The 140,387-nt window shown below is 38.9% G+C and overlaps 3 protein-coding genes and 1 long non-coding RNA gene across 4 annotated transcripts; 1 reads left to right on the top strand and 3 right to left on the bottom strand.

Moving 5' to 3' along the window:
- The first annotated feature begins 3,314 nt into the window (after positions 1-3,314).
- Positions 3,315-4,961, top strand: LOC127106992 (protein JINGUBANG). Its single transcript, XM_051044283.1, has one exon. It carries the CDS (start codon positions 3,414-3,416, stop codon positions 4,617-4,619), a length of 1,206 nt encoding a protein of 401 aa, XP_050900240.1. The 5' UTR covers positions 3,315-3,413; the 3' UTR covers positions 4,620-4,961.
- A 48,797-nt stretch (positions 4,962-53,758) lies between these two features.
- Positions 53,759-54,238, bottom strand: LOC127104000 (uncharacterized). The gene has a single exon (XM_051041225.1). The coding sequence runs from the start codon at positions 54,236-54,238 to the stop codon at positions 53,759-53,761; it is 480 nt and encodes a 159-aa protein (XP_050897182.1).
- A 23,785-nt stretch (positions 54,239-78,023) lies between these two features.
- On the bottom strand, positions 78,024-78,845 carry LOC127103999 (uncharacterized). Its single transcript, XM_051041224.1, has 2 exons — positions 78,443-78,845; positions 78,024-78,322 (listed from the first exon to the last, which is right to left on the bottom strand). Exons 1-2 carry the CDS (start codon positions 78,843-78,845, stop codon positions 78,024-78,026), a joined length of 702 nt encoding a protein of 233 aa, XP_050897181.1.
- An 18,205-nt stretch (positions 78,846-97,050) lies between these two features.
- LOC127107053 (uncharacterized) lies at positions 97,051-98,272 on the bottom strand. The gene is made up of 3 exons (XR_007795620.1): positions 97,865-98,272; positions 97,522-97,741; positions 97,051-97,340 (listed from the first exon to the last, which is right to left on the bottom strand). It is a non-coding gene; the product is annotated as an uncharacterized LOC127107053 (long non-coding RNA).
- Between the last annotated feature and the right edge of the window lie 42,115 nt (positions 98,273-140,387).

Here is a 140,387-nt window from a genome sequence, read left to right as displayed (position 1 = left end):
AATGAGCTGTCATCTTTCTACAAAAATCTCGGATGTGAGTCTTCAGACAGGTGACCCCTTTGTATTTTTCAAAGTTTGGAACCTTGAACTTAGCAAGAATTTTCACGCCAGGCACTAGGCATATGTCGGCAGCATCTAAACCAAAGGTACCAGGTCCTTGGAGAGCTTTCATCCTGTCCTCCAGAACACGAACCTTCATATCCATATCAGCAATTGGTGATACAAGGGCATCATAAAAGACATCGTGATGATCATTAACTAACACTATTCCCAGGATATGAGGGTTTACTGTAGGCACAAAATTATGATTCATCTCAGGAGGTGGATGAGCACCAATAGGGATATGCACTGGAGTATTCACTGGAGGTGGTACAAAAGGATTTTCAGCAGCAGTCCTTAGAGCATCTTGTCGGAGTTCTTCTTGCCCCCTAGCCATAACTTCTTGACCTCTGGCCACAGTTTGAATGGCTTCCATCATTTGTCCCGTCTGGGCGCACATGTGGCTCACCTCCTCTTTTAATGCAGCCTGATTCTGCTCCAATTGATCCATGAGCAATCTTTGGTTGCTTCGGGTGTTGTGGGAATGGCGGGAAGTCAGCTTGATTATGGATGATTCTATATAAAAGGGCCAAATGGTAAGTTTTCTTGCTTTTGTCTTGATGATATGCAAAATGATGCATGAATATTATGTTTGAATATTTTTATGATGCATGAGTGCATGAATACATGAGTGAACGAAATTCAGGCATATGGATTAAAAAGTTCGAGGTACGGATGAAGGATATCACTGATTGCTTTCCGCACTAGGGATCTCGCCAGGTATGATCTAAGTTTTTAGATAGGAACCCCAAAGTCATTGATTCATTTAACTATTTGTTGCTTACGGAAAAAGCATGTCGGTCGAAAACTCCATCACATGAGTCTATTTTGGGTGAGATCTTCGTACTGACCCTCGCGAGAAAAGCTTCCCGGGGACCCTCATTATGCGACCATCGACATTGGGTTCTAGACAAGGGTCTCAAATTCATGGATTTCCTTGACTATTTGCCGCTTACGGAAAAAGCACGTCGGTCGACAACTCCATCAAGAAAATCTACTTTGAGTGAGATCTTCATACCGACCCTCGCGAGAAAAGCTTCTCAGGGACCCGTACTATGCGACCATCAATATTAATTGGCCAAAGTTTCAATTTTCTACAAAGGTCCTTAGAGTCATTGGTCCTAATGGAAATATTGATCGATAACGCCAAAACCTTGACGGTCGTCAACATTCTTAAAAGAATTTACTCTAAGCGAGGTTCTCGTATCGACTCTTACGAGAAAATCTTCTCAGTGTCCCATACTACTCAACCTCTGATATCTCAAGCTCCCACTCTAGACTCGAGTAGAGAGTCTTTTCCATAAGGTTTATTGCAATTAAGGTAGCATCCATCAATACCACGACATAGGAGCTATATAACTGATATGCAAAGAAATTTAAAGCGAAAAGCAATATATAAGGCAAGTAACGCAAAAGGATAAACACTCAAACATGCGAGGAAGCAACCTAGACTAGGCTTAACTTGCTTATGGAAGAATCCCCAACAGAGTCGTTAGTTGTCTCTACGCGAAAAATACAAAGTCGTCATCGGTTTTTATTTATTCCAAAGGAAAGGGAAAATATCGAGAAAACCCCAAAAGAATGGTCGTCGCAACCACAAACAGGTTTGTAAGTCGATTATGCAAGGGGAAGGTATTGACACCCATCACATCCATGGTACTCCATGGGAACCATCTACATTGCCTACGCTTGAATGGGTGTCGTTATCTTAATGCTTACTTGCTAAAGGTTTACGGAGTGGAGATGGATTTTTAATTAGTGTGCTCGCCAAGGATTTGGGTCCTTGTGCCTACGTATGCTCACTTGTTGAAGTGAGAAATCAGAGCCCCGTAGTTCATGGGTACAAAATGTTTATTTGTTTTGTTGATTTTATACCTTGGAAAAGGGTTTTCAAAGTGATGTCCTAAGGCTCAAACAAAAGGTTTGATGAGTTGATATAGATTTTATGTTTTGAAGAAAGTGTTTTTGACTTCAGATTGCACTAAAGACTATGGGTAAAGGTGAGTATCTCGAACTACCAAGCCAAGCATCTTGTGTTCAAAATACTTAGGACGAGTGTAGGAAAGCTCCATTCTCATCCCTTCTTTACGACTTAAGGCTCGTGGCATACAATCATAATCTCATTTTATTATGTTTTTTAATTTGATTTGAAAATGCCGCTTGACGTTGGATCAATGGTGTATTTATTGATTATGAAATGGTGAACGATCCTATGGTCTAATGGTTAGCTAGCAAGACAAAGGAAAACAAGTAAAAAGTACATCAAAAGGGGGGAGAAGGATACATGAAAAATACAAGGGACTTGTGCGAGAAATCAAGGGTCTTGTTGTAAGGTAGCCCAAGAGAAAGCCTTGTGTGTGCATTGTGTCCTAAGCTAGAAAGTACATAATGATATTACAAACATAACTCCCTTTCTTCTTTAAGGATGATACCATGAGTGCTCCCTTGTAATGAAAGATCAAAAGTCTAATACGCTCCAAATCATGCTTAGGTCAATCATTTTTGTCCAAGGTCTAATGCAAGGGTCTTAAAAGAGTCCTCTAAATCCATAGTCCTTAGTCCATAACTCCATGTTTAGGTCTTAAAAAAGATGAATCAAGTCTTTTTTTATGTCTTTTCCCTTTTTATCATGTTTTTGTGGTCCTCGGTTCTTTGTGGCCGTTTTTAAGAATTTGTATATGATAATTATTATAGGCATTTGCAGGAAGCGAGTTCCTCCAAAGATTTGCTCTCCATCTTTACCCCTAACTAAATAAAAATTTAGTTCGAGATTAACATTTATTTATCATTAAAAATTAACCACAAAATCTATGTTATGAATAAAAAATAATTTATTTATTTGCAAAATAAATGTCACTAATCATCCTTTTTTTAATTTAGTAAATGACCAACTACTTTTCAATAAAAACCAAACATGGTCTTTTTTTTTTCTTTAAAGAAATGTGTCATAGTTTTAAATATTACTACTCGTTTGAGAAAATTATTATTTTTAAATATAAACTTTATATATTTATTAATATTTTCCATAAAATACCTTGACTAAATTTTCATAGTTTTTTTAGACATTTTTCAGTTTTTGAGCCGGTGGCAGATGATAATTGCTGAAATAAAAAATACAGAGATAAAATGCTCAACAGCTGAAAGAAGCAATGACCACTAGAAAAGGGACATTGGTCCTTAACAAATACACACAAATTGCAACATCTCTCTATAAAGTCAAGATAGCCGTTGTACTTAACCCCCTTCTTCTATTATTATTATTATTATTAACGTTTCCCTCTTCATCAAGGAATCTCTCTCTCTCTCTCTCTCCAATGAATAACCTTGTATCAAAATCCAAACTTTCAACTCCATCATCAAGTTCTAGGAGCAATGCCAGTAGCTGTAGCACCACTGATAGCAACGATAGCTATAATGTATTAGACCTACCACATCTCAACTGCAACCCTCCACCACCATTCACATCATTTTCTCATCGATCATTAGCAATTCTTTCAGGACACGTTGGCTCTGTTTCGTGTTTAGCCTTATGTGGTGAATTCATATTAAGTGCTTCACAGGGAAAAGACATCATAGTATGGCAACAACCAGATTTAAGGTTGTTTGCCAGATTCGGACAAGGCGATGGATCTGTGAAAGCACTTGCCACCGTTGGTAACAAGGTTTTCACAGCTCATCAAGATAGCAGAATTCGGGTTTGGAAAGTGTCAAGGAGTTCAGAGAATGTGTTTAAGCTCGTCGATACACTTCCAACAACAAAGGACTATTTGGGGAAGTTTATGAAACAGAGTAACTATGTTCAAACGAGGAGGCATCACAAGAGATTGTGGATTGAACATGCAGACAGCATTTCTTGTTTGGTTGTTCATAATGGGTTGATATATTCAGGGTCATGGGATAAGACACTTAAAGTGTGGGGAGTTTCTGATTTGAAGTGTTTGGAGTCAATTAAAGCTCATGATGATGCTATCAATGGGTTGGTAGCATGTAAAGGGGTTGTTTATTCTGCTTCTGCAGATGGGAAAATCAAGGCATGGGGAAAAGAAGGGAAAAGTTCGCATTGTTTGAAAGGTGTTTTAGAGGGTCATAAAGATGTTTCATTTAATTCGGTTGTTGTTTCTGATGATGGAAAATGGGTTTATGGAGGTGGTTCTGATGGTTATGTTATAGGGTATGAAAGGAATAATGGTTGCGAGAGTTGGAAAATGGTTTGTGAGAGAAAGGCACATGAAATGGCTGTGTTGTGTATGTGTTTGATAGGTGAGTTTTTGTGCACAGGATCGGCAGATAAAAGTATAGGTATTTGGAAAAGAGAGTGTTTTGGTAAAGTTTGTAAAGTTGGGGTTATAACAGGACATGAAGGGCCTGTGAAATGCTTGCAAGCTTCATTGTCTAATAGAATTGGTGGTGGATTTTTGTTGTACAGTGGTAGTCTGGATAGAAGTGTGAGAGTTTGGTGGGTTCCAAAGTATGATAAAACACAACAAGTAGAGGAGAAAAACTCTATCTACATTGAATGAATCAATTCATCACAACATGTTGGTTGAAGGGTTATAAAGAAGAAGCACATGATCTCTTTTTGCTGTGTCTACTTGCTTATTTTCTTTGATTATTTTTGGAATTTTGTTCTGCTCTGTTCCAACATTGAAGCTTTGTTTTCTGTGTTTCTTTTTTGGTTTGTACTTGTTGTTTATGCATTCTTTTTTTCTTTTAAGAGTTGATTGTAGAATTGTAGAGTGAAATTGGGGGATAGAGGAGAGTGATTTGGTTTGATTATACATTTTTATGTTTCTATATACAGTTGTAATTGTGTCTATAAAGAATTCGATCAATGGAAATAATTATTGTTCTTTTGTGGGTTATGCAAGTTGCATCCGTATGTAGCTCAATGAAATTGTTGCGGAATTCTCCAGTTTCACAAGATTTTATGTTTCTTCTACTCAACAAGTGTGTAGCTTCCTCATAACGTGGTTCCTTTTATGAATTAGTCACACTATAAATATAGAGCTTGAGTAAAGTGCTCAACTGTAAAATGATATTGAGTTTTGATTGATTCTACTATAGTCCCCGATCTTGATAGATTTAAGTAGATTTGAGAAGATTTAACGGTCTCGTATTTGCTTGTATTTTCACTTGTCTTATCTTAGATCGATTAACATAACATCTTGTGATATACTAACTAAACCGTTTGTGATATTATTTATTTTTCAAATGTAAAATGTTTGGTTTTTAATTTGACGATCAATAATGTGACGATTTTGACCTCATGAAACCCTGGTTCATTTTCAGATCGATCCGTATGTAGCTTTCACTTTTTGGTGCAAGACCCGTATGTAAATTTGTTTCACCGTCCATTTGGTACAAAGAAACATAAAGGAACGAAAAGTCTAAAATACAAGTCAGTCGTTGCTTTAAATTATCAGCAAAGCCACTATTCACTTAATTATATATATGTATTCCTCCACACTCTGGGTTTTGAATTTGGACCACATTAAAATATAACATTTTATACACATAGAGCCTCCAAAAAATATATATATATATATATATATATATATATATATATATATATATATATATATATATATATATATATATATATATATATATATATATATATATATATATATATATATATATATATATAAGGTAATACCTTATTATTTCTACCAACCTTTGCTTTTTGTACAGAAGGAGAAGAATAATGCAGAGTCAGTGAGATATGTTAAATAAATCAAGTAATCATACTAAGCAAGGAGTAAAATATTTAAAAGTAATGGAGGTGCAGCCAACCTCATTTTATAAATGTTTAAATAAATAGCTACTCTGTCACATTTTTTACAAAAGTTTCTCTCAAAAATGAGTATTTTTATACATTTACGTGTTTTTCAAATTAATATATTTCACTTTATTTTTTGAACCGTAATGCATAAGTTTAAATATATATTTGATTTTAATAAAAGTATTGTTTTAGTTATCGTAAACATGCTCATTTCCTTTTCGTTCTCATAAATATGTTTTTCTTAATTTATTATTGTTATTTTTTAATCTATACAAAATTTAATTATATTACAATTTGTTTTTGTAAAATATAAGACATTTAATTTAATCGTTCTAATATAAATAAGATAAAGAATTAAAATAAAAGAAAATGAAAGATAAATTGCTGTCAACTAATGAATAATGTATATTCAAATTATATATATATATATATATATATATATATATATATATATATATATATATATATATATATATATATATATATAATGTATTTTTATTCAGCGATAAGATAAAATTATATCCATCATAATCCTAAAATAAATATTTGGACATATAATAAAAATTAGTTTTTATATAAATACATTGTATAGGAACTAAAATAATATAATCTGGACTACTCCCTCATCTCAAATTAAAAGTTATAATCAATGTTGTATACGAAAGATAAATTATGTATGACTTTATAATATTTTCTTTTATTTATTATATAAAAATTTGAAAAATTTTAAAAAATAAAATAATAAATGATAGAAAATATATTAGAAAAAATATCATTAATGTTGCATTGAAATTGTAAAATAATTTATAATTCTGAACATTTTTTTTATAAATTGACTTATAATTTGAGACATAGAGAGTAACAGCCAAACATAGGTATATGCAAGGATTATAGTTATAAAATATAATTTAACAGAGACTAAAAACAAAAATAATATCCTTACATAAACTGAATAAATGGAGCTTTTTAAACAAAAGAGATATTTAATTATTAATGTTGGGCTTCAGGTCCGTTTGTCTTATTAGCTCAATCAATTTGACCCGAAATGGCGAAAAATCTAACTAACTTGTGAGTCGTCTCATTCCTTTTTTGATAGTGTGAGAAATCATCATATCCTTCATTCTATGTTTCTGGATAAATATTGCTTTATACATCATACAAATGGTAGTTCTAGGCAGTCTATCTTCATCTTCATTCATCATCTTCACTAACTCCATGTTGTCTGTTTCAAAATTGACCTTCTGGAAATCACACTTTATCGCTTTTGAGATAGCAAGCTTCATCGCTAAAGTTTCAACAACTAGCGGGTTATCATCACCTTCCCTTCTAGTCGAGAGAGCTTGAATTGTATCTCCAAACTCATTTTGAATTTGAAAAATGGTTCTTAAACCCCAGAAGCCATCTTTAACCAAACTCACATCGGTATTGCATTTGATCCATCCATGACTAGGTGGTTTCCAAAGGAATTTAGTGTTCTCTTTTGTTGCTTTTAGATTATGAGACATGTATCTTCTCTCCTTTTTGTAACTTTCTATAGATCGGAGATTTTTACTTTGCATGTTGATGATCCACCCATTTTTTGTGTTTCGCATGTTACCTCGATCAACCCCTCAATTTGTTGGGTTTTGCCGAGTCTTATCAGGTATAAGTAACTCACTTGCCTTGTTTTCCTTTGTTCCTCTAATATAATATTTGGTTTATTTCACATTAGGATGTTTACCTCGTTGAGTTTCAATGATTTTAGGGTCATTGTCTTTATGAAACCTATTGATTTTGTGAATAACATCAAGATAAGTATTTGCTTTCATTTTCTTCTTATTGTTATTCGCAAAAATCCTAGTATTATTTTCTTGACACTTGGTTTTGTTCTATGTTGTAGCACTTACGGGAAAGTAGTCATTCTTCTTATTGATATCCATATTAGAAGATATGTTGGCTTTAAAATTCGTCATGCTTTGGATTGCTCTGGTGTTGATACATTTCTAGCCATCCATATGCTATAAATTATATTTGTGAAAAGCGCTCGATTTTCTTTGCACATTATAAGAATATTCTGTTTGGTCCACTCTATGAATTGTTGTGTGGTGTTGTCTGTAAAATTTAGGTTCAATTGTGAGCCAAACCAAACATGCACATAATTAGAAGTAGTGATCTAGGGTCTCCACTCTAGTAATGCACATGGGAAAAAAGGGTCACATAAAACACCCTTATTATTGAGATTAACTTTAGTAGGAGGATTATTGTTAAGCAATCTCCATAGGAGCATTTCTGGTCTAGGGGTAACCTAGATGCTCCATATTCTCTTCCAAAGATCTACCTCCATATTTCTATTAGAAATTTCCTCCTTCTTTCTCCTTTGCTAATCTTTGATACAATAGTAGCCAGTTTTGACACTGTAGTACCCATCCTTCCTAGCTTTCCAACCTAAAGTATCATTCTCTTCCAAGTTATGAAGAGGAATTTTTTGTTATAGCATATCTATCTATATGGATAAAAGTATTATTGATGATTTTATGGTTCCAACAACCATGATTCTTATCAATAAGGTCCCTAACTCCAATTGTGCTTATTTTCAAAGACCTTTGCGTTCAGATTTTAAACCCATATTGGTTTGGAATTCAGTTGTCCTCCCATATGTTAATCTTAATACCATTACCAATATTCCACAAACAACCATTTTTTATGATCCAAATACATTGATAAATGATCCTATGTAGGTAAATATGTTTTCTCCCCAAATAGCATGGAGAATGTTTATGTTAGGAAAATATATGGCTTTGATAATTCTTGACACTAGAGAACTAGGTTCAGTGTACAATCTCCAAACCTGCTTGCCTAGCATGGCCTTGTTAAACTCTTGCAGAGATCAAAACCCCAAACCACCTTCTTGTTTAGACCTGCATCGAGTCTGACACTTCATCCAATGAATTTTATTACCTTTATGAGAATAACCCCATCAAAAATTAGTTGTCATATTATCAATCTTCTAACCTAAGCTTTAAGGGAGCATAGAAGAGCTCATAACATAAGTAGGGATGGATTGGGCTACTGCTTTAATGAGAGTAGCCCTTCCAATAAAGGATAAACTATTAACTTTCCAAGTCTTCAATTTTTTAACAATCCTATCAATTATAAAGTTGAAGCACTGATTTTTGGCATGACCAATATGATTAGGAAGGGACAGGTAGTTTTGAATGTTGTCCACTATAGGAATACCAAATATTTGAGAGAAACAATCTTTATCCTTTTGGTTAATGTTAGGATTAAACATCATTTCTAATTTAAGGAAATTTATCTCCTGGCCTAGATTTTCCTAATAAATATTGATAATGTCCAACAACTTTTTGGTATCTTTCTCTTCAGCCTTGTAGAAAATAAGGCTATCATCTGGAAAAAAGAGATGAGTTATATTAGGAACCTCTTTAGAAATAGTAATTGATGAAAGTTCCTTAGAAAATTGAGCCTCGTTAATAAGATTAGATAATATATTAGCACACAAAATAAAAATATAGGGAGAAAGAGGGTTTCCTTGTCTGATTTCCCTAGTAGGAATGATCTTGTCAATAGGGAGCCCATTAAGGAGAATGGAAAAGTTTACATTGTTAATACACTTCATAATAGTACTGGTGATTTTAGGAGGGAATCGAATGTTCAAGAGAGTCTTATTGATACAATTTCATTCATGTGTGTCATAGCCTTTTTCCATGTCCATTTTTATGCCACATAACCTTGCTTGTTCTTGGTAGATTTGTTTAGGTAATTGAAAGCTTCAATAGCTATCATAGTATTATCATTAATAAGCCTCTTACATACAAAAAACACTCTGATTCTCACTGATGATATGGGGCAAGATAGGTTTAATTATGTTGGCAATAGTCTTGATGATGATTTTCATGATGACATTGTATAGAAAAATGGGTCTAAAATTAGAGGGTTTAAAAGGGTTTTTAGATTTAGGTGTCAGGAATTTGTATGTATTATTGAACCTAGAAAGACTCTCATCATTGTTAACAATATTAATAATAGTATTAGATATGTTATTCCCAACTATATCCCATTAGGCTTGATAAAACATGGTTGGGATTCCATCACGTCCAATGGTAACACTGCTATTGAGATTCTTCATATCCATATATATATATATATATATATATATATATATATATATATATATATATATATATATATATATATATATATATATATATATCTCCTAATAAGTAAATGGGGCTTCGAGTTAATTGATCATAGTGTCGCATCTCAAAAACTACGACGAGGCCTTCGCACGCTCGCAGAAAATGATTCGAACATAGTCGCCACCAAAATTTATTTATTCCAAAAGAGGAAAGGGAAAATATAGATAAAACCCTTAAAAGAAATAGAAGATGGTCGTCGCAACTATATTCAGATTTGGGAGTCGGTTACGCAAGGGGAAGGTATTAACACCCCTCATGTATGTTGTACTCAGTGGGAACCTTTTAATTAAACCTGCGATTGAATGTTAGCTATCATTAGTTGTTTTCTTTGAATGATAAAAGGGTGCAAAAGGAAAGAAATAAAAAAAAGAGGTTGCAAAAAATATTTTTTTATTAGGGTGTTATTTACGCAGAAAATTGGTAAACAATCGCTAGTGAATCATAGGACATAGTGCTAAAAAATCTTGTTTTGTAGTTTTCTTTTGGTAAATAACATATTTTTGACTTGGTCTAAATAGTGATTTAGAAAGTGTAAAAGGTGTAGACTTCAACAATGTAGAAAATGTAATGAGAGTAACGAGACTTGAAAGTATAAAAGCAATGTAATTGAATGAAACTAAAAATAAACTAGGAAGGCAACATAAAGTGAAATTTAAAGACTTTACATTGAATGTAAACATGGTGTTTCATTGTGCATACATTCTCTCAGCCATGACTCTTTTCTCTGGATGCTGGTATTTCGAGCTTTAAGTGAGATTTTTGTAGTAAAATGAACACACCCTAAATTCTACAAAAGAACTCCTATATATACTAATACGAAAAATAACTACTCCTAACATTCCTATCTTCAGTGTTCTCCACGTGAAGCATTGCATGCAGCCCACTTCTGGGATCTCTCCACGTGTTCTTTGGAAAGAAACCTCCAGGTAGTTATTCATGTTTGAATGTAGCATATGCGCGCCTAAATAACCGCCTCTTAGGCACTCTCAAAGTTGTTGAAACTCCACACGATCAAAATGTTCCCAAAATATTTTAAAACACTAAGTCCCAAATCTCTTCGAACCAAGACTCTTCTTTAGGCATACATCATTAATGTACATGTAGCTTTGCCTTTTGCTGAGATATTTACCCTTGTCGAAAATCCCATCTAACAAATTCCCCCCCCCCCCCCCCAAAAAAAAGACCTTTTTCGACGATCCTAGGATATATGGGCATTTTTTTTATCTTTCTAGACATTATTCAACTAGTGGTTTGACGTCACTATCATCATGCCATTTCTTTCAACCTTCACCTCGAAAATGTGTGCTTCCCATTATCACATAACTTTACTCATTATGGCTCCAATTTTGTAGGGTGGCGTGGTTATGTGTAGCAGGTCGTTTTGATCCTTCCTCTGGGGAACGACATGTGCCACCTGCTTCATGCCATCTGTCAAAAGTGAAGACTAGAGAGTTTTTTATCCTCACTATAAATAGCATTTCCTTCATTTTCCAACTCTTTTTCTCTATCTTCTTCAGCTTCTTACCCAGAAAAACTTTCTCCTTCCAACATTTCTCAAAATTTCTCAAACTTTCAACAATGGCTCCTTTAACAAAGAACAGTAAGGCGGTTAAATGTCCACTCCCTATGGTCAACATGATCCCTTGTGCTACAGTAGTTGGAAATCAAGAATAAGTTCTTGAACCTCCAAACTATGAGGAAAACTAGCGTATTTATAAATCTCAGGTACTCATTCCTTACACCATTCGTGAAATAACTCATGCCCTTATGGGTCCTATGCGTGACCCTTCTAAAGATCTTACTAAGCTGAGATATTTTTTCCTGCTTATCATAAGACAAAACCTATAGTTAGCATTATGGGACCCATGAATATAGAATACCTGACTACTACTCTATGAGCCTTTCGCTCAGCTCCCCCAACCAAAAAACATGATGATTATATCTCTTAGTTAGACAAGGTAGAAGCCAAAATGAGTGAAATATGGAAAGAGAGAGGTATCTTCGACTTGATCCAACTATCGAGAACCGGCCCGACATACTTCCAAATTATATTGGTCGTGTCCCTATACTATTGGGAAGTACCACAAACACCTTTCAACTTCCTTGTGGAATGTTGACACCCACACTCTTTGACATGGAGGCCATTAGCAGCCTTCACCCCACTGGTGGAAACTTCAACCCCAACGAGAGCGACAAAGATATCATTGATCTCTACAACAATCGCATCAGCTTTAGTAGGTACATTAAAGACTACCACGTTACTGGCACCACTGAAGTTACCGCTAAAGAAAACATTGCGTTCCTTGCATTATGGTTATCCTGACGCATATTTTGTTGTAGATCACTTAAGGTGGTGAAGAGGTATTTGACTCTTGTCAACCAACTGCATGAGGGAAAAGATGCATGTCTTAGCCAGCTGATCTTAGGGTCACTATATTAATCCCTAGGAGAAGCCACTAAAGCCTTAAGGAACATCAAACCCAAGGATGGTTTACTATTGGCTGGACCATTTTAGCTACTTTAGTTATGGCTCAATGCCACGTTCGAAGCTTATCTAAAGGTCGAGCATCCAGATGACACTGACGCCGCCATTAGCGATAGAACTATTGAAGGCGTTCGACTGAACCTTCTGACCCCATTGATAAAAATAGATCAGATCGAGAAGCCTTTTGTACTTATTTCATGATGTTTTCCAAGCGCTATAACTTTACTGCGACCATGGCCCCTTTCTCTAAATGAACACATGGACCTTAATGGTTCACATGTCAGTTTCCAACCACTGGTGAAAAAGAAAACAAATCGAAAAGGATATGAGAAGCCTTCTTGACTCTCAAACTTCTCTCTACAAGACTTGTGACCTCTAAGGAACATGTGAGGATCCTTAGTTATCAACCCAACCTGGTATCACACTAATTTGGGATCATCAAAATTGTACCTTGACTATTCTTCAAAAAGAAAAACGAGTTATGCCTCAGCATATTCGAATACTTCGAAGATGATTACCTTCAAATGATAGCTCGACATGCTGATGGTCAATCCATATTTACTCCATTTACTTTCGTACCCTCTTACTACTGCACCCAAGATTTTGATACTTGGTGGAGAGATTATCATGCAAAAGAGTTTATGGATGCTGCAACAATAAGTCAACACCTCACTGACACTTTCTTTTCTTTTCAGAAAAAAATCGGCAAAGGTAGATCTAAACACCTTAAAGAGATTCAAGCTTTCTAGAAATACTTTGAAACTGTGTACGACCCCAATGACCTTAGTTAGGCAATCCGCGAGAAAACAATTACTTTGAAATATAAAATGCAGGCGAAGCTTCCCAATTTGAAGATTCTAGAGTATGTGGAGGATAAATATAAGTTCGCCTTGAATTATTACCCTCATATATTTCCCCATTTGCCTACCAGCGAAATGGCTATCGCTTTCGCCCCTCCGTTTCCATGGTGGTTCATTTATGGGGAATTTCTGAAGATACATAAAAATGAGTTCCTAAAACATGAGCAACGAGTGACTCCGGCTAAGCTGGACTTATACAGTTTCAAATTCCACCTTCATGTCGACATAGATCATGTTAGGGTCGAAACTCCCATACACGAGGGTGAAGAAGGCAAGGAAATCTCTTCAACATCTTTTAAATCTTATAATCTTCATTCCCTATGTTTACAACTTCTTTTATTTTATCACATCTGTCAGACATAGGAAAAGGACCCGATACACTTCTAGGGCTAAAATAACACTCAAACAATCCAAGGTCTGGGAAACCTTGTCTAAGCCTGCCCAAGTAAGACTTTCATTGTAATGCTAAGCTTTGTATTTCTCAACATATTTAAGCACTTTTATTTACTTAAACTTTTCTTGTATAATTGTTGTGCAAGTTGATAATGTCAACACAGAGGGAGAAGCCATCGCAATAATCCCTGAAACAATCCCTATCGAAGATTCATCCCCTGAGCCGCCTCCCCATAAAAATAAAATACGGGGTGTTGGCACCAAAAAGATTCTATCCAGCCCTAGAGTGGCTCCCACGCATAAGGCAAAGAAGGTTCTTACAAGAAAAACTGCGAAGATGATTGGCGCGCGAGGAGGTTGGCCTCGAATGAGAGTGCTAACTCCAACCCCAACACTGACACCTTAAAGGTAAATCCTTTATTTTTTATCCTTATCCAATTTTTTATATTGAGTATTCACACTTGACTTTTCTGTAGGATAAACCTTCGACACAGCCTGTGTCTGCATTTACTGAGACACTAGCTCCTACCAACAGCTAACCGCTACATCAACCCACTGTTACCACAACCATTATCGACGAAGTCAACAAACCCGCAAAAGCCGATGATAACACTTCTAACCAATCGACTGGGAAAGCTTCCTTTTCTGAATCAAACTCTTCAACATCTACAGAAGAAGAAAAGAACTAAATGGGCATGGGCGATACTTCACGAGTGAATACCTTTAAATAAAAAGAGCCAAAGCAACCAACCCCCCCCCCCAAGAAATCCTCAACCCACTCAAGATGCCCAACCATAAGACAAAGCTGCTGATACCTTGAATGATATTAATCAACCCATGAAGGTCACTTCCCCTAGTGTGGAGAAGAAAATCCCGAAGTATCGACCGTGAACATCGCCTCTTAGAACACCAATCTCCTATCCTAAGAAGAAATGAACATGCTGAAGAAAGCTAATCCTAGGGCCTACATGAAAATGATGCTAAATAACAAGGGTATCTCTACTAATAGATGTTCAAGTTCTTCATCCGTTTCTGGAGGTACGAATGAGCCTGAGACCGTTGATGAAATTCTAGAACAACTGAAGACCCTTGTTGGAGGGATTAATCTCTTTGAGGTGTTGGAGAAGGATTTTATTTATGACCATAATATCAAGGTTCTGCTAAAAAAATTGGATGTCTTTGATGCCCCTGTCGAAGTAGTCGATTTCTTTGTCACTTTTGGGCCTCTCTTCCAACAAATTCTCATTGACTTCAAGAGGAAGCATGATGCTAAGCTGAAGATGGAGCCCAAGGCAACTGAGAGGTCGACGATGTGGAACCTTGACAATGAATCTGACCAGTGTATTGAACAACTTGAAGAAAATCTTCGCCAAGAGAACGTCGTTGTTGCTGCTTTGGATAATAAAATTGTCGACTGGAAGGAAGAGAATGAAGATTTTCAGAAGAAGATGTGAGATACTGAAACTGAAAAAACCATCCTTCAGAGATTCATCCAAATCCAGGTAGATGAAGAAACTCAAAATGGGATTCGACACCTGGAGACCATCGCCCCTTTTGATGTTGAAATTTCCGCATATACTTCGCTCATTTCTCAAGTTAATCATCGCCTTACTGCAGCCAAAGTTCAGTATGAGAGACTCAAAACTACTTTCTCTTTCTAGGATTGCATTTTGATTTATTTCTGTTTTGAATTAATTTTTTGTCGCTTGTGGAAACATCTCAGGTAATGTAATCTTAAAGTATGCCCTTCGTGGCATTTGACAATGTTTAAGGCTATTAGTTTTTAACCTTCTTATTTTTTGAACTTATTTTTTATTCTACATTAATATGTACTTCCTGTAACATAGGCCTATATTGTTTTAGATACTTGTCGTTTATTCCGAGGGTTCAACCTTTAGGGGTCAATTCTTCGACTTCATATGCATTATTTGAATATGCTTGCAAAATTTTAAATGACCCTTCCCAATTTGGGGACCATTTTCCCAAAACTCTATCTTTCTGATCCATGGGCAATATGACTTTCCATAATGAGTCTCCTAAATTGAATGTTTTGGACTTAACTTTTTTATTATAAGCTTTAGCCACTCTTTCCTTTTGTCTCATCAAGACATCTAGAGCAATTAATCTCTATTCTCTTAACTCAACTAACTCGTCGAACATCATGCCCCAATAACATTCAGTGGGGATTTCGGCCTGCCTTTGGATCCTAACTGATTGCAAGTATATTTCTAAAGGCATCACTGCATCATGTCCATAAGAAAGTCAGAATGGTGTAGAGCTGGTCGATTCTCTGGGAGAGTTGTGGCATGCCCATAGGACTTAGTTTAGGGTTTTATGCCAATTCTTTGGCTTTTTGACCGACATGTTTTTTATCAAACCAATTAATATCTTGTTTGCTGCTTCAACTTGACCATTGGCCTGGGCACAATATGGTGTCGAGGTGAACAACTTAAAACCTATTTCCGAGGCGAACTCCACCATTTTATGCCCTGTAAAAACTGAGCCTTGGTATGTGGTAATAGTTTCAGGTATTCAAAATCTATATATAATGTGGTTCTAGATGAAGCTTATCACCCCCTCCTAGCCGACATTGAGAAATGGTATGGCCTTTATCCACTTAGTGAAATAATTTATTCCCACCATAATTAACCTATGCTCTTTTGACGAAGATGGCTTGATCTCGCCAATTATGTCCAAAGCCCAACCTCTGAGGGTCATGGATTAACTATTGAGTGTAACTCATTGGCTGTCATATGTTGAATACCTGAGTGTTTCTAGCATACTTGGCAGCCTTTGGCGAAATTTATGCAATCTTTCAACATAGTTGGCCAATAAACCCCTAGTCAAAACAACAACCATTTCAACTTGTGACCAGCCTGGTGGGAGCTACATGATCCCCTATGCACCTTAGATATCACCAAATATTCTTTGCTTTCACCAAGGCAGTTGAGGAGAATCCCTTTTGGAGTTTTCTTCGACAACACATTTCCCATGACTACTTAGCTTAGGGTAGTTGTACTTAATTTTTTGATCAGTTACTTCTATTGGGTTTCCTAAATATTCGACTATAGGTTTTCGCCAATCATTATCTGACATTAAGTTAATGGCCAAAACTTCATAGTTCAAAAAGTTATCAAACTCTTAATTGTCTAAGTTTGGTGGATCTTCGTATTCCTCTGCCCCCCCCCCCCCCCCCCCAAGTTTTGACATTGACGATGTTTCTTGAGGGTCCCCTTCTGAGGCAAAATTTTCCTTTATCTCATCTAAATATTTCAACCTCTCTTTAGAGATTTTATACCTTGAGGCTTTCTGACCCATGTCATTGGCCTCCTGATTCTCTAGTCGAGGAATATGGTCGATCGAAACATGATCAAAACATTTCAGTAAAGAGTTAGCTCTGAGAAAGTATAACATCAAGCTATCTTTGATGCATTTATACTCTTTCTTCAGTTGTCAAACCATCAACTCTGAATCTCCCTTTATTTTGACGTCCTTTGCCCCCAAGACCAGCAAAATTTGAAGGCATGTTCTCAAGGCTTCATATTTGACCTCATTATTGAAAAATGACTGTCATACCCTCAACTTCGGTTACCTCTATAACACCCTCCATAGCCCTAATTCATGAGCATACATCCCACACATATCATTTCATAAGCATTTATACCTAATGATCCACAATGTTCCACAAACTTAAGGCATGGGGTTCATCTATGAAGCCTCAAGATTCACTGATCACGTTGAGGTGTGCCCGAGCCACCTTGACCCTAATCTTCATTCCTCAAGCATCCCCACAAGTTTTGAGGATCATTCAATTCATCTCACTCATTCTCCAAGCCCTAATTGGATGGTGAGTCCATATTGAAGACATATGAATATTTATCTGGTCACCCAAGTGTAGCGGGGTATTCGTTACCATTAGAGATATTGACTAAATCCAAGGTAAATCATACAAGTCGAGTCGCCACTGCACTTCTATTTATCCAAAGGAATGGTTAGAAAGCGAACAAAAACCTAATAGTTTTAACAAAAACTAGTAAAAGAGAAATCAGAGATCTGGGTAAGGGGGTTGGTTATGTAATGGGAAGGTGTTAGGCACCCAAAACATCCTAGGTACTCCTAGGGAGCCCTTTTCATACTTGTTGCAAGGTTGTTGTTTTGTGAAAGTTTATTTTTGCAAACATGATTGAAGTGATGAGAGGAGAATATACAAGTTCCTTTACATTTTGTGTTTGGATGGATAAACCCATTGCCTACGTACCATCTTAAAAAAGATTAGGATCAAAACCTCGTAGCTCGGGGTAAAAATCTCAAAGATTGGTGAATTGGTTTTAATCAAAAGCCTTAAGGTATTTTGTTATCAAAGAGAGAAAACTCAACCTAAAACCACAAATCCACCATGTGAGGATAGCTTCAACATGCTAGTGAGGGGGTAACCCTATAATAAGCATGGAAGACTCATTGTCCATCACTAAGGATATATGTGAGTATTACATCTACCACAAGGATAACTCAAACCTAATAGCTAAAGGTTATGGAAAATTTGATTAAGAAAGTGGCCATTGGAACCACAAAAAGACATTTGAATGGGTTATATTTACCAATTAGAAGTATATACAAAAATGGTCAAAGTTGACTTAAAGATTCAATTCAAAATAAGTGTTATGAAAAGAAGGTTTGAAAATCAAAAGCCTAAGGCTTAGGTTTCTAATGTTTGAAAACAATGGTTAAATGTTTGCACAAAAAGTTTTGGCTTGGGTTAGAGTGGAGAGAAGAAGAAGAAGGGCTAAAGTCCTAAGCATACAAAAGGTAAGGAATAAGAAACAAAACCACAAATGGAGTTCCTTTCTTGAAATTATATTGATGATCCAAGTAGCTCCCATCCCTTGGAATAAGCAATCACAAGCATATACTCAAGCAATCAACAATCATATGGACTCTTGGAAGTCTCCTTAATGTATCTTGGATTTCTCTCTCTCATAAGCTCATGGTAATGGTTCCTCAATTAAGCTCAAGTTGGAAATCCTAGCACAAGAAAACACACATCAAAAAGTTCTATGATCAATCAAAGAATGGACAAGAGGGAGTTTTAGAATATGGTCCTTTCAAAGTTCATCCTTAAGCTTTAAGCATTCTAAAGGCAGGAGGCCTAGTTGCTCTTTGACATTTAAGCACTCTAAAGGCATGAGGACTAGTTGCTCTTCAAATTCCATTTGCTTGGGTAAGGTCCTAAATTCTAAGTCCATTTTGTCCAATTCTTTGCATTTGATTCACACCAAACAGACAAACACAAGCACAAAAGATATATACACAATTATATACCCAAGTGGGCAAAAGGCAAATGGCATTAACATAAACATGTGCTCCAATGAGCAAAGGAAAAAGCAAATGAATAATATGTGCAAGAATGGTAAATTGCATAAAAGTAAAGTGCATAAAATAAATGTTAATTGTTAGTAGTTAATAGTTAGTGTGCCATAAGGCAAATTTAGCGCTATGTTAAGCAATCGTAATTGGACTTATATAAAAGTCACAACTATCTGAGGCCGGTCAATAATAATGTAGGCAACAACACAAGTTAGAAGTCTTGATTAGTGAACCAAGTTCCAACAACTTGCCATGCCAAAAAGAAGAAGAGAAATGATCTTGTATTGGTTTAAGCCTTTTGCATGATTTAGGAAACAACCTATCCTTAATGCAAAGCCATTCACTTGATCAATTGATCAAGATGAATTAGATTTGGATCAAAGAAGATTAAGTCTCCCTAATCAATGTTAACTTATCAACCTTCAACTCATTGATCAAAAAAAGAAAAAAAAGAAGAAGAAGAAGAAGGAGATGAATAATGGAAATAAAAATGGCAAAAATACAAATGCATTAAATGAAGTACAATGTACCAATCATCATATGTTGACCAATAACATTGGAAGTCAAAGTCAAACAATCAAAAACAGAAGTGGGATGAAGATTGGAAGTCAAGAAATGAACAAAATATTTTGGCATTTTTAAATATTTAAAATTAAACTTGAATTAAAAATAAAAGAAAGGTCAAACTTCAAAATTACTTAAAATCAACTTGAAAGGTCCAAGTAATTTATCCCAAGTTCAACAAGGTCAAACAAAGTTTGACAAAAAATTTCAGCATTTTTAAAAGTCAGAAACTATTTTAATCAATTAAAAATGAATAAAAATAACCTAATTGAACTAAAATCTCAAATAAATCTCAAATCAATTAAAAAATTGATGAGAATATTTTTCATAGACTCATCATCATTCAAATAGGTTAGGAAAATATTTTTGTATTTTTTGAATATCAAAAACTATTTAAAATGAATTAAAAACAACCAGAAAAGAGAAAATTCATAAAAAAATATCAAATGACAAAATAAAAAAAATTAAATATCATTTTAAGAAACTAGAAATTATTTGGAAGCTAATGCAATTGGTCCTATATTTTTTGGATTAAAAATGAGAGAGTTATGAATTTTTGAAATAAAAGGGAATTAAAGAAATTAAAAAATGTGGAAAATCAGGAAGCGTTGGATCACATTCATTAATTGACGTGGCCAATCTGATGGTCATGAAGCGTGCGCTCATGGTGAACCTTGGTCAAACGCGTCACACAAAGAATTAAAAAAAGTCATAACATCTAAAGGCTGAGATTGAATCTGGAGATGAGATCCAACGATCCAGATTCAAACTGGCAATGGACGGCCGCCGGAGCCACCTTCTTCTCCGGTGAGCTTCCAAATTCCGGCCAGATTTGCAGGTTTTCAAACCTTCACCATTTTGCACGATCTTTATACCAAAATGAAGCTGGGGTGATGTACATCACCCTTGTAACCTTGAATCACACTCAAGATTCCTATAGGTTGAGAAATCTGAGGTGGAAGATTCAGGTATGAAAAATGCAGATCAAAGAAAAACAAAATTGAAGCTACCACTAGCTTGCCTCTCAAGTGAGGACTTCAGAAAACACTTTGGCCAGGCAAATAGATCAAAGAAATGAGAGATTCGAAGCAAATAAGTTTGAACAACAACCTTTGAAGTGCAACTTTACAGGTCTTGATCCACTCTAAATCTTTTGTGCAATGTGTTCTTGAGGTAACAAGGAAGCAAGGCTTAGGAATTTGAATTCAGAGATCAACAAATGAAGTTGAAATCTGAACTGTAAAATTGAAATGGAAAACTCAAAATTCCTTTAATGGAGGTTGGGATTTCACTTGTGCAGAGCTTCAGGCGCCATTAGGTTGGTTTTTGAAGAGAATGAAGCATGCTATTTATAGCCAAGGCTGATGCAAGCAAGGAGAAAAATCGTGTGCATGGAACTTGGACTCTTCATGCATGGGCCTGTACAGGTGTGTGCAAAACCCAAAAATGGATGAAAATTCAAGTTGAACTCAAATGCCAATGGTTTGGACGTGTGATTAGAGCTGCATTGGCTTGTGCATGAATTTATGATGTGAATTCCATAATTGAACCTAAATGTCCACCTCTTTGAAATTGACACATGAAAAATCCAAAAATGGTCATGTGAGTAATGGTTGGAAAGGTTTTGATGTGAGGAACAATTGTTATGTTGGGAAAAAATCCATTTGAAGTGTGGAAATTGGTGAATTTTGAGTTTAAAGTGTAATGTGCAAAACATGTCAAGGCAAAGTTTCTAAATTTGGCCAATGTTCAAGCTCCTCTGTTTCAATAATGCAAGCATCAAATGAAAAAACCTCCAACATAAAGGTTGTATATCGTTTCAAGACAACCAAAATGGAGTTAAATTTTTCATCATTTGGAGTTTTGATGAAAGAGTTATGGGCACTTGAATTTGGACTTTTTAGCCTTTCAATGCATTTGGTCCAAAAGGACCTACAATGTCTTGCATTATCACATGTATTTCCTTTGAGATTTTGAAATTTTGTTCAACATTAAATTTGAAGTAGACATCTTAAGCTTTCCAATGCATTTGATACCACCTCAAAATCATAAAAAATGGATGAGCTATGTCCTTGGGAAGTTGACCCAAAATTAGGGTTTCAGTCAAAATGACCTATAATGTCTTGGAATGGGAGATGACCTTCCATGCTTCAAATCAATTTTGATGAACATGAAAGTTGTTCATATTGTCCTTAAGAACATTTTTTCTTTTGGAACCATCTCCATTTGACCAACACATAAAACGTTAGGTCTCAGTGCATTTCAAAATAGTCAGATGAATTGACTGATCAACTTCTCAAGTCCATGACTCATATATTGATGAATTGATGATTGAGAACACTCAAACAAGTTCAAATATGCATGAAATGATGAATTAAAGAACTTACCTTGATTGTATTTGACCATGGGTTGAAGTTGCTTCATGAGCAAGGCATTATGGTGCACAGATGAATTAGGGTTTCCTTGAGGAACTACCCTCAAACCCTTTGACTTGCTTTGATCAAAATGATGAATTGAGATGCTAGGGAGGCATATTTGATGGATGAGAGCTTTGAGAACCAATACCATTCTTGCTTTCATCTTCTCTTGGCCATGTCATTGCACAGATGATCTCCTAGAAGTTTTGAACCTTGTGATTGCTCTAGCTACAAATAAAAGATGTTAGTGAAATATTTTTGTGCTTTTGGTTAGTAAACAAAATGAGAAAAGCAATGATATACAATTCAAGCATGCTTGGTGATCTCAAACCACTCACAAGAGGTCCCACCCAAAGGCAAAGGGAACCAATATGCTTATGATCCTTGAGGCAATGCAAGTGCAATGTTATGATGCCATGAGGGATCTTATGGACAAAATTGGGGTCTTACAGATGCCCCTATTTAAGGTCATTCTAGCTGGAGAAGTGAATGTTAAAATCTTCGTCTCGACGGGGTAGAATGGGCTTAAATAATAGCAAAGAGACGAATTTTGGTCCCTAAGAGACCTCATGATTCAGATGTATGCATGCAAATAGTAATACTCTGCGGGGATATGCGTCCACAAAAGAAAAAAGAAATCTAGAGAAACTGAAAATCCAAAGGAGTAATACACTCACTAGGGAGACAGAGACTCTGGGGGAGTAAAGGGTAAAAATGCGTGAGCAGGTCACGACTTGAGACTTGCTGAGAGATACAGAGAGAATCCATGAAATAAATCAATGGAAGGACTCGAGCTGACTCGAAGATGCATGTATTGGGGAATATGCCAATACAGCCAAAAATTATCCGTAACGGATACTTCGAATAAAAATATCCGGACTCAGGTCGGGATGTCCACTAAGGACTCAGCTGAGGAAGATCCCAACAAAACTCTCCTGGGGAAGCGACGGGATGAGGCATTACCGATTACTGGGTAATAAGCTCAAAGAGACGTGTGATCTGAACACTGGTATAAGGGTGAGAGAACAACATGCTCGGGAAGAATGAATATCTAAGACCGGTATAAGGGTGAGAGATATCAATCAACCAAATCATCCGAGGAAGTCCTAAAAAGGTATATTTCAACTCAGGAAAATCTGACTCCACAGGGGACAAAAAGTCATAATAGAGAGCAGAAGGAAGGAACACCAGGGATACCGGTTACTGGGCATATATAATAGGTGACCAACCAAAGCGTGAATTGGGGAATCTTCCCAAAATACTCATCATCCTAAAAGAGGGAAAAAAGCAAACTCGATTATGGGATGGACATTCGATTCCAAAACAGGGATACAAATCTTACTCAACTGGGGAAGAACAAAAGGCTACGACCAAAGAGTGCATGAGATATATTATCTATTACCGTCAGAATGTAGATAATACACTCGCATGGAAGATTATCCACAACTGGTTACTGGGTTAATAAAGGATAAATCGACCGACAAAGAAAGGCATCGGGACACCGAAACCAGGTATATGATGATGACCATTCAAGGGGAGCAACAAACATTACCGGCAACCGGTACATTAAAGATGACTTGCTGGGGATAAACTGCCTAATCTGAGAAATTATCCAAGAGAAAGAGGGAATATCAACACCGAATATTGGATAATGATAACCATCAAGGAGGGGATTACATCTACCGGATACTAGGTAGAAAACCACAGAGGAGTAACCGTCACCAATTAGGATGAATAAAAAGGTTAACTCTGCAAAGGGGAGAAAATAGGGTTTACAATTATCGGTATAAGGGTAGAAAACCACAGACTCCGCCGAGGGTAAGACGAATGATTACTAACTTCTGAGGAATTATTCCTTTATACCACGGGGAAACAGGAAACAAATCCCAAGAAGCCAATTTAGGATCAAACTAAAGAGGCAGACTGAATCAAGACTCATCCTAATGAGGATATAACTCAATAGGGAATCCCATCCCAATATATGTGTTAGGGAGGAAGCAAAAACAACCGTCGTCCACGAGGATATAACTCAGTGGGGAATGTGGCAGGAAAGATAAACACTTTCTGCTTAAGGGGCTGACTCTATATTGAGGGATCAGACACCGACACCTGCTTCGGAAATGTATTACCAGCTAGCAAGGAACAACAAGCAAAGATATATGGCAAAGAATGCAATATGAATATTCGAATGTTTGAAAATTATATGCACGTATGCGTGGTTTATATATGATGAATGCTGACAAACAGACATTTCTAACACAGACAGCTCCAAGGAATAAGCACTCAAACAGCCGGTACTACATCTCAAGAGAGAAAGACAGATTGCAAAGATCCCTGTAGGGGGCAATCATCAGTCATTCCAGCTGGGGACAGGAGTTATCGCACAGATGAAATCCACCATATAAGCAACTCTACCGGGGAATCTATCTGAGGGATAAAGGGATTCTGGGGATCAAACACCCAGTACCGTACTCACCAAAGAGATCACATCTGTTGAGTAGGAAAGGTTGCTACTCTGCTGAAGGGAAGAGTCACCAAACACTCCAACCAGTAGGAAAACCACAAAAGGCTATGGAGGAAGAAGATACAGTCATGCAAGGAACATGAACAAAAGTCTTACCCTGTTGGGGATCATACCGTCCTTGGGAGAGCACTGAGGATCTCCTAAGTATCCTTTCGTCATTGTGAATGTTCACTTTGTTTAAAAACAAGTTATGAAAAATTCGATTATTCAAAACAATGATATTTTCTCAATTAAAGCATGCAAGATGTTTGTTGAATAGAAAAAAATAAGAGTGCAAATAATTGGATAAAAGGCTCAAATTTATTTGATGGAATTATAGTCTGCAAATGGCAAGACTCCATAGATCTTTACAAGTTTGAAATTGGTGATATATATTGGAAAAGGGGTACATTGAACATAATGACCATTTCTCCACCAATTCTGAATCCGATGTATTTGAAGCTTTGGTTGATGACGCATGAGCAAGAATCTCTGACAGATGACAATTGTAGAACAAAATCTTGTCAGGATGCAGTTACTTGCCAAATCCCTAATTTTTGCCTAGATTGCCCCAGGATGAGGTACTCAATCTAGCGGGATACATATATTCATTTTTTATGTCTCTAACTTTTGCTTGGATCGCCCTTTCGGGTTTTCAATCCACCGAGACGCTCATTTTTGCCTAAGCCGCCCTTTCGGGTTTTCAACTTAGCAAGCTATTCTGTTTTTATTTTATTTTTAGGCGAAGTATTTCTTGACTGCATCTGAATTCACAGGACGAGTGAAATCCTCCCCATCCATAGTTGTAAGTATCAAAGCACCACCTGAAAAGGCTCTCTTAACAACATATGGACCTTCATAGTTTGGACTCCACTTGCCCCTGGAATCGGGCGCGAAAGACAAGACTTTCTTGAGCAAGAGGTCACCTTCTCGAAACACACGAGGCTTGACTTTCTTATCAAAAGCTTTCTTGATCCTTTGTTGATATAACTGACCATGGCACATGGCAGTCAATCTCTTCTCTTCTATCAAGTTCAATTGGTCATAACGACTCTGAACCCATTCAGCGTCAGTCAACTTGGCTTCCATCAAGACTCTCATTGATGGGATCTCCACCTCTACTGGGAGTACAACCTCCATGCCATAAACAAGAGAGAAAGGGGTTGCCCCTGTTGAAGTGCGAATAGAAGTACGATATCCGTGTAAAGCAAATGGCAGCATCTCATGCCAATCCTTATACGTGACAACCATTTTCTGGATAATTTTCTTGATATTCTTATTAGCAGCTTCAACAGCCCCATTCATCTTGGGTCTGTAAGGAGAAGAATTATGGTGTGCAATCTTGAACTCACTACACAGTTATTTCATCATCTTGTTGTTCAAGTTAGATCCATTATCAGTAATGATCTTCTCTGGCACACCATATCGGCATATAAGTTGATTCTTGATAAACTTCACGACCACCTGCCTGGTCACATTTGCATATGATGCCGCTTCAACCCACTTGGTAAAGTAATCAATTGCTACGAGAATAAATCTGTGTCCATTAGACGCTTTCGGCTCTATCATACCAATCATGTTAATTCCCCACATAGAGATAGGCCATGGTGATGAGATCACATTCAGAAGTGTCAGGGGAATATGAATCTTATCCGCATAAATCTGACACTTATGGCATTTCTTCACGTATTTGCAACAGTCAGACTCCACTGTTAGCCAATAGTAGCCTGCTCTCAATATCTTTCTAGCCATGGCATGTCCATTGGAATGAGTAGAAAATGAACCCTCATGGACCTCAGTCATCAACAGGTCTGCTTCGTGTCTATCCACGCATCTGAGCAGAACCATGTCAAAATTTCTCTTATAAAGTACATCACCATTGAGGTAGAAACTTCTTGACAATCTCCTCAGAGTCTTCCTATCTTTCACAGATGCCCCAGGCGGGTAAACCTGGTTCTGAAGGAAGCACTTGATGTCATAATACCACGGCTTATCATCTTTCACCTCTTCTACTGCAAATACATGAGTTGTTATGTCCAAGCGCATTACAGTGATATTGGGGACTTCATTCCAAAGTTTTACCACAATCATCGAGGCAAGTGTAGCAAGAGCATCTGCCATCCGATTCTCATCTCGTGGAATATGATGGAAGTCAACCTCAGTAAAGAATGTTGAAATCCTCCTCGCATAATCCCTATATGGAATGAGACCAGGCTGATTCATTTCTTATTCACCCTTAATCTGATTAACAACGAGGGCCGAATCACCATATACATCAAGCTGCTTGATCCTTAGATCAGTGCACTCTTCCAATCCCATAATACAGGCCTCATACTCAGCCATATTATTTGTGCATTTGAAAGTTAGCCTTGCTGTAAAAGGGATATGTGTGCCCTGAGGAGTAATAATCACTGCCCCAATACCATTTCCATACTGATTTACAGCGCCATCAAACACCATACTCCATCTGGAACCAGGCTCTGGCCCTTCATCGAGTGTAGGCTCATCGCAATCTTTCATTTTCAAATATAGAATCTCCTCATCTGGGAAGTCATACTGAACTGACTGATAATCCTCAATCGGCTGATGTGCCAAGTGGTCAGCCAAAATACTACCTTTAATAGCCTTCTGGGCTCGATACTCTATATCATACTCAGATAACAACATTTGCCAACGGGCAATCCTCCCTGTTAACACAGGCTTCTCGAAGATATACTTGATTGGATCCATTCTGGATATCAACCAGGTCGTATGATTTATCATATACTGGCGTAAGCGCTTAGCAGCCCAAGCCAAAGCACAACATGTCTTTTTAAGCATTGAATATCGAGACTCACAATCAGTGAACTTCTTACTCAAGTAGTAAATAGCATATTCTTTCTTTCCTGATTTGTCTTGCTGACCAAGGACACAACCCTTTGAGTCTTCAAGAACAGTCAGATACATAATCAAAGGTCTTCCTTCCACGGGCGGAGACAGGATCAGGGGCTCAGACAGATACTCTTTAATGCTATCGAAAGCTTTCTGGCAATCCTCGGTCCAATCATGGGACTGATCTTTCCGGAGGAGCTTGAATATCGACGCACATGTAGCAGTCATGTGGGATATGAATTTGGAAATATAATTCAAGCGGCCAAGAAAACCTCGGACTTGCTTCTCAGTTTTGGGCGCAGGCATCTCTTGTATTGCTTTGACTTTTGCAGGATCAACCTCAATACCTCTTTCACTGATGATAAAGCCCAATAGCTTGCCAGAACGGACTCCAAATGTACACTTGTTAGGATTCAGACGAAGCTTGTACTTCCTCAAACGCTGAAAAAGCTTCAACAAGTGCTCTACATGTTCAACTTTCGTTCTTGACTTAGCGATCATGTCATCAACATATACCTCGATTTCCTTGTGCATCATATCATGAAACAAGGTGGTCATAGCTCGTTGATACGTGGCTCCGGCGTTCTTCAAACCGAAGGGCATCACTCGATAACAGAATGTTCCCCAAGGTGTGATGAATGTTGTCTTCTCCATATCCTCGGGTGCCATCTTAATCTGATTATATCCGGAAAATCCATCCATAAATGAGAAGACATTGAATTTAGCTGTATTATCTACCAACATATCAATATGTGGTAGAGGAAAATCATCTTTTGGACTAGCTTTATTCAAGTCCCTATAGTCCACACACATTCAGACTTTTCCATCTTTCTTAGGCACGAGCACAATTTTGGCCACCCATTGAGGATATGTAGAAGTCACCAGAAACCCCGCATCAATTTGCTTATGGACTTCCTCTTTGATCTTCACTGCCATATCAGGATGAGTTCTTCTGAGCTTCTGCTTCATAGGCACGCACTCAGGCTTCAAAGGTAGGAAATGTTGCACAATATCAGTATCTAGACCAGGCATGTCTTCATATGACCAGGCGAACACATCAACATATTCTCGTAGCAAATCAATCAACCCCTTCTTAACAGACTCCTCCAGGAGTGCCCCAATCTTTACTTCTCACACACAACCTTCAGACCCCAAGTTGACTGTTTCCAGATTCTCGAGATGCGGCTGAATGATCTTCTCTTCATGCTCAAGTAGACGGGTAATCTCGTCAGGAATCTCTTCAACATCATCTTCTTCCGCCTCAAATACAGGGAATTCAAAGTTGGGAGATGATGTTGGATCATTATGTTCAATGGGTTTGATCAACCTGCATAATGATTTTGGATATGAAAAGCTTTAGAATTCAAACAAGGCAAACCATTATGCAAATGAAAATACTGATTTAATTTTATTTTTAGGTTTTATGTGATCACCAATCTCATGCAAAAAGCGAAAAGGGAAAACAATTGGAAAACAAACATTTAACATGAATCTATTGAATGAAAATATCATTGTATTTATGCGTCAACAAGGTCATCACTCCTCCTTTTAGCATGGGAGAAGGGTTTTTAAACACGATGAACATTACTTTGACTTATGGATAACTGTTGGAATATCCACAGCGACCCAATTATTGCAGATTCCCCTAGGGATGACGAAGTTTCCAGAATCCTCTTCGTCCTCTTCCAAGATGGCAGTAGCCTCCTTGTCTTGACTGGTGTGGATGAATCCTCCACTCTTGAACAACCCTTGCGTATTGAAGACCCTAGAAGAAAAACCTATGCCAGCCCGAGACTTGTTGTCTTCTAGCTCAATCATCTTCCCTAAACCAGCGGTTGCACCACACTCAATGGCCAACTTTGCATCTTTGTAGGAAGCAAATGAAGGAGTTCTCTTCTCAAGCGGTTCAGCAATAGATAAAGCTTGGAAAGGAGTTCCAACTTCATCCTCAGCATCTATGTATGAGAAGGAAGACAAATGGCTAACCAGGAGATCCTTTTCTCCCCCAACCACCACCAGCTTCTTGTTCTTCACAAATTTCAATTTCTGGTGTAGGGTGGATGTCATGGCGCCTGCCTCGTGAATCCATGGTCTTCCTAGGAGACAACTATACGATGGGTGAATGTCCATAACCTGGAAGGTAATATGGAAATCACTTGGTCCGATCTTGACTGGGAGATCAACTTCCCCAATCACAGTTTTGCGAGACCCATCGAAAGCCTTCACAACTACTCCACTCTGCCTCATGGGAGGCCCTTGATATGACAGTTTTGAAAGAGTGGTTTTTGGCAATACATTTAATGATGACCCAGTGTCCACCAGCACATTGGACATGGCGTCGTCTTTGCAACCCATAAATATATGTAGTGCCAAGTTATGGTCTCTTCCCTCCTCGGGGAGATCAGAGTCACAAAAACTCAAGTTGTTACAAGCAGTAATGTTTGCAACAATGCTATCGAATTGTTCTATTGTGACATCGTGATCCACATATGCCACATCCAAAACCTTCTGCAGAGCCTCTCGGTGTGGTTCTGAATTCAAAAGCAAGGATAACACCGATATTTTGGATGGCGTTTGTAGAAGCTGGTCTACAACATTGTACTCGCTTCTCTTGATGAGCTTCAGCATCTCATCACAGTCATCTTTCACATTGTCGCTTGGGCCAACAGAAGCAGGAGTTCTCAATGTAGAGGAGGGCTTAACAACAAGTGCTGGATTCGGAGTGCTCACCGCATTCCCAATCGGGCGTTCAACAGAATCATTAGTTTGGGGCTTTGGCGGTGCTGAAAATACATGTCCGCTACGTGTCAGACCGCTAACATCAACAATATTGACAACGGATGAAGATGGTAAGGACACCTCTTTCCCATTTTCTACTGCGACAGCATTGTAGCGATAGGGGACCGCTTTCTTAGAAGAGTATGGTACTGGGCCAACTGGCTTAATGGTTAATGCGGGAGAAACCTTCTTCTTGCTACCATCATACTTGATGATAACAGGTTCGGGGATCCGAAACACTGATGAAATTACGTTGACCTCATCAGCATCTTCGTCAACATTTCTGTTTTGAAGGATCTCAATAACTCCTTCATCCAACATTTCTTGAACATCTTTGCGCACCTGGCGACAACCTCTTTGATTGACCGAACAGACTCGGCATCTATCGTGGTCATGCTCATAATGACTATAATCACATATTAAACGATGCATCTCGACCAGAGATTGTCGAATATGACTGACATATTTGACTTTGTATTTGCCAGGGCAACCCTGGACCATGTTGACAGATTTCCCATGCTCGGGCAATGGGTTCTTCTTGACATTAGGATCTACGTCCTCGAAACACAAAATGCCACACCTCACATGGTCTTGAACCTTGGTCTTCAAAGGGTAACAATTCTCCACGTCGTGGCCGGGAGCACCAGAATGATAAACACAGTATAATTCGGGCTTATACCACCACTGGGGGTTAGCAGGTATAGCCGGTGGGTCTCGTGGAGTAATCAACTTCCTCTCTATCAAAGAGGGATATAACTCTGCATACGTCATCGGAATAGGATCGAAGGTGACCCTTTTCCTCTCGTAACTCGTGCTGGTTTGATTACTGTTTCGAGGCTGGTAGGCATGCTGTTGTGGACGGTGTTGTTGATGTTGATATTGCGGATGCGATTGCTGATTGTTGTTATGTTGCTGATACTGCTGATTATCTCTGAAGACAGGTGCTATGTGAGCCACCTGGTGCTGGTTACCGGCGGGACGCACGGTCTTTCTCCTCACAGAGGGTCTTCTTGGTTTCACATGGGAAGTCACAACATGTGCCTCTCCATCTTTCTTCTTTGCAAACGACCCATAACGTTTGGCAGAAGAGCCTTCTTCTCTGGTCAGACGTCCTTCTCTAACCCCTTCTTATAGACGCATCCCCATATTCACCATCTCGGTGAAGTCAGAAGGAGCGCTAGCGATCATCCGCTCATAATAAAAAGAACTTAAGGTCTTCAAAAATATCTTAGTCATCTCTTTCTCTTCTAGCAGAGGCACGATCTGTGCTGCTAACTCTCGCCACCTTTGGGCGTACTCTTTGAATGTTTCCTTGTCCTTCTGGGACATGGCCCTCAATTGATCCCTATCGGGAGCCATATCCATATTGTACTTGTACTGCTTGACGAAGGCCTTGCCAAGATCGTTGAAGGAGCGGATGTTCGCACTGTCTAAACCCATGTACCAACGCAGAGCGGCACCGGACAGACTGTCTTGAAAGTAGTGGATGAGCAATTGGTCATTGTCGGTCTGGGTTGACATTTTTCTGGCATACATGACCAGGTGGCTGAGAGGACAAGTATTTCCCTTGTACTTTTCAAAGTCAGGGACCTTAAATTTCACAGGAATCTTCACATTAGGAACCAGGCAGAGTTCGACAACAGACTTGCCGAAAAGATCCTTTCCTCTGAGAGTTTTCAATTCCTTGCGAAGCTCAAGAAATTGATCGTTCATAGCGTCCATCTTCTCATAGACATCTGGGCCTTCAGACAGTTCAGAATGATAGATAGTGTCGTCTACTCTGGGCAGAGTATGCACGACAGGAGGAGGAACAACAAGGACCGGGCTAGATGCCGACATAGAAGCAAAGGTGGAAGTAGGACCCTCATGCATGAAATTGGGAGGCATACCCCACGGGAACCCGGCTGGCATGGACGTTGAAGCAAAGTGTGCACTGGCTGCAGGCACAGTCGAGGAGACAATCTCAAAGATGACTGTCCTCTGGGGAGGAGTTGAAGGTGTCGGAGAAGACTGGCTATGGGCAGCCATGAATGATTCCATCAAGGCACTTAATCTGGCCACTTCCTCTTTTAGCTCGCGGTTCTCTTGTTCCAGATGATCCATCAGTCTTGAAATGTTGGCTCTGGTGTAGTACCGGTGAGTCAGCTTGTCTTTGAAGTAAATGAAGAACACAGAGTTAGACCACAGGACAAGAAGCCGGGAACAAAACCTGCTTATGCACATGATGCATGCAATGCTTGTGCATATGGTTTTTTCTTTTATTTCAAAGGAACTTTAGGGTTCTATTTGCAAATTTTGGAAATATTAAACACTTTTATATAATATCTAGGAAATATTTTATATCAAAGAAGTACAACATTGTTAACCATATACAAGAGAAAAGGAAAATAATCATCCTATGGATCCCTAGAAACAATCATCTAAAGCTTGAGACACAGGAAGATAAGATGCACGAAGCCTCTTCACCTCCCTCTCGTAGGCTGCCTCCATATCCGCCTTCTCTTTGGCGAGTCGATCGTACTTCCTCTTCCAAAACTTGGAAGACTGAGGAAGTAGAGAAGTCCATGCATCATCAGGATCATCAATAACCTGATGTTCGAGGAACTCTATCAAAGCATCCTTCTCCTTGATCTGCTGAAGCAACTCTTCTCGTTCACGGATCCAAGCACGTGATCGGTCTTCGTCTCTCAACTCCTCTACTCCTTGATTAGGGAGGGTTGAAGGCCCAACCATAACCATAGGTGTAGGTCTTGGATACTCGTAAGGCATGAGATACTCAGATACTCTCTTCCTAACCCAAGCAGTGTAACGTTCCATAGCAACACAATTCTTAGGACTCAACTCTTTCCTTCCTTTTCTATGAATCTTGCGCCAAGCGCGGACCATCCTAGCTTTCAAGCCTTGGGGATCTTTACCCTCCTGAAAGAACACACCCTCTAACAGAAGGTTATTAGGTTTATCCTTTAGGGGGAACCCAAGCTGACGACGTGCCAAAACAGGGTTGTAGTTAATCCCACCACATGTACCAAGAAGAGGTACATTGGAGAATTCACCACAAGAGTCGATAATCTGCACACCATCATACATACGATTGTACCAAGAGATATCATCATTAGTGAGAGACATAAGTCTCGTGGACCACCGTAGACATCTTTTGTTCTCCTTGAAGGCGACCGTCTGCGGTAAGTGAGAAATAAACCACTTATACAACAGAGGTAAACAACACACAATGGCACCACCACCCTTTGCATTCCTCATATGCAAAGAGAAATAGGTATCACCCAACAGAGTCGGAACGGGATTAAGAGTAGAGAAAATCCTAATAGCGTTCACATCCACAAACTTGTTGATGTTGGGGAATAACACTAACCCATAGATGAGAAGTACAAATATGGCCTCAAAGGCATCCTCACTCATGGCCTTCCCACATATAGTAGCTTGAGCAATGAGGAACTCAGAAGGGAGACCTTGAATTCCACCTTTTGTAGTCATATGAGCACCAACCAGAGATTCATCTATGCGCAACATGTCGGCTATCTCTTGAGAAGTAGGAATACTCTCCAAGCCACTGAACGGCACCTGGTCTAGAATAGGTATACCCACAAGGTAGGCATACTCCTCAAGTGCAGGCAAAAGCTGGAAATCCGGAAATGTGAAACAGCGGTACAAGGGATCATAAAACTGCACCAATACACTCATCAACCCTTCGTCCACCTGAGTAGTCATAAGAGGAAGAAGCTTCCCAAAACGAGCCTTGAAACCCAAGGGATCTAATACATAGGATGTCAAATTCCTTAGCTCTTTCAAGTCTGGTTGTCTGAAGCTGTACTTCTTTGTATTCCTCATTTGTCTTTCCATGTCTAAAAATTTTGCAATTAAACCCCTCAAGTTCCTTGAAACGTTTCTTCATTATTGATGACATGGATGCAAATGGATGCATGAATGCATGAATGCAACAATCACACTCAAGGATCAAGCAAATCACACCACACAAAGGTCATGGGATGGATCATATTATCCTTAATATCAATCATCCATTTTGGTGGATTATGGTTTTCACCTTATCAACACCCAAGTTCCATTGATATTAAGGATACATGAACGGATCAACCATGAATCAAGGGTTTGTTGCAACTCACGAGCATGGAGTCTTGGTTAAGAACCACCCAAAGGGAATGTACTAGGGTTTAAACCTGCCAAACATGTTCTACAAGAGGTTCCCATAGTCATCATCCCATCTTTCGGATATTATCGGATAAACGACTACTCATTTTCCAAAAATATTCTCAAGAGAGACTCTTATGAGTGTAGTATCGCGTAACAATCGTATCAAATCTTACACTTGAACGACTTTCGCACTACATCCTAAGAATAGCCCAAGATGGGCTTGGTAAACTAAGGTCCTTGGCTTCTAAGGTCTATATTGGAAAGAGTAATGTCTAACCACAACTTACTTGTGTGACATTATTGATCCCAACATGACCTCCACCAAGTGAATGGACTTGCAAGTCAACTTGCTAAGGAATAACTCCACACAAGTCAACAAGACTACGCCATTCTCCTATCCTAAGGGCACTCGAGTCCGGGTATAGAACTCATCTCACAAAGATCACCAAGCATACAAGGAATTAATATTCAAACAATTCAATCATTACATACAATACAGTAATCCCAAATTGCACAAAAATATGTCACAAAACAATACAATACAACAAAATATGAAAAGTAGGCAAAACCCACTACGGACTTCCCCAGCAGAGTCGCCACTTTTCTGTAGCGGGGTATTCGTTACCATTAGAGATATTGACTAAATCCAAGGTAAATCATACAAGTCGAGTCGCCACCGCACTTCTATTTATCCAAAGGAATGGTTAGAAAACGAACAAAAACCTAATACTTTTAACAAAAACTAGTAAAAGAGAAATCAGAGATCTGGGTAAGGGGGTTGGTTATGTAATGGGAAGGTGTTAGGCACCCAAAACACCCTAGGTACTCCTAGGGAGCCCTTTTCATACTTGTTGCAAGGTTGTTGTTTTATGAAAGTTTATTTGTGCAAACATGATTGAAGTGATGAGAGGAGAATATACAAGTTCCTTTACATTTTGTGTTTGGATGGATAAACCCATTGCCTACGTACCATCTTAAAAAAGATTAGGATCAAAACCTCGTAGTTCGGGGTAAAAATCTCAAAGATTGGTGAATTGGTTTTAATCAAAAGCCTTAAGGTCTTTTGTTATCAAAGAGAGAAAACTCAACCTAAAACCACAAATCCACCATGTGAGGATAGCTTCAACATGCTAGTGAGGGGGTAACCCTATAATAAGCATGGAAGACTCATTGTCCATCACTAAGGATATAGGTGAGTATTACATCTACCACAAGGATAACTCAAACCTAATAGTTAAAGGTTATGGAAAATTTGATTAAGAAAGTGGCCATTGGAACCACAAAAAGACATTTGAATGGGTTATATTTACCAATTAGAAGTATATACAAAAATGGTCAAAGTTGACTTAAAGATTCAATTCAAAATAAGTGTTATGAAAAGAAGGTTTGAAAATCAAAAGCCTAAGGCTTAGGTTTCTAGTGTTTGAAAACAATGGTTAAATGTTTGCACAAAAAGTTTTAGCTTGGGTTAGAGTGGAGAGAAGAAGAAGAAGGGCTAAAGTCCTAAGCATACAAGAGGTAAGGAATAAGACACAAAACCACAAATGGAGTTCCTTTCTTGAAATCATATTGATGATCCAAGTAGCTCCCATCCCTTGGAATAAGCAATCACAAGCATAGACTCAAGCAATCAACAATCATATGGACTCTTGGAAGTCTCCTCAATGTATCTTGGATTTCTCTCTCTCAAAAGCTCATGGTAATGGTTCCTCAATTAAGCTCAAGTTGGAAATCCTAGCATAAGAAAACACAAATCAAAAAGTTCTATGATCAATCAAAGAATGGACAAGAGGGAGTTTTAGAATATGGTCCTTTCAAAGTTCATCCTTAAGCTTTAAGCATTCTAAAGGCAGAAGGCCTAGTTGCTCTTTGACATTTAAGCACTCTAAAGGCATGAGGCCTAGTTGCTCTTCAAATTCCATTTGCTTGGGTAAGGTCCTAAATTCTAAGTCCATTTTGTCCAATTCTTTGTATTTGATTCACACCAAACAGACAAACACATGCACAAAAGATATATACACAATTATATACCCAAGTGGGCAAAAGGCAAATGGCATTAACATAAACATGCGCTCCAATGAGCAAAAGAAAAAGCAAATGAATAATATGTGCAAGAATGGTAAATTGCATAAAAGTAAAGTGCATAAAATAAATGTTAATTGTTAGTAGTTAATAGTTAGTGTGCCATAAGGCAAATTTAGTGCTATGTTAAGCAATCGTAATTGGACTTATATAGAAGTCACAACTATCTGAGGCCGGTCAATAATAATGTAGGCAACAACACAAGTTAGAAGTCTTGATTAGTGAACCAAGTTCCAACAACTTGCCATGCCAAAAAGAAGAAGAGAAATGATCTTGTATTGGTTTAAGCCTTTTGCATGATTTAGGAAACAACCTATCCTTAATGCAAAGCCATTCGCTTGATCAATTGGTCAAGATAAATTAGATTTGGATCAAAGAAGATTAAGTCTCCCTAATCAATGCTAACTTATCAACCTTCAACTCATTGATCAAAAAAAGAAAAAAAAAAGAAGAAGAAGGAGATGAATAATGGAAATAAAAATGGCAAAAATACAAATGCATTAAATGAAGTACAATGTACCAATCATCATATGTTGACCAATAACATTGAAAGTCAAAGTCAAACAATCAAAAACAGAAGTGGGATGAAGATTGGAAGTCAAGAAATGAACAAAACATTTTGGCATTTTTAAATATTTAAAATTAAACTTGAATTAAAAATAAAAGAAAGGTCAAACATCAAAATTACTTCAAATCAACCTTGAAAGGTCCAAGTAATTTATCCCAAGTTCAACAAGGTCAACCAAAGTTTGACAAAAAATTTCAGCATTTTTAAAAGTCAGAAACTATTTTAATCAATTAAAAATGAATAAAAATAACCTAATTGAACTAAAATCTCAAATAAATCTCAAATCAATTAAAAAATTGATGAGAATATTTTTCATAGACTCATCATCATTCAAATAGGTTAGGAAAATATTTTTGTATTTTTTGAATATCAAAAACTATTTAAAATGAATTAAAAACAACCAGAAAAGAGAAAATTCATAAAAAAATATCAAATGACAAAATAAAAAAAATTAAAAATCATTTTAAGAAACTAGAAATTATTTGGAAGCTAATGCAATTGGTCCTATATTTTTTGGATTAAAAATGAGAGAGTTATGAATTTTTGAAATAAAAGGGAATTAAAGAAATTAAAATCAGAAATTAAAAAATGTGGAAAATCAGGAAGTGTTGGATTACATTCATTAATTGACGTGGCCAATCTGATGGTCATGAAGCGCGCGCTCATGGTGAACCTTGGTCAAACGCGTCATACAAAGAATTAAAAAAAGTCATAACATCTAAAGGCTGAGATTGAATCTGGAGATGAGATCCAACGATCCAGATTCAAACTGGCAATGGACGGCCGCCGGAGCCACCTTCTTCTCCGGTGAGCTTCCAAATTCCGGCCAGATTTGCAGGTTTTCAAACCTTCACCATTTTGCACGATCCTTATACCAAAATGAAGCTGGGGTGATGTACATCACCCCTGTAACCTTGAATCACACTCAAGATTCCTATAGGTTGAGAAATCTGAGGTGGAAGATTCAGGTATGAAAAATACAGATCAGAGAAAAACAAAATTGAAGCTACCACTAGCTTGCCTCTCAAGTGAGGACTTCAGAAAACACTTTGGCCAAGCAAATAGATCAAAGAAATGAGAGACTCAAAGCAAATAAGTTTGAAACACAACCTTTGAAGTGCAGCTTTACAGGTCTTGATCCACTCCAAATCTTTTGTGCAATGTGTTCTTGAGGTAACAAGGAAGCAAGGCTTAGGAATTTGAATTCAGAGATCAACAAATGAAGTTGAAATCTGAACTGTAAAACTGAAATGGAAAACTCAGAATTCCTTTAATGGAGGTTGGGATTTCACTTGTGCAGAGCTTCAGGCGCCATTAGGTTGGTTTTTGAAGAGAATGAAGCATGCTATTTATAGCCAAGGCTGATGCAAGCAAGGAGAAAACTCGTGTGCATGGTGTAGCACCTCAAATTTGCACCTATCATTGTACATACATTTTCATATTAAGTCATAGCATATCATGATCCATGGCATAGCATTGCATTGTCCCCAGTTGCCTCAAGAGCAAGCAAATCAAGAATTAGGTCAAACTGATCAGGAGATCAGTCAACCAAGCAAGCAAGGGTGTTTCTCAAGGAGCCAAGGCCCTAGGGTTTGTCCAACAAGTTCACATATCTTGGAGGTCCATTTGAAGTGTTCAAGTCAAGGGTTGGATGTTCAGAAGCCATCAGTTCATGCACAGACAGTCAGAAACCCTAGAAAGTCAAAGTAGGTCAACTGTGTTTGATTTTATGGTTTTGATGGATGGATTTGGTTTGAAAGAGCTTATTCATGTCCCAATAGGCCTCATGTATCATGGCAATCAACATCATTGAAGAATTTGAAGCCAATCAGAAAATTTCCTAAAATAGAAGGTGGACCTGTAATTTTAACTGCCAAAAATGGAAACTTCTTGATCCTCAACTTGCATCATGATACAAGCTTCAAATGAATTTTTGCCCAACATGAAAGTTGAAGATCTTGTTCTCCCATTTTCAAAAAGTCCAAGAACACCCAAATCCCATGTATGGTTGTCAAGATATGATCAATTCAATTTCAAAAATTTGTGAACTTCAACAAGCCATATCTCATGAACCATAAGGCCAATTTTGGTGGGGTTTTTTCCTACAAACCACATTTCATCTCCTCTTTCCAAAAATATAAATTTCATGTACCAAAACCTTGCCAATCAAAATGGCATTTTTTGACTTGTCTCATTTAAATTCAAGTATGACCAAATGTTGACTTTTTGAATTAAGGCTTTTCAGCACAAGTGGCCATTTGGAAATTGTTTTAATTGTTATTTGAGACTTGTTTGCAAGCCCAACTCGGCCAGAACTTGCACACTCCATTGGCCTTTGGTGCAAAATTAGCAATTTTGCATTTTGGTTCATTTAAGCAAAACAAGTTTAGCATGTCATTAACCAAGCTTAAACAGATGAATATAAAGACATTTTCAGCAAAATTCTAACCCTACTAGTAGCTGCAAACACTCAGAAAAACACTTGCTCTCCAAAATCCATTTTCTTGCATTTCTCAAAATCTGTCAAAACCCTAAGAGGACCACGAGCAAGCATGTTTGTTTAAACACCTAAGCATCATTTTAAGTTCATTTCAATCATCATTCTTCAACTGTGAGGAGCTTTGCTGGACTGTGCTTCAACATATCCATCCATGGCAAATCGTGGTTTGAGCAAAAACAAGATACATTGAGTCAAAGCATCTTCACTATTCACCATTGGAAGCACAAATCTTCATCTGTTCGAGCTTATCCTGGCCAAATAGCAACTGAGTTCCAAATTTCTTCAAGAACAAGTAAATTTTCGAACCTCTCTTTTCTCTAATCCATGCCCTTTGTTAGATAGAGTTTAGTATGCTGAGTTCATTGCAACTTGTATCACATGAAATGATTAAGATATGCATGAGAAATCTGAATTTACATTTTTATGCTCAAACTTGTTCTTGGTCGATTTACCTTGATGATGATGATTCACTGAAAACCATGTTTGGATTGTGCTTGTGTTTGGTTCACTGATTCGAATGGTATGCTTGATTCAAAGAACTGGGAAATTTGTTCTTCCAACGATGAAGCTGTTATTGTTGTTCATGAACCCTAAGTTTGCCCAGAAATTTTGATTGCTTTTGGCTGTTTGTTTGTTCTGTTTGCATGATGGATTTACTGTTGCATTGCCATGCTCTTTGTGCGTTTCTGTGTGAAATTTGTTTGCCATGATGTTGCTTGCATGAGGATGAACACATGCTGTTGCTGCCAAAACCCTAATCACTTGCCCAGAAACATGAAACATGATTGGTGGCTGTTTTGAATTTTCTGCATAAGTTACTGTTTCATTGGAGCGGACCAATCACAACATTTCGCTGGTTGCCCCTAAACGGCGTCGTTTCACTAAATGAATCCCAGAATTACACAATTGCCATTCTCGTTTTAATATTTCCATTCTAATTCATTTAATTTCACATGATTATTTCATTTGGTCATCAATTTTACAAAAAATCATATCTTGCACATTTCAAGTCCAAATCCAGTGGGGTTTTTTGCATCATGATCATGAGATTGTCTAGTTTTTTATCATTATTTTTAATAATTTTTTTGATCATTGGTTTTTAAATGGCCTTAGGGTTTGTATTTTGTGACCAAAAATGATACATATTGCCAATCCTTTTGTGAAATAATCATGTTGCACCCATTTGATCTGGAAATTTTTATGGTTATTCTACACTCATCCCTGTTTGTTTTGGTGTAAATTTCATGATTTCATCATATGTGGATTGAGAGCTTTGAATTTTTGAAGTAAGGTGTGACAACTTGTGTCACACCATGAATGTGTCATTTGCTGATTTTTTGTTTACATACTTCCTGGCCTCCAATTGACCCCAAATTTTGCATGATCCATCTCTTATATGTCTAGTTGATGTGTGAATTTTCCTGGATTTAATTGTACCATTTCCTATTTGTTTGAGATTTCTTTTCCCTGCCTAGTCAATTGTTGACTTTGTATGACACATCTTGCCATATCATTTGGTAAATTCTCATGCCTTATTGTATGATCATGAAATTTCACATGTGCATACTAGACATCTTGAGCTTTGCATTGGTGTTAATCCCATCCATTTATCATCTGTTTTCATTTTGTTATGATTTTTTGAAGTTGACACATGTTTGGTTGACTTCTTTGTGCACACTTGAAATTGTGTTGACTTCCTGATTTTAATTGACTATCCTCCCATGATCCAATTGAGCTGAAATTTCATATGCATGCTATGTTATGGATTGTGATTGAGTATGAATTATCTCATAATTTTTGGAATTGATTATGTTTGCTTTTGAGCTTGGTCTTGCTGTTGACCTTTTGTATGCTTCCTTTTGCCATGTTTTGACTTCTTTGGTCTATGAAATGATAATGATGCATGATATGAGTTTGAATCCAATTGTGCTTGCTTCTTAAATGCTTGAACTTGACTTTGGTTGACTATTTGTTTGCTGTTTTGACTTTCCCTTTTGTTTTTGACCCTAGGCTTGCCCTAGTGGTCTTTTGGACTTATGTTGAGTTCATTGTTTCAGGTTAAGCATCAATGCTTCAAAGAAACCATACAAATTTGGTTGAGTTTGATTATATGTCATGTGCTAACCTTTGTTTTGTAGGTGGTATGATTCATATAGTTGGGTCTTGTGCTTTTGCACTTCTGTTTATTAATCTAACTGTTTGATCCCTTTCTTTCTGATTTAAACTGTTGAACTGTTTACTGATAAGTTTGACTTTTTCAGGTACTCTTTAGTTGCTTTATTTGCTTGCTTTGCTATTTAGCAATTTGCTTTTGAGGTATAATTACTCTCTCTTCATGTAGTCTGGAGACCCGGCCTGTTATTTGGCCGGGCAAACTGTCTGAAGTCCTCCTTAAGAGGCCATGCTTGTGTGTGTTTAAAATTGTCCCAAGCAGGAAAAGTCCTTCAAGTAAGGCAATTGGTAGATCAAAGGGATAAGCAACCTATCCCCTACTATTCAGTGAGTCTTCTCCTTGCTCCCATTACATGGTTGTAGCATTGAGATCAAAACCCAAAATCTATCGAGTCAATAATGTGGAAAGAGCTCCATCTTTCTGAGCTCCCACACTTTCTGATAATGCTCTCCCTGATCAGGGATAAGAGCAATGAGGCATACCCCTCATCTCCTTTCATCTGCTTCACCTTAGCCTCTCAATGGCAAGGTTAAGAGCAACTCTTTGACCCTATTCTAGTTGGCCTCAGTGCCTAATCCTTGTGTGAGCCTCTTGTGTGCATATAGTGTGTGCTTCATGTGATTGTATTTGATTGCTTTGCCTCTTAGGTTTAGTTTAGACTAGTTCTTTTCTCTCGCCCTCGTTGCGATCCTTTCTCTCGCCCTCGTTGCGATCGAGACTTTCCCTTTCTCTTGCCCTAGTTGCAATCGAGACCTTTGTCCCTCCGTAGCCGAACTACGGCAACTCTGATTCTCATGTTCAGATGAGATACGTAGGCACAAGACGCGATGTCTTGCCGAGTTTGACTAACAACTAACATTAATTCTTTTCTCTCGCCCTCGTTGCGATTGAGACCTCCCCTTTCTCTTGCCCTAGTTGCAATCGAGACCCCCCTTGCTTCCTGTGCAAGCCGTGTCTAGGATAGGTTGGCCCTTGTGCCATTTAGCTAGAAACCTTAACTTAGGGTTGACTTTGCATGACAACATCTAGGCTCGAGTCGTAGTCTCCCTAGTGTTGTGTCTCCCTCTGTTATCTGGTTAGGCTAGATCCTTGTCCCTGCGTAGGGGAACTACATCGCCCTGATCTTCACACCAGATGAAGTATGTAGGCAGGAGATTGAGCTGATCTCTCCGGGCGCCTTTTTCTTTTTTTGTGTGTGTTGTCTGACAGTTGCTAGGCTCGAGTGTCTTACTCCTTAGCAATTTGTTGTCTGTTTGTTTGAGTGTGTGCTTGACAGTTATAGGCTCGAGTCCCCGACTCCTTATTAACTTGTTGTGTGGTTGTGTGCTTGGAAGCTGATGTAAGTCCATCGAGTGGCATTCGGGTTCCAGTGTGTGTTTTTTGGTTCGGATGCTGACATAAGTCCAGTGATTGGCAGTCGGGCTCCACGTTTGCCTGTGTCTTGTTTGTTTATGTGCGTGTCAGCCGAGCTACGAATGCTCTGATTCTTCTCTCGTCCGAGAAGATACGTATGCATGGGATGCGATATCCTAGCGAGCATGTGTCGTTTCCCCGGTCCGAACTACTTCGACTCTGATGTCTATGCCTGATAGACTAAGTAGGCCCAGGATACGATGTCCTGCCGAGTCAGTTTCAGTCAGTTTCTTTTGTCTCTTTTCAGCCAGTGTGTGTGAGTTTGAGCAGTGTTTAGCAACCATTTTCCTTCCTTTTGTGCGTGGATCCCGTCGAGTACGACGGATGCGTAGGGGTGCTAATACCTTCCCTTCGCATAACCGACTCCCGATCCCATTCTCTTTGGTCGCGAGACCATGTTCTTTCCTAGGTTTACTCTGAGCGTTTCCTTTCCCTCTTTTGGGATAAATAACGCACGGTGGCGGCTCTGTTGTTGTTTTCTTTTCCCGCCGGTTTTTCGCGTGATGCGACACATGGAACTTGGACTCTTCATGCATGGGCCTGTACAGGCGCGTGCAAAGCCCAAAAATGGATGAAAATGCAAGCTGGACTCAAATGCCAATGGTTTGGACGTGTGATTAGAGTTGCATTGGCTTGTGCATGAAGTTATGATGTGAATTCCATAATTGAACCTAAATGTTCACCTCTTCGAAATTGACACATGAAAAATCCAAAAATGGTCATGTGAGTAATGGTTGGAAAGGTTTTGATGTGAGGAACAATTGTTATGTTGGGCAAAAATCCATTTGAAGTGTGGAAATTGGTGAATTTTGAGTTTAAAGTGTAATGTGGAAAACATGTCAAGGCAAAGTTTCTAAATTTGGCCAATGTTCAAGCCCCTCTGTTTCAGTGATGCAAGCCTCAAATGAAACAACCTCCAACATAAAAGTTGTATCTCTTTTCAATACAATCAAAATGGACTTAAATTTTGCATCATTTTGATTTTTGATGAAAGAGTTATGGGCACTTGAAGTTAGACTTTTTTTGCCTTTCAATGCATTTGGTCCAAAAGGACCTATAATGTCTTGCATTATCACATGTATTTCCTTTGAGATTTTGAAATTTTGTTAAACATAACATTTGAATTAGACATCTTAATATTTCCAATTCATTTGATCCCACCTCAAAATCATAAAAAATGGATGAGTTATGTCCTTGGGAAGTTGACCCAAAATTAGGGTTTCAGTCAAAATGACCTATAATGTCTTGGAATGGGAGATGACCTTCCAAGCTTCAAATCAATTTTTGATGAACATGAAAGTTGTTCATATTGGCCTTAGGAGCATTGTTGATTTTGGAACCATCTCCATTTGACCAACACATAAAAAGTTAGGTCTCAGTGCATTTCAAAATAGTCAAATGAATTGAATGATCAACTTCTCAAGTCCATGACTCATATCTTGATGAATTGATGATTGAGGACACTCAAAAAAGTTCAAATATGCATGAAATGATGAATTAAAGAACTTCCCTTGATTGTATTTGACCATGGGTTGAGGTTGCTTCATGAGCAAGGCATTGTGGTGCACAGATGAATTAGGGTTTCCCTGAGGAACCACCCTCAAACCCTTTGACTTGCTTTGATCAAAATGATGAATTGAGATGCTAGGGAGGCATATTTTATGTATGAGAGCTTTGGGAACCAATACCATGCTTGCTTTCATCTTCTCTTGGCCATGTCATTGCACAGATGATCCCTTAGAAGTTTTGAACCTTGTGATTGCTCTAGCTACAAACAAAAGATGTTAGTGACATATTTTTGTGCTTTTGGTTAGTAAACAAAATGAGAAAAGCAATGATATACAATTCAAGCATGCTTGGTGATCTCAAACCACTCACAAGAGGTCCCACCCAAAGGCAAAGGGAACCAAGATGCTTATGATCCTTGAGGCATTTCAAGGGCAATGTTATGATGCCATGAGGGATCTTAGGGACAAAATTGGGGTCTTACACCAAGGAACTCAACCCTAGTTCTTGACCCTCATTGGCTTATACAAGTTATGGTTCACCTTGAGTCTTGACCATGCCATTGAGTACCATAAAAAATAAAAGCAATAAAAGAAAATCAGAAAAATAACAAAAAACGTGGACCACTTGATCTCCCTCATTAATTAAGGTGGCAGATCAAGTGGCCAAAAGCGCGCGTTCCATGGTGCACTGCAGTCAACACGGCATAGGCTTGGTATTTAAAAACAACACACAAGATTAAAACAATTTTAACCAGATCAATGGCTCTAAACACTTCCAGCGCATCGCTGGCGTCCAAAGGCCGGTCATCTTCTCCGGTGACCCTGGTCGGACTGGTTTACTCATCACCATCAAGAAAATGAAAAAGGAGAACATGATCTGAAACAAAAAATGGTGTAGAGCACGAATCTGAATTTTGAGGTGTGTCAACTGAGTTGCTTCGCTTTGACCTCTAAGCAACTCAATCTTCTTGCCTACATTGGTAGGACTTCAGACAACCAAAATCCAAGAGAATTGAGTGGAATTGAGAGAGAATCTAAGAGATGAAATTTTCTGGAAAATACCTTCAATGCAGGTCTGGATTCAATTGTTCTTGCTTTGGCTCGTGCATGATCTTGCTCAGTATGCTTGCAGAAGTAGATTAGAATGCACAAAAGGTCTTGGATCCCTGGAGTTTTGAATCTCAAAACAGTGAGATTCCAACTCAATTTCCAAAGGAAATTCTCAGGATTATCCTCTCAAATAGAAGGGTTTGGTGTTTTGGATCAAAGCTGGCGCGAAGGGGTCCTCAATTCTGAGCATATGGAGCTCTACTTATAGTTGAATGACATGATATTTGCACCTTCCAAATGAGTTTCCAAAATTGGCAATGAGTGATGCATGTGTGCATGGGCGTGTACATGCCTATGAGATCATTCCATTTGATCCATAATTGAGTCTGAACAAGTCTGAATTCAAATTGGAGTGCTAGGCAATTGTACATGGAAGCTTGAAGTTTGATTTTTGCCAAATGATGATGCAATGTTCAAGCCATACACAGCCCATTCAAACCTTGCCCAAAATGGATGAAATTGAACTTTTTGGAAAGATTAGATCAAGAGGAACAACTTTCATGTTCAACACTTTTCCATTTGAATCTTGTATCATGATGAATTTTGAGGTGGAAGTTTGGAAATTTCAACATATCAAAAAAAATTCTAAGTGTCAAGCCATATATCTCAATATTCCACCTTTCTTAACTTTTTATGTGAGCTTAAAATGAGAAAAGTGTCTTCATCAAACTTGCATCTCTTTCAAAGACCTTCAAAATTGTCACTAGTTTCATGTCATTTGGATTTGGGATGATAGAGTTATGCCTTTTTGAAGTTTGGAAAAATCACTTGTTCAATGGTATAGGTCAAAAGTGACCTATAATGTAACCTCATATCACATGCTCATAAAAGTTGAATTATCTCTCACTACAAACATCAAAGTTGAAGTAGACATATTTAATTTTATTTTTAAACTTGGAAATCTTTCATCTCATGAAAATTGAGCAAGTTATGGCCTTGGAGAGTTGACTTTCAAATTAGGGTTTAGACAAAATGACCTATAATGTTTCCATATATAAAATGATTTTCCAAGCAAAACTAGCTCTAGGTCTCAACATGAAAGTTGTTTGGAATATCATTTAGAGTAACTTTTCTCTTGGAATAAGTTTCATATGGTGAAAATTGTAGGAGATACGGTCTAGGGAGACCCAGTTTTGATCAGATGAATTCATCTGGCCAACCACCATCAACCAACTTGCTAACCTTCAATTATTTGGACTTTATTGGCCTATGGTAGATCATATATTCATAATATGATTAATTTTGAAGTTTCCCTTGAGAAACTTGATCAATTGGTGAGATAGCTTGTTGGAGAAGTTACTCAAGATACCTAGTCAAATTAGGGTTTCCAAGGCAAATCACCCTCAAAATCTTGAAGAAAACTTGATCAATATAACATGTAGGAATCAATGGAACTAATATATGATGCTCATAACCATTATTGGATCAATTCATGTTTGTGCTCTTTGTCATGAGGGTCTCAAACCCTAGATATGAACTTGATAGATCAATGGAGATCATGCCCTACCTACAAAAGAGTTAGGCAAATACAAAGACATATTTTTGGTATTTTGGTTAGTAAAAATGATAATATACAAGTATGATACAATCACATAGTGCTTGGTGATCTCTCCCAAAACAAACCCAATGAAGGAGGGGTAAGGAGGATGCCAAGGTATGATCCTAATGCTAATGCTTATGATGAAATTGCATGAGGAACCTTAGGGTCAAAATTGGGGTCTTACAACTATACAACCCAAAATTGAAGGATTTATTTTAGTTTTTTTAAAGTTAACAAGGTTATATGAACAAGTCGATATGAACAAGATAAAGTTGACAAGTTAGATTGTTAGTATAAATAAGTCAAAATGATAAACAAACAAAGTATAGAAAGGTTAGTGGGTTAGCATAAACAAATAAAGTGTAAATGTATCAGATGAATCCATGTTAACAAAATAGAACTTCAATCACATGTAAAATGACCATGTTGTTTGAAATAGGGGCAACCTATCCATACTTCAAAGCACCATGGATGAACTCTTGATCATATAATGGTAGGTTTGAAGTATGGATGGTTTTTATCAACCTTAAACCAAACATATCATGACTTAAGTGATTTTTATTAGTCCTTAATTTCAAGACTCCAAAAGTCTATAAAAAATAATGCAAATAAAATAAATGAAGTTACCATTAAATTCTAGAGGAAAAAATAAGGAGGGTTGATATTCAACATTTTTTTCAAAATAATAAAATAAGAGGGTTAAAATATATATCAAAAGGAAAACGAAAATGAAAAATAAATAAGTAAAAATAACATAAAAGGAGAAAACATGGTCAGGGTGCACATGTTGGGATCAAACTCTGACCTTGGGGTCATGGGGGAATCCATCCCTCACCCATTGGCCCAATGACCCAATTGTAATATAAAAACACGCTCACATGAATAAATAAGAAAATAAATAAATAAATGGACTTCGCGCGCATCAACCAATCAGAACATGACAACCAATATTTTCAAATTTAAAAAAGCGTGCACAACTTTGTCTTCATCCTCGAACCAAATCAGAATCAAACTTCAAAAATAAGTGTTTTTAACCAGATTTAAGGATCAAGACATGTTGATGATCATGGACACAGTGTTATCCCCAATCATGAGCCATTGATTGGCTTTAGTGGGGAGTATTTCACCATGATTCTAATGAACACAGATGACCAAAATTAAAATTAAATTCTAAAGAAAGGACAAAAAAGCTACAAGGTTAGGACTAATGATCAGTGAGTGATTTCGAGCAAGAGGGTAAGTTGTATCGAAGATGGGGATGAGTATTTATACCTGATCAAAGTTTGGTCAGGTGAGTTTTCTGACGACTGAGCTCAGGTCAATTGAAGCTCTGGGTAGGGTGGTTGAGTATTTGGGAAGTTTGAATGATGTATGGGGAGTGTTTCTTGGCAAAGTTTGGGGGTTGAAAAGCTCTAAAACAGAAAAATTGAAATTCTGTTAATGGAGGTTTGAGGGAGAAAGTAAGAATGTGACGGGGGCCTTTTTGAACGTGCTTTGGCGTTGGGACACCTTCACCTATGTATAGGAAAGGTGTTTGGATGATTTTGGGGGAAAATGGAATGAGTTTGGACAAAAATCACATGTGAGTGAGAAGGTGGTTGGAGTTGACTTGGGGGACAATGAAAAGACTATGTTCTGACCTTGCTTGCAGCTCAGACAAGTTTTTTTTGATCCCTTTCATTAATATGGAACCAATAAAGGAACTAAAATGGTCTGATGCAGGATATGCTTTTTGCTACTTTTGGAAAATTTTGATTTTGCACATGGGATCGGGTTTTCTTTGTGAGGAGTTTTGGATTGAAAGTTGACCTTCAATCACACTATAATACCATATGAAATATGTTTGAGGACCATTGTAATCATATTGAAATTCTGACTGAGGTGTATCTCGTTTGTGCATCATGGCAAGTCAACAACTTTGAATCAAGGCCAAATAAAATTGGCTAATGCATTTTTTATAAATTTTGGGCCATTTGTTCCTTGCCATGACCTTAATTGAATGCAAAAATAACCAGGTCAAAAGAGATTGTGGTTTGGAAATGGAAACATGTCAAAGTAGTGGTTATGACATGATTTTATGGCATCGTAGGCATGTTGGACCAGCTTGGCTAATATCAACATTGGACCCCTTCCTCAATGAATTAGATCTTGGACCTTGAAACAAAGTTGGAGAGTAAAGTATTTAGGACATTTGGATAGAAGTGGAATTTAAAAATATTGAAAAATGAAGAAGTTATGGTCTTTGGAACTTCCCATAGGCCATTCTTGCCAAAATGTGACCAACCAACATGACCTAGTTTTAGGGTTTTTGTGATTTCTTGATTTTCAAGCCACAATGATGGGTGTTTTGACCTAAAATGATCAAATAATGATGGTAAGTGAATTTGGGACCTTTTTGGAATTATTTTAGGTCAAATTGGTAGGTGGATAAAGTCATGGAAAGTTGAAAAATCAAGTGTAAACCAACTACGTGCAACATGGATTGAGAGGATGTTTAAATGGTTGGTTTGGATTGTAATGGACATGAAATGATGTTGAATGAGTGGTAGGATGATTTTATGGCCAAGAATGATCAAGCTCAATAGCCTAGAGGTCCCCAAATTAGGGTTTCTTGAGCCATAAGTTTCATCAAGTTTCATGGTCAGATGAATTAGGGTTTGAGATGTAGAGATCAAATTGAGATGTTTAAAGGGTATGGGGCATGAACAAACTTTGGATTGAAGTGGTCCTCAATGGCATGGCCAAGATCCATGGTGAATCAAAACTTGTACAAGCCAAAAGGAGGGTCAAGAGCTAGGGTTTGGTCCTTGGGTGACCAGATGAATCTTGAAGCTTCTTCAAGGGGGGTTCACCACCCAAATTGGACTTGGGGAGTGAATAAGATGTCTTGAGTGATCCTATAAGATTTTTGGGATGCTTGGGGATGAGATTAGGGTTAAGGTGGCTTGGGCACACCTCAACATGATCAAAGGCTCTTAGGTCTTTGTAGATGAATCCCATGCTTGGGCTTGTGGATCATTGTGACCATTGAGTATAAATGAATATGAGATGATATGTATATGATGCACTCTTAGGTTTTAAGGCTTAAGAAGATGATATGGGTAGGAAAAATTTGAGGGTATGACAACTGCCCATATTTAATCTTCTCGGACCTGAAGGTATGGATAACAATGACTTCTAATGCATTCATGGTAGGAGGGGATTAAATACTATTAGGAGTAACCAGAAATTTGCTCTACTGAGGATAATGGTGATATTAATTGATTTTATTTGGGAATTATGCATGAAATTTGATGTATGCAACATACATACATCCTTGACATTAAAGTCCCAAGAAGACGGAGGAAGTAACTCCGCTGGGGGATGAGAACCTCGGAAAAAAGAGAAAAGACGACTGCCCCTAGCAATGGCTGGGGAGAAAAATAAGGTAATTCCTAGCAACAATTGGAATACCTAACACTGATGGGGAAGTATAGATTCATCGACGATTCCTAGCAACAGCTAGAATACCTGACACCTAATGGGGACCAACCCAAGTGAATTCAGTGATGATTCTTAGAAAAGGCTAGAATACCCGATCTAGTGGGGAATAACAACTAGCTTAAGTGATGATTCCAGGAAATGGATAGAATACTTGACTTAGATGGTGATAAACAAGGTACGGTGATGATTCTTAACGACAACTAGAATACCCGACTCTGTGGGGAAATAAGTCGTCCAGTGATAATTCCTAGCGACAGTTGGAATACCTAACTTGACTAGGGAGTAAATTTCTCAAGAAGGTACAATGATGATTCTTAGTGACGACTAGAATACCTAACTCTATTGAGGAAAGTACATAAACTCAGTGATGATTCGTAGCAACGACTAGAATACGTGACGTCTGTTGGGGGAAAGAGCATGTTAGTGAAGATTCCTTATGAAGGTCGGAATACCTGACTCGTGCTGGGGGAGGAATTTCGAAGATGATGTCTAGCCACGACTATGAATAATTTGGTTAGGCTTGGGGAGTGATCCCAAAATACCTTGTGTTTTAAAAAAAAGAAGGGAAGAGTTCAATGACAAATCTTAACAACGGTTAAGGAAATCTTACTCTGCGGGGATGAAAATGTTGTGACGACTATCTGGGGGATAAAAGGAGTACAATGACGATTCTTTTAGCAACGAATAAGAATACCTGACTCTTGTGGGGAAACCAACTGAAAGAGAAAATGGCAGCTCAGTGATGATTCCTAGCAGCGGCTAGGAATACCTGACTCTGCTTGGGGAGACATTGAAAATTGACTCTATTGGGGAAAATTCCTAACAACGATTGGGAAATTCCAAATTTCATTGGATTGACTGAGTATAAGTTTTTAGAAGATACTTATGATGCGATGTTATGTATGCAAAATGTTAATGCATGTTCGGATTGTTGTAGGGGAATTATGCATATGTGAGGTTTACAAGTTATGCCAAGTATGATTGTACTTTGCGGGGAATATATCTGAGGGGTGCCAATGGTGATTGGGCTTTAAAAGGGTGATTGGGGAAAGTGTATTGACTTTCCAGTACTTGGGAAATTGGATGTCCAAACAAACATTGAGTGTAATGGCTAAGGATTCCTGTTGGGGATGAAATGACCGGCCAAGTCCACGGGACCGCATGGCGCTTTTAAATTGGGGATACCAAATGCGCTTTTGGTTACCTTTAGAAATTTTTGAAAGAAATTTAATTCGATGTTGTTTACCTTAAGGTTTTTATTTGGAAAAGGGTGTTTTCAACAAGAAATTTCCAATGTAATACCATTTTAAGAAAAAGTCTTATTTCGCAGACAAAGCAGGAAAAGTAAAAATATTGAGCACATATGAAGGAACTGGTTTTATTGATAAGTGGTCCCAAAATGGGTGACTTTGTACAAAAAAAGAAATTTCTAAAAGAGGTGATTGCAAAAAGAAATTGAAAAAAAACTATAATGGCAATGAAACATCTCGGGTTTCCACCAAATTCCAACGCTGCTATAGTCTTTATGCCATTGGTTGCCCTTTGATCTTGCTTTTAGAAGGAGAGTGAGTGAATTGCTAGAGAAGCCACCAGATTGACTTGTTGAGGATTAAAGAAGGATTCTTGGCGGGATGCAGCCCATCGCTTTTATTAAATTCCTAATTTTTGCCTAGACCGCCCTTTTAGGTTTTCAGTTTACCGGGATACCCATTTTTGCATAAGTCGCCCTTTCGGGTTTTCAAATTATCGGTCTCTTTCTTTTTTTCATCATCATTTTTTTAAGCATAGTATTTTCTGACTGCATCCGCCTTCACAGGGGATGGAAGATCTTCACCATCCATAGTTGCAAGAATTAAGGCTCCTCCAGAGAAGACTTTTCTTACAACATATGGACCTTCGTAATTCAGCGTCCATTTCCCCATTGGATCGGTGTGAGTGAGAAGAATCTTCTTCAATACAAGGTCTCCAACTTCGAGGCTGCGGGGGAAGACCTTCTTGTCATGTGCCCTCTTGATACGCTTTTGATAAAGTTGGCCATGGCAGATAGCTGCCAAGCGTTTCTCATCAATGATGTTCAATTGTCAAATTAGGCTTGGACCCATTCGACTTCATCAATCTTGACGTCGGTCAAAATTCTTAAGGAAGGAATCTCTACTTCAACTGGCAGGACTGCCTCCATACCATACACGATAGAGAAGGGAGTTTCCCTAGTGGAAATGCATACTCAAGTGCGATAGCCATGAAATGCGAACGAGAGGATTTCGTGCCAAACTTTGTAGCTTTCCACCAACTTTTGCATGATATTTTTAACGTTCTTGTTAGTTGCTTCGATAACACCATTCATCTTAGGCCTATAAGGCGATGAGTTATGGTGGTCGATTTTGAAACTCCGCCATAACTCTTTCATCATTTTGTTATTGAGGTTAGATCTATTGTCGATAGTGATCTTATTAGGGACCCAATAACGACAGATGGTTTCTTTTTTTATGAATCGAGCCACCGCTTGTCTGGTAACGTTGGCGTATGAGACTACTTCCACCCATTTTGTGAAATTGTCAATGGTTACAAGGATGAAGCGGTGTCCATTTGAGGAAGTTGGCTATATACGTTCGATTACGTCAATGCCCCACATGGCAAAAGGCCAAGGAGATGTCAATACATTGAGCGACATTGGCGGCACATGGATCTTGTCGGCATAAATATGACATTTATGGCATGTTTGGACGTGGCGGTGACAGTGAACCTCCATAATCATCCAATAATAGTCGGTCCTCAAGATTTTCTTCACCATAGTGTGTCCGCTGGCATGCGTTCCATAGGAGCCTTCATGAATTTCCATTATGAGTTGGTATTCTTCTTGCTTGTTCACACATCTTAGTAAATATGAATCATAATTTCTCTTCTATAGTACCCCTCCACTTAAGAAGAACTTGGAAGACAGTTTCTGAAGGTACTTCTTGTCGGTAATGGATGCGTCCTTAAGGTATTCTTGGCACTCTAAGAATCTCATGATGTCATAGTACCAAGGATAACCATCGGTTTCGTCTAAGGCCACCAAACAGTAAGCATGCTTGTCCAAGTAGTTGAGGTGAAAGGATGGTGCTTCATTCTTCCACTTGACCTTAAACATGGATTCCAAAGTTTCCAAGGCGTCGGTTAGCTGATTCTCCTCTCGAGGGATGTGATGGAATGTGATCTCATCAAAGTAGTGGACTAGTTTCAAGACATTCTCCTTGTAAGGGATAAGCTTATGATCTCTAGTATCCCAATCTCCTTTTACTTGACTGATCACCAAGGTTGAATCTGTATAGACTTTAAGGATTTTGATCCTAAGATCAATCACGACTTCAATAACGAAGATACAAGCCTCGTACTCCGCCATATTGTTTGTACATTCAAAACACAACCTAGTGGTGAAGGGGAGGTGAAAACCAGTTAGGGAGGTAATTATTTCCCCAATGCCATTGTCGTGAGGGTTAGAAGCTCCATCAAAAACCAAAGACCAATGGGACCGTAGCGGTAAATTCATGACCATTAAGCTATGGATAAACTTAATGTCAATAAAACTAGAGTCGCCACCGTGCTTTTATTGTTTCCAAAGGAAAAGGGAAAAGTACGAACAAAACCCAAAGATAAGAAGTTTTCAAATCAAAACTAATAAAATGCTAGAGATTACAGGTAAGGGGTTGGTTACACAGAGGGAAGGTGTTAGCACCCAAAGTATCCTAGGTACTCCTAGGGAGCCCCTTTTTGTGTGCATATGTGTTTTTGTATAAAATGATGTTCGCAATAAATAGATTGGAGGGATGAGTAAAGAATTCATTAATTATATTTTTGTGTTTGACAAGACCTTTGGACTTGTGCCTACGTACCAACATAAAATGAGGGATCAAAACCTCGTACTTCGTGGTATCAATTTTATAGTGTGTGAGTTGCTTTTAACAAAATTTTAAGTTTGAGAGAGGCACAAAGGGCCTAAAAAGGTTTGAATGAGTGTTAGTTCTTTTTGGATTTTTTAATTTTAAGTCAAGTATAGTTAAGTTCATTTACACATTTATTTAAGAAAGAGAGTTAAAAAATGCTTTGGCATAAGGCCAAAGTTTCTAATTTGCAATATGGTCCAAGTTTAGAAAAAACAAACACAAGCAAAGAAGATTTTAAAAGGAGGGAGAGATTTTGAAATTAAAGAAATGGGGAGGAGATGAAGAGAATAATCCTAAGCACAAACTTAGAAGTCGATAGTCGAAAAGATCTGACCGATGGGCTGCAATCCAATAGACAAGAATGTCATATATAAACCCAAATTTCCCTTGGACTTTAGAATCAAGCAATATCAATAACAAATAGAAAAATGAAGAACAAGGCATCAAATAAAGATAACCACATTCAAGCTTAGCAACTCCATGATCCTCTTCAAAATTTCCCATGTATCAGATGACTTCAAAGGTAGGCATTACACACAGGTTCAAAATAACAACTTCAATATGATCATGTTGCAGATGAACTCAAATGGCTCTTCAATAATGTATCAGATGAATGTTCACTTCACAAGCACTTGGTTTCAAACAAGTTGACATTGGCCAAGTCCTTTGAATAGGGAGTGTTGCCTAATTCTAAGTCCAATGTCTCAGATCAAATCCAACAGTCCACACAAAAATGTATTTTAGGGTTTTTGTTCTTATTATGTACATTAAGGTCAAAAGACCACAAACACAAAACAAGTATATACAAACACAATATATTCACAAAGTATGACTCAAGTGAGCAAAGTGAAAATGACATTAAAATAAACAAATTGAATGGTATGAATAATGGCAAATGAATAAAGACTTAAAATTAAAGTGCATAAAAGTAAATGGCTTTAAATTAAATGTTAATTGTTAATTGATTAGAAGTTAGTATTTCTTTTGCTTTGGTTTTGTTTAAGTCATTCTATGGAGAACACTCAACCCACTTATCACAAGCATGGACCCTTGAACTAAGACATCTTCTAAAGGAAGGAAAAAAGGCCAAGTTTCCACACAATACCATGAAAGAGGGGAGACTTACGATCTCACTTACTAGAATGCTATGTCTTTTGTGTCATAAATTTAGCGCTATGTTAAGCAACCGTAATTGGACTTATGTAGAATTCACAACTATTTGAGGTCGGACAATAGAATTTATGTGTTAATGCATATTAGAGACATAATATAATGGACTATACTCATAAAATATACCACGAACAAAAAGAATATGCAAAATGGTGGACCTAATCTCATCCATACTCATGTTGATTTTGCAATCAACTAGCCTTAGGATATTGAGATATCATAGGTCCATGACATGAATGAATAAAGAAGGGGAATGAGATGAAGAGGGATGGGGAATGGAATCAATACAAATTGGTCAAATGAGGACTTTTACCAAATTAAGATCATTCATTCATTTTGGGAGATGAAATGTAAATTTCATCAATCCCCTAAATCCAATGATCTTAACTCAACAAAGTCAAATCAACCTTGACCAAGGCCCAACAACACAAGTCAAACTCAACAAGTCAAAATTAGAAGCTCAACACAATTTATTTGGCATTTAATCAATTAAAAACAATTAAAAATTGCATTAAATTAAATTATGGTTTGCCTAATTCCTAAAACCTCATCAAAACACCAAAGAAATGGCCATGAGATTTATCATAGGTCAAACAAGGTCAAAGGACCCTGGAGAAAAAATTTCATAATTTTTGGAAACTTAAAACTATTTTTAAATAATTAAAAATATTCACAAAATCAATTAAATCATGAAAAACATTAATAATGATCCAAAAAATAATTTTAATTTAGAAAATTAAAGAGGAATTTATTTTTATTTTTTTTGTGAAACTCTCATATTTTTTGGATCAATATTAAAATTAATATGAATTAATGAAAATAACAAAAATAAAATAAAAAACAAATAATCAGAAAAAACGTGGACCACTTGATCTCCCTCATTGATTGAGGTGGCAAATCAGGTGGCCACAAACGCGCAATCCATGATGGACTCTAGTCAGCGCGCCACAAACAAGGTCATTCAAACCAACACTCATGATTAGATTAATTCAAACAGATCATGTGGCTCTAGACCTTGCCAACTCACCACCGGAGCAAAGCTCCGGTCTCCTTCTCAGGCGAGCCTCGTCAGACTGGTCCTATCATAACCATCACCAAAATTAAAAAGAAGGACATGATTTTAAAGAAAAAATGACATTGAGCACGAATCTGGCCTCAATTCATCCTAACTCCAAGTATATTGAGAGATACAAGGAGTTGAAATTTAGGTGCATGATCTGAGTTGCTTCGATTTGACCTCAAAGCAACTCAATCTTGTTGCCTACATTGGTAGGACTTCAGACAACCAAGGATCCAAGAGAATTATGGAGAATTGAGTGAGAATCAAAGAGATGAAATTTTCTGAAAAATACCTCCAATGTAGGTCTGGATTCAATTGTTCTTGCTTTCGCTCATGCTTGATCTTGCTCAGGATGCTTGCAGAAGTATATTACAATGCACAAAAGGTCTTGGATCCCTGGAGTTTTAAATCTCAAAACAGTGAGATTCCAACTCAATTTCCAAAGGAAATTCTCAGGTTTATCCTCTCAAATGGAATGGTTTGTGGTTTGGGATCAAAGCTGGTACGAAGGAGTCCCTATTTCTGATGCACAGGGTCCCTATTTATAGCTGAATCAAGTGACATTTGCACCCTTGAAGTGAGTTTCCAATTTTGGAAATCAGTGATGCATGGGTGCATGGGTGTGTACAGGCCCATGAGATCATTCCATTTGGTCCATAATTGAATGTGAATAAGTCTGAAATCAATTTGGAATGCTAGGCAATTGTGCATGGATGTTTGAAGTTTGATATTTGCCAAATGATGATGCAACGTTCAAGCCATGCGCAACCCAATAAAATCTTGTCCAAAATGGATGAAATTAGACTTTTTGGAAAGGTTAGATCAAGAGGAAAAACTTTCATGTTGAACTCTTTTCCATTTGAAGTTTGCATCATGATGAATTTTGAGGTGGAAGTTTGGAAATTTAAACATATCAAAAAAGTTTCTAAGTGTCAAGCCATATGTTCACTTATTCCACCTTGGCCAACTTATTATGTGAGCTTCAAATGAGAAAGTTCCTTCATCAAAGTTGTAGCTATCTCAAAGTCCTTAAAAATGGGCACAAATATGTCCTCATATGGACTTAATATGAAGGAGTTATGCATTTTTGAAGTTGAGGAAAATCACTTGTTCAATGGTATTCGTCCAAAATGACCTATAATGTATCCTCATATCACATGCTCATAAAAGTTGAATGATCTCTTCCTCCAAACATAAACGTTGAAGTATACATCATGAATTTGATAATGCAACTTGGAAATCTTTCATCTCACAAAAATTGAGCAAGTTATGGTGTTGGGAAGTTGACCTCCAAATTAGGGTTTAAACAAAATGACCTATAATATTTCACCATAAACAATGAAACTTTCCAAGTATAACTAGATCTAGACCTCAACATGAAAGTTGTTTGCAATGTAATTTAGAGTAACTTGTCTCTTAGAATAATTTTTATATGACAAAAATTGTAGGATATAGGGTCTAGGGGACCCCAGATTTGATCAGATGAATTCCTTTGGTTAAGCACCATGAACCAACTTGCTAACTTGCAATTCTCTTGAATTTTGGGACTCATGGGAGATCATATATGCATTATGATGGAATTTAAGGTATACCTTGAAATATTTGATCAATTGTTGAAGAAGCTTGTTGAAGAAGTTACACAAGATACCCAGATGAACTAGGGTTTCCAAGGCAAACCAATTCCAAACTCTTGATGAATTCTTGATCAAAATAACATATGGAGATCATGGGGATCCATATATGATACCTAGAGCCATTTTTAGACAATTCTTGATTGAGCTCTTAGCAATGAGGGTCTTAAACCCTAGATATGAACTTGATAGATAAAAGGTGAGCATGTGTCCTACCTACAAAAGAGTTAGATAAAATGCAAAGACATATTTTGGTATTTTGGTTAGTAAAATGATAAAATACAAAGTATGATACAATCAAATGGTGCTTGGTGATATCTCCCAATGCAAACCCAATGAGTGAGGGGTAAGGAGGATACCAAGATGTGATCCCAATGCCAATGCATATGATGAGATAGCATGAGGGATCTTAGGGTCAAAATTGGGGTCTTACAGTTGCCCCTATTTAAGGACATTCTAACTGAGGAGATGAAGGTTAAAATTTTTGTATCGACTCAATAGAATGGGCTTAAATAAGAACATATATAAACAAATTTTGGTTCCTAAGAGACCTCACGATGCATATGATATGAATGTTAAAAAGAATCTTTGTGGGGAAATGTTGCCACAAAGGAAAAGAATACGGAGAGAATGAAAGTCCGCAGGAGCATAATGTATTCCATAAGGAAAACTCACTGGGGAGACCAAAACTCTGAGGGACAAAAGGGTTATGCGTAGGCCAGGCTACGACTTCAAACTGCAGGGGAGACACGAGGGATTCCATGATGATAAATCAATGGACAAACTCAGCCAGGGGACAAAAAGGAACATCTACAGGGGATACGGGTAAATAAAAACAAAGCTGAAATACTCGGACCAAGCAGGGAACAATGATTTCACTAAGGAAATGTGCACTCGAACTCAACTGGGGAAGAAAATATCTTCAACACAGGAGGAGCAGAAATATATCATCCGCTGCCGGTTACAGGGTATGGGGATAACAAGATCTAACAGAGAGGACATCTGTTCATGGTTAGGGTAAACATATCAAGGATGACTCGCTGAGGGTCGCCAGGAGGCGTATTCATTACCAATTATTGGGTAAGAATACACTTGCTAGGGAAAAAGTAGGATTCCCGACTACCAGTTACTGGGCAGAAGACCAAAGGGAGAGAATATTTGTCACTAGTTAAAGTAAACATATCAAGGATAGACTCAAAGGAAAGAAAGTCTGTCATCGGTTAAGATGAACATATCAAGGATAGACTTGCCTGAGGATGTTAAGGAGGATACCCGTCATCGGTTAAGATGAACATATCAAGGATAAACTTCCAGAACAAAGTAGGAATTATATCTATCAAATGTTGGATAGAATACCAAAAAGAGAATATCCGTCACTGGTTAGGATGAACATATCAAGGATAGACTCAAAGGAGAAGAATAGGAATTATATCTATCAGTTACTTGATAGAAAACCACAAAATAATATCTGTCACTGGTTAGAGTGAACATATCAAGGGTAAACTCTGCACAGGGGAGAAAAACGGGATTTACAACTACCGGTTACTGGGCAGAAGACCGCGAAGAAAAGGGAACCCGTCATCAGTTAGGATGAACATATCAAGGATTAACTCTCTAGGGAACGAAATAGGGATTACAACTACCTTTTTACTCGGTAGAATACCAAAAAGGGGAGAATATCCTTCATCGGTTAAGATGAACATATCAAGGATAAACTTACAACAGGGGAAGAAAATATTCATCATCGGTTAGGATGAACATATCAAGGATATACTTCCTGGGGAGACGTGAAAACGAATCCGCTGGGGGGAAGGAAAAGGGGTTACTTTTGTAGGGTATTGGGCAAGAAGTAACAAACTGCAAACTAAGAAGAATATTACCAGTTATTGGGTAATAGACTCTTAGAGGACCAAGGATATCTATCTAGGTAAGATCTAGAAAGAAACGGTCAATCACGACTCAACCCAATAAGGATATAACTCAAGGGGAGTGGTTCCATCCAAATAATCAACTGGGAAGAAAACTAAAATAATAATCATCCACGAGGAAATAACTCAATGGGAAAGGGAGAAAGGTTAAAGTCTTTCTGCTTAAGGGGCTGACACTCTACAATTGAAGGAGGACAGACACACCGAATTTGCATGGGGATAGAGTACCACCATAGCAGAGAATCAGAACAACAATGAATCATAAGGTGTAATGGTGCAATTATGAAGTTTCTGAATGTATATGTATATGTATATCTATATATATGATGATTATGCTGACAAAACAATCACAAAGGATACAAAATGTCGCTGGTTTGAATCATTGATACAATTCCTCGCCAATCTCAACAGGATGGAGGCATCAACTAGAGAATGATCAAACATCTTGAAGGGTTAACCCAAGCTAGGGAAGAAAGGAGGAGATATGCTAGGGAAAATGCTATCAACTCTGCGGGGAATAAACACAAATAACTGCTCAAAACCAGGGAGAAACTCTGATTGGGGACCAATCTGGTGGCGTCTTGTGAGGAAACAAAGTTCTGTCGACGCCATGCAAACTGTTGCAATGAAATGCCTACAACTCAAGGGAGGCCAATCACAAACTCAGCTGGACAAGATGTTCAACTCGGCTGGGGAAATCAACAAACATCGGGTGCTAATATACTGTCGGGGATGAAATAGGAATCACACTAACTGCTTGGGGAGAACCAATAATGCTCCACATTTAGGGCTTACTGCTTTCAAACCGCTGTTGATATTCTTTTTAAATGAAATCGATTGCTTAAAAATAATGCTTTTATATGCTTAAGAAAAATACGATTTTGATTAAAATTTTAATTTCAAAAATGATCATAATAAAATTTAAATCTATTTATCTGAATAATAAATAAGAGTAGAAACAATTGGATAAAAGCTCAACTTTATTTAATAGAATGGTAGTCTGTAAATGACAGGACTCCATAGATCTTTACAAAAGTTAAAAAATGGTAATTTACATGGAAAAGGGCTACATTGAATACAATGGTCATTAATCCTTCTACCAACTCTTGATATCCACTGTGCTTTTGGCGACGGCTGGAGATGACGAACCGAAATTTGACAATGTGCTCAAGATAAATCTTCAAAACTGAAAATCAACAGTATGTAGTTACTTGTCATAATCCGTAATTTTTGCATAAATTTCCCCAAGGTGGGGTACTCAATTTATCGGGATAATTCTTTTTGTTTTATGTCCCTAACTTTTGCCTGGATCGCCCTTTCGGGTTCAATCCACCGAGACACTCATTTTTGCCTAAGCCGCCCTTTCAGGTTTTCAACTTAGTGAGCCGTTCTTTTCTTTTTAGGCAAAGTATTTCTTGATTGCACCTGTGTTCACAGGACGAGTGATCTCTTCACCATCCATAGTTGTAAGAATCAAAGCACCGCCTGAAAAGGATCTCTTAACAACATATGGGCCTTCATAATTAGGAGTCCATTTTCCCCTAGAATCTGGCTTGAAAGATAGAATCTTCTTGAGCACAAGGTCACCTTCTCGGAACGCACGAGGTCTAACCTTCTTGTCAAAAGCTTTCTTCATCCTTTGCTAATATAACTGACCATGACACATGGCCGTCAACCTCTTCTCTTCAATCAAATTCAGCTGGTCAAACCTGGTTTGACACCATTCACCCTCAGTCAACTTGGCTTCCATCAGCACATACAATGATGGGATCTCAACCTCCATGCCATAAACTAGTGAGAAAGGGGTTGCCCTTGTTGAAGTGCGAATAGATGTACGATACCCATGCAAAGCAACTGGGAGCATCTCATGCCAATCCTTATATGTCACAACCATTTTCTAGATGATCTTCTTGATGTTCTTGTTTGCAACTTCAACAGCCTTATTTATCTTAGGTCTGTAGGGAGAAGAATTATGATGTGCAATCTTGAAGTCTTTGCAAAGAGCTTCCACCATATTGTTACTCAAGTTTTATCCATTATCAGTAATGATCTTACTTGGCACACCATAACGGCATATGATCTGATTCTTGATAAACCTCACAAAAACTTGCTTGGTCACATTTGCATACGATGCCGCTTCAACCCACTTTGTGAAGTAGTCAATAGCCACCAAAATGAAACTATGTCCATTCGATGCTTTGGGATCAATCATGCCAATCATATTAATTCCCCACATGGAGAAGGGCCATGGAGAGGAAATGAAGTTCAACAGTGTCGGAGGGACATGAATCTTATCTACATATTGTAACACCCCAAAATTTGCCCTCCTCATTCATGCATTCATTTAGCATTTCATATTGCATTTCATCATGTCAATCAGAATTAGATCCGAAAAAAAAAAACGAAAAAAAATGAAAAATAAAACGAAAATAAATAAATAATAATAATAATAAAAAATAAAAATATATATAATAAAATTTTTTGGACTTGGGTCTCTCTCATTTGAGCCCACAAAACCATGAAATTCAGTCTATAAATACCAAGGCTTCACTTGAGAAAAAGGGAAGAGAAGCAAAATACTCTGAGGTTTCCTTGGAACAAAACCCTGAGGAAAAAGATAGTGAGAGAAGAGCTAACAGAGTTCAGAGCAGCCTCCAAACCCTGAAGGGAACTCAACTGCACAGAATCACCTTTGCCTCACGGGTGCAACTCAATTTCAATCAAGCTCTCCAATCAGGTTTGCCCTATATCCATCATCTTTATGCCTTTAATTTAAATGCTCTAAATGTATGAGGTATTATGGGTGAATTTGATACCCTTTTGATGCATGTGTTTGACAAGAGGTTTAGGCCTCCTACCCTTGGTTGCTTTTTGTGAATTGAAAGAGCATGATTCATGTGGTTACATTTTGATTTGGGGGCAACTCTTGGTTACCCTATCTTGTTTCACTAACCCTTTTGTTGAGTTTTTGTGAAGTCACATGACTTTTGCAGGGATAACTTGCATGGTTTCCCACTTTATTTGTGGGATAACCCCTGGAGGTTCATTCCGATTACCTGTACTGACCCACTTTCTTTGATGATGTTAGCTTGGAAGGATCTCAGGGTTTCCCATTCCTCTAATTGCTGTTAGTTCGGATCTTTATCCGCGTGGTACTTTTACATTTTTCCCGCATTTTACTGCTTTCCTAGCTGGAAGACCTCGATAGGAGGCAATGTTTTTGTGTTTACTTTATGCAGGTTCCTTTGTCCAGGGTTAAGAGCTATGAGGTCTTATCCTCATTACCCTTTTGCATGTGCGTTCCTACAATGCAAACAAACCCTTCATTGATTTTTCTTCTCCATAACACACGTTTACTCCTTCTACTACAGGCGAGTAAGTCTCCAAAGGTCGAGCATCCGGTAGATTGCGTAGTGACGTCGTTCGTCCAAAACCCAATCCACAACCCCGTAGTTAGCCGAACTACGACTTGCTCTGATTCTCATTCCAGATGAGATACGTAGGCATAAGACGCGATGTCTTAGCGAGCATACATCCCCCAACCCATAGGTCAGCCGAGCTACGAAGACTCTGATTCTCATATTCAGATGAGATACGTATGCAGTGGATGCGACATCCGTGCGAGTCATTTTCATTTAACCCTTTTTTTTTGTAAACAGCACAAGATAAACTCACACCCTTTAGACAAGAACTACAAAAGTGGATCCCGTAGAGTACTACGGATGCGTAGGGGTGCTAATACCTTCCCTTCGCATAACCGACTCCCGAACCCAAGATTTGGTTGCGAGACCCCGTCTTGTCCTTTCCTTTTTCAGGTTTACTTCGAGCGTTTCCTTTCCCTCCTTTGGGATGAATAACGCACGGTGGCGACTCTTCTGTCTTTTTCTTTCGCCGGTTGTTTTTTTTGCGCACTGTATTTTTCAGGTTGCGACAGCTGGCGACTCTGCTGGGGACTAAGAAGTTGACCTCTTGCTGGTCCATCTTCCCTAAGTGAGTCCCTCCTAGCTTGTGTGATTTCTTGTTTATTGGGTGTTCATGCTTTTGTACATTTATTTGCTTACCTGCTTGTATTCATCTGTTGTATCTGTTGGAGCTGTTGTTTGTTTGTTGGGATGGGATGTTCTACGAGAGATAAGCCCATTACCCAGGCTTGAGTGTACACACAGGTTTTAGAGTGGATGATCATGAGGCTTGCGTGGCATGTTGCTACGTTAAGTCGTTCGTGAAGAACCACACCCAGACGAGGTTTCTTTTGGATATATTATGTCCTACGGATGTTCCGTAACGACATGGTGTTCCTTTAGAAATCGTCGACTCTGGTGACCATTTCCCGAGAACTCAGTCGAGGCCTCTCCTCCGAGACGTGATTATGTTAGCTCTGGTGGGCGCATTCTCGCTGATCAATCCGAGGACCCCGAGACTGGGAACTTGCTTTAGGATGTCCTGTTGAGGGGAGTCAGTGGAGGTCTTTTATCCCGTAATAATGCCAAACCTTCAGTGGTAAACGTATTATTCGCGACTGAAGGGCTGAAGCTGACGAACTTCTGTTCTTAGAACCTACCAGTGAGGGTGGGCTAAATTCAGGAAACCTTAACCTCCAACCAACCCGGTTTTCTGGAGCAGAGTTTTGGTCTTGTATTATATTCCTCAGTGAATTTCTCTCTAGGAAGTGCAACCCGACAGATGTTCAAGCGGATCCATCAATTCTGATTGACATGCCTTTGCATTGCATAACATCATCTTCATATTTGCATCCAACATCTCATGCTTATTCATTTGCAGGGTATTCCCTTTCAAAACGGGGGTGCCTTAAAACTGAACAAGCAGTGCATCGCATACCATGCATATTAACCCTTGTCTGTTTTGCAGGTGTCACCGCAGTGTCTAATGTTTGTTCCCTGTATCAGGCAGTTATTGGTCCCAAGCGAGTTCACAGATACCCGACAAAGGAAAACCGTCCACGACTAGCGATGGACCAAGTACAGAAAGAGCTGGCTGATATGCGTGAAAGGATGGATCAGTTCATGACATTGATGACTGGTATGGCAGAAGGCCAGGAAAAGCTGAGGGAATTGGTTGAGCAACCGAGACCCGATCCGGAGGTGGAGATACCAAATGCTGAGGGAAACCCTGGTAACCCTGGGAACGCTGATAACCCTGTGAACACTGGTAACGCGGGTAACGCAAATGCTGATGGAAACCCGGGTAATGTTGGCAACACAGGGAATGTTGGAAATGGTATTGGCGGAAGGTACAATGTGAATCAAGGAATTCGGATTAACGGGCGCCCCGTTACTGAAGATTATCAGTATGATCAATTTTCTTTGCACGACGAGGCCCTCGAGACCACTCACCGTATGGATGAGCTTGCTGAGAAGCTCAAATCTTTGGAGTCTCAGAATTCCTTAGGCTTTGATGTCACAAATCTTGGTCTGGTTCAGGGAGTAAGGATTCCTCACAAGTTCAAACCCCCTACTTTTGAGAAATACAACGGGGCTTCTTGCCCACGCACTCATCTCCAATCTTATTTGGGAAGGTTGGGAGCTCACACGAAAGATGAAAAGCTGTGGATGTACTATTTTGAAGACAGTCTAACTGGAGCTTCTCGTGAATGGTATTCTCATTTGTCTCGTACTACCATCAAGAGCTGGAAAGACTTGGCAGAGGCTTTTGTCAAGCAATATCAATACAACTTGGACATGGCTCCAAATCGGACCTTGTTGCAAGGTATGTCCCAGACTGCCAAGGAGACCTTTAGAGAATATGCTCAGCGTTGGAGACAGATTGCTGCGTCCGTCCAACCCCCTATGTCTGAAAGGGAGATGGCGGACATGTTCATGAACACTCTTCAAGGAAATTATATTGAGAGATTGGCTGCTTGCCCGTCAATCAGCTTTGCAGAGATAGTAATTGCTGGAGAAAGAATCGAGAGTCTGTTGAAGATGGGCCGAATTCAAGACAATAGTGTTTACAACCCATCAGGTCCCAAGAGACCGTTTGCTGGTAACGGTCAGCGAAGAAAAGAAGGCGAGGCAAGCGTTGTGTATGCCGGCAGAGGCAGGAGTAAAGGACGCCCTAATTATTATCAAGATCAAGTGGCCGCAGTCACTATTCCAACACCTGTTCCTCAACCGCAATATCATCCGCAACAACAACCCAGGTACAACAATCAACAACAAGGAGGTAATCCGGGTCAGCAGAGACACTATCAACAACGTCCAAGGCAGACGGACCGGGTCATCGAGCCAATCCCAATGCCTTATTCAGTATTACTTCCCAAGCTGATTAACATGAATCTGGTTACATTGAGAACTCTGGCCCCACCAATCGATCCCAATAATTTGCCTAGAGGTTATGATGTCAACGCCAAATGTGCTTTTCACTCCAATGCACATGGCCATACTACAGATAATTGCAAGGCTCTCCAGCTAAAGGTACAAGATTTGAGAGATGCCCAGGCTATCAATTTTGCTCCGGTGCCTAATGTTATCCAGAACCCGATGCCGGCTCACGGCGGGCAGAGGATTAATGTCGTTGATAGTGGGGAAACTTTGAATTTGGTTTCTGATGTGACTAAGGTGAAGACTTCGCTATCGGTGGTTAAAGACCGACTTTTGAAAGGACAGATTTTCCCGGGCTGTGGGGAAGAATGCAAAAATTGTCAAGCTGCCGAAAACGGATGTGACAGTTTGAGAAGGGGTATTCAGCAGCTGATAGATGAAGGTTGTCTTCAGTTCGATCAGGCCCGTCCGGTGAAGACTGATGTATCGACGGTAACGTTTTATTTCACTCCTGAAGAAATATATGTTCCCGAGAGACTCGCTCCGACAACAATATATTTCCCAGAAAGTACAGAACCAGCAGCGGTGAACATCGAAAGTTCAGCACCAGTCGCAATTTACTCCGACAACCCTCAACCGACTTTGGTTGGTCCAATCACCATCACGGTACCAAGACCTGTTCCGTATGAGAAAGACAGTGCTATCCCGTGGCACTATGGGGCTGATATCTACTGCCAGGGGCAGAAAGTTAACGAAGAAGACATTGACATTGGTAGCTCCGCTGTAGACAATGTTGGAGGGGTTGGTGGCTTCACTCGTAGTGGACTCCTATTTGCACCATCAACATTACGCGCGAATACTGAAGCCGATGCAGCTGCCAAGGCTAAAGGGAAACAGGTATCCACCGAAGAGGTTACGACTGAGGAAGATCCTCCTAAGACCGCATTCGAGAAGGAAGTGGATGAGTTAATGAGATTATCAAGAAAAGTGACTACAAGGTAGTCGACCAGCTAAATCAGACACCCTCAAAGATCTCCATTCTCTCACTATTGCTGTGCTATGAGGCGCACAGAGCAGCCTTGTTGAAAGTACTGAATATGGCCTATGTTCCACCGGAGATAACTGTTAACCAGCTGGAGTCGGTAGTTTCCAATGTAAACGCTAGCCGGGGGCTAGGTTTCACCGATAATGACCTGACACCTGAGGGCAGGAATCACAACAAAGCCTTGCATATCACAATGGAGTGCAAAGGGGTGGTGCTTTCCCATGTTTTGGTTGATACAGGCTCTTCTCTGAATGTTCTTCCAAAGAAAGCCTTAATGAAGTTGGATTGCGATGGCATCATCCTGAGGCCAAGTAACTTAGTTGTGAGGGCTTTTGATGGCTCTAAGAGAGATGTTTTTGGCGAAGTTGAGTTGCCAGTTAAGATTGGACCGCAGGTGTTCAAGAGCACCTTTTATGTGATGGATATCCAGCTTGCCTACAGCTGTCTGCTAGGTCGGCCTTGGATTCATGCTGCCGGTGTTGTTACTTCTACCCTCCACCAGAAGCTCAAATATGAACTAGAAGGTCAGATCGTCACTGTATGTGGTGAAGAGGATATTTTTGTTAGCCACCTGTCTACATTTAAGTATGTAGAGATGGATGGCGAGATGCATGAGATGCTGTGTCAGGGCTTCGAAACTACAAACATCAATGAGGTCGCGCCCGAAGCTGTCTTTTCACCTGAGTTTGAGAGGGTCGGGACTTCTATCTCTTCATACAAGCAAGCTGTCGAAGTGGTTAAAGCTGGTAATGCCCAAGGCTGGGGCAAATTTGTGGAGCCAGTCATCAAAGAAGACAAGTTTGGATTGGGGTATGCTCCGGGATCTCAGAAGAATGAAACCGGTACTCTCTCCAGCGGGGGTTTGGTTTCCCCCCACATCGTCAATGCTGCAGATGAAGACAAGGCTGACAGCGACTGTGACTTAGATAGCTGGATTCACCCGTGTGTCCCGGGAGAAAAGCTCGACAATTGGTCGTCTGAAAAAACCGTCCGGGTTACTCTGCTGAAAGAGTGATTTGTATTGTTTTCCTTTATTACATGCATAATAAAGTCTTACACTTTTCCCAAGGTGTAACGGCTCATTTGTAGGGCCATCCATTTAGTTACATTTCGCAATTATTTTTATCATCAATAAAGGACGGTTTTTGCAAACAATTTTGTGTTCTCTTTCTTTCAGTTTTTTTTTACTTTTACAAAAAAAAATGGCAATGTTTCTTTTTTCGTTTTTTCTTTCTTTCAAAAAAAAAATCTCTCATTCTAAGGTAAAGCATGATCCTCCATCATGCAGAGCCGACCACTCGGATCTCACTGCTAACGACACTGCTATGGCCAAGTATGACTTCGACAATCCTATCTATCAAGCCGAAGAAGGGGCTGAGGAAGATTGTGAATTGCCTGAAGGGTTAGCCAGATTGTTGAAACAGGAGGACCGAGCTATTACACCTTATCAGGAGGTGGTTGAGACCATCAACGTTGGTACCGAAGACGACAAGAAAGAGATCAAGATCGGGGCCAGTCTACAGGCCGAGAGGAAAGACCGTTGATCATGTACTTGACTGTGTTAGAAAGGTCAATGGGTTGTGTGCTCGGTCAGCATGACGAGTCAGGTCGAAAAGAGCATGCAATATACTACCTTAGCAAAAGTTTACCGACTGTGAACAAAGATACTCATTGCTCGAGAAAACTTGACGCGCTTTGGCATGGGCTGCTCGCCGACTAAGACAGTATATGTTGACTCACACGACTCTATTGATATCAAAAATGGATCCAGTCAAGTATATTTTTGAAAAGCCATCACTTACCGGAAAGGTTACTAGGTGACAAATGATACTGACAGAGTATGACATCCAATACACTTCACAAAAAGCTATCAAGGGAAGTGTCTTGTCAGACTATCTTGCAGAGCAACCGATTGATGATTACTAACCTATGAGGTTTGACTTTCCTGATGAGGACATCATGTTTCTCAAGTCGAAAGATTGAGAGGAACCACTCCCGGAGGAGGGGCCTGACCCTGAATCCAAATGGGTTATGATGTTTGATGGGGCGGTCCACGTCAATGGTCGCGGAGTTGGTATAGTGTTGATCACACTGGAAGGGGGTTCATATGCCATTTGGTGCCAGAATAACTTTTCCCTGCACCAACAATGAAGCCGAATACGAAGCTTGTATCCTAAGACTTGAGGAAGCCGTCAATATACAGATTAAAACCCTGGATGTATACGGGGATTCAGCTTTGGTCATCAATCAAACCAACGGGAAATGGTGTACACCTCAGCCTCATCTGGTTCCTTACAGAGACTACACGAGAAGATTGTTAATTTTCTTTTGAAGAAAACCAATTTGCTGATGCTTTGTTTACCTTGTCTTCGATGATTAAGGTGCTATGCTGGAACTACGTACCCAGAATTGACGTATCTCGGTCAGAGACGAATGAAGAAAGCATTTGGTCAGAAAGTGCGCCCTCGGGGGTATCAAGTCGGTGAATTGGTACTCAAAATATTGCTTCCTCCCAACACAGATCACAGGGGCAAATGGACACCAAACTATGAGGGTTCGTACGTGGTTAAAAGGATTTTCTATGGCGGAGCTTTGATGCTAACAACCATAGATGGCGAAGGATTCCCGTCCCCTATTAACTCAGACGCAGTTAAAAAAAATACATCGCATAAAATAGACCCGATGGACGATAAAAAGAATAGTCCAGGCAAAAAAAGGGCATCCCGACGAACAAAAAAAAAAGAGAATAAAGAGGTTCGGGCAAAAATTAGGGATATAAAAAAAGAGTACACCCGGTGAGTCGAAAACCCAAAAGGGCGGCTCAGGCAAAAATGGGTATCCCGGTGGATTGGAAACCCGAAAAAGGGGGCGATCCAGGCAAAAGTTAGGGAATAAGCGAATGACTGTGATCTGAGTTCATCAGTGTTATATCACCGTTTCATTCAATCCGGCAATCTTCGAAGGTTAAAGATCGACTAATCATCCACTTTAGAAAGCAAGATGAGCAGAGCGTCTTGAGGACATACGAGTCATAGCAGAGTCGAAACTCAGTGGGACCCCGTATCCCCGTTGTCATTAGGATAGTTCTCTTTTTATAGCGATCACCTCTTTTCAGGGATCAGCTTCCTGATACCCTTGCCCATTCCTGGTACAAATTTTCTCCCCATTAAGAGTCGAATAATTCAGTTAAAGAGCCTCTTTATTTTTCATTTATCAGTTTGTTTGCAAAAATGTCCTAATTTTTGATAAAACATATTGCATATGAACATAATGGTGGCTTTTGCAAATGATTTGCACAGGAAAACATTTAAAATTGCTTTGGATGTGCTTAATCCCGAACGGTGAATTCAAACCGAGTAATTCCCCCGAGGCATACGTGTATTTTTGGTTGCAGGTCACAGGAACCGGATGCCAAGTCATGAATCCTCATCCCCAAGCGGTTGACAAAGTCTCTCCTCAGCAGAGCATGTTCCCCAACAGAGTTGACAGTATCCAGACTGTCTATCCCCAGTAGAGTTGACAGTATCCAGACTATATATCCCCAGCGGAGTTGACAGTGTCAGACTGTATCTTCCTAGCAACAGCGGAGTGGTTGCATACCCAACGGACAAGAGGGTGGTGTTCCCAGTGTTCATCTCATCCCCAACAGATTATTTCTAACAGATTTGTTCTAATCCCCAGCTTGAGGATGATTAGCAAGTTCATATCCCCAGCAAAGGTCGTTTCCTACGACATTTCCCCAGGAAGTGTTTTCCCCACAGACTCTCCTCACAGAGCCTCGCCGAGAAAAGTTTCCATAGTTGATACTCCCCCCGCAAGGTCAACTTTTCAAGCAGCCAATTTATTTTTGGTGGCTCATTGGTCCCGGCAGACGGATCATTCCCCACAGAGCATTCAAGGATTGATACAGCGATCTGTTCCCTACCGGAGTTTGCTTCCCCAAGCAGATTTCTTTTTACACCATGCATAACATTTGCATTTGCATGCATATCATATCAAGCATACACATAAGCTGATAATCAGGTTCTTCCAAGCAGACTGAAGAATTACTTTACAACCAAGGTCATGAGATCCAGCCAGAGGATCAAGCGTGAGTGATCCAGCCTGAGGGTCGTTTTGAAGATTCAGCCTGAGAATCATTTTCCAGTGATCCAGCCTGAGGGTCGTTTTGAAGATTCAGCCTGAGAATCGTTTTCCAGTGATCCAGCCTGAGGTTCATTTTGAAGATTCAGCCTGAGAATCGTGTTCCAGTGATCCAGCCTGAGGGTCCATTTCGAAGATTCAGCCTGAGAAACGTGTTCCAGTGATCCAGCCTGAGGGTCATTTCAAAGATTCAGCCTGAGAATCGTGTTCCAATGATCCAACCTGAGGGTCATTTTGAAGATTCAGCCTGAGAATCGTGTTCCAGTAAGCCAGCCTAAGGCTTAATTTGAAGATTCCCCAGTGAAGTCGCCTACTAGCTTTATTTCCCCAGCAAGCCCAAGTCTAATTGAGGAGTCGTTATAACATGTTCTAGCCCGAAGAATATGTACGAAGCCCAAAAGTGGAATATTCTCGAAGCTGCATATCTAATATGAAGGTTGGGTGTAGATTTCAAAAGAGGGTCAACCAGCGCATGCCTCAGATACGGGATCCTAATGACGGGAATTTATCATCAAAACAATCCAGATCTAGCCAGAAGATCGAAGTAGATTCAGCCAGAGAATCGAAACAAAGAAGATCTAGCCAGAATATCGAAAATCGCAACAATTCAGATCTAGCCAGAAGATCGAAGTAGATTCAGCCAGAGAATCAAAAGAAATAGATTCAGCCAGAGAATCGAAACGGAGGAGATCTAGCCAGAAGATCGAAGAAGATCTAGCCAAAAGATCAAAATCGTATCCAGCCCGAGGATCAAAATTAATATCCAACCAGAGGACTAAATTGAGCACGGTGTATTTCCGCGTTTTTGTGGTGTTCTCGGAGCGCAGATTTTCGGTCTGTCTTTGGTATTCAATCACAGCTCACCCCGTTTGTCTGATAAGCTGTTCGCTTTCATCCTACTCGGTTTAGCTGATGATTGAATAGGGGCAGTTGTAACACCCCAAAATTTGCCCTCCTCATTCATGCATTCATTTAGCATTTCATATTGCATTTCATCATGTCAATCAGAATTAGATCCGGAAAAAAAATGGAAAAAAAAATGGAAAAAAAATGAAAAATAAAACGAAAAAAAAAATAATAATAATAATAATAAATAAATAAATAAAATATAATAAAAAAATTTGGACTTGGGTCTCTCTCATTTGAGCCCACAAAACCATGAAATTCAGTCTATAAATACCAAGGCTTCACTTGAGAAAAAGGGAAGAGAAGCAAAATACTCTGAGGTTTCCTTGGAACAAAACACTGAGGAAAAAGATAGTGAGAGAAGAGCTAACAGAGTTCAGAGCAGCCTCCAAACCCTGAAGGGAACTCAACTGCACAGAATCACCTTTGCCTCACGGGTGCAACTCAATTTCAATCAAGCTCTCCAATCAGGTTTTCCCTATATCCATCATCTTTATGCCTTTAATTTAAATGCTCTAAATGTATGAGGTATTATGGGTGAATTTGATACCCTTTTGATGCATGTGTTTGACAAGAGGTTTAGGCCTCCTACCCTTGGTTGCTTTTTGTGAGCTTTTTGTGAATTGAAAGAGCATGATTCATGTGGTTACATTTTGATTTGGGGGCAACTCTTGGTTACCCTATCTTGTTTCACTAACCCTTTTGTTGAGTTTTTGTGAAGTCACATGACTTTTGCAGGGATAACTTGCATGGTTTCCCACTTTATTTGTGGGATAACCCCTGGAGGTTCATTTCGATTACCTGTACTGACCCACTTTCTTTGATGATGTTAGCTTGGAAGGATCTCAGTGTTTCCCATTCCTCTAATTGTTGTTACTTCGGATCTTTATCCGCGTGGTACTTTTACATTTTTCCCGCATTTTACTGCTTTCCTAGCTGGAAGACCTCGATAGGAGGCAATGTTTTTGTGTTTACTTTATGCAGGTTCCTTTGTCCAGGGTTAAGAGCTATGAGGTCTTATCCTCATTACCCTTTTGCATGCGCGTTCCTACAATGCAAACAAACCCTTCATTGATTTTTCTTCTCCATAACACACGTTTACTCCTTCTACTACAGGCGAGTAAGTCTCCAAAGGTCGAGCATCCGGTAGATTGCGTAGTGACGTCGTTCGTCCAAAACCCAATCCACAACCCCGTAGTTAGCCGAACTACGGCTTGCTCTGATTCTCATTCCAGATGAGATACGTAGGCATAAGACGCGATGTCTTAGCGAGCACACATCCCCCAACCCATAGGTCAGCCGAGCTACGAAGACTCTGATTCTCATATTCAGATGAGATACGTATGCAGTGGATGCGACATCCGCGCGAGTCATTTTCATTTAACCCTTTTTTTTGGTAAACAGCACAAGATAAACTCACACCCTTTAGACAAGAACTACAAAAATGGATCCCGTAGAGTACTACGGATGCGTAGGGGTGCTAATACCTTCCCTTCGCATAACCGACTCCCGAACCCAAGATTTGGTTGCGAGACCCCGTCTTGTCCTTTCCTTTTTCAGGTTTACTTCGAGCGTTTCCTTTCCCTCCTTTGGGATGAATAACGCACGGTGGCGACTCTTCTGTCTTTTTCTTTCGCCGATTGTTTTTTTTTGCGCACTGTATTTTTCAGGTTGCGACACATATATTTGACATTTGTGGAACTTCTTCACAAACTTGAAATAGTCAGATTCCATATTCAGCCAATAGTAACCTGCTCGCAACATCTTCTTCGCCATAGCATGTCCATTGGAATGAGTACCAAAGGAACCTTCATGGACTTCAGCCATCAATAATTCTGCTTCGTGTCTATCCACGCATCTGAGCAGAACCATATAGAAGGTTCTCTTGTAAAACACATCACTATTCAGGTAGAAATTGCCGACTAATCTTTTCAAAGTATTCTTATCTTTCAAAGATGCCCTAGACGGGTAAATTTGACTTTGGAGGAAACACTTGATGTCATAATACCACGACTTCTCATCTTTGATCTCTTCAACAGAAAACACATGAGCTAGCCTATCAAGACGCATCACAATCAAATTGGGAACTTGATTCCAAAACTTCACCATAATCATTGAAGCCAACGTTGGAAGAGCATCTGCCATCCGGTTTTCATCTCGAGGGATATGATGAAACTCAACTTTTGTAAAGAAAGTTGAAAATCCTCCTCGTATAATCTCTATATGGTATTAAACCGGGTTGATTCGTCTCCCATTCACCTTTGATTTGATTCACAACCAAAGTTGAATCTCCATAGACGTCTAAATACTTGATTCTGAGATCAATGGCCTCTTCAAGCCCCATAATGCAAGCTTCATACTCAGCCATATTATTTGTACACTTGAAAGTCAATCTAGCTGTAAACGGAAAATGAGTGCCTTGAGGAGTAATAATCACTGCCCCAATGCCATTACCATATTGATTAACAACTCCATTAAATACCATGCCCCAACGGGAACTAGGTTCTGGCCCTTCTTCAAGCAATGGTTCATCACAATCTTTCATTTTCAAGTACAAAATCTCTTCATCAGGAAAATCATACTGCACTGACTGGTAATCTTCAATTGGTTGGTGAGCCAAATGGTCAGCCAAGACACTACCTTTAATTGCTTTCTAAGATCGGTATTCGATATCATACTCTGATAACAACATATGCCAACGGGCAATCCTCCCAGTTAAAGCAGGCTTCTCAAAAATATACTTGATTGGATCCATTTTGGATATCAACCAAGTGGTATGATTCAACATAAACTGAAGCAGACGCTTAGCAGCCCAAGCAAATGCGCAACAAGTCTTTTCTAGCATAGAATACAGAGTCTCACAATTGGTGAACTTCTTATTGAGGTAATGTTTACCAGTAATTTCTGACAAACAACCGCTAGTCCTCCAATATTATTAATCTTGGTAACTTACATGATCGACTAGATTGATCCTAGGACATGTGTCTCAAGAACTAGTGTTATGGTGATTTGATTCACGATTAAGTTTGTTTCTGGTTTATGAATGGTAATTAGGGTTCTTTATCTAGCGTTAATGGTACAAAGTAAAAGGTGTTTCGACAATAAACTCTAAACGAAATCTAAAGGCTTATGACTTTAAAGATAAAGGATAAATGGAAGTAATTCTGTAAAAAGACTTTTTTAAAGATAACAAAGGTAATTGGAAAAAGTAAAGATAAATAACTTGAAGTAAAAGGTTTTAAGTTTGAAAAGGTGCTGGAAATAAAGGTTTGACAAAATGTAAATGTAAAGGTAAACGCAATGATGAAAGACTTTGAAGATAAAGGCAATTCGACAGAAGGCTTAAATAGAAATAAAGACAGTAAACGGTTTAATTTAAGTAACTTGCATTAAAAAGATAACATGAAATGTAATCATGGTGTTCTTCATACATACATTTTCAACAAAGACTCGTTTCTCTCGCTCCGGTACTTTGAGTATTTATAGTGAATTTTGTATATCAATTTGAACACACGAAATCTAAAAACTAAGACTCCTATTTATAACAATTCGACCCTAACGGTCTCTACACAGATGATTTCCACGTTCGACGTTTTCAAGCACTATGTGTCTCAGATGCTTCCATGCGTTCTCCTGACGAAACTACTTCGTTTGAATTTCAAATCTTTCCCGCTCGAAGCTTCAAATCTGCCAAATGCCGATGTCGAAGAGAACTTGTGGAGATCCTAAAATCTTCTAAGTCTTAAGCTTCGACAAAAAGGTCATTTCACCCAAGAAAAGGATTTAATAAATAGCTTCACAAAGCCATTTTTATATTATTCTCCAAAACATAATATTTTCAAAGAACTTCAACCTAATGGTCAAAATCTCCAGCTAACAAATTTCCCCCAATAAATGTCTATTTCGAATCAATGCAGAAATGGGTATTTCTTGTAATCACCAGATTTCGACCAGAGACCTTTCATAGACCTAAAAGTCCATAACTGTCAGTCAATCATGACTTACTTTTTCAAAACGTCTCATCAAGACGTGCGTGCAGTTATTAACATCATGAATTTCAACTTCCAAGAAGAATAAACAGTAATCCCTGCACCTTCTTCACAGAAAAGCCACCACGTGACCCACTACCTTTGCAAGGTGTAACCAACTAGCTCGTAGGTTAACACTATAAAAGCCCATTGTCACTTCCTTTTTCCTTTTTTACGAAAATTTTCATCTTCAACCTGAGTTCATCTCCAAACTTCTCTGAAATGTTTCTTCTTCTTCAAAACTTTTCCACTTTCCCTTCTTCGACCCCACCTGAGTCCATTTGTCCTCAGGGACTTCTGCCGAAAGCTTAAATGTAACTCTTTTCGCCCTTGGGTGAGGGTTGTCTTGCCTCCTAGGAACTCCCCTCTTGTCGAATATGTACATATTCGGGTTACCTCCGTGTCCATCCCAACCTTGGTTAGATGGAATTCTCTCGAACGCTTCAGCCAATTCCCTGTTGTAAACTGCCCCACATCTGGGACACATCAAGCATTCTGTTTCGTACTTGTAGCAACGCACAATAAAACTAAGAAGGCTTTCTCCAGGCTTGGGATACACCTTCAGTAGTTAGCTTTCCTTTCTCCAATTTCTCTCAGTCTTAGTTCGTTGCCATCTTTCATAGTCCTCAGCCACCCTTCGACACATCATGATGCTACACCTTGGGCACAACAACATGTCAGAATTTTTTTTGTGACACCTTCAAAGGTATTCATGTAGGCTCTCATTGGCTTTGGGATAGACAAACTGCATTCCCTCTTTCTCTATCTTCAGACACCTCTCCACTTCCTCCATCTCTGGGGGGTGGGGGGGGGGGGGGGGGGGGTTGGTTCAGATCCACAATGTTGACACCTAGATTGGCGCCATCAACGATTGAAATTTCCTCAAATTTCTTCCTTAGGCCCTCAGTAGCCTCAGTTGCCTTCCCATTAAGACCTTCAGTGTCCTTTGGTTTGACATCAGCAACCTGTTCACCTTCGAAAGAAATTCCAAAGAGAACATCATTATTTAGGCCATTAGTAGCCTGCTTTCCAACTAGCACATAGCCTTCAGTTCATATTTCCTTCACAACCTCCACTTCCACCGTGTCAATCATGTTGATTTTGACAGGTTTAGCATAATTTGTATCAGCAATGTTGAGGGGGTCAACGTCAACCTTCATCTGGTTTCTCCCCCTGTCAGCGAACTTGAGGCGGCCATCCTTAATTGCATTCTGAATAAGATCCCTGAAAAGAAAGCATTGTGAGGTTTTATGGCCTAAAAAATTGTGATATTTACAGAAGCCTCTTTTCTTCCATTGTTCTAACGGAGGAATTTTGGTATTAGGAGGCACTATCATTTGGCCATCTTTTACTAATAAATCGAAGATTTCATCACATTTAGTAACATCAAATGTGTAAGTCTTTTTAGGAAATTTATCATTCTTTTCAGTTTCGACAGGGTTCCTGCCATTCAAAGGTGTAAGTTATTTACAAGCATAAGGTGGTGCTTCTTTTAATTCAGCCAAATCTACTTCGAATTCCTCGATACCATAAGGGTCATTAGAGATTTCAGACTCCTCATCTTCGACTTCGACATAAGCAACCCTTTCTTTCTTATGATTTTTATTCGCTCTGGCCTTTTCAGCTTTTAAACGTTCGACTTGTCGAACCCCGTCTTCTAATTGGGCCATATCTCTTAGATACTGGGTATCTAACTTTTTCCTAATGGAATAGTCTAACCCTCCAGCGGCCATTTCGACCAATTCATGTTCAGGCACTACTGTAAAGCATCTAGATTTCAACAAACGGAACCTATTCAGATAATCATATATAGGTTCAGTGAATTTTCTTTTAATACTGGCTAATTCCTTAAGACTTATCTTAGTTTGGCCCATGTAGAATTGTTCATGAAATAATCTCTCCAAATGAGGCTAAGTATCTATGGAATTTGGTGGCAAAGTTGTAAACCATGTGAAGGCATTCTTCGTTAAAGAATTGGGGAAATATTTCATTCTTTGGTTCTCACTGTTTGCCAAATCCCCTGCCTCAGTCATGTATCTGGCTATGTGTTCTATAGTGGATTAACTAGTATCCCCTGAGAATTTGGTGAACTTAGGGATTTTACAACCCCTTGGTAATTCAGTTTGTAGGACGTATTTTGATAAAGGAGAGGTATAATTTGGCCGCCGAAGTCCTGTATTCAGACCAATTTGGGCCATGATTCTCTCTATCATAGTAGTTAAGTTATTTTCCATCATGTTTTCTTGCCTAACCCTATGAATTACTTTTTCTGCATCCTGGTCTCTATTAACCATCATTACTCTCCTAGGTTGTTCTTTAGGGACTTCCTGTCGAACTGGCTGTTGTTCTAATCTTGCCCCCATGACCCTTTCGTCGGGCGCTTGTCTAGGTGGTCGAACCTGATTTATAGTTGGTTCTTCTTCCTGGATTATAACTTGGTTTGGTCTGCGTCGAACAGAGGACTGAGGGGTGCCTAGGAAATCTGCTATGCGTCCCATCTGCGCTGACAGTTGTTGGTATGTTTGGGCATCATCATTGTTAGTCCTATTTACATTCTGTATTAGGGGAGAAAAAATGGTATTCATTTCTCTGGCAAGAAATCCTACCATATCATGGTTACTAGCATCCATTTGTTGTCTAAAGGATGCCTGGTTATTCGTTGTAAGGGTAGGTAATAGGATGGATAATCCTTGTGATTGGGTATTTCGACCTACATTGTTCATGCCAGAACCAGAATTTTGAATTGGCAAAACAACCGTATTATGGGGTTGAGTATATATGGAAGTATTATTTTGAAGTCCTGCCATGAAAGTAGATGGCATTCCATATGGGTATTCTCTCCAAGGCCTAAAATTCTCAAATCTCGGTGGCCTAGGGGTAGTAGGTGTTGGTTGGGTTCCGACAATTGTCGAAAACGGACCAGGGATTGAACTTGCAGAAATGTCTGCTACGCTTGACATAATAGGCATTGTTGTCGAATTATTTAAGGCCATGGATCCAGATGTTGGTATGGCCTGTATACTAGGGATCTCAGTGGATGCATCAATCGAACTTGTTCCGACTGTGCCAGTTCCCTGGGGAGGAAATTGTTCCCCTTGTCTGGTTGTATTAACCATCTTTTTTATGTATTTTCTTTTGGTTATAGGTTGCGAATTGTTGGCTATCTTACCACTTCTAAGGTTCATGCAACACTATGATTTTTTAACTCAAAAGAATAACAACAATTTTGTATTGTAAAAGTAAAGCAAACTATTATAATTAACGGTTCTTTTGACACCGTCCCACTGGGCGTGCCAATTTGTTTACCAGTAATTTCTGACAAACAACCGCTAGTCCTCTAATATTATTAATCTTGGTAACTTATAGGATCGACTAGATTGATCCTATGACATGTGTCTCAAGAACTAGTGTTATGGTGATTTGATTCATGATTAAGTTTGTTTCTGGTTTATGAATGGTAATTAGGGTTCTTTATCTAGCGTTAATGGTACAAAGTAAAAGGTGTTTCGACAATAAACTCTAAACGAAATCTAAAGGCTTATGACTTTAAAGATAAAGGATAAATGGCAGTAATTCTGTAAAAAGGCTTTTTTAAAAGATAACAAAGGTAATTGGAAAAAGTAAAGATAAATAACTTGAAGTAAAAGGTTTTAAGTTTGAAAAGGTGCTGGAAATAAAGGTTTGACGAAATGTAAATGTAAAGGTAAAAGCAATGATGAAAGATTTTGAAGATAAAGGCAATCCGACAGAAGGCTTAAATAGAAATAAAGACAGTAAATGGTTTAATTTAACTAACTTGCATTAAAAAGATAACTTGAAATGTAATCATGGTGTTCTTCATACATACATTTTCAGCAAAGACTCGTTTCTCTCGCTCCGGTACTTTGAGTATTTTTAGTGAATTTTGTATATCAGTTTGAACACACGAAATCTAAAAACTAAGACGCCTATTTATAGCAATTCGACCCTAACGGTCTCTACACAGATGATTTCCACGTTCGAAGTTTTCAAGCGCTGCGTGTCTCAGATGCTTCCACGCGTTCATCGGACGAAACTTCTTCGTTTAAATTTCAAATCTTTCCCGTTCGAAGCTTCGGATCTGCCAAACGCAGATGTCGAAGAGAACTTGTGGAGATCCTAAAATCTTCTAAGTCTTAAGCTTCGACAGAAAGGTCCTTTCTCCCAAGAAAAGGATTTAATAAATAGCTTCACAAAGCCATTTTTATATTATTCTCCAAAACATAATATTTTCAAAGAACTTCAACCTAATGGTCGAAATCTCCAGCTAACAGGTAGTAAATAGCATACTCTTTCTTTCCAGTTTCATCTTGCTAACCAAGAACACAACCCATACTATCTTCAAGCGCAGTCAAATACATGATCAACGGTTTTTCTTCAATAGGCGAAGACAAAATCGGAGGCTAAAGCAGATACACTTTGATAATGACAAAAGATTTTTGGCAGTCTTCAGTCCAATCACAAGACTAATCTTTCTGAAGAAGCTTGAATATAGGCGTACATGTGGCAGTCATGTGCGAAATGAATCGTGAGATATAATTCAAGCGGCCGAGAAAACCTCTGATTTGTTTCTCAGTTTTGGGCGCAGGCATCTCTTGTATCGCTTTAACCTTGGCAGGATCAACTTCAATACCCTTCTCGCTGACAATAAAGCCCAACAACTTACCAGAACGAACACCAAAAGTACACTTATTGGGATTCAAGCGGAGTTTGTACTTCCTCAAACGCTGGAATAACTTCAAAAAATGCTCAACATGTTCCTCTTCATCAATAGATTTAGCAATCATATCATCAACATAGACTTCAATCTCTTTATGCATTATATCATGAAAAAAAGTTGTCATTGCTCTCTGGTAAGTTGCGCCAGCATTCTTTAAACCGAAAGGCATCACTCTATAATAGAATGTTCCCCAAGGTGTAATGAATATGGTCTTCTCCATATCTTCGGGTGCCATCTTGATCTGATTATATCCTGAAAATCCGTCTATAAACGAAAAGACTTTGAATTTAGTTGTATTATCTACCAACATATCAATGTGTGGCAGAGGAAAATCATCTTTTGGACTGGCTTTATTCAAATCTCTAAAACAACGCACATACGGACTTTTCCATCCTTCTTCGGAACAGGCACAATATTGGCCACCCATTGTGGATACTTAGCAGTAACAAGGAAACCGACATCGATCTTCTTTTGCACTTCTTCTTTGATATTTACTGCCATATCATGATGAGTTCTCCTCAACTTCTGCTTGACTGACGGGCATTCTGGCTTCGACGGCAATCTATGCTCCACAATCTTAAAATCCAAACCAGGCATGTCTTGATAATACCAAGCAAACACATCTGAATACTCTCAGAGAAGATCAATCAACCCCTTCTTCACTTCTGGGCACAGTCGAGGCCCAATCTAGACTTCCTTCACATCTTCCTCGGAACCCAAGTTGACTAGTTCAATCTCCTCTTTGAATGGCTGAATGGCTTTTTCCTCGTGCTCAAGAAGACGAGATAATTCATCTGATACTTCTTCATCACTTCCATCCTCGACCTCAAACACAGGGAATTCAAAATTTGGAGAAGAAGAAGGATCATTGTATTCAATGGGTTTGGAAACCAACCTGCATAATGATTTGATATTTGATTTTAGACAAGTGAATTGTGACCAAATATTATGCAGATGGACAAGTTATTATTTATTGATTTATGTTTTTTGTGATTACCATTTTTTAGAATATGAAAAAAAGTAAAAATAAAACATCATAGATGTGGATGAATAGAATTATATTTTATTGATGATCAAATTTGAAATTGCCCAAACAATGTTCACTTCTCCCTTAGGCATAGGAGAAGGATTTTCAAAAACAATAAAAGCAATTACTTAGGTCGATGCACAATAACAGGAATATCAACAACAGTCCAATTGTTGCAAGCTTTTCCATGCGTCACAAAATTGGTGCAGTCTTCAACTTCATCACCCTCGATCACAGCAGCTAAGTGTTGTTCATTACCATGAATGAGCCCTCCGCTACGGAAACTGGGTTATACATCTTCAGCTCTAATCACCGATGATCCTCGTTGGAAGCCTAAACCAGCTATACTCTTGTTGTCGGCGACCTCTACCATTTGTCCCCACTGATCAGAATTACCATTTTCAACGATCCTCTGTGCATCTTTGAATAAGGACATGGGTTCCCCAACTCTCTTTCCCTCAGCAATAGATAAGGCTTGGAACGGGGTTCCAACCTCATCCTCAGCTTCTACATAAGATAAAGATGACAGGCGGCTTACCAACAAAGCCTTCTCCCCACCAACAATAACCAGGTTACGATTCTTGACAAATTTGAGCTTCTGGTGCAATGTTGAAGTAACTGCTCCTGCCTCATGTATCCATGGCCTTCCTAACAAGCAACTATAGGCCAGGTGGATATCCATTACTTGGAAAGTAATTTGGAAATCACTCGGACATATCTTCACAGGAAGGTCCACTTCACCGATCACCGTCTTGAGAGAACTGTCAAAAGCTTTGACGATCACACCATTATACCTCATCGGAGCTCCTTGATACGACAATCTTGACAAGGTTGATTTCGGGAGTACATTTAATGAAGAACTGGTGTCAACTAATACATTTGACAGAGCATCCTCCTTGCAATTCATCGAAATATGCAGAGCCAAATTATGATTTCTACCCTCCTCGGGGAGTTCTTCATCACAAAAGTTGAGATTGTTGCAGGAAGTGATGTTAGCCACAATATGATCAAATTGATTCACCGTAACATCATGTTCCATATAAGCTTGCTCTAATATCTTCTGTAATGCTTCTCTGTACGCTTCAGAGTTCATAAGTAAAGACAACACTGAAATCTTGGAGGGGGTTTGGAGCAACTGCTCCACCACATTGAACTCACTCTTCTTAATTAATCGGAGTACCTCATCATCATCGTTAGGCTTCAAACCGCTGGATTCACCAGACTGACACTTTGGAGCACTAACATAATCTATCACAGGCACATCAATCTTCTTATTAACGGATATATCTTCCACATTCTTAGGGAACATCGACCCAAAGACACGACCACTACAAGTTACCTTAGTAACATCAACTATAGTCACAACAGAACTGGTTGTAGGTAAAGGAACCTCTTGTACATTCTCTAACATAGTAGCATTGTACTGATATGGGACAGCCTTATCAGATGCATACGGGATGGGACCGGCTAACCGTATAACCAACGGCGATACCTATCTATTGCTGACACTGTTACTACTGCTGCTATCAAATTGAATCACCACTCTCTATGGTTTCTTGAATACTGGTACTATTACATTTACATCGTCATCCACGTGACGGGACTGGAGAATCTGAATCATACCTTCATCCATACACCTCTGGATGTCTCTCTACATAACCATACAACCTCTAGGATTGACACTGGAGATTGCACAATCATCGTGGTCATGCTCACACTCGCTAACCAAACAGATATCCTTTTGCATCCTCACCAAGGACCTTCTAATAAAGCGTACATCATATATTTTGAACTCCCCAAGACAGCCATCGACCATATTAATATAAGGGTTACCATGGGCAGATAGTGGATTAGCTTTGACATTTGGCGCACGGTCCTCAAAAGACATCATTCCACTCTTGACCAGCTTTTGAACTTCATACTTCAGGGGGTAACAGTTCTCGATATCATGACCAGGAGCTCCTTGGTGAAAGGCACAACGATGTTCCAGTTTATACCACCATGGAAGTGGTTCAGGTATCTGAGGCAGATTTCTTGGTTGCAAAAGGTTCTTGAGAACCAACGATGGATACAATTCAGCATAAGTCATAGGAATTGGGTCAAAAGAGACCTTCTTCCCCTCAAATTTTTGTTGTTATTGATGATTGTTGGTATTGTTGTTGTTGTATGTGTTTGTTCGTTGTGGCGGCGGTTGTTGACGTTGTTGTTGAATTGGTGTTGATTGATTGTTAGAAAATACTGGAATCACATACGATACTTGATGATGATGTTGACGGGGTGGTTGACTTTTTCTTACATGAGGCCTTCTCTGCCTCCCAACAAATACTGCATTGGTCTCATTCTCTTTCTTCTTAGCGAAACTATTACCATACCTCTTGTTGGACGAAGCTTCCTCTTAAGAAAACTGTCCCTCTTGAACACATTCTTCTAGCCTCATCCCCATGTTTACCATTTTAGTAAAATCACTGGGGGCACTGGCAATCAAGCGCTCATAATAAAATGAGCTTAGGGTCTTGAGAAAAATCTTGGTCATCTCCTTCTCTTCCAAAGGATGGGTAATCTAAGCGGCAAGCTCTCTCCATCTCTGGGCATACTCTTTGAACGTCTCCTTATCCTTTTGAGATAATGACCCCAATTAGGTCCCTATCCGACGCCATATCCACATTGTATTTGTACTGTTTCATGAATGCTTCACCCAAATCATTGAACATGCGGATACTCGCACTATCCAAACCCATGTACCACCTCAGAGCGGCACCAGTCAGTCTGTCTTGAAAATAATGAATCAGTAACTGATCATTATCAGTTTGTGTCGACATCTTTCTAGCATACATGACGAGATGACGTAGCGGATAGGTATTCCCCTTATACTTTTCAAAGTCAAGGACTTTGAACTTCATCGGGATTTTAACATTTGGAACCAAGCAAAGTTCCACAACACTCTTACCAAATAGATCTTTACCCCTCAAGGTCTTCAACTCCTTTCGCAGCTCAAGGAATTGGTCTTTCATTTCATCCATCTTCTCATAAACATTCGGACCCTCATACGGCTAGGAATGATAGATAGTATCTTCAACTCGGGGAAAAGTATGCACAACTAGGGGTGGCACAGACATGACCAGGCTAGATGCCGACATGGAAGCAAAAGTAGGCGCAAAACCCTTAGGCACAAAATTGGGCGGCATTCCCCACGGGAATCCGGCAAGCATGGCAGGCACAAAGTGAGCAGCAGTAATAGGAATGGTAGAGGTAACAACCTCAGAAATGACAGTCCTCTGAGGAGGAGGAGTTGCAGGCGTTGGAGAAGATTGGCTCTGAGCGGCCAACACTGACTCCATCACGGCAGTCAGGCGGGCGATCTCGTCCTTCAAATCTCTGTTCTCTTGCTCTAGATGTTCCATGATTCTTGAGTGATTGGCGTGGGTGTTGTATCGATGAGTCAGCTTGGCTGAAGCACACAAGAAATACCAATAAGACATCTGGCAAAAGAGAAACCTGCTTATGCAAATGATGCATGAAATGCAATACTTGATTGTTTTTATTTTTCAAGGAACTTACTATATTATTTGCAAATGAATATGTTTATAACAACAATTGCAACAATTTGATATGACCATAAAAAATATCTTTTATTCATATAATTGAAAGGATTACACTGAGTACAATTTCAGAAACCAAAATACAAAATATAAGAGAAAAAGAGACTAATCATCCTAAGGATCCCTAATAACAACATCAGCAGATCTGGCTGCAGGTGCGTACTTCCTTTGGATGCGTCGAATCTCTGACTCAAAAGAAGTCTTCATCTGAGTCTTGTCAAGGACGAGCTGATCAATAATCTTTTTCCAAGCAACAGAAGACTGAGGCATACTAGAGGAAGATGAAACCTCTGGTTCTCTCTATCTCTTCACTACTCGGTCTTCAAGAAGCTCAATAAGTGCATCTTTATCCTTAGACTCAAGCTGTAACTCCTCATGATTTCTGCTCAAAGCATTGAAATGCTCTTCCCACATATCCTTTTCTTGCTTCATCTTGGCGAGTGCATCTTCCAACTCCTCTACATCTTGGTTAGGGAGAGTTAATGGCTCAACCACAACCATAGACATAGGTCTTTCACAAGCATAAGGCATCTTCAATTCCAAAGCTCTCTTCTTCACCCAAAGAGTGTAAGCTTCCAAAGCTACACAATTGCATGGACCAAGCTCGAATCTTCCTTTCCTATGCACATTATACCAAGCCTGAGTCATCTTCTGCTTCAAATGTTGGGTATATTTACCCTCTTGATAGAAAAGACCTTCTAATAAAGTGTTATTAGGTTTGTCTCTCAAGGGGAACCCAAGTTGACGACGAGCCAAAGAAGGGTTGTAGTTGATTCCTCCTTGTGTACCAATGAGGGGAACATTATAGAATTCACCACAACAATCAATAATCTACAAGCTACTCAATGAAGAATCATACCAAACTATATCATCATTAGTGAGAGACATAAGTCTCTGAGACCACCTTAGACAATGTTTGTTTTCCATAAAAGTAGGCGTCTGAGGCAAGTGAGAAATAAACCACTTGTACAGAAGAGGCACACAACAGACGATAGTTCCACCACCCTTAGAATTCCTTAGATGCAAAGAGAAGTATATGTCACCCAATAGAGTAGGCACAAGATTCCCAATCAAGAAGATTCTAATGGTGTTAACATTAACAAAACCGTCCTTGTTAGGGAACAAAGCTAATCCATAGATGAGCAACACAAAGATACCTTCAAAAACATCCACACTACCGGCTTGAGCAAAGGCAGTAGCTTCCTTTATGAGGAACTCATAAGTCAATCCAAACAATCCTCCTTTCTTCACCCAATGAGTCTCAATCTCAGACTTCTTTAAGTGAAGAGCTTCAGCTATAAGATGAGATCTAGGAATCTCCTCCAATCCACTAAAGGGAACTTTGCTAGAAACATGTATTCCCAAGAGATGGGCATACTCCTCCAATGTAGGCACAAGCTGATAATCAGGAAAAGTGAAGCAACGGTAGAAAGGTTCATAGAACTTAACCAACACACTCAGAAGTCCTTCAACCACATCAGAAAATAGAATAGACAGAAGATTCCCATGACGTTGCTTGAATTCCAAGGGATCTAATACAAAATATGCTAGCTTCCTTAACTCTTTCAAATCCAGACATCTGAAATTGTACTTCTTAGTATTCCTTCGTCCATAATCCATGGTCTGAAAATATTTGCAAATAATACCTCAGTTCCTTGAAATTGTTGGTGTGATGAATGTTATGATGTGCATGAATGCATGAATGAAACAATCACAAATAAGGGATCACACACTAGGAAATCAAACAAAGGTCAATGGATGAATCAAGTCATTGTCAAGATCAATCATCCATTTTGGTGGATTATGGTTTTCACCTTATCAACACCCAAATTCCATTGATATTGACAAGACTTGATTGGATCAACCAAGAATCAATGGTTTGTTGCGAGTCACAAGCATGAAGTCTGGGTAAGAACCATCCCAAAGGAGTGAACTAAGGATAAAAACCTGTAGATCATGTTCTAAAAAGTTCCCAGAGTCTTAATTCCATCTATCGGATATTACAGGTTAGGATGACTGACTCATCAACCCATAATATTCTCAAGAGAAACTCGTCTGAGTGTAGTATCGTGTAACAACTGTTATCAAGTCTACACTTGAACAGTCTCTGCACTACGTCCTAAATAGGCCAAGAGGGGTTAAATGTTCTACGGTCCTCAGCTTCTCGGACCCTAAATCAGAGATAGTAATGCCTAACCACAAATGACTTGTGTGACATTCATAACTCCAAAAGGGTCTCCACTGAGTAGATGGGTCTCAAGCCCACTTGTTAAGGACTACTCCACACAAGTCGAACATGACTATACAATCCTCCTATCTTAGTTGCACTCAAGTTCGGGTTAGAACTTATCTCACCACTTAGAGATCACCAAGCACAACAAGCAAATTATATCATATAAAACAAATATACAAAAATCAGATATACAATTATATACACACAAAAAAGTAGGCTAAACCCATTGGAGACTACTCCCCAGCAGAGTCGCCACTTAATTGTTGTAGCGGTAAATTCAAGACCATTAAGCTATGGATAAACTTAACGTCAATAAAACCATAGTCGCCACCGCGCTTTTATCTTTTCCAAAGAAAAAGGCAAAAGTACGAACAAAACCTAAACATAAGAAGTTTTCAAATCAAAACTAATAAAATGCCAGAGATTACAGGTAAGGGGGTTGGTTACACAAAGGGAATGTGTTAGCACCCAAAGTGTCTTAGGTACTCCTAGGGAGCCTTTTTTTGTGTGTGAATGTGTTTTTGTACAAAATGATGTTCGCAATAAATAGAGTGGAGGGATGAGGAAAGAATTCACTAATTATATTTTTGTGTTTGACAAGACCTTCAGACTTGTGCTTACGTACCAACATAAAATGAGGGATCAAAACCTCGTAGTTCGTGGTATCCATTTCAAAGTGTGTGAGTTGCTTTTAACAAAATTTTAATTTTGAAAGAGGCACAAAGGGCCTAAAAAGGTTTGAATGAGTGTTAGTTCTTTTTGGCTTTTGAAATTTTAAGTAGAGTATAGTTAAGTTAATTTACAAGTTTGTTTAAGAGAGTTAAAAAATGCAATGGCATAAGGCCAAAGTTTCTAATTTGCAATATGGTCTAAGTTTAGAAAAAACAAACACAAGAAAAGAAGATTTTAAAAGGAGGGGGAGATTTTGAAATTAAAGAAATGGGGAGGAGATGAAGAGACTAATCCTAAGAATAAATTTAAAAGTTGAGAGTTGAAAAAATCTGACCGATGGGCTGCAATCCAATAGACAAGAATGTCATATAGAAACCCAAATTTCCCTTGGACTTTAGAATCACGCAATATCAATACACAAATAGCAAAATGAAGAACAAGGCATGAAATAAAGATAGCCACATCCAAGCTTAGCAACTCCATGGTCCTCTTCAAAATTTCCCATGTATCAGATGACTTCAAAGGAAGGCATTAGACACAGGTTCAAAATAACAACTTCAATATGATCATTTTGCAGATGAACTCAAATGGATCTTCAATAATGTATCAGATGAATGTTCACTTCACAAGCACTTGGTTTCAGACAAGTTGGCATTGGCCAAGTCCTTTGCATAGGGTGTGTTGCCTAATTTTATGTCCAATATCTCAGATCAAATCCAACCGTCCACACAAAAATGTTTTTTAGGGTTTTTGTTCTTATTATGTACATTAAGGTCAAAAGACCACAAACACAAAACAAGTATATACAAACACAATATATTCACAAAGTATGGCTCAAGTGAGCAAAGTGAAAATGACATTAAAATAAACAAATTGAATGATATGAATAATGTCAAATGAATAAAGACTTGAAATTAAAGTGCATAAAAGTAAATGGCTTGAAATTAAATGTTAATTGTTAGTTGATTAGAAGTTAGTATTGCTTTTGCTTTGGTTTTGTTTAAGTCATTCTTTGGAGAACACTCAACCCACTTATCACAAGCATGGATCCTTGAACCAAGACATCTTCCAAAGAAAGGAAAAAAGGCCAAGTTTCAACACAATACCATGAAAGAGGGGAGACTTACAATCTCACTTACTAGAATGATATGCCTTTTTGTCACAAATTTAGCGCTATGTTAAGCAATCGTAATTGGACTTATGTAGAAGTCACAACTATTTGAGGTCGGGTAATATAGTTTTGGTGTTAATGCATGTTAGAGACATAATATAATGGACTATGCTCATAAAACATACCACACACAGAAAGAATATGCAAAGTGTTGGACCTAATCTCATCCATACTCATGTTGATTTTGCAATCAACTAGTCTTAGGATATTGAGATATCATAGGTCCATGACATGAATGAATACATAAGGGGAATGAGATGAAGAGGGATGGGGAATGGAATCAACACAAATTGGTCAAAGGAGGACTTTTACCAAATTAAGATCATTCATTCATTTTGGGAGATGAATTATACATTTCATCAATCCCCTAAATCCAACGATCTTAACTCAACAAAGTCAAATCAACCTTAACCAAGACCCAACAACACAAGTCAAACTCAACAAGTCAAAATTAGAAGCTCAACATAATTTATTTGGCATTTAATCAATTAAAAACAATTAAAAAATGCATTAAATTAAATTATGGTTTGCCAAATTCCTAAAACCTCATCAAAACACCAAATAAATGGCCATGAGATTTATCATAGGTCAAACAAGGTCAAAGGACCTTGGAGAAAAAAATTTCATAATTGTTGGAAACTTAAAACTATTTTTAAACAATTAAAATATTCACAAAATCAATTAAATCATGAAAAATATTAATAATGATCCAAAAAATAATTTTAATTCAGAAAATGAAAGAGGAATTTATTTAAATTTTTTTGGTGAAACTCTCATATTTTTTGGATCAATATTAAAATTAATATGAATTCATGAAAATAACACAAATAAAATAAAAAAAACGAATAATCAGAAAAAATGTGGACCACTTGATCTCCCTCATTAATTGAGGTGGCAGATCAAGTGGCCACAAATATGCAATCCATGATGGACTCTAGTCAGCGCGCCACAACCAAGGTCATTCAAACCAACGCTCGTGATTAGATTAATTCAAATAGATCATGTGGCTCTAGACCTTACCAACTCACCACCGGAGCAAAGCTCTGGTCTCCTTCTCAGGCGAGCCTCGCCGGACTGGTCCAATCATAACCATCACTAAAATTAAAAAGGACATGATTTTAAAGTAAAAATGGCACTGAGCACGAATCTGGCATCAATTCATCCTAACTCCAAGTATATTGGGAGATACAAGGAGTTGAAATTTGAGGTGCATGATCTGAGTTGCTACAATTTGACCTCAAAGCAACTCAATCTTGTTGCCTATATTGGTAGGACTTAAGACAACCAAGGTTCCAAGAGAATTATGGAGAATTGAGTAAAAATCGAAGAGATGAAATTTTCTAAAAAATACCTTCAATGTAGGTATGAATTCAATTGTTCTTGCTTTCGCTCATGCTTGATCTTGCTCAGGATGCTTGCAGAAGTAGATTAGAATGCACAAAAGGTCTTGGATCCCTGGAGTTTTGAATATCAAAATAGTGAGATTCCAAATCAATTTCCAAGGAAATTCTCAGGTTTATCCTGTCAAATGGAAGGGTTTGGGGTTTGGGATCAAAGCTGGCGTGAAGGAGTCCCCATTTCTGATGCATAGGATCCCTATTTATAGCCGAATCAAGTGATATTTGCACCCTTGAAGTGAGTTTCCAATTTTGGCAATGAGTGATGCATGGGTGCATGGGTGTGTACAGGCCCATGAGATCATTCCATTTGGTCCATAATTGAATATGAATAAGTCTTAAATCAAATTGGAATGCTAGGCAATTGTGCATGGATGTTTGAAGTTTGATCTTTGACAAATGATGATGCAATGTTCAAGCCATGTGCAGCCCAATCAAATCTTGTCCAAAATGGATGAAATTGGACTTTTTAGAAAGGTTAGATCAAGAGGAACAACTTTCATGTTTAACACTTTTCCATTTGAATCTTGCATCATGATGAATGTTTAGGTGGAAGTTTGGAAATTTAAACATATCAAAATTGTTTCTAAGTGTCAAGCCATATGTTCACTTATTCCACCTTGGATTACTTTTTATGTGAGCTTCAAATGAGAAAAGTTCCTTAATCAAAGTTGTATCTATCTCAAATTACTTAAAAATGGTCACAAATTTGACCTTATTTGGACTTAATATGAAGGAGTTATGCATTTTTGAAGTTGAGGAAAATCACTTGTTCAATGGTATTGGTCCAAAATGACCTATAATGTATCCTCATATCACATGCTCATAAAAGTTGAATTATCTATTCCTCCAAACATCAAAGTTGAAGTAGACATCTTGAATTTGATTTTTCAACTTGGAAATCTTTCATATCACAAAATTTGAGAAAGTTATTGTCTTGGGAAGTTAACCTCCAAATTAGGGTTTAGACAAAATGACCTATAATCTTTCACCATAAAAAATGACTTTACAAGTAAAACTAGCTCTAGACCTCAACATTAAAGTTGTTTGGAATGTCATTTAGAGTAACTTTTCTCTTGGAATCATTTTAATATGACAAAAATTGTAGGAGATAGGGTCTAGGGGACCCCAGATTTGATCAAATGAATTCCTCTGGTCAAGCACCATGAACCAACTTGCTAGATTGCAATTCTATTGACTTTTGGGACTCATGGGAGAACATATATGCATAAGATGATGGAATTTGATGTATCCCTTTAAATATTTGATCAATTGTTGAAGAATCTTGTTGAAGAAGTTACACAAGATACCCATATGAACTAGGGTTTCCAAGGTAAACCAAATCCAAACTCTTGATGAATTCTTGATCAAAATAACATGTGGAGATCATGGGGATCCATATATGATACCTAGAGCCATTTGTAGACCATTCTTAATTGAGCTCTTAGCAATGAGGGTCTTAAACCCTAGATATGAACTTGATAGATCAAAGGTGAGCATATGCCCTACCTACAAAAGAGTTAGATAAAATTCAACGACATATTTTGGTATTTTGGTTAGTAAAATGATAAAATACAAAGTATGATACAATCAAATGGTGCTTGGTGATCTCTGTCAATGCAAAACCAACGAGTGAGGGGTAAGGAGGATACCAAGATGTGATCCCAATGCCAATGCATATGATGAGATAGCATGAGGGATCTTAGGGTCAAAATTGGGGTCTTACTGAGACCTAGGCTCATGTCCTTCTTTAGGGTCGGGGATGTTGTAGTCCCTAATCAATTTGATATCTTCATCAGGAAATTCAAAACACATAGACTGGTAGTCTTTCAAGGGATGATGCGCAAGATAGTCGGATAGTACACTCCCTTTGATGGCCTTTTGAGTGACATGTTGGATGTCATACTCGGATAATGCCATTTTCCATTCAAATACATCCATGTACTCTTTCAAGAGCTTGATAAATTTTGTCTTCACCTCGTCTTGCAGAGCTGAGCCGACTCGGACTTCTTTTGCTTCCTCGTTTGTCCCAAGGTTAACCACTTCCACTAATTCTTCATGCGGCTGGATGACCTTTTCCTATTGCTTGAGAAGACTTGCCAATTCCTCGGGGAGCTCGGCATCTTTCTCACAATCTTCATCTTCTTGATTAATCGGGTTATCAAAGTCATACGAGACTATATTAGAATTGTCATTGGTGGTTGTCGAAGGTCATCTGCATAATTTAGGGTTCATGATTTTATTGATATGAAGGAAAAAATAATTTAAAAATAATTTTTAAAACAGAAAGGAAATTTCCATTTTGAAAAGGTGAAATAATAAATGAAAGACAAGGATCACAAAATTGACTCTGAAACATGGATCTTTTCGTTAATGATTTAACAAGGAAATTCAACAAGGCCCTACAAATGGTTCCCCCATGCCTTGGGCTTGACATGGGTTCTTTTTGGTAAAAAAGGGAAAACAAACATGGAAATTACATTTTAATCAAAGTTACTTCCGGTATCTCAATCTCGGTCCACTTGGTGGCACCCATTCCACCAGTCTTTGTGAAGATCAGTCCTGCATCTTCAACGCCTTCTTCCACGGCACAGACACGGTGGTCATCAAGGTAGCCAACACTTGAGAAATATTCAGATAATGGGAGCACTTGTCCCTTTTCAGCTATGGGTTGCGTCTTCTTCAGATTTTGAGAGTTGTATCCCAAACCAGTACGGTCCTTGGTGTTAGGAAATTCGAGCATCCTTACCCATCCTAGAGGGTGTCCCTTCCGTATGATAGTTGGAGCCTCTTAGAGAGAGGCCATTGGAAATTTAGCATTCTTGGATTCATCCCTTGTCGGGAAAACCATTTCGACGTTGACTACCTCGGACGATTGAAATGGGATTTCCTTTATCTTCCCCTCTCCTTCAATGTAGCGGAACGACTCCAAATGACTTACCAGAAAATCTTTTTCACCTTCTACCACTACCAGCTTGTTGTTCACTACAAATTTCAGCCTCTGGTGGAGCGTCAAAGTAACGACTTCGGGCGAGTGAATCCACGGTCTTCCGAGCAGGAAACTATATGCCAGATGGATGTTCACTACAAAGAAGGTATGATGACCAATCTTCATGGGCAGGTCTATTTCACCAATCACAGTCCTCCTCGACCCGTCAAATGCTCTCACCACCAGTTCGCTTTATTTCATGACAAGTCCTTCAATAGTCAGTTTAGCTAGGGAGCCCTTGGGCATCACATTAAGGGAGGAACCAGTGTCCACCAAAACATTCGATAGAACCGTGTCCACACACTCAATGGAGATGTGGAGAGCCTTGTTGTGGTTTCTTCCCTTAGTGGGGAGCTCTATGTCATTAAATCTTAAACTCAAGCTAGTGGTTGTATTGTTGACTACACCTTCAAACTGGCAGACCGAGATTTCTTGGGGTACATAGGCAGTCTTTAGAAATTTTACTAGAGCATCTCTATGTACTTTTGAGCATATCATTAGACACAACATCAATATTTTAGAGGGTGCTGGTTTAGTTGTTCAACCACTCGATAATCACTGCTTTTGATGATACGCAGAAACTCATCTACTTCACTGGTTGTCATAGGGTCTTACCTTGGCTGGGTATTATCAACTTGCTTTCCCCTCTCATGGGCTGATGGACCGCCATTCTCGATTGGAGGTGATGCTGGTGCAAAGATCCTGTCGCTTCTGGTTAGGCCGCCAGTTCCAACGATGCTTATTAATGGGTCATCAAACTTGATTGGTTCTGCTTGTATTCTCTGGCCATGGGTGTAGATTGGTGTGTTATACATCCAGAGGACTTCTCATGTGTCGTTGTATGGGAATGGTGTTGGAACTATTATGATCATGGGAGTAACAGGGTTCACTAAAAGAGTCAATTGAGAAAGATTATATAGAATTTATAGGGGAGGAACTTTGTCGTGTGAAATTTCGAGGGTTGAGACATCCTTATAATGGAGGGTCGATCAATTATCAATATTCCTTGGTTCATGAGAGTTTTAATAGAAGCCTTCAAAACTTCACATTGTTGCGGGTCCTTTAAATAGTATTCACAAGTCTGACCACAAATGGAGAAAGCGTCGCTTCTCAATAGAACATTCTTGATATCTACAAATGGGGTCTTCAAATCATTAACAGAGGTTATCACCTTCCTTCCACTATCCAATTCCACCATGTTTACATTGGTCTTATCATGGGGAGACATTAGGTTATTGTTTACGTTCGGGTTGTTGGGCATGAACGTAATTGCCTTGAAGTCAATCAGATCATGGACTTTGTATTTTAACGCTTTACAATTTTCAATAGAGTGTCCGGGAGCGCCGGAATGGAACTCACAATGGGCATTTGCATCGTATCCGGGAGGAAGGACCACTGGTGGGGGTTATAACTCTCTCAGTTGTACAAGAGATCATATTAGAAGGTATGGCGAAATATGGTTATATGGCATTGGTACTGGGTGTCGTACCCCTAAAATTTGCCCTCCCCTTTTCCACTGTTCATCTGACCCATGGCTTGAGATTCATCTGCATTCATCCATTATGCATCATGCACTCATAAACCCTAATTCACGCCTTCGATTAATTGAGGTCGATTGTTGACTTTCTGATCAACTAGTTGACCAAAGTCAACCATCCATTCTCAAACCCACTACTGTCTCGATTTTGGTTTTTTCATATTGATTTTTGAAATTAATTGACTTTTTAGCTTCAATTTGGTTTTGTTTAATTGTTAATTTCAAGTTGATTAATTTCAATTTAAGTCTAATTAAATGAGGAATTTCATTTTTAATTGATTATTAAATCATTTATAATTTCAAATTTTGTTCTAATTTTAAATAAATTTTAAATGATTTTTTATTTCATTATTAATTGACTTGTTATTTTCAAGTTAATGTTAATAGATTCTTAATGTAAAATCAATTAGAGAAATTTCAATTTAATTCTTAATTAATTTTTCCGATTTAGATTAATTAATTATTTTTGGTTTGATCGATTCTAAAACAATTGATTTAAATATTGGTTTTTAAAGAAATTTTTGATAACCAATTTACAATCCACATCCAATTATCCATCTAACTAAATCCAAATCCATATCCATTATTGTCCATTTTTCATAATGCAATTGCCCATTTTTCATAATGCAATTGCCCATTTTCCAGTTCTTAAACCACACTTATTTGACCAATTCCAATTATTATCCAAAACCTTTTTCTCATTTTTCATAGTCCAATTAACCCATTAATCCTCATCCATGTATTAAGTCATGTCCAAACCAAGAGGTGAACAGTGGAAATGCAGAAGAAAAGTACAAGATGAAAACACAAGGCAACTGGAATACAAGCTGCAGAATGCGGCTTGCACAACATAAAGTGCTTGCAACACCAAGTACATGTGAAGATGCAAAACGCAGAAACGACCAAAGCAAGCTTAGAGTAAATGCGAAACGCAGTAAACGACAAGGCTTGCGCATCCAAGTTCAAAAACACCTGCATTTTTTCGAACCATCCATGATAACAGAAGCTGCATTCACCACAGAGAATCAAAAGCCATTTGAGATTGTCAACAGAAATTTAACAGAAGAATCAATTTAAAAAACTAACTAACTAACAGAGTTTCAACGATTAACAAATTTGGTGGGAGAAGAGATTAACAGAGTTAACAAAATCACTTCATAGAAACTCTATAAATTGGCAGTTCTCACCATTGGCTCGGGCCACGAGTTTTCTTCACTCTTTCAATCTTTCTCTTATCTCTTCATTCTGTTATCCACCCTTCACTCTGCAACTGTAACAACCATACGCTACCTGCAATCTTCAGCACCCATTGATTCTGCAAAACTCAGTTTCTTTTTCATTCTTGTTCATACTCCCTGCAAATCTCCATCTCTAGCCCTTATTCAACTTCTGCAGATTTTCACTAACCTGCATCACGGATACACAACGCATCAATAACAATGGTAACCGCAGAAAAATGAAGAAGAAGAAGGTAGAGGAAGCTCGAAGAAATTGAAGAAGCGAGACGAAGAGGAAGAGATGAAACATTACCTGTGAAATTTATTTCGAAGAATCACTGCGTTGAATCCTGATACCGATTTCGTTCGATCTTGTGTGAGTCCAAGCCTCGCAAAGATTCCAATCTCAGAAGTGCCGAAATCGAAAAATAACATCCTTCAGGAACAAGTGGAACGATGCAAACACGACTGCAGGAAATGGTTGAAAGATTCAGATCGAGAATGAGAGATTGTGTGTGGCCGCCGGATTGTCTTCGCCTTCGCCGGAGATATCCATGTCGCATTTCAGGAATAAGCGTTAGCTAGGATCAGATTCGTATTGGACTCCGGTTGCAGCAATTCAGCGAAGATGAGGATGAATCCGAACCGATTCGGATTGTGATGATGGCGAAAACGACTTCGAAACAATGCGATCCAGGTGTGCAGTGAAGACCGTGGAGTTTTGGTGTTGAGAATGGATTGGGTCCGCTTTTTTGGTTTGTAGAGTTTGGGCTTAAGGCCCAAACTTCTTCCAGTTCATACCTTCATCCAAGCTTCCACACCTCCTGCCTCTATTCACACTAATTAAGGCTTAATTCCATTTAATTATAATTAGTTTGAGTTAATCTTAATCAGTTTTTCATACCAGATTTTTGTACTTGGTTGTGTAAAATAATGTGTTAAATTTAGGAATAGGTTAATTAATTTTGGCTCTTAATTAAATTGACTTGTTTTTAGAACTATTAAATTTCTAGAATCCATAAGATTAATTAGGGTTTTAGAATTTTGGTTAAGTTAATTAGAATCCTCGATTTTTAGTTTCTTGATAGTTAGAAATTTAGATCATAATTAGAATTGTAAGATTAATGGATTTTGCAATTTAATTGGGTTTAAATCTTAATTAGGTCAATTAGAACTTTTAAATTAATTTAGCTACAATTTTCTTTCTAGAATAAACATTAATTCTAGAATTTAGTTGGATTTAATTAGGACATCTTTATATCTAATTAGAGTGATTGGAACCAACTATTTGTTTACATAATTAGGTATAATTAGGAGTAGTCCTTGGGTAAATTTTAGACTTTATTTTCCTAAATTAATCAACCTCTAGTATAATGACCATTTTGCCCTTAGGGCCTAAAATCTTGATTTTGGTACATGTTCCTTTAACTTAGGGCTTTTAATTAGAATTACCTGAACTTTTTGATTAATTTAATAGTATGCATAATCCGACTATTATTTTAATCCCATTGATTCGTGTTGACCAAAGGACATTTTGGTCAACCAAATCATTTGTAATCGTGCTATAAGCCCCTAGCCCAATTCAAGTGACCAAAAGACTATTGGTCACTCGATATGGCAAGTTCATTACGCTCAAGCTATTGTAGATATGTTGTTTGAAGATCAAAACATCAAGGTTCAAGTGCAAGATCAAGAATTCAAGCCAACATTAACCAAGCATAACTAGCAAAGTGGACTACTTCCTGTAGCGGTAAATTCATGATCATCAAGCTATGGATAAGCTAGACATCAAATAACAAGAGTCGCCACTACGCTTTTATTGTTTCCAAGGGAAAGGGGAAAAAGTACGAACAAATCCCAAGAATAAGAAGTTTTCAAATCAAAATTAATAAAATGCCATAGATTACAGGTAAGGGGGTTGGTTACACAGAGGGAAGATGTTGGCACCCAAAGTGTCCTAGGTACTCCTAGGAAGCCCTTTTTTGTGTCCATATGTATTTTTTGTACAAATTGATGTTTACAAACAAATAGAATAAGGGGATGATAAAAGAATTCATTAATTATATTTTTGTGTTTGACAAGACCTTCGGACTTGTGCCTACGCACCAACATAAAAATGAGGGATCAAAACCTCGTAGTTCGTGGTATCAATTTCAAAGTGGATACATTGGTTTTAACAAAAATTAAGTTTGAAAGGCACAAAGGCCTAAAATGGTTTGAATGAGTTAGTTCTTTTTGGATTTTGAAAATTTTAAGTCAAGTATGGTTGATTCTATTTACAAGTTTGATTAGGAAAAGAAGTTTGAAAATGCAATGACTTAAGGGCAAAGTTTCTAGTTTGCAAAAGTGGTCAAAGTTTGAAAATCTACAAACACAAGCAAATAATATTTTTGAAAGGAGGGAGAGATTTTGAAGTTAAAGAAGTGGGGAGGAGAAGAAGAGACTAATCCTAAGCCAAAATTTAAAAGTTAAGAGTTGAAAAGATCTGACCGATGGGCTGCAATCCAATAGACAAGAATGTCATATAGAAACCCAAATTCCCTTGGACATTAGAATCAAGCAACAAATAATGCACAATATATCAACTTGAAGAGCAAGGCATCAAATAAAGATATCCACATCCAAGCTTAGCAACTCCATGATCTCCTTTAAATTTGCTCATGTAACAGATGAATTCCACAATGCCATAAGTCACAGGTTCAAAATAACAGCTTCACAATGATCACGTTGCAGATTAACTCAAATGGATCTTCAATGATGTATCAGATGAAGTTTCAAGTTACAAGCATTTGGTTACATGAAAGTTGGCATTGGCCAAGTCCTTTGCATATGGAGTGTTGCCTAAATTCTAAGTCCAATTGTCTCAAATCAAACCAACAGTCCACACAAAATGTTTTTTTAGGGTTTTTTGTTCTTATTATGTACATTAATGGTCAAAGACCACACAAGAAATCACAATGTACACAAACATAATATATCACACAATATGGTCCAAGTGGACAAAGTGAAAATGACATTAACATAAACAATTAGAATGGTATGAATAATGACAAATGAATAAAGCTTAAAAAATAAAGTGCATTAAAAATAAAGTCTTGAAATTAAATGTTAGTGGTTAATAGGTTAGAAGTTAGTATTGCTTTTGCTTTTGTTTTAAGTCATTCTTTGGAGAACACTCAACCCACTTATCACAAGCATGGATCCTTGAACCAAGACATCTTCCAAAGGAAGGAAAAAAGGCAAACTTTCCACACAATACCATGAAAGAGGGGAGACTTACATTCTCACTAACTAGAAGGCTATGCCTTTTGTGTCAAAATTTAGCGCTATGTTAAGCAATCATAATTTGACTTATGTAGAAGTCACAACTATTTGAGGTCGGGCAATAGAATTTTGGTGTTAATGCATGTTAGAGACATAGTATAATGAACTATGCTCGTGAAACATACCACACACAAAAAAGAATATGCAAAAAAGTGGTGGACTAATCGCATCCCTGCTTATGTTGATTTTGCAATCAACTAGCCTTAGGATGCAAAGATATCATAGGCCCATGACATGAATGCATAAAGAAGGGGAATGTGATGAAGAGGGATGGGAGATAGATCAAACTCAAATTGGTCAAAGGAGGACTTTCACCAAATTAAGATCATTCATTCATTTTGGGAGATGGAATGTACATTCCATCAATCCCCTAAATCCAATGATCTTAATCTAACAAAGTCAAATCAAGCTTGACCAAAGCCCAACAACATAAGTCAAACTTACAAAACCAATCAAAATGGCTTAACACAATTATTTGGCATTTATTCAATTTAAAAATACTAAAAATAATGCATTAAATTAAAAATGGTTGGTCAATTTCCTAAAACCTCATCAAAACACCAAAGAAATGGCCATGAGATTTATCATAGTTCAAACAAGGTCAAAGGACCTCGGAGAAATATTTTCAAAATTTTTGGAAACTTAAAAGTATTTTTAAACAATTAAAAATAATCACAAAATCAATTAAATCATGAAAAATATTAATAATGATCCAAAAAATACTTTTAATTCAAAATATGAAAGAGGATTTTATTTAATTTTTTTTGTGAAACTCTTATATTTTTTGGATCAATATTAAAATTAATATGAATTAATGAAAATCAAAGGAATAAAATGAAAATCAGAAAATACAAAAAAAATGTGGACCACTTGACTCCCTCATTAATTGAGGTGGCAGATCAAGTGGACCCAAACGCGCGTTCCATGATGGAACTCTGTCAGCGCGCCACACAAGTGGTAATCAGAACCAACGCTTGTGATTAAAATAATTTGAAATGGATTAATGGTTCTGAACCGTGCCACCTCACTGCCGAAGCTAAAGGCCGGTCACCTTCTCAGGCGAACCTCGTCGGACTGGTTAAATCATCACCATGATAAAAAAAAAGAGGACATGATCTGAAAGAGAAAATGGCGTAGAGCATAAATCTAACCTCAATTTTAACTAACTCCAAATATATAGAAAGATATGAGGAGTTGAATTTTGAGGTGTGTCAACTGAGTTGCTTCGATTTGTCCTCAAAGTAACTCAATCTTCTTGCCTACATTGGTAGGACTTCAAACAACCAAAGATCCAAGGGAACTGATGAGAATTGAGTGAGAATCGAAGAGAAGAAAAAATCTGGAAAGTACCTTCAATGCTGTGTAGAACTTGATCTCTCTTGCTTCAATTCACGTTTGGTCTTGCTCCAATAGCTTGCAGCAGTGGTTTAGGATTGGTACAAATCTTTGGATCATGGATTTTTTGAATCTCCAAACAGTGAGATTCAAACTCTATTTTTAAGTGAAAATTATCAAGTTTTCCTTTGAATTGTGAGGGTTTGAAGAGGGGAAGCAAAGCTGGCGCGCAAGGATCCTCTCAAATGAGCTCAGAGGGTCTCTATTTATATCAAATAGAAGTGTTATTTGCACACTTGAAATTTCTTCCAAAATTGGCAATGTCATGTTCATGCTTGCATGGGCGTGGACAGGCCCATGAAGCAATGCACTAAGGTCCAAATTCAACTGTGCTAAAGTCTGAATGAAGCTTGATTGGCAAGGAAAAGTGAAATCGTCATTTGAAGTTTTGATTTTGCCAATTGATGCAGGCTTGTTAACACCATGCGCAACCCTAGCAAACCTCATCCAAAATGAATGAATTAGAACTCTTTATAAAGCTTATATCAAGAGGAGCGACTCTTATGTTGAACATTTTTCCATTTGGAACTTGGATCATTATGAATTTTAAGGTGGAAGTTTGGAAATTTCAACATGTTGAAAACATTTCTAAGTGTCAAGTCATATACTTCAATATTCCACCTTGCTTAATTTTTTATGTGAGCTCCAAATGAGAAAAGTGTCTTCATAAAAGTTTTAGATATTTCCAAGAACTTCAAAATGGTCACAAACTTGACATCATTTGCATTTATAATGAGAGAGTTATGCATTTTTGAAGTTGAGGAAAATCACTTGTTCAATGGTATTGGTCCAAATTGACCTATAATGTATCCTCATATCACATGCTCACAAAAGTTGATTTAGCTTTCACTCCAAACATCAAAGTTGAAGTAGACATATTGAATTTGAATTTAAAACTTGGAAATATTTCATCTCATAAAAATTGAACAAGTTATGGCCTTGAGAAGATGACTTTCAAATTAGGGTTTAGACAAAATGACATATAATGTTTCAACATAGAAAATGACTTTCCAAGAAAAATTAGCTCTAGACCTCAACATGAAAGTTGTTTGGAATGTAATTTAGAGTAACTTTTAGCTTAGAATCATTTTCATATGATAAAAATTGTAGGAGATAGGGTCTAGGGGGATCCAGTTTTGATCAGATGAATTCATCTGGCCAACCACCATCAACCAACTTGCTAACTTGCAATTCTCTTGACTTTTTAGGCTCATGGTGGATCATATATGCATAAGAGGGTGAATTTTGAAGTGTCCCTTGAGAAATTTGATCAATTTATGAGGAAGCTTGTTAAAGAAGTTACTCAAGATACCCAGTCACACTACGGTTTCCAAAGCAAACCAACTCCAAATTCTTGAAGAAATCTCAATCAAAATAACATGCAAAGATCATTGGGACTCATATTATGCTTAGAGATATTGTGGGTCATTCCTTGGTTGTGCTCTTATCCATGAGGGTCTTAAACCCTAGATATGAACTTGATAGATCAATGGTGATCATGCCCTACCTACAAAAGGGTTAGGCAAATGCAAAGACATTTTTTTGGTATTTTGGTTAGAAAAATGATAATATACAAGTATGATACAATCACATGGTGCTTGGTGATCTCTCCCAAAACAAACCCAATGAAAGAGGGGTAAGGAGAATGCCAATGTGTGATCCCAATGCTAGTGCATATGATGAAATTGCATGAGGGATCTTAGGGTCAAAATTGGGTTCTTACAGCTGCCCCTATTTAAGGACATTCTAATTGAGGAGGTGAAGGTTAAAATCTTCATATCGACCCAGTAGAATAGGCTTAAATAACAACATATAGAAGTAAATTTTGGTCCCTAAGAGACCTCGTGATGCATATGATATGAATGTAAAAGCAAATTATCTGTGGGAAAATGTTGCCACAAAGGAAAAGAAATCAGAGTGACCGACAGCCCGCAGGAGCACAATGCATTCCGCAAGGAAAGCTCACTGGGGAAACAGAGACTCTATGGGGATTGAAAGGGTTATGCATAGGCCAGGCTATGATTTAAAAACTGCTGGGAGACTAGAGGAATTCCATAAAAATGGAAAGACTCAGCTGGGGAAACAAAAACATCTACAGGCGAAACAAGTAGATCAGGATCAAACTGACTTACTTGAATCATGCAGGAACAACGATTTCACTAAGGAAATGCGCACTCAACTCAACTGGGGAAGAAATATACTTCAACACAGGAGGAGCAGAAATTTATTATCCACCACCGGTTACTGGGTAAGGAGATAATAAAGATCTGACAGAGAGGACATCCGTCATCGGTTAGGATGAACATATCAAGGATGACTTACTAGGAACCGCCAAGAGGGTGTATTCATTACCGGTTACTGGGTAAGAATAGCCTTGCTGGGGAAAACTGTAGAAATAAGATTTATAACTACCACTTACTGGACAGAAGACCACATATGAGAATATCTGTTACCGGTTAAGGTGAACATATCAAGGATAGACTCAAAGGAAAGAAAATCTGTCATCGGTTAAGATGAACATATCAAAGATAGACTTGCCTGGGGATGTCAAGGAGGATATCCGTCATCAGTTAGGATGAACCTATCAAGGATAAACCAACTGAACAAAAAGTAGGAATTAAATTTATCAAATGCTGGATAGAATACCATCAAAGAGAAAATCTGTCATCGATTAGAATGAGCATATCAAGGATAGACTCTGTGAGGAGAGAAATAGGAATTATATCTATCAGTTACTGGATAGAATACCAAAGAGAAAATATCCGTCACCGGTTAAAGTGAACATATCAAGGATATACTATACGAAGGGGAGAAAAGCAGGATTTACAACTACCGGTTATTGGGCAGAATACCGCAAAGAGAAGAAAACCCGTCATCGGTTAGGATGAACATATCAAGGATTAACCCTCTGGGGGAGAAAAATAGGGATTACAACTACCTTTTTGCTGGGTAGAATACCAAAGATGAGTGTATCCGTCATCGGTTAGGATGATCATATCAAGGATAAACTCACAATAGGGGAAGGAAATATCCGTCATCAGTTAGGATGAACATATCAAGGATATACTTCCTGGAGAAACATAAAATGAATCTGCTAGGGACTCCACCGGGGAGAAAACAGGGGTACTTTTGCCGGGTATTGGGCAAGAAGTAACAATCTGTAAACTAAAAATAATATTACCAGTTACTGGGTAATAAACTCTTAGGGGACCCAAAACATCTTATCTAGGTAGGATCTAGAAAGAAACGGCCAATCAAGACTCAACCCAATGAGGATATAACTCAAGGGGAGTGGTTCCATCCAGATAATCAATTGGGGAGGAAACTGAAATACTAATCATCCACGAGGGAATAACTCAGTGGGGAAAAGAGAAAGGTTAAAATCTTTCTGCTTAGAGGGCTGGCACTCTATATTTGAGGGAGGACAAACACCAAACTCGTAATGGGATAAAGTACTGCCATGACAGAGAATGAGATTCACAAGAATGAGTCAACAAATATGATGATGTAACCATGAAATTATATGAGTGTATATGTATATGTATATGTAAATATGATGATTATGCTGACAACACGATCGCAAAGGATACAAGGGTTTCACAGAATTTGAATCATCGATATAATTCTCGGTCAATCCACAAAAGAGGGAGACAACTGCTGGAGAAAGGAGAGATCAACGTCCCAAAGGCCCAAACCTAGCTGGGGAAGGAGGATATATGCTGAGAAAAACTATTATCGAGTCTATGGGGAATTTCGGGTCAACATATATCAAATGGGGGACAGTCATGCAGAGGATAAACACAAATAGCTGCTCAGAAACCAGGAGAAAAACTCTAACTAGGAGCAAATCTGATGGCGATTGGTGAGGAAACCAAAGTTCTGCCAAAATCGTGCAAATAGCCGTAACGAAATATCCGCACTCAGTTGGGAACTTGGCTGGGGAAAAGTGAAAAATAATCATTTGGAGAAATCAACAAACACCGAGTGCTGAACAATGCTGTCGGGGATGAAAGAGAAATTGCGCCTACTGCTTTGGGAGAACCAATACTGCTCCACACTTAGGGCTTACTGCTTTCGAACCACTGTTGATATTCCTTCTAAATGAAATCGATTATTTAAAATTACTGCTTTTATATGTTTTAAGAAAACATATTTTGATTAAAACTTTAATTTTTCAAAACGATCATAATAAAATTTAAAACTATTTGGCTGAAATAAATAAGAGTAGAAATAATTGGATAAAAGCTCAACTTTATTTAATAGAATGGTAGTCTGTAAATGACAAGACTCCATAGATCTTTTACAAAGTTGAAACGGGTAATTTACATGGAAAAGGGTTACATTGAATACAAATGACCACTAATCCTTCCACCAACTCTTGATATCCACTGTGCTCTTGGCCGCTACTGGGGATTATGGATCACCGTCGACCGTTGTGCTCAACAAAGTCTGTAAATCTGAAGATCAGCAGGATGCAGTTACTTGCCATGATCCCTAATTTTGCATAAATTTCCCCAAGATGGGGTACTCAATTTATCGGGATAATTCTTTTCTATTTTTATGTCTCTAACTTTTGCCTGGATCGCCCTTTCGGGTTTTCGATCCACCAAGACGCTCATTTTTTCCTAAGCCGCCCTTTCGGGTTTTCAACTTAGCAAGTTGTTCTTTTCTTTTTTTTAGGCGAAGTATTTCTTGACTGCATCTGCATTCACATGATGAGTGACCTCTTCACCATCCATAGTTGTAAGAATCAAAGCACCGCCTGAAAAGGCTCTCTTGACAACATATGAGCCTTCATAATTAGGAGTCCATTTTCCCTTAGAATCTGGTTTGAACGATAAGATCTTCTTGAGCACAAGGTCACCTTCTCTGAATACACGAGGTCTGACCTTCTTATCAAAGGCTTTCTTCATCCTCTGTTGATATAACTGACCATGACACATGGTAGTTAACCTCTTCTCTTCTATCAAATTCAGCTGATCAAACCTGGTCTGACACCATTCAGCCTCAGTCAACTTGGCTTCCATGAGCACACGCAATGAAGGGATCTCAACCTCTACGGGGAGTACTGCTTCCATGCCATAAACAAGTGAGAAAGGGGTTGTCCCTGTTGAAGTGCAGATGGATGTATGATACCCGTGCAAAGCAAATGGGAGCATCTCATGCCGATCGTTATATGTTACAACCATCTTCTGAATAATCTTCTTGATGTTTTTGTTTGCAGCTTCAACAACCCCATTCATCTTAGGTTTGTAGGGAGAAGAATTATGATGTGCAATCTTGAAGTCTTTACAAAGAGCTTCCACCATATTATTATTCAAGTTTGATCCATTATCAGTAATGATCTTGCTTGGCACACCATAACGACATATAATCTGATTCTTGATAAACCTTACAACAACTTGCTTGGTTACATCTGAGTATTGTAGCGGGGTATTCGTTAGCATTAGAGATATTGACTAAATCCAAGGTAAACCATATAAGTCGAGTCGCCACCGCACTTCTATTTATCCAAAAGAATGGTTAGAAAGCGAACAAAAACCTAAAAGATTTATCGAATCAAAAACTAGTAAAAATGTCAGAGATCGGGGTAAGGGGATTGGTTATGCAATGGGAAGGTTTTAAGCACCCAAAACATCTTAGGTACTCCTAGGGAGCCCTTTTCACATTTGTTGTAAGGTTGGTATTTTGTGAATATTTGTTTGTGAAAACATGATTGAAGAGATGAGAAGAGAATATACAAGTTATTTACATTTTTGTGTTTGGATGGATAAACCCATTGCCTACGTAGCATCTTAAAAAGATTAGGATCAAAACCTCGTAGTTCGGGGTAAAAATCTAAAAAAAAACAAGTTGGTGAATTGGTTGGTCCAAAAGCCTTAAGGTCTTTTGTTATCCAAAGGAGAAAACTCAACCTAAAACCACAAATCCACCATGTGAGGATAGCTTCAACATGCTAGTGAGGGGTTAACCCTATAATAAGCATGGAAGACTCATTGTCCATCACTAAGGATATAGGTGAGCATTACATCTACCTCAAGGATAACTCAAACCTAATAGATAAAGGTTATAAAAAAAGTTTGATTAAGAGAGTGGCCATTGAAACCACAAAAAGGTATTTGAATGAGTGGTATTTACCAATGAAAAGTATTTACAAAGTATGGTCAAAGTTGACTTAAAATTTCAATTCAAAATAAGTGTTATGAAAAGTAAGTTTGAAAATCAAAAGCATAAGGCTTAGGTTTCTAATGTTTGAAAACAAGTGTTAAATGTTTGCACAAAAGTTTTGGCTTGGGTTAGAGTGGAGGGAAGAAGAAGAATGGCTAAAGTCCTAATCATACAAGAGATGAGGGATAAGAAACAGGACCACAAATGGAGTTCCTCTCTTGAGATCATATTGATGATCCAAGTAGCTCCCATCCTTTGGAAGAAGCAAGAAAATAAGTAATAAGCTCAAGCGATCAACATAATCAAACAAGCTCTTAGAAGATCCCCAATGTCTCTTGTATCTTTCACTTTGGGATGAACATGGCAATGGTTCTTCAATTTGAGCTCACATAGGATTCCCTAGCACAAAAGCACACACATCAAAGAGTTTTATGAAGCAAATCAAGAATGGACAAGAGTGAGTTTAGAGGTTTGGTCCTTTTAATCCATCTTTAACATTAAGGTCCTTTTACTCCAATTTTGCATAGGGAATGTCCTAGAAACTAAGTCCATTTGTCTATTTCTTTGCATTTGGTCCACAACAATCAAAACAAAACACAAGCACAATAATATATACACAATTATGTGCTCAAGTGAGCAAAAGGCAAATTGCATTAACATAAACATGTGCTCAAATGAGCAAAGGGGGAAAAGCAAATGAATAATATGTACAAGAATAGTAAATTGCATAAATGTAAAGTGCAAGAAGTAAATATTAATAGTTAATAGTTAGTATTAATAGTTAGTGTGCCATAAGGCAAATTTAGCGCTATGTTAAACAATCGTAATTGGAATTATGTAGAAGTCACAACTATCTGAGACCGGTCAATAATAATGTAGGCAACAACACAAGTTAGAGATCTTGATTAGTGAATCAAACTCCAACAACTTGCCATGCCAAAAAGAAGATGAGAAATGATCTTGTATTGATTTAGGTTCTTTGCATGATTTAGGAAGCAATCTATCCTTAATGCAAAGCCATTCACTTGATCCATGATCAAGATGAATTAGATTTGAATCAAGGAAGATTAAACCTCCATGTATCAATGCTAACCACCAATCTTTAACTCATTGATAAAAAAAGAAAGAAGAAGAAGTAGAAGAAGAAGAAGATGAAGAATTAAAGTGCATTAATGGAAATGATATGTATTAATCAACAAGCATTGACCAAAGATAGAGAAGATCAAGGTCAAACAAATAGAAAACAGAAGCAAAATGAGAATTAGAAGTCAAGAAACAAATAAAATATTTTTGGCATTTTTTATTATTAAAATAAAACTTGAATTAAAATAATAAAGAAAGGTCAAACTTCAAACTCACTTCAAATCAACTTTGAAAAGTCCAAGTGAATTATCCCAAGTTCAACAAGGTCAAACAAAGTTTGACAAAAAATTTCAGCATTTTTAAAAGTCAGAAACTATTTTAAATCAATTAAAAATGCATAAAAATAACCTAATTGAACTAAAATCTCAAATAAATCTCAAATCAATTAATAAATTGATGAGAATATTTTTCATAGATCTATCATCATTCAAAGAGGTTGGAAAAATATTTTTGTATTTTTTGAATATCAAAAAATATTTTAAATGAATTAAAAATAACCAGAAAAGAGAAAATTACTAAAAAATATCAAATGATAAAATAAAAAATATTAAAAATCATTTTTAGAAAGTAGAAATTAAAAGGAGAAGAATGAAATTCGTCCCATAATTTTTGGACCAATAATGAGAGAGATATTAATTTTTGAAAAAAAATGGAATTAAAAGAAATAAAAGAAATTAAAATCAGAAATTAGAAAATAGGAAAAAGCGTGAGCCATTGGATCTGAGCTCATTAATTGAGCTGGCAGATCAGAGAGTCCAAACGCGCGCGCCTACCATGTTCCTTGGTTAATGCATCACATGTGACATTATTGTAAGTCATAACAAGGCACAACTGAGATTCAATCTGGAAAATGGAATGGAAGGCTCTGATTGAATCTGGAGAACAGACGGTGGCCAGCGCCACCGTCTTCTCTGACCAACTTCCGGCCAAACCAAAATTTGCAGAAATTAAAACAGCAACCAAAATGCACGATCCAGGTATCATTCGAAAGCTGGGGTGATGTACATCACCCCTGTACCACTCAATTCCATTCTAGATCTCTAGATTGAGAGAAATCAGAAGTGGAAATTTTGTGGTGTTCAAGTGAACTTAATGATTTTTAAAAATTGAAAGCATAGTAATGTTGCCTCTATGCAGAGGACTTCAGATCACACATCAACAAAGCAAATAGATCACTATACAAGCTGATTTGAAGCAAATAACAGATGAAGAAAACCTTTGAATTGCAAGGATTTGAGTCAAGATCTTTGGATGCTTTTGCTAATAGTAGGTACTATGGATCAAGAGGAGAAGGTTCAGGTTGTTAAATTATGAAGCCAAGGCCTTGTATTTATAGCTGAAGCAATGCTGAATGCATGAATCAAAACTTGCATGAATGGAAAGGGCCTCCATGCATGGGCCTGTACAGGCGCATGGAGGGCCCAATTCCAACTGGAAATGAAAGCTTATGCATGATGTAAGTAGAATGGACGTGCAGATTGGATTGTATTAGCTCATGCATGGCAATTGAAATGATTTTCCAAAAATGCACTATTACATTGAAGTCTTCGAAAATGCCATGTCCAAAATTAAAATGCAACCTTATGAGTAATGGTTGGAAATCTTATTGCATAAGGAACAAATGTTATGTTGATCAAAACTTCATTTGGGCCTTGGAAATGAATGAAAATTGAACTTGAAGTGTAGGGCGCAAAACATGCATATGTGAAATTTTCAAAATTGGCCAAAGTTCAAGCCCTTATATCTCAATGATGCAAGCTCCAAATGACAACATCTTCAACATGAAAGTTGTATATATTTTCAAGGCAATACATTTTGACTTAAATTTTTAATCATTTGGATTTTTGATGAAGAAGTTATGGGCACTTGAAGTTGGACTTTTTCACATTTCAATGCATTTGGTCCAAAGTGACCTATAATGTTTTGCATGATCACATGTATTTATTTTGAGATTTTGCAATTTTTCTCAACATAACATTTGAAGTAGAAATCCTAATATTTCCAATGAATTTGGTCTTACTTAAAAATCATGAAAAATGAAGGATTTATGTCCTTGGGAAGTTGACCCAAAATTAGGGTTTCAGTAAAAATGACCTATAATGTCTTGGAATGGATGATGACCTTCCAAACTTCAAATCAATTTTGGATGAACATGAAAGTTGTTCATATGGTCCTTAAGAACCTTTTATCTCTTGGGGTCATCTCCATTTGACCAACATATGAAAAGTTAGGTCTCAGTGTATTTCAAAATAGTTAGATGATTTGACTGATCAACTTCTCAAGTCCAAATCTCATATCTTGATGAATTGATGATTGAGGACACTCAAATGAGTTAAAATATGAATGAAATGATGAATTAAATAACTTCCCTTGATTATATTTGACCATGGGTTGAGGTTGCTTAATGAGCAAGGCACAATTGATGAACAGATGAATTCGGGTTTCCTTGGGAAACAAGCCTCAAGCCCTTTGATTTGCTTTGATCAAAATGATGAAGTGAGATACTTGGGAGGCATATTTTATGGATGAGAGCTTTGGGGACCATTGCCGTGCTTGCTTTCACCTTCTCTTGGCCATATCAATGCACATAGGATCTCCTAGAAGCTTTTAGACCTTGTGATTGTTCAAGCTACAAACAAGAGATATTAGTGACATATTTTTGTGCTTTTGGTTAGTAAATCAAATGATAAAAGCCATAATATACAATTCAAGCATGCTTGGTGATCTCAAACCAAACTCACAAGTGATCCCACCCCAAAGGTAAGGAGCCAAGATGCTTATGATCCTTGAGGCAATGCAAATGCAATGTTATGATGCCATGAGGGATCTTAGGGTCAAAATTGGGGTCTTACAGATGCCCTTATTTAAGGTCATTCTAGCCGGAGAAGTGAAGTTTAAAATCTTTGTCTCGACGGGGTAGAATGGGCTTAAATAATAACAAAGAGACGAATTTTGGTCCCTAAGAGACCTCATGATGCAAATGTACGTATGCAAAAAGTAATACTCTATGGAGATATGTGTCCATAAAAGAGAAAAGAAATCAGGAGACATTGGAAATCCATATGAGTAATACACTCATAAATGGGACAGAGACTCTGGGGACTCTAATGGGGATAAGAAAGGGAATAAAATGCGTGAGCAGGTCACAGCTTAAGACTTGGGTGAGAGACACGAGGGGAATTCCATGAAAATAAATCAATGGAAAGAATCGAGCTGACTCAGGGAAGCACGTATTGGGGAATATGCCAATACAGCGGAACTATCCACAAAGGATACTTTGGATGAAAATACAGACTCAGATGGGGAAAATCCACTAAGGGACCTCGCTGGGGGTGTCCAAAGAGGACCCAACTGAGGAAACAACAGAATGAGGTATTACCGGTTACTGGGTAATAAGCTCAAGGAGACATGTAGTCAAAACACTGGTATGAGGGTGAAAGAACAACATGCTCGGGGAGAATGAATATCTAAGACCGGTATGAGGGTGAAAGAACAACATGCTCGGGGAGAATGAATATCTAAGACCGGTATGAGGGTGATAGATATCAAATATCCAAAATCATCTGATGAAGATCTAAAAAGGTATATTTCGACTCAGGAAATCCGGCTCCACAGGGGACAAAGGTCATAATAGGGAGCAGAAGGGAAGGAACACCAGGGATACCGGTTACTAGGCATATAATAGGTGACCGACCAAGCGTGAATTGGAGAATATTTCCAAGACACTCATCATCCAAAAGAGAGCTAAAAAAGAAAACTTAATTACAGGATGGGCATTCGACTCCGCAAAAGGGAATACGAACCTTACTCGAATGGGGAAGAACAAAAGACTTCGACCAAAGAGCGCATGAGATATATTATCTATTACCGTCAGAACATAGATAACATACTCGCATGGAAGATTATCCACAACCGGTTACTGGGTTAATGAAGGATAAATTGACCGAAGGAAAAGAGCATTGGGATACCAAATACTAGGTATAAAATGATGACCAATCAGAATGGAGAAGCAATCATTACCCATCAAAGGTAAATGAAAGATGACCTGCTAGGAACACATTGACAAAGGCAATGATCCGGGAGATATATCACGGGTTACCGGGAGATATACTCAAAAGGTGAAGGAATATCAATACCGAATATTGGATAAAGATAACCGTTAAGGAGGGGATTACATCTACCGGATACTGGGTAGAAAACCACGGAAGAGTAACCGTCATCGGTTAAGATGAACACGAATAAGGTTAACTCTGCAAGGGGTGAAAATAAGGTTTACAACTACCGGCATGAGGGTAGAAAACCACAGATTCCGCCGGGGAAAAGATGGACAATTTACTGGTTAATGAGCAATCATTCATTTAAACTACGGGGAAATGGAAGGATAATTACGAGAGGCCAAACCTAGGAACAAACTAGAGAGGCACGATGAAACAAGACTCATCCCTATGAGGATATAACTCAGGGGGAACTCCATCCCAATATATGTGTTGGGTGGAAGCAGAAACAACAATCATCCACGAGGACATAACTCAGTGGGGAATACGGAAGAAAGTGAAGGAAAATTACCATCCAAGGCGCAGCGGAATTTAAAAATTTCTCCATTTAGTGATCCTTACGAATGGGCATGATCAGTGATAGAATCGTTACCTCTTATGGTGCTTCAAACCTTTGGTGCATATCTCTTGTAACGATCAAAACCTTGGATACAAATCCACAGAGCGATCACAAACGTTGAACGATGACAACGTCTCTACTCAGTCCACACGAACGGGTTCCTTCAATCTCAGTGCTAGCTGGTACGAATGAAGGCTTTGACTGAGAGAGAGAGGGAAACGAAATTCCAGGTCTTCACTTGAGTCTGAGTTACAATGCTTCTACCCAAGGGTTCTATTTATAGAACCACTTGTGTGGGCTTCAAGCTAAAAAGTCCACTTAAGTGTATTTTGGCCCATATCTTATAATATGCCCAAATCACTTAAGCGTGTGGTACCTTACCATATTTCGTATTCCACTTAAGTGCACCGTACCTTACGATGTTCCTTAGTTACTCTATCTCTCATCAATCCGTCCTTTGTGTGTGACCTTATAGGTTTTCACGACGTTGGCAATCATATTAAATCACGCATTTAACATAATAAACAGTGAGCGGTATCTAGCAACACATCACTGCTACCCAAGACACGGTCATGTGATCTGACAAAACCTCCTGTGATAATAATTATGTGTATAATTACCCATTTGCCCTTATGTCTATATTGAACACAAGGTATAGACCGTGTCATCCTTGTCCAGTTCAATATTGGGCCCATAGACATTTATCCTGTTACGCAGGATGGGCAAATTCCATCTAGGTCACTCATGTCCCTCAGCATGCTTCGTGGAGTACCCATAAACTGTCTTTATGGTTATCCAGTTACGGACAACGTTGGATCAACAATAAAGCACTCGACTCTACATCTAGGATCCATAGTGGTTTCAGGTCGAAGAGTGGTATACACCATTATCACCATGAGAATAACTTATGACACTTTGCATAACTTTCTATATAGTATTCTGATAGCGGGTCAATCCGGTATAAATATTACTCTTAATATTCATACCTATGTTTAAGACTTGATAACTCTTTATCCATGATCCATGAGATGTGATCATCAGTCTACAAACATAATAGTCTTAATGCTTTAATGTTATCCCATTTCACAATAAAGCTCGACTACGGATACTTTAAGAATAGTGTCCTTATGTTTAATGTGATCTCATGATTAAGTCATACTTGATACATTAAACGGACTAGCTATTCTAGGGACTTTATTAAATAACCATAATAAAGAAAAAGCCTTAAATAATTCGATACAAGTACCAAAAGTATTGGCCTCTAGGGCTTACACCAACAATCTCCCACTAGCCCTAGAGCCAATCAAGCATACCCCTAATGCCCATTGATCTAGTATGGCCATCATGCTTCTGCTGCGCAAGAGGCTTTGTCAGTGGGTCAGCAATATTGTCAAGTGTCGGTACTCTATATATTTTCACATCTCCTCTATCTATTATCTCTCGTATGAGGTGATAATGCCTAAGTATCTATTTGGATCGTTGGTGAGATCTAGGCTCCTTAGCTTGTGCGATAGCACCATTGTTATCATAATAGAGACCAATGGGATCCACAATGCCAGGAACTATGCCAAGTTCACTAAGGAACTTTTGATCCAAACAACTTCCTTTGCTGCACTTGAGACAGCAATATACTCGGCCTCGGTTGTAGAATCAGCAAATGTATCTTGCTTTGAACTTTTCTAGCTCACAGCGCCACCATTTAAGCAAAACACATAACCATTGGAACCATTCATATTAAAGCGTCTCAGCATTTTGTCTATGTACTCTGGCTTAGGCCAAGCATTTTGTGATCTATCTCTATAGATTCTGATTCCTAATTTATAGGTTGCTTCACCTAGGTCCTTCATAGAAAATAATTTCCCCAACCAAGACTTTACTTGTTGTAGGGTAGGGATATCGTTTCCAATGAGTAATATGTCATCTACATATAATACCAAGAACACGATCATGCTCCCACTAACCTTCTTGTAGACACAAGGCTCATCTTCGTTCTTGATGAACCCATATTATTTTACTGTTTCATCAAAACGAAGATTCCATGAGTAGGTCACAGGCTCATCTTGATCCATGAGTAATACATCACCTTGATCTGTTATGAGATATCCATATCTCTCAGGTAGGTGACGTATCCTGCTTGACCTACGCTGGTCTTGTTCTACTTGAGCAGGTTGCTCTTTACACAACTATTTGTGTTTCCTGCTCTAATTCCTCCATAGGTGTATCAATGCCTTGTGATTCTTGAATTTCTTCAAGCTCTACTTTCCTCCCACCGATTCCTTTGGAAATAAAATCCTTTTCTAGGAAAACTCCAGTTCGAGCGACAAACACTTTGCTCTCAGAAGGATTGTAGAAGTAATACCCTCTTGTTTCTTTAGGATACCCCACAAATAAGCATTTGTCAGATTTGGGCTCAAGTTTAGTTGAAATTTATCGTTTCACATAAACTTCGCAACCCCAAATCTTCATGTAAGACATATGTGGTTTCTTACCACTCCATATCTCATATGGTGTCTTCTCAACCTTTTTGGATGGAACACGGTTAAGTGTGTAAGCTGCTGTCAATAGTGCATGTCCCCAAAAGGAGTTTGGAAGATCGGCGTGACTCATCATGGATCGGACCATGTCTAACAGGGTTCGATTTCTTCTCTCAGATACACCATTCCATTGGGGTGTTCCAGGAGGAGTGAGTTGGGATAGGATCCCACACTCTTTCAGATGGTCATCAAACTCTAGGCTTAAATACTCACCACCTCGATCTGATCGAAGAGTTTTAATATTCTTACCTAGTTGGTTTTGTACTTCTTTCTTGAATTCCTTGAACTTTTCAAAGGACTCTGATTTGTGTTTCATTAAATACACATAAACCATATCTACTGAAATCATCAGTGAATGTGATGAAGTACTGAAAACCTCCTCTGGCTGGTATGTTCAGTGGTCCACATACATCAGTATGTATGAGGGCCAAATGATCATTAGCTCTTTCACCTTTTCCTGTGAATGGAGACTTTGTCATCTTTCCAATTAAACAAGATCTGCATGTCTCATATGATTCATAATCAAAAGAGTCCAAGAGTCCATCTTTATGGAGTTTAGAAATGCGCTTCTCATTTATGTGGCCTAATCGACAATGCCAAAGGTACGTTGGATTCAACTCATTAGGTTTCATCCTTTTAGTATTAATGTTATAAATAGGCATTTCAAGATCAAGGACATATAGTCCATTGTTCATTTGCGCAGTAGCATAGAATATATCATTCAAATAAATTGAGCAACAATTGTTCTTTATTATAAATGAAAAACCAAACTTGTCCAAACAAGAAACGGAAATAATATTCCTGCTAATTGTAGGTACATAATAATAGTTCTCTAACTGAATTATTAAACCACTAGGTAAAGTCAATACATAAGTTCCTACGGCTAAAACAACAACCTTTGCTCCATTGCCAACTCGTAGGTCGACTTTACCTTTTGCCAAATCTCTACTCCTTTTTAGTCCCTGCACATTTGTACAAATGTGAGAACCACATCCAGTATCTAATACCCATGATGCTGAAGTAGATAAATTAATTTCAATAACAAAAATACCTGAAGTTGAAGTCTCTACTCCATTCTTCTTATCTTCCAGGTACTTTGGGCAGTTTCTCTTCCAGTGTCCGGTCTTACCGCAATGGAAGCAGGTGCCTTCTTTTGCTATGCCTCCACTAGGCTTTAAAGTAGCAACGGTGGGTTTGGGTTTGGCAACTTCCTTACCTTTCCCTTTATCACCCTGCTTAGTGGGCCTTTTGTTCTGTCTCTTTCCATTTCCGATCATCAAAATGGACTTCCCTTTTGACTTCAGATTCTGCTCGGCAGTTCTTAACATGGCGAGCAGTTCAGGAAGAGATTTGTCCATTTCATTCATATTGAAATTTAGGACAAATTGACTGAATCTATCTGGCAACGATTGCAAGATCAAGTCAGTAGCAAGTTCCTTTTCGAGGGGAAAACCCAATCTCTCAAGGTTTTCCACATACCCAATCATCTTGAGCACATGGGGACCTACAGGGGCTCCCTCAGCTAACTTGCCTTAAAAAAGGGCTTTTGAAACTTCAAACCTCTCATGCCTTGCTTGCTCTTGATAGAGCATCTTCAGGTGTTCGATCATATCGAACACTGACATGTTCTCATGTTGCTTTTGCAATTCTGAGTTCATGGTAGCTAGCATGAGACAAGCCGTTTCATTGGCATCATCGACATGCTTCTTATAAGCATCTCTTTCTGCCTTAGGTGAAGAACTAGGAGGTTCCTCTTCAGGAACAGGTGTCTCCAAGACATACAGCTTTTTATCATGTTTGAGGACAATCCTCAGGTTTCGGTGCCAATCCAGAAAATTTGTCCTAGACAATTTTTCCTTATCAAGGATTGATCGCAAAAATTTGTTACAGGTGTTTGCTGTCATGGTAATCTACATAAGAATTAATGAAAATATAAGTATCATTGACATATTTAATTAGGCCTTTAATCAAATATGCTCCCACTATTTTACTCAAAACAAAAGACCCTCATCATTTGATTCGGAAAATCCCGTTGAAAGATTTTCTAGTGGGTCGAGATCCATATTTCACTTCGTTCTAAGTCCGCGTAGGCGGATTACACAAAACTAGGTTATTTAGGTAGGAACTCCTTCCAATTGTATCTCATACAACTCTCGAAAATTTCAGTTGGGTGAATAACTCCTTATTCCAATCCATCATATGGATCATTCCCAACTCTTGCTTCTAAACATATATAATATTATTATAATTAAGTTTGACCCATCGTTTTAGCAGTTGGATATTACAATTATCCCATCGCACCTTACCAATATAGAAAATGCACCTCGCGTAGGCGAAACCTACATTGTCCGATACTAGTCTTGATGAGTGCTAAAACTTGGAAAGCAAATATATATAATATTATTATAATTTGTTTAGTTAAGTTTGACCCATTGCTTTAACAGTTGGATATTACAATTATCCCATCGCACCTTACTAATATAGAACATGCACCTCGCGTAGGCGAAACCTACATTATCCGATACTAGTCTTGATGAGTGTTAAAACTTGGAAAGCATAAACTTAATATTTAATTTGAGGGAATTTCAATTTTTCTGATCTCACCGGCTTATTTATCATATAAATCGCCTCTCACATGCATCAACATACATACATACATAATGAAACAGTTATGGCCCCTAGCGCAATTGTTCTCCCAAGCCAATGAGAGAACCTAAGCTAACCTAACAACGATCTAAGCTTCTCCAAGCAAGATCTTCAAGGTTGTCCTCATTTGGCACTGACGTCTTTGCTTTCTTCATATCATTACATTACATAAAAGAAACTCGTTTTACATACGAGGGAGTGAGATGAGAAAAGAAGTTACATTGAGAGATTAAAAGAGAGGCACGACACGCAGGTCGTATTTTAAAACCAAAACAAAATAAAGGAAAACTAAGGCCATAACCGATCACCACAAGACAATAATAAACACATTATTATTATTATTATCAATTTTAGTTCTTTTAATTAATTAAAACCAAATTAAATTTCAACGACCGATCACACTACGCAGAGTTAGTCGGGGGTCCGCTGCCCGGTCAGCGGGAACAATTCATTTAAAATCGACGTCGTTTTTCGCATCAACACTTGATACTTTAAAGCACTGAGTTATCCGAACGGGTGAATTTTGCCTTGCGTTAACCGGTTAACCATATGCGTTAACCGGTTAACACTGTTTGAAATATGTTCAAAATTGTTTTCTGCCTTGCGTTAACCGGTTAACCAAATGCGTTAACCGGTTAACACTGTTTGAAAATCTCTCGGAAAACTATTTTCCGTCTTGCGTTAACCGGTTAACCAAATGCGTTAACCGGTTAACACTGTTTGAAAAACTTAAAATTTTTATTTCGTATTGCGTTAACCGGTTAACCATATGCGTTAACCGGTTAACGCTGTTCCAAAAAGTGTTTAGAAAGCACAACTCTTGTGCAGTCATAACCCCAATCGCATAACTCTCTGACAACACAACCCTTGTGTCGTCACTAACCCCGATGCACCAATTTCAGACCGTCAAACACATCTCGATTGTTGATTCAGTATGATTGATCAACACGTCATTGCTTCACCATACTAATGTCGGATCAAGAAGCAAATGACCATTGATCGCTCAAAGGAAAACAATCATTGAGTGTTTGAATTTACGAAACGAGAACACTATATCATATATAATGTATTTTGCATCAAGATTACATATATCATATATATATATATATATATATATATATATATATATATATATATATATATATATATAACTTGATCGATCTCAATTTAATCTTTGATCCATTATGTCTTTAATCATATTAATACAGAACAAAAACAGTTATCAGATTCATGGTTTCGTAAGTGGCTCTGATACCACTGAAGGAGAATTGCCATCCAAGGCGCAACGGAATTTAAAAATTTCTCCATTTAGTGATCCTTACGAATGGGCATGATTAGTGATAGAATCGTTACCTCTTATGGCGATTCAAACCTTTGGTGCAGATCTCTTGTAACGATCAAAACCTTGGATACAAATCCACGGAGCGATCACGAACGTTGAACGATGACAACGTCTCTACTCAGTCCACACGAATGGGTTCCTTCAATCTCAGTGCTAGCTAGTACGAATGAAGGCTTTGAGTGAGAGAGAGAGGGAAACAAAATTCCAGGTCTTCACTTGAGTCTGAGTTACAATGCTTCTACCCAAGGGTTCTATTTATAGAACCACTTGTGTGGGCTTCAAGCTAAAAATCCCACTTAAGTGTATTTTGGCCCATATCTTATAATATGCCCAAATCACTTAAGTGTGTGGTACCTTACCATATTTCGTATTCCACTTAAGTGCACCGTACCTTACGATGTTCCTTAGTTACTCTATCTCTCATCAATCCGTCCTTTGTGTGTGACCCTGTAGGTTTTCGCGATGTTGGCAATTATATTAAATCACGCATTTAACATAATAAACAGTGAGCGGTATCTAGCAACACATCGCTGCTACCCAAGACACGAAAATGTCATGTGATCTGACAAAACCTCCTATGATAATAATTATGTGTATAATTACCCATTTGCCCTTATGTCTATATTGAACACAAGGTATAGACCGTGTCATCCTTGTCCAGTTCAATATTGGGCCCATAGACATTTATCCTGTTACGCAGGATGGGCAAATTCCATCTAGGTCACTCATGTCCCTCGGCATGCTTCGTGGAGTACCCATCAACTGTCTTTATGGTTATCCAGTTACGGACAACGTTGGATCAGCAATAAAGCACTCGACTCTACATCTAGGATCCATAGTGGTTTCAGGTCGAAGAGTGGTATACACCATTATCACCATGAGAATAACTTATGACACTTTACATAACTTTCTATATAGTATTCTCATAGTGGGTCAATCCGGTATAAATATTACTCTTAATATTCATACCTATGTTTAAGACTTGATAACTCTTTATCCATGATCCATGAGATGTGATCATCAGTCTACAAACATAATAGTCGTAATGCTTTAATGTTATCCCACTTCACAATAAAGCTCGACTACGGATACTTTAAGAATAATGTCCTTATGTTTAATGTGATCTCATGATTAAGTCATACTTGATACATTAAACGGACTAGCTATTCTAGGGACTTTATTAAACAACCATAATAAAGAAAAAAGCCTTAAATAATTCGATACAAGTACCAAAAGTATTGGCCTCTAGGGCTTACACAAACAGAAAGGATAAACACTTTCTGCCTATGGGGCTGACTCTACATGGGGAGATTAGACACCAACGTATGCTTGGTGAAATATGTATCACCGAATAGCAGGAGACAACAAACAAAGGTATTTATGGCAAATAATGCGACACGAATATTCGAATGTTAAAATTATATGCATAAATGTGTGGTTTGAGTATGATGAATGCTCACAAAACAGACATATCTAACACAAATAGGTCCAACGATCAATGAACAAACATCCGGTACTTCATCTCGAGAGAGAAAGCCAAGCTCACTGGAGAACATCCTATCTGATGGGGACCAGAGATACCAGGAAACAAAGATCTCTGCAGGGGAATGAGCATCAGTCGTTCCAGCTGGGGACAAGGGCCACACATGGATAAAATCCACCGTGGAAGCAACTCTACTAAGGAAACTATCAGAGGAGATAATGGAACTCTGTGGGGAACAACCAATCGATCAGAATGTTCCATGTCATCATATTCCTTGTATTATTGAAGAAAGCACATCTGCTGAGGAGGAAGGATGAATATCTTCACCAATCAATCTGCTTGGGTAGAAAATACAAACGGGCTCTGAAGGAAGAAGATACAATCATGCTGGGAATATGAACAAATGTCTTACCCTGTTGGGAATCACACCATCTTTGGGAGAGCACTGAAGACCTCCTAAGTATCCTTTTGTCATTGTGAATGTTCACTATGTTTAAAAACAAATTATGAAAAATTTATTTATTTAAAACAACGATATTTCTCAACTAAAACATGCAAAATATTTGTTGAATAGAAATAAATAAGAGTATAAATAATTGGATAAAGGCTCAAATTTATTTGATGGGATGGTAGTCTGCAAATGGCAAGACTCCATAGATCTTTACAAATTTGAAATTGGTAATATATATTGGAAAAGGGCTACATTGAACATAATGACCATTTCTCCACCAACTCTGAATCCGATGTATTTGAAGCTTCAATTGACGATGACTGAGCGAGAATCTTTGACAGATGACACTTTGTAGAACAAAATCTTGTCAGGATGCAGTTACTTGCCAAATCCCTAATTTTTGCCTAGATTTCCCCAGGGTGGGGTACTCAATCTAGCGGGATACATATTCATTTTTATGTCTCTAACTCTTGCCTGGATCGCCCTTTCGGGTTTTCAATCCACCGAGACGCTCATTTTTGCCTAAGCCGCCCTTTCGAGTTTTCAACTTAGCGAGCTATTCTGTTTTTATTTTTAGGCGAAGTATTTCTTGACTGCATCTGAATTCACAGGACGAGTGAAATCCTCCCCATCCATAGTTGTAAGTATCAAAGCACCGCCTGAAAAGGCTCTCTTAACAACATATGGACCTTCATAGTTTGAAGTCCACTTGCCCCTGGAATCGGGCGCGAAAGACAAGACTTTCTTGAGCACAAGGTCACCTTCTCGGAACACACAAGGCTTGAGCTTCTTATCAAAGGCTTTCTTCATCCTTTGCTGATATAACTGACCATGGCACATGGCAGTCAATCTCTTCTCTTTTATCAAATTCAGTTGGTCATAGCGACTCTGAACCCATTCAGCATCAGTCAACTTGGCCTCCATCAAGACTCTCATTGATGGGATCTCCACCTCTACTAGGAGCACAACCTCCATGTCGTAAACAAGAGAGAAAGGGGTTGCCCTTGTTGAAGTGCGGACAAATGTACGATACCCATGCAAGGCAAATGGCAACATCTCGTGCCAATCTTTATATTTAACAACCATCTTCTGGATAATCTTCTTGATATTCTTATTAACAACTTCAACAGCCCAATTCATCTTGGGTCTATAAGGAGAAGAATTATGATGTGCAATCCTAAACTCGCTACACAGCTCTTTCGTCATTTTGTTGTTCAAGTTAGATCCATTGTCAGTGATGATCTTATCCGGCACACCATAACGGCATATGAGTTGATTCTTGATAAATTTCACAACCACCTGCCTGGTCACATTTGCATATGACGCCGCTTCGACCCACTTGGTGAAGTAATCAATTGCTACGAGAATAAATCTGTGACCGTTCGACGCTTTCGGCTCTATCATGCCAATCATGTCAATTCCCCACATGGAGAAGGGCCATGGTGATGAAATCACATTCAGAAGTGTCGGGGGAATATGAATCTTATCCGCATAGATCTGACACTTGTGGCACTTCTTCACATTTTTGCAGCAGTCAGACTCCATTGTCAGCCAATAGTAGCCTGCTCTCAACATCTTCCTTGCCATGGCATGTCCATTGGAATGAGTACCAAATGAACCCTCATGGACTTCAGTCATCAACAGGCCTGCTTCGTGTCTACCCACGCATCTGAGAAAAACCATGTCAAAATTTCTCTTATAAAGCACATCACCATTGAGGTAGAAACTGCCAGATAATCTCCTCAAAGTCTTCCTATCTTTCATAGATGCCCCAGGCGGGTAAATCTGGCTCTGAAGAAAGCACTTGATATCATAATACCATGGCTTATCATCTTGCACCTCCTCTACTACAAATACATGAGCTGGTCTGTCCAAGCGCATCACGGTGATATTGGGAACTTCATTCCAAAGTCTTACCACAATCATCGAAGCAAGTGTAGCAAGAGCATCTGCCATCCGATTCTCATCTCGAGGAATATGATGGAAGTCAACTTTAGTAAAGAACGTTGAAATCCTCCTTGCATAATCTCTATATGGGATGAGGCCAGGCTGATTCGTCTCCCATTCACCTTTGATCTGATTAACAATAAGGGCCGAATCACCATAAACATTCAGATGCTTGATCCTAAGATCAATACACTCTTCCAATCCCATGATACAAGCCTCATACTCAGCCATATTATTCGTGCATTTGAAAGTTAGCCTTGTTGTAAAAGGAAAATGTGTGCCCTGAGGAGTAATAATCACCGCCCCAATACCATTTCTATATTGATTTACAGCGCCATCAAACACCATGCTCCATCGGGAACCAGGCTCTGGCCCTTCATCGAGCGTAGGCTCATCACAATCTTTCATTTTCAAATATAGAATCTCCTCATCTGGGAAGTGTCGCATCCTGCGAAAAATCAACCGGCGAGACTCAAAATAAAAAGAAATAAAACACACAGAGCCGCCACTAAACGTTATTTATCCCAAGATAGGGAAAGGAAACGCTCAGAGAAACCTGGAAAGACATGGTCTCGCGACCAGAGAGAAAAGGTTCGGGAGTCGGTTACGCGAGGGGAAGGTATTAGCACCCCTCACGTCCGTCGTACTCGACGGGATCCACGTCCTAGAATAAAGAAAAGGTTGCTAAACATCACACACACACACGGGGAACGCAGGTGGGGTTAGGAGAAACGGGCTCGATAAGGTATCGCACCTTATGCCTACATATCTTGTCTGGAACAAGAATCAGAGCCACTGTAGTTCGGCTTACGCACGCCAAACAACACAAAACATACAAACAAGCAAGGGTGGCAAACATGGAGCCCGACAACCACTGGATGGAATTACGTCGGCATCCGAACCAAAACACACTCACAAGGGCAAACCTGGAGCCCGACAGCCAATCCTGGGCTTATGTCAGCATCCGAACCCAAAACAATCAATAACATACAACAAACATACAAACAAACACACGCAAAAAAGAAAAAGGCGCCCGGAGAGGTCTCGCACGACCCCCTGCCTACATACCTCGTCTGGAACGAGGATCAGGGCGATGTAGTTCCCCTGAAAGGGACTAACTTGCTAACCAGAAACCGGGGAAAGATACACGACTAGGGAGCTGAGACTCGAGCCTAATGTTGTCATGCACCGTTAACCCTAAGTTTGGTTTTCTATCCTACTTGCATAAGCAAACTAACCTAACCAGGAAAGAAGCTAGCACACAAGCATACAATCATATATCATCGAATGAGAACAGGTATCTCAAACAAGCATGTCAATCAGATATCCACATAACACGCACTATAGCCAAACAAGGGGGCTCAATCAATCAGGTTTGACTGCCTAAGCAATCGTCTGTACAGGCTGTGTTTGCTCTTAACCTTGCCATTACGAGGCTAAGGTGAAGCAGATGAAAGGATGAAGTGAGGATCAGACCTCACAGCTCTTATCCCTAACCAGGGAGAGCTGACAAATGAGCATGGGTCCAGAATAGGGGAACCCTTCTATACTCGATGACTCAGACACAATGTGCACTGCACAGGATCTTGGGCTTTTGATCTCAATGCTACAACCATGTAATGGGAGCAAGGAGAAGACTCAACTGAATAGTGGGGGGTAGGCTGCATACCCCTACCTTCCACCAATTGCCTTATTTAAAGGACTTTCACCTGCTTGGGCTTAAAAATAAACAACCACAATCATTGCCTCTTAAGGAGGACTTCAGACATTTATTTGCCCGGCCCGGTAACAGCCGGGTCTCCAGACTACATGAAGTTTAGAGAATTATACCTCTATGCAAGTTGCTTAAGCAAAGCAAAGCAAATCAATAGTTCACAAGGAACTGAGCAACTAAAGTACCTGGAAACAATCAAACTCAGTCAGTACTCAATCAGACAAACTGTAAACAATAAACAGTTAACCAGCTTAAACAAACTATGCACAACACAAGGCAAACTCAAGGCTTAAGCCCAAGCTTCAACACCTACAAAACAATGCTATGTTAGTGTACAAACATCAACAACATCAATCAAAATTGATTTGGACCATTATCCATGTGCATTGCTTTTTGATCCTGAAAAATCAAGCAAATATTAGCAACTAGACCACTAGGCCAAGCCTAGGGTCCAAAAGCAAGAAAAAATCTAAAACAGCAAGGTATTCATCAACCAACATCAAATTAACATCAAACAAGAGCAAACATCATTGGTCTCATGTTTATATCATCCACCATATCCAATTCATGCACAAAACAAACCATATTAGGTTAAATGAACCACCAAGCATACCAACAGAAGTATTGCATTCAAATCCACATCAAAACAAATCTAAAAATTATCAAATAAATTACACCTAAACAGGGGATCCTCAAGGTCTACCATGTCAAATTTGAGCTCAATTGGGCAAATAGAACCATGTCAATGAAAATCAACAAAAACAGTCACAATTTCATGCTTCAAACCACATCATCAATGCATACATCCACATCAAAAATTCATATCTCATTGAAAACAAAAAAGAAATGGATGAGACCAAAAAAGGGAGGTCCTAACATGTGTCTAGTTCATGCATATCAAATTTCATGGCCATACAATACAACATGAGCATTTCTCAATCATTCTACCAACCTAGGTCACATGGACTTGCAAATTCAATCACCAGAAATGAAAAATCATGATCAATTAGAAAAGGCAGTGAAAAATTCTACAAAAATTCACCAAGCATCCTAACATGTCAACAATTCACCATGCAAAATTTCATTCAATTCTAACATGTATAGGTCAATCAATTAAATTCCACAAGTTGACATCAAGAGGTGTGACACAAATTGTCACACCTATGTTCCAAAAAATCATAACTCAAAGGCCAGGTATCAAAAATCCACAAAATTTACATATAAATGAACCTCAATGAATCAAGAATCACCACAAAAATTTCCACAAATTTATTTTATGATATGGACATTTCACAAGTCAATTGGCAAAACATAGCAAAAATGAACATACATTAGAAAACCCTAGGTCAACTAAAATATTTGCCATGCACAACTTTGACCAATAGGTCAAAAAAATCCTATGGTCAACAAGGAAGTCAACAAAATTTTCCTCACAATTTTCTGATTTTTTCCCTATTTTTTATGAATTTTTTCATGTCCTAAACAATTTTTAAATAATTAAACAAAATTAATTAAAGTCCAATGGCATTTCCGTAATTATTTTGGCGCGGGCGGTAAACAGCGGATTCAAATATTTGAACGGAAATTTGGATCAAAACACCTTCCAGCTTCGTCTTCATCAAGAAATTTTCCAGAAAATTGAAAAACACGAAGAACATCAAACATTCATGAAAACGGACATGCGTATAACCAATAGACTCGTATGAACATGTAGAACACGAACATCATCTCCATTTATCCTAACAATTCCTAAAACTCACGAATCGCTCGATCTAGGGTTTGAGTTCATAATTTCATTTCAAGATATCTCACGCTACAGGTCACTATTTCTAAAACCACAAGCATCATCAGAACCTACATTTCATGCTCTTTCTAACGCATATAATTATTAAGCAAATGGTGATGATCGATTTTTGCTCAAACCTGGAAATGGCAGTGCTTATGGAGCTATTCTTCGCGCTCTTTTCTTCAAAACAGTTGTTGAATAATGATGAAGAAGCAAGGTGCGAAGCTCAGGTTCGATCAATGTTGCTCCTAATGCTCAAAATTCAATTTCACCATGGATGATGCTTGAAGATGCAGCTGCGATTTCATACTCCTCTCCCTCCAAATCATCAAAACAGTTTGAGAGGATGATTATGTGAATTCAAACCAAAAAGGATTTCGAACTTTGGTGTAGAATTGATGGAGAATTTTGGAATTGAAAGTGTTGGTGTTCTTGAGGGTTTTGAGAGAATGTGGAAGTTTCAGATCTGGTTCTTGGAGATTGTGAATTCTGTTATGATTAGGAGATGATTTAGATTATATACGGTAGCTTAATCATGCCTTAATCCACTTAATTAGCAAAATGGAATGTTAAGTGAAATTGTAATTTTGTAAACAAGGGCAAAATGGTAAATACATCATCCCAGCTAGTGCCAGCTGTTTTGACAGCTCAAGCGATCCCCAAATGACATATGAGATGTGTAGAAACTTGTTTCATGTCCATTAGTTGCTCCATTCTCAAATTCACATGTGTGTAGTAATTTGTCCATTTTTGGCACTTTCACTTTCCAAGCCAAAATCCAATTTACATGCCTTAGCCATGAAATGAATATTCAAACACACTTAAAATGCCATTCCTGAGGTGTTGGAAAAAGTCCCATTCAAAAATTCCAATTATTTTGACATTTGGACAATTTTGCCCCTGATCCAATTCAGCTGTCCAGTTGAAAAGTGACTTTTTGCCTTGGCCATTTTTGAACAAATCCAATGATGCACCCTCAAAGTACATGTCAAATGGAGTTTGTGCATATAAAGAACTTGCAATTTGGACAAAGTATGTGGAACTTATGACCTCCTGATTACAGGTCATTTTTGAAATTCACTGAGCCCTAATTTTCAAACCATACATTGGATTTTCAAGTTCTTGGACTTTTTGGAAAGGTGAGAACAAGATCTACAACTTTCATGTTGAACAAATTTTCATTTGAAGCTTCCTTGGACACGTGGCCTTGAGGTCCAAAACTTTCCATTTTTGGAAACTTCAATTACAAGTCACTTTCTATTTTTGGCAGTTTTTGTCCTGACTTGATTTCCTTCATTTTTGAGCTTTGAGATGTCAAATAACACTTGTTCCAACATGAATGAAGTGTATCCAACTCATTTCCACCTCCAAATCCATCAGATCATGCACAGTTGACCACAGTTGACTTTTCAGCTGACAGATGAATCTGGCAATGCATAGATCAATCTGAGCTCCAATCTTCAACTGAAATGGCTCAAGGGTGAAACCCTAGCCTCAATAAGCACCATATAATCACAAAATGAACCCCATAACCATCATAAACCTCATCTCCTGATCCAGCCCTGACTGGCCCAATACAACTGATTAGGGTTGACCAGTGGTCAAAACCCTAATCTCAAGGAATGAGCTTCAATCTTCTGATGACATCCAACCATGATGATGATGATGTATCACTTCAATCAAGATGAAGACCAATATCCATGGAGAATCCTGAAACCCTAATTCACAGCCCAATCCTCAGATGGCCAGTGATCAATCAGTAAAACCCTAGGCTTGCACTTTCTGACTTCCTCATCTTCTGATCAAGACTTGGGAAGATGGCTTGCACAATGTAACCACATGGTATGCAATATGAAATGCCTAATGACCTAAAAATGTATGCAATATGTTAATGCTTAGTCCCAAGAGAGGAGGGCAAATTTTGAGGTGTTACAGCTGCCCCTATTCAATCCACTGTGAACCTGTCGATACGAAATAGCCTCGGCTTTCGGATGATCAGGATGAAGAGTGATTGAATACCAAGAACAGACGAACAATTTGCACTCTGATGGGATATAATTAACGCCTGTCAGCATCGGCGAAGAAACAAACTCGAAAAACGGCGACCTGGATACCAAAATAAATGGCAACACAGGGATAACCATGGTCTGATCACCACACATCCACTCGGGATTGTTATTCTCTCCCTTTTTTCTCTGCTTTTCTTGGACCCCGAAATTTTCTTATCTCTTTTTCATTTTCTTGAACCCCGAACGTTTCTCTGCTTCTTTTTCTTATTTTCTTGAACCCCGAAGTTTTCTCTGCGCAAACGATCCTCGGACCTCTGCATTTGACCCCCAGAAAATGCCTCAGCACTCCTTTTTGCCAACATAATGAACCCCAATCTCCAGTTTGAACCCCAGTCGCCTGACGATAACTCTCGATCGCCAGAATGAACCCCGTTCTCCAGAAAATGTATCCACATTTCCTTTTCTCCATTTGAACCCCGTCTCCAGAAAATGTATCCACATTTCCTTTTCTCCATTTGAACCCCGCTCTCCAGAAAATGTATCCACATTTCCTTTTCTCCCTTTGAACCCCAGAAAATGCCTCAGCACCTCTTTTTCTCCAATCTCTCGTGATAATTCCGCTGGCAACGTCGGAAATAACACCAAACCACTCTGAGGGCGACATGTCAGAGGGTAAACCTTCATAAAGAAGGTAACATGTGTATCTCTTCCTCAGAAGACACCTATAACGACCTCCACTGGCATCCGCCAAAGCCTAAGGTGACACATGAACAGAAGACGATCCTAAGGACCTCATCCCGGATGTAATCTTCAACTCCATCTTCATTTGAACCCCGCTCTCCAGAAAATGTATCCACATTTCCTTTTCTCCACTTAAACCCCTAAATCGCGCTGATCGCGTAACGTCTTCTGATATCATTCCCATCTCTGTCCGACGGAAACATTTCCTCCAATATCGCACTACTGGGGAACACTGCTGATCTGACGTCATGGTACCACACTCCTCAGAGTAACATTTTCAACCAGACACTGACTGATGACTGGGAGAAAACTCGACGTTTACTGGACATCGAACAATGATGTTGACAGGACATCGAACAAGGATGTTGACAGGACATCAAACAATGATGTTGACAGGACATCAAACAATGATGTTGACAGGACATCAAACAAGGATGTTGACAGGACATCAAACAATGATGTTGACAGGACATCAAACAATGATGTTGACAGGACATCAAACAATGATGTTGACAGGACATCAAACAATGATGTTGACAGGACATCAAACAATGATGTGGACAGGACATCAAACAAGGATCGACCAGACATTCAACAATGACTGGGAAATAACTCGACGTTTACTGGACATCGAATGATGATGTTTACTGACACCAAAGAAAGCTCGACCAGACACTTACTGATGACTGGGAAATACTGTTGCTCCAAAATCCCGCTGCTGAACTCCTCGGAGTATCGTCTTCATTGTCCGGCAAAACCAATCCTCAAGCGGTAACCACGGCTTGAATCGCACTGATCGCGTAACCTTTCCATCTCTGCCCGACGGAAAAGCTCCTCCAATATCGCACTACTGGGGTACATCTCTGATCCAATCATGAGGCTAAACTCTTCGGAGTAACATCTTCACCTCTGGGCAAACCACCTCTCAAACGGTAACCACAGTCTGAGACTAGCTGATGTTTGCAATGATGCATGATTGATTTTTTCTGCGTAATGCTCCATAATTATGGAAATGCTACGCGATTTATTTATTTTTCTATGCAATATGCCATGCTCTATTCTACATGATGAATGCATAAAAGGCATCCCCCTTAAGGGACTCTTCTGGGAAACACGAGACTCTCTGCCGAGGAACTCGTCACCGCTCCGATTTCCACCATGCTGGGGAATCACTGTTGCTGGGAATAAGGCAACCCTTGCCAGGGAAGAACCTCCTTTGCACCCAATCTGCTCGAGAAGCTGCTGGGGATAAGCACCACCAACACTCTGTGGGGATACATCGATCTTCGACTTGCTAAGGATATCAATCCTGACACTGCTTCGGGAAACCCTCACAGATACCTGCTGACTTCACTGGGGAAATGCTCACAAATACTCCGCTGGGGAATAGCAACCTCCAGACTCAACTGGGGAAACATCACTCTATCACCTGCTGGGGATAACCATCCTGACCCGGCTAGGGAAACGCATACTACTCCGCCGGGGACAACCCACGCAACCCATAGGCAGAATCCGCTCAGCTGGGGATGCAGAAACTCGTCCATTACGGGAACTTGTTCAATCCACTGGTCGGATGAACATTGCTGGAGATATATTTCATTGAAACCCGCTCCACTCGGGGAGTAGCAACCTTCAGACCTGGCTGCTGAGGAAACACCGTTTTGAACCTGTCGGGGACAACCATCCTGACTCGGCTGGAGAAGTCCACGGACCTCGGATCTGCTAGGGAGTTGGTCCTCTACTTCTGCTTGGGGACCTAGCTGAGGAAATGAGAAAAGTTGGTACAAAACACCCGTTGACTCGTCGAACCACGGTATCTACCTTCCAGCCTCGCATCAGCTTTCCACTTTTGAGAATTCCCAGACTCGTCTGGACCTTTTCTGCTCCATCATCTTGCATTCCAAGTCGCTCCGCGCTCGACGAGAGACGTACTCCTGGGATTTATACAGAAATTTCAATTTTCCGACTTTGAAGAGTCTTCTTGGTTAATTCCAAAGATCGCCGGACGTCTCGTCGTCTCTCCGTCCTTTCTTCATGCACTCGTCCCTGATCGGGCTTTGCAGGGAATTACATACTTTCCAATCTTCCGACTTTGAAGAGTCTTCTTGATTATCATCAAGGAACGTCATACGTCTCAACGTCTTCGTCGTTCTTTCATATTCATTCGTCCCTGGTCGGACTCTCTGGGGATCTGTGACAAAGCTTCCACATCACAACCTGCAAGTGAGTGAAGAATATCTAACAGTACCTGCAAAACAGATCGTCAGATAAAACCGTGCCCCAGGCGTGTCAAGATCTCAACACTTGGGTCACTCAACCTTCCAAATAAGATTTCAAGCTTTCCATCTTATAAACATGCATTGGAAGGAACCTGTATGTCTTAAAATGCAAGATTCTTTATCAAAAATATCTGGATGTTTTTGCAATCAAAGCGGTAATGAAAAACAAAAACAAAATTATTTGACTGAATATGCATTTTATTGATTGGAAAAGTGTGGCTCAAAGGAGCAATACAAAAGGAAGCAATTCCTGAAAAGAGGTAATTGCGCAAAAGGAAAAATCTATCCTAATGGCAATGTGAAACCGCGATCTCATCGAGTTCCAACTCGGTTACACCCCATATGTCCTCAGACTCTCCATGCTTTCCGCCTTCTGAACAAGACAATTCTGATTGATCCCTACCGGGTATTATCCATGATGCTTTAACCAAAGCGCAAACGATCATGCTGGACGCAGTTGTTCGTTTCAATCCCTCTTTTGCCTGGACTGCCCTTTCGGGTTTTCAGTCCACCGGGATACCCTTTTTTGCCCAAGTCGCCTTTTCAGGTTTTCGACTTGCCGGGTGTACATTTTTCATTTATATCCCTAATTTTTGCCCGAACCTTTCTTTCTGTTTTTTGGTTCGCCGGGATGCCCATTTTTGCCTGGACTATTTTATTCTTTTCGTCCAGCGGGTCAATTTATACGAAGTATTTTTTTAACTGCGTCCGCATTCACAGGGGATGGAAAATCCTCGCCATCCATGGTCGTTAACAACAAGGCTCCACCAGAGAAAACCTTCTTGACCACGAATGGACCTTCATAATTGGGCGTCCACTTGCCCCTTCGATCATTTTGAGGAGGAAGGATCCTTTTCAGCACCATATCACCTACGTGATACACCCGAGGTCGCACTTTCTTGTCAAAAGCACGTTTCATCCTTTGCTGGTACAACTGCCCATGACAGATGGCTGTTAGCCTCTTTTCCTCTATCAGGCTTTCTAAGTGAGAAAGGCGTGTGCCCCAGCAGACGTACGTACCGCGGTACAGTACCCAGGATACCAGCTTCGTACTCGGTCACCATCGTTGGTACATTCCAACGTGCCCCGGAAAGCACTAACTCATCCACCTTATCCTCCCCATCAGACATCATAATCCATTCGGATTCAGGGTCAGGCCCCTCCTCCGGGATCGGTTACTCTCAATCTTTCGATTAGAGCACCTCGAGATGTCCTCATCAGGGAACTCAAACGTCCTCGGTTGATAACCCTCAATAGGTTGCAGAGCAATGTAATTAGACAATACACTCCTTGATTGCTTTCTGAGAGTATTACGAATTGATCAACATTTTTCCCTTCTCACAACCCGTCCGGTAAATGCTGGATTCTCAAACCCATACTTGATCAGATCCATCTCGGAAATCCACAAAGTGGTATGAACCAGCATATACTGTCTCAGTCGGCGAGCAGCCTATGCCAAAGTACAGCAAGTTTTCTCGAACAGTGAATGTATTGTTTCACAGTCGGTAAACTTTTTGCTAAGGTAAATTGCATGCTCTTTTCGACCAGACTTGTCATGCTGACCCAATACACCTCGTAGACCCCTCGAAGGCTGTCAAGTACAGATTAACAATTTTTTTCCATAGGGAGGCATCAGAATCAGAGGTTCCTGCAACTTTTCTTTTATTTCTTCAATGCCCCTTGGCAATCATTATTTCACCTGACCGTTTGATCTTCTTTTTTTCAACATCTCGAATGTGGGTTCACACGTGGCTGTTAGATGAGATGTGAACCATGACAGGTAGTTCAATCTTTCTAAGAAACCACGAACCTCTTTCTTTACTTTTTCGGTTCAGGCATTTTTTTTTTTTTTTTTTTTTTTTTTTTTTTTGCAGGACCAACCTCGATTCCTCTTTCCCACTTATAATGAACCCCAACAATTTACCGAACTGCACTCTGATAGTGCACTTATCTGAATTCAACCTCAGTTTGAATAATCTCCACTAGTCAAACGACCTGGCCAGATCTACCAGATACCCCTCTTCTGTTTCGGGACTTTGCTATCATGTCATAGCACAGCATTCAACTTCATGATGAATCATATCATGAAACAAAGTCACCCTGATACGTGGCACCAGCGTTCTGCTTTTCTAGAGGACTGCCTTCTCTCCATGGTAGCTTGTGAGCAACGACATCGGTGTTTGACCCTGGCGTATCCTGACATGACCAAGTAGAAACATTCATATGCTCTTTCAACAAGGCTACCATTCTGGTCTCGATTCGCCTCTGAAGCGGCTCCAATTTCACTTCCTTTCTGACCTCGGTGCTTAGAATAACAATCTAAATCCGCTCTTCATGCGGCTGAATCACCTTCTCCTCTTGTTTCAACAACCTGGCTAATTCCAGCAGATCACAATCTTCTTCGCCTTCTTCTTCAGCCTGATCGCTCGGTTTATCGAAGTCATATGAGGTGTAACCAAATTGTTATCAACGAGATCCGGAGAATTATTTTTCGACTTTGGGACGAGACAAATCAAAAAAGAAAAATGAAAATAAACATTGCCATTTTTATTTGTTTTTAAACTGTAAAAATAAATGAAAAACAGGGAACACCGCTTTTTGACTGAAAAACATCCATTTATTAATGATGCAGAAAATGCAAATTTAAACATGAGGTGGCCCTTACAATGGACCATTACGTGTCGGGCAACACGTATGGCTTTCATGCAGATAAAATCAAAACAGAAATCATTACTCTTCCGAATGAGTGACAGTGATGATCTTTTTAAGCCTTCCAGCTTCCTGGTACGCACGATTTTATCCATTGATCAATCTCCCAGTCACTGTCAGTTTCTTTACCCACTGTATAGGCGTGATCTGAATCTTCAGCAATTGCACTCACCATCGCCCGACCATGTGCCGGCATTGGATTGGCATTAACGTTGGGAGATGGAGCAAAGTTGATTGCTTTTGAATCCACCAGGTCTTGGACTACGTGCTTAAAAGCTTTGCAGTCCTCTACACTGTGCCCGGGAGCACCCGAATGGAATTCACATTTAACATTTTCATCAAAATTGGCTGGCCTTTGATCAAGTCCCATAGGTGCCAAAGTCCTCAACTGTACCAGCCCCATATCTTTCAGCTTTTTCAATAGGAAAGAATATGTCACAGGCGGCCTGTCAAAATGCCGATCACTCATCCTCCTCCTGACTGGATATCCTACCCTCTGAGACCTCCGCTGAAATGGCTGACGCTGCTGTTGCTGTTGTGCAGGCTGATTGTCAGCAGGAATAGTTACCGCAGCGGTGTGCTGGTAGTAACGACCCCTACCGTGTCCTCTCTGGGCGTACACAGCACTCGATTCACCCTCATCCTTGTGCTGGTCATTACCAAAAGATTTCTTCGGTCCAGACGACGAAGCGTTTCCTTGCATGTTCCCCATCTTCAGCCAGTCTTCAATCCTCCTCACCTTTTCGGCAATTACTTTCTGCCCCGAGGCGAACTCTTGCATGACATTGATCAGCTCTCTCATCTTCTCTTTCAGTTCGAGGATGTCAGCGTTGGGAGGATCCATCAGTCTGGGAGTATTGCGTCTGGTGAAGTATCTGTGAGGACGAGTTGAGTGCAAAGGGATGACTCTACGAGCGCGAGCAATGATTCCTGCAAAACAGCAAACAGGTTAATATGCATGAATGCAACGTCTATCCATATGAGGAAGCTTCTGTCCTTTGATTCTGATTTCATCGAGACAGATGATATTTTGACTTCCACATTCTGAAATTCAAGATGTCTCTCAACCAGATTCTCAATCCATAATACTCCCCATATGGCTAGACGTGAGTTTGATGCAGATGAATGCAAAATGAGAATGATGCAGATGTATGCAATGCACTGGGCCATCCTCCAAGTCATCTGATCATTTGTTGCTCTGAGTCACAGCCTTGATTTCTGAACTGATCATAACCATCTGAGGGAATATGTAACCACCAATTTGACCCACGGGTTTCGAAATAAACGGAAGACAGATACATCATCATCACCATCTGACAATCTCTGAGCAGACATTCACAATCATCTGAATCGGCCCGGGGAATCCTGAAATAAACGGATCCCCATTGATAAATATCTCGGCCCGGGGAATCCTGAAATAAACGGATCCCCACTGATAAATCACGGACAGCACTCCGGCGTCACGGCAATAAATGACCATAAATCCGACTTATAAATATGTCTCTGACTCACTGATCAAAAAGTCACCATCTGAATGCATCTGAACATGCATCTGAAAGAATCACCCTCCCCTCACAGGTAAATTCTAAACAGGTCATCCTAAGGCGGACAATAGTCTCGACAATCGGGCAGAGATACTCAATGGGTTTGCCCTTTCGGGTGTGCCATTGCAGCTCTCCTGAGATCGTCTCAACCAAAGATCCGGGAAATGATCGGTCACCAGAGTCAATAGCTCAGAAGACGTAACTAAACCAAAGTGGATACTCCACAGAGGAAAGCACTATCAAATGAACCTCGTCTGGCTTGTGGTATGTCACGTTGCAACAATATGCTGATCCAGCAAATGAGGAACATGAGACCACACTAATCCTAGGTGTATACTCGGGCCTGGGTTTTAGCCCCACTCAGAACACCCACCCCACACAGAGGAACCACCTGCACAGAGGACGGCAACAACATGATAGTATGATGCATGCAAACATTAATGCAAATATATACACAGGTTAGAATAATAAATGCAATAAATCACACATCACAAGCAACCTAAACTAATCCTAGAACGCTAGGAAGGACTCGCCTAGGGACGATGGACCAGCATAGGTCTACATCGGTGTTTCCCCAGCAGAGTCGCCAGCTGTCGCATCCTGCGAAAAATCAACCGGCGAGACTCAAAATAAAAAGAAATAAAACACACAGAGCCGCCACTAAACGTTATTTATCCCAAGATAGGGAAAGGAAACGCTCAGAGAAACCTGGAAAGACATGGTCTCGCGACCAGAGAGAAAAGGTTCGGGAGTCGGTTACGCGAGGGGAAGGTATTAGCACCCCTCACGTCCGTCGTACTCGACGGGATCCACGTCCTAGAATAAAGAAAAGGTTGCTAAACATCACACACACACACACGGGGAACGCAGGTGGGGTTAGGAGAAACGGGCTCGATAAGGTATCGCACCTTATGCCTACATATCTTGTCTGGAACAAGAATCAGAGCCACTGTAGTTCGGCTTACGCACGCCAAACAACACAAAACATACAAACAAGCAAGGGTGGCAAACATGGAGCCCGACAACCACTGGATGGAATTACGTCGGCATCCGAACCAAAACACACTCACAAGGGCAAACCTGGAGCCCGACAGCCAATCCTGGGCTTATGTCAGCATCCGAACCCAAAACAATCAATAACATACAACAAACATACAAACAAACACACGCAAAAAAGAAAAAGGCGCCCGGAGAGGTCTCGCACGACCCCCTGCCTACATACCTCGTCTGGAACGAGGATCAGGGCGATGTAGTTCCCCTGAAAGGGACTAACTTGCTAACCAGAAACCGGGGAAAGATACACGACTAGGGAGCTGAGACTCGAGCCTAATGTTGTCATGCACCGTTAACCCTAAGTTTGGTTTTCTATCCTACTTGCATAAGCAAACTAACCTAACCAGGAAAGAAGCTAGCACACAAGCATACAATCATATATCATCGAATGAGAACAGGTATCTCAAACAAGCATGTCAATCAGATATCCACATAACACGCACTATAGCCAAACAAGGGGGCTCAATCAATCAGGTTTGACTGCCTAAGCAATCGTCTGTACAGGCTGTGTTTGCTCTTAACCTTGCCATTACGAGGCTAAGGTGAAGCAGATGAAAGGATGAAGTGAGGATCAGACCTCACAGCTCTTATCCCTAACCAGGGAGAGCTGACAAATGAGCATGGGTCCAGAATAGGGGAACCCTTCTATACTCGATGACTCAGACACAATGTGCACTGCACAGGATCTTGGGCTTTTGATCTCAATGCTACAACCATGTAATGGGAGCAAGGAGAAGACTCAACTGAATAGTGGGGGGTAGGCTGCATACCCCTACCTTCCACCAATTGCCTTATTTAAAGGACTTTCACCTGCTTGGGCTTAAAAATAAACAACCACAATCATTGCCTCTTAAGGAGGACTTCAGACATTTATTTGCCCGGCCCGGTAACAGCCGGGTCTCCAGACTACATGAAGTTTAGAGAATTATACCTCTATGCAAGTTGCTTAAGCAAAGCAAAGCAAAGCAATAGTTCACAAGGAACTGAGCAACTAAAGTACCTGGAAACAATCAAACTCAGTCAGTACTCAATCAGACAAACTGTAAACAATAAACAGTTAACCAGCTTAAACAAACTATGCACAACACAAGGCAAACTCAAGGCTTAAGCCCAAGCTTCAACACCTACAAAACAATGCTATGTTAGTGTACAAACATCAACAACATCAATCAAAATTGATTTGGACCATTATCCATGTGCATTGCTTTTTGATCCTGAAAAATCAAGCAAATATTAGCAACTAGACCACTAGGCCAAGCCTAGGGTCCAAAAGCAAGAAAAAATCTAAAACAGCAAGGTATTCATCAACCAACATCAAATTAACATCAAACAAGAGCAAACATCATTGGTCTCATGTTTATATCATCCACCATATCCAATTCATGCACAAAACAAACCATATTAGGTTAAATGAACCACCAAGCATACCAACAGAAGTATTGCATTCAAATCCACATCAAAACAAATCTAAAAATTATCAAATAAATTACACCTAAACAGGGGATCCTCAAGGTCTACCATGTCAAATTTGAGCTCAATTGGGCAAATAGAACCATGTCAATGAAAATCAACAAAAACAGTCACAATTTCATGCTTCAAACCACATCATCAATGCATACATCCACATCAAAAATTCATATCTCATTGAAAACAAAAAAGAAATGGATGAGACCAAAACAGGGAGGTCCTAACATGTGTCTAGTTCATGCATATCAAATTTCATGGCCATACAATACAACATGAGCATTTCTCAATCATTCTACCAACCTAGGTCACATGGACTTGCAAATTCAATCACCAGAAATGAAAAATCATGATCAATTAGAAAAGGCAGTGAAAAATTCTACAAAAATTCACCAAGCATCCTAACATGTCAACAATTCACCATGCAAAATTTCATTCAATTCTAACATGTATAGGTCAATCAATTAAATTCCACAAGTTGACATCAAGA

This window comes from Lathyrus oleraceus, chromosome 7 (assembly GCF_024323335.1).
Source record: "Lathyrus oleraceus cultivar Zhongwan6 chromosome 7, CAAS_Psat_ZW6_1.0, whole genome shotgun sequence".
NCBI classification, from domain to species: Eukaryota; Viridiplantae; Streptophyta; class Magnoliopsida; order Fabales; family Fabaceae; genus Lathyrus; species Lathyrus oleraceus.
The sequence above is the reverse complement of the archived record's forward strand: the minus strand, read 5'-3'. Positions and strand labels throughout refer to the sequence as shown.

What these genes read in the sequence shown, in the direction of transcription:
- LOC127106992 (XM_051044283.1), top strand. Translation starts at nt 3,414, where the DNA reads ATGAATAACCTTGTATCAAAATCCAAACTTTCAACTCCATCATCAAGT.
- LOC127104000 (XM_051041225.1), bottom strand. Translation starts at nt 54,238, where the DNA reads ATGGCGGAGTACGAGGCTTGTATCTTCGTTATTGAAGTCGTGATTGAT.
- LOC127103999 (XM_051041224.1), bottom strand. Translation starts at nt 78,845, where the DNA reads ATGGGCCAAACTAAGATAAGTCTTAAGGAATTAGCCAGTATTAAAAGA. An exon ending in AGAAGCACCACCTTATGCTT is followed by an intron (nt 78,323 to 78,442) that starts GTAAATAACTTA and finishes TCGATTTATTAG; the next exon opens with TAAAAGATGGCCAAATGATA.